The sequence below is a fragment of the Numenius arquata genome, chromosome 15 (assembly GCF_964106895.1).
Source record: "Numenius arquata chromosome 15, bNumArq3.hap1.1, whole genome shotgun sequence".
Lineage (NCBI taxonomy): Eukaryota > Metazoa > Chordata > Aves > Charadriiformes > Scolopacidae > Numenius > Numenius arquata.
This window is the reverse complement of record NC_133590.1, coordinates 9795639-9939817: the sequence shown is the minus strand read 5'-3', so window position 1 is coordinate 9939817 and position 144179 is coordinate 9795639. Positions and strand designations below refer to the sequence as shown.

At 40.2% G+C, this 144179-nt stretch overlaps 4 protein-coding genes across 4 annotated transcripts in view; 1 reads left to right on the top strand and 3 right to left on the bottom strand.

Moving 5' to 3' along the window:
- HSPA12A (heat shock protein family A (Hsp70) member 12A) overlaps positions 1-69143 on the top strand; it is an 81071-nt gene extending 11928 nt beyond the window's left edge. The window contains exons 2-12 of the mRNA XM_074158899.1: positions 27530-27615; positions 30148-30275; positions 35758-35944; positions 36833-36937; positions 39486-39602; positions 57745-57916; positions 60633-60719; positions 61292-61396; positions 62491-62749; positions 64421-64524; positions 65982-69143. Of these exons, the coding sequence (XP_074015000.1) occupies positions 27530-27615; positions 30148-30275; positions 35758-35944; positions 36833-36937; positions 39486-39602; positions 57745-57916; positions 60633-60719; positions 61292-61396; positions 62491-62749; positions 64421-64524; positions 65982-66616 (1985 nt within the window). The 3' untranslated portion in view covers positions 66617-69143. The remainder of the gene's footprint in view (positions 1-27529; positions 27616-30147; positions 30276-35757; positions 35945-36832; positions 36938-39485; positions 39603-57744; positions 57917-60632; positions 60720-61291; positions 61397-62490; positions 62750-64420; positions 64525-65981) is intronic.
- A 15280-nt stretch (positions 69144-84423) lies between these two features.
- On the bottom strand, positions 84424-97756 carry LOC141472170 (pancreatic triacylglycerol lipase-like). The gene is made up of 12 exons (XM_074159019.1): positions 97708-97756; positions 96824-96978; positions 96202-96327; positions 94197-94331; positions 93565-93673; positions 91766-91885; positions 91415-91534; positions 89861-89979; positions 88585-88714; positions 87377-87488; positions 85702-85869; positions 84424-84487 (listed from the first exon to the last, which is right to left on the bottom strand). The coding sequence occupies exons 1-12, from the start codon at positions 97754-97756 to the stop codon at positions 84424-84426; spliced, it is 1407 nt and encodes a 468-aa protein (XP_074015120.1).
- Positions 97757-101074: 3318 nt separating this feature from the next.
- Positions 101075-123671, bottom strand: LOC141472292 (pancreatic lipase-related protein 2-like). The gene is made up of 13 exons (XM_074159207.1): positions 123642-123671; positions 112988-113036; positions 112066-112220; positions 110387-110512; positions 108819-108953; positions 106907-107015; positions 106154-106270; positions 105953-106075; positions 104952-105070; positions 104111-104240; positions 103721-103832; positions 102644-102811; positions 101075-101138 (listed from the first exon to the last, which is right to left on the bottom strand). The coding sequence occupies exons 1-13, from the start codon at positions 123669-123671 to the stop codon at positions 101075-101077; spliced, it is 1437 nt and encodes a 478-aa protein (XP_074015308.1).
- Positions 123672-128461: 4790 nt separating this feature from the next.
- On the bottom strand, positions 128462-143480 carry LOC141472291 (pancreatic lipase-related protein 2-like). The gene is made up of 13 exons (XM_074159206.1): positions 143421-143480; positions 143190-143238; positions 141793-141947; positions 139600-139725; positions 138506-138640; positions 137450-137558; positions 136261-136380; positions 136060-136182; positions 133591-133706; positions 132081-132210; positions 130542-130653; positions 130251-130410; positions 128462-128641 (listed from the first exon to the last, which is right to left on the bottom strand). The coding sequence occupies exons 1-13, from the start codon at positions 143478-143480 to the stop codon at positions 128462-128464; spliced, it is 1575 nt and encodes a 524-aa protein (XP_074015307.1).
- Between the last annotated feature and the right edge of the window lie 699 nt (positions 143481-144179).

Sequence of the window (144179 nt, the reverse complement as noted above, 5' to 3'; positions counted from 1 at the left end):
CTAAAATTCAGGCCTTGGGACAAACAGTTTGTCTGAGCAGTGCGACATCTTTTGTTACTTTTGTGAAATGTAGGGGCAGGATCACAGACTTATATTCTCTCTGGTTGGTTTAGCTTTTATTTTACATTTTTGTTGATCTTGCATTTGGGTTTCTGTTCTTAAGATGTGTCCAGTTCATCACCAACATGTTGGCAATTGTGATTTTGGTTCCTAATTGGATTTGTGGTGTCTGGTTGGGCCTGAAGGGGCAAATCAAAGTGATATTTATCCCAAAATGTTACTGGGTTCAGGTTTGTCTGTCAACTCAAAGCCTGTGTACAGTTGCTTTGTAAGGAGTTGATTTTCATTTTGTTCTTGCCTGAGTGTGTTTAGCTTCCATTGGCTTTAAAGAGGGTCATGCAAGGCTGCTGAGGGACAAAACAAGCACCGCACAAACAAAATAGATAATGAGAGTGGAGTTTCTGAAGATGATATTATGCCAGTCTGAAGATGTCCTTGGCTGTTTCAGAATGCTTAGATAGTGACGAAGGCCAGGAATGCTTTTATCATCTCTGTTTGCCCAAGAGTCTGCAACCTTTCCTTTCAGATGCTGGCCTTACACAGTTTTCTGTGCCACCGTCACCTCTGGAGTAGATTAGTGTAGCACATGGTATCTTGAGTAACGCACTGCAATCATTGGAAACTTTGGCTGCTGTGGGAAGTCGTTGCTGCCTTATTTAAAGAGAATGTTTCAAGTGTTCGATGTCCTGAGCAGTTTGAATCCAGCATGATTTTGAGGTCATCTGTCTGGATGACTTCTAACTGCAGAAGTTGATGTAATAGCAAGAGTACAGGCTTAGAGCCTCACCCTTCCTCTCCTCCCTACTTTAAACCTTGAGGGAGTTGGATACAATGAGTTAGGGAACCTTGATCCGGTGGGCATGTGTTTAACTTGCCTCTTTTGCAGCTTTTGAGGTTTTGAATTAGAGCGTAGTATTTTTCTGTCCTCATAGATTTTCCTGCAGAAATGATTGAGTGAGGAACCTCTACTGAGGAAATTTTGCAAAGAATTTGATTTTGGCCTTTTTAGCAGGGTTTTGTAGGCTTGTGGGACTGGCATGCCTGCTGGTTTGTGGGGATGGCTGTCAGGCAAGCGAGTATGAAGTTGTGGTCAACCTTTTTGTCTTGTACTGCAGAAGTACATGCCTTAAGTCCCCCTTGGTTACTTTTAAGCATAAATCCACATTTGGCTTCAGCTTTGCATCATAGGTCTATTTAATTAATAAATTAAATCTGGCATTTGTGCAGTAGTGTCCCATGTATTTCAGATTATGTTACACTGCAGAACCGAGCAGTGGAGACAGCGTGGCAAGCAGTTTACCTGAAAACAAAGACATTAGACAGATATGCATGCCTTAATGGATTCATACTATTGTATCCCTCTCTCTCCAGATGCAAGGATGGTGTCTCACATGGCCACTAACAAACTTTTCTGGATTCTCAGTGCATTTTGTATTTTAGAGAGAATTAAGGAGATCTTTCCCTTAAAGAATTAAAATTTTAAATGCTTTCCAGGCTTATTGTTTTGCTCTTTTGTGACAAATGATATTGCTCACATGAAGGCATTTATAAGACCTCTTGCTGTGATAAAAGAGAAATCCAGCTGGCTCAGGCCTAGACCTTTAAAGGTATTTGAACACTTCAGTGCCTGGCACTGCCTGTCTCCAATGAGCCTTGCAGCTAAATCGAGTCCTCAGCTCTGGGATTCCCTCAAGCAATTTACAAGGAAGTGCTGAGTAACCCAGAGTGGCCGTGCAGATGTTAGCTGTGTGGAGAGAAAATCTCACTAACCAAGACAGAACCATCAAGAACTGTGATGGGACTAAGATGGTCTTTAAGCAAGCAGGCACTTCCTTTGGGATTCCTAAACATGAAATTTCTTCTGGAGTCAGAGGCACGTCTAAATCATCCCCATGAACGTGTGAACAAGAGGCATGAAAAAGGTGGTACGTATGTCTGCAGAATGCTGGTATCTCCTGACTATGATTGGCTGGTATCTCCTGACTGTGATTGGGAAAGATCCTGAACCTCCCCATCTTGAGTGCAAGTTCAAGTCTCCTTGACCACCACACCACCTGTTTGAAAGCACTAGCAGTGAAAACACAGAAAGTCATAATAAAAATCCTGCTTCAGATCCTGAGGCATCAGCTGGAGCTGATACTACAGTCAGTTTACTAGCTGTGAAAGATTATCAGCATCTGCCGGTTGGCAGTAACTCAGATACCTACAGGCTTAGAAATATGCTACAGCAGGACTTTGAGAAAGCAGTGGTCTCTAGCTGGTCAACTGAATTTCACTGAATTTCACTGAATTTTTAGAGTTGGAAGGGACCATAAAGATCATCTAGTCCAACTCCCCTGCTGAAGCAGGATTGCCCAGAGCATGTTAGAGCATGTTACTCAGGATTGCATCCAGGTGGGTCTTGAAAATCTCCAGAGAAGGGGACTCCACAACCTCCCTGGAAGGGCCTAGAAAGATACCAGTCCATACCTCAACTGTGCCAGTTGAGAAGGGCCAACCAAATACAGCAGCATTACAAATAGAAGAGTCTACAACAAGATTCAGAAGTGAATTGAAAGGAGTTATTGTAATTACTTATCTAAAATTTTATTTTTGTCTAAAACTGTACTGCATCGAGAGGAAATTATGGTATGTATCCAAGGAAAACTCATTCATACATAACATACAAGAAGATTTCACATATAAGTACAATTTTCTTCCCTTCTTTGTGATAACCATATGCATCCAGTCATTCCAAGTCTTTGAAATTTCAAATACTTGTAGGAAGGCACAGTTTTAAGAGAACCTCCTCAAGGCAAACTTAATTTTCTTTCCAGCAAAAATTCTCACAGTTGCAAACAGAATATAATGTCTTAGAAACACATGGATACACAGAAACTTCTATTACAGGGGGAAATACTTGTGCCAGTAAGGTTGTCGAAGGATCTAGAAATGGAGAGCGCTTTCCAGCTGGCTTTGCAAAGCAATTTTACAATTATCTCCTGTGATTTTCACTGAGGATTAGGCACCTCTCTGAATTTGAAAATCAAGATAGGCACCTAGATATCTCTGAGTGCTCTAACTGCTGGACATTTGCCCTTTCTGATGCTGAGCAGCTGCATCTCAGAGACAGCAGCATGAAGTTAGACTCTTTGAAAATCTAAAATTAATCATTCAAAATTAGTGAGCACTTCTGAACTATTGTTTTTCCCACCTGAAGTATTGAGAGATACGGAGCCCTCACAATACCCATGCAGTGCTACAGAAAATGAGTTATGTGCCTGTGAAAAACTGACTTTAAAAGCTTGTTTGAGTTACCTCAAGTGCAAAATGGCGATGATGAGAGTTAAGTTGCTGCCTTTGTATTGATTAAATGTCCAGCATCAAAGAGTTTGAAGAAGGGTGACTATAAATAGTTACTCATGGTAACGTTTGGATTGCTTACATGTCCATTGTCTGTGTGGTCCATTTATGACTGGGAATACAGTTTTAAATTAATGTCATTCCAAACCCATTTATCTGTAGAATGTGCCCCCTCAGATCTTGCATCAGTGAACAGGGAGATGTATTTGATACAAGCACCCTATTTTCCCTGAAGCTATATACTGTATTTCATGTCTTATTAACATAATCTATCTACAGTGAGGTTTATAGGCCTTGACAGATAGCACCTCGGGTGAGAAAAAGGATGACAGAGAAAATTTACTTTTACAAAGTCAATCTTTCTGGATCTGTTCTTGGACAGCTTGACACCAAAGGCTATAAACATAGACTGGAATCTGAAACCTTTTCTGCAATGACCTTGTTTTAGAAAATACTATTCTTATCTCCCTGTGCTTATTCTTCTCTTGGCAGTCACTCCTCGCTGTAAATTCCTCACCTCGTGCTCCTTCTCTTTCTTGAGCAGTACCTTCATATTTTTTTTTTGTTTACTACACGTTTTTATTTAAGTCATGCAATCTGAAGACCTACTTTATGCTAGTACCAGAATTATGTTAGTGAACCATTTGATTTGATATAGGCTTGTCATCTCTGACTGTTTCTTTTCCATGTTTTTGGAAGAAGGCTTTTCCAGGAGGAGGACTGCTCCTGCATTGAGCATGGCATTAAATTATACTTTAATGGCAGTAGTTTTGTACATTCACATTTAAAATTGCCTGTTCTTTATATTAGTAAAAAAGGTCACCACTTTCTAAATAACAGAAATAAATAACAGAACAGTCATGTGCAAGCTTAAGGAAAAGAATTGAAAATACGCACTCAGCCAAAAATACAGTCCTTTGGAAGAGAGATGTCAAATGGATTTGAAAAGTACTTTTACACCTATATCACTGTTTATAAACAGTGTCAAGCACTTCTTTTTGTATGAGACGTTATGCTGCCATTCTAAACAAACCAAATGCAGTTTCCTGTGGTGATGGCTTTTTTTTTATTGCGCTTGCACCCTGCCCATATGACACACATTTTCTGCTGAACTGATTTTAAAGAAGCACCTACATTTACTCTCAGAGCCAAGAGACCTTGGAGGAACAAAGATCATCTGAGGTGTGGACGCATTAATCTCAGTGCAGTTGCTCTATTTGGGTTTCCAAATGTCCTTGCTGAGATCTGCTGGTGTCGTAAGATCCTGAAAGCAATCTGGTCTCCTTTTCAGCATGTTCAGTCCTCCTTTTTGAAACAAACAAACAAAAAAAAAAAACCCCAAAAAACCCCCAAAACCAAATCACAAATCCCCAAACTCCTATTGTGTGGCAGACATCTTAAAACATCTGAATCCAAAATCTGTGATAGTCATCCTGGTGATGGAGACAATCACAGTTTCTGTGTAACAGCACAGATTAATGAAGTTTAAGAATATCTGTATTAGAAACACATTACATGTTACATCCCCCGTCATACAGTTCCCGGACACAAGGCAGCTCTCCCTGAACCTCAGCCTTTCAGGGCCTGATTTAAAATTATTGAAAATAATTGGAGATTTTCCATTGATTTGAATAGATTTTGAATCCAGCTGAAAGAAGCTGCACCCAGGGTTGGCATCATGTCTTAAATATAAAAAGGCATGGAATATTTTTGTGGTCAGCGAAAAGCCTGGTTTTATAAGATACATGTGCATACACATTATACTAAAACAACCAGCTGTGGCTTTTTCTAAATGGTAATCTTCACCAAGAAATAACACCCAGATCTTCTATTACAACTAATGGGATCAATGTTATGTGATTCTTCTTTTTTCAATGAAAAAGCAAATTAATATGATTTCATTATGTTTCTTCAAAGGATCAGAGCATAATCTTTATGGCAGCGAAGTTTAATAAAGTGGTAACATGTAAAAGAGTATTAGTTTTTCTATTGAACAAATTCTTTGTTTTTTGAATTACCAGACTTGAGCAGTTTAATAATAATTTAGGCTAAACACTTAAAGGAATGTCAACAACATTCTTTTCTGCTGGCAAAGATGACTAAAATAATAAATCATTATTGAAAATACCACAGGCAAATCCAACAGATTTAATAAGAGGAAGGATGTTTCTTGCATTGTATGTGCCACTTTAAAGATTCTTGCGCAGTTTGTTGTATCTAAATGAGAATGGACAAATAGTGGACTTCTCCAACTCACAGCTTTATGCTTCATCAAAGCAAGATTTGAATCATAGTTTCTGATTTCAAATACACTTAGAGTCAGTGGAGCTCTGCCACCATCTTTTCATTTTTTGCTTGCTTTATTATTGAATTCTGATGTCAGGGACAAACTGTATTCTCAATTACATTTGTGTAAATACAGGAAATAGCTTTTTTTGGCTTCTATTCTTTATGTAGCTATTGTAATTAATTCAGTATTCATTTGTAGATGCTAAATATGTTACATATTTCAGTGATGCTAATCTTGTATAAGATGAATTACTTTTCTTTAAAAGAGTCATGTCTTTGTGAGATGATTGTTGGACTGTTACTTATTATGCAATTTGACTTTTCAATTACTTGCTACCAGTCATGATAATTCCTAGCCTTTGCAGGAATAATATGATTTACTGATTCATCATCTTTATTTTAGCATACTAGACTCCATGTTTTGAAATCTACAAAAACTGGTATCAATGTCTGTCTTCAGGTAGATTTTGCAGCAAGTGATAGAGTGGTATAATCGTATGGAATTGGCATCCCTTTAGTGATTAGGGAGAAAAAAACAATCAGAGGTCTCAGGTAACCTGTGGTGAGATAAATTAGATATTGAGCGGAAAACCTCACTCTGTTCATTTGGGATATTATGTACTTTAATTTAAATGTGTGCCCTCATTAAAGATTCCAAAAATAGAAGTATGTGGTAGTTAACAAAGGACGTACAGGCAGGAGTGGCACGTCAAGATTTTGAGAAAATGGTGGTGATAACTCAAGACACAGTTCAGTTCACACATTTTAACCAAAAGTAAATAAATGACTCTTAGTGATTGACTGATTATTTAGCCTTTTAATTTTTAACAAATGTGTTAGTTATTGGAATGTTCTTAAATGTTTTCTTAAGAACATATTTCAACCAGTGGATTCATGCTGAAATACCCGCTTCCACTATGCCTAGAAGTATTTATATTTTTGCTTCATCTGTGTGATTTACTATGCTTTATCTACCCATGATTGAATAAATGGTACCATTTTATGTTCTAAATATAATTTTCTATATCAAATATTCTTTTTTTAAAAAAGTAATACTCTGAAAAAAAAATCCAGTATCACTTATATTTGCAGATTATGTTTCAAGAGCATTTCCAAGGCGTATCTTTGTAAAACATCTTTTTCAACAGTTTAACCTTTTCTTTTTGGATATTCTTAGAAGTAAAAATCAAATCATATAATGTTCGTATATATGAAATATTAAAGGTTGTAAAACCTATCAAAATACGTTTATAATGTTAAAAACATTTTCCTGTATTTACCAGACAATTCTTAAGAGTGTCAGAGGGCTTTTGGTTATTTTTCATTTCTCTTCAAAATCTAAAATATCCCAGTCCTCCTGCATCACTTAATGTTGGATGGAAGCTGGAGGTCACTGGAATTTATTAAGATTTACTCCAGTAAGTAATCAGTTTGTTCAGCCTTAGGTGGAGCTGTAGATTCCTCTGTATACTGCAAGTAGTTTCTTGTAAAACTGATGATGTTTTTTCTCTTGTTTACTTTATGACTTTGCTGCTTGCGTTTCTTCAGTTGGCCTTTAGGCTTCTTTTATCCCTCTGTACGTGTGTGTGTCTCAGTGAGCCCCCTTCTACCTCCTAGATACGGGGTGAGGTGGATGAAATCTAATGTGCATTAGAGTGCCTGCTCTTCCAATTTATTCCATACTAACGTGGAGGATCTGGGTTGACATTTTTACTATATTTGTGTATTCTCCACACAGTTTTTGAAAAGTCTTAGTTTAAAAAAACCACCCTTAAGCTGATATGTACCCACATAAAACATAAATCTCTGTTTCCTATGAGTAATCAGTCTGTGGAAACTGCATATAATTCTAGTTTCAGATTTTCCCCTTGGATGCAATTTAAGTATCATGTCAATCATGTGTTGCTTATCTTTCAACATGCTGCCTTTTCTTTCTAGTATTTAGTTGGACTACAGGAAGCTTCAGAAAGCAGTTAGATAGGAGCCTGGTAATGGTCATATGTTCTATGTATTTCTGTGATGACATTTTTATGTATCACAGCTGCACAGTGACAGCATGTACTCCTAGGTCACTTGTTGAGTCTGATAATTTTCTGAGTCCTTTCCCCATTACATTGTCAAATTCAGTATATTTAGGCTGTTACAGGATATTTTGAAGGGACAAAATTATTACTTGCACTGCAAATAACATTGCAATTTTGGTAATGCTGTTTAATTCAGTGAAGCAGTCTGCAAAACAATGGGGATGAGTGGTAATACTTAAACATGCCACCTGGAGGGTACAATGTGTTCTCTGGAACAGAGGCCGTAAGAAGTAAGGTAGGCAGAATTTTGTCCTGCCCAACCGTAGCTCCTCAGTTTTAGAGGTGGCCGAACCATTTGCCACTTCTATTGACTTCAGTAGGAGCTGACATGCTTATCACTTACTTAAGGCAGTGTATATGTTCACAGGAACCACGTAACAAAACTAAGTTTATTGTTTGATGCATGTGCAGCTTCGTTTCTTTTGAAGTGATAAGAAACTTGTGGTAAGTCAAGTCTTGTGGATGCACAATCTGGTTGATATTGTAAAAATGCCTTGACAGAATAGCATTTTTTAGTCTATATAGATGAGAGTAATACTGAGATGATGGTATGATCACATTAAGCTACATAATAAATCTGTTTCTTCTGTGGGTTTTGTTTATTTTAGGTTTGGGGTTTTTTTTGTTTGGTTTTGAATACATCCAGGGTAGAGGAAGGGCAGTGAATTTAAGGAAAAAAAGGCATTCAGGCTGTACAGTATGAGTAGAAACTTTTTGGGACTGAAACCATCTTTTGGTTTTGTGCACACAGCATCTGGCACAGTCCATTGGGATCCACGAGAATCTTGAACATTACTATGATGGGACCATTGGACGCACTGTTCAGTGTTCAACATATCCGCATAGAACAGTTTGTAAAAGAAGTGAAAAAATCCGAAGGATGTAAGCAGAGGTGAGCACTGGGCTGCCGTTTCTGCATTTGAAAGTACTCTCCATATGGGTAAGTGTGTTGCCAGAGATTGGTGAGCACCAGAACCACACTTCCAGTACCCACAGCCAAGCAGATGTGCTGACAAAGCATCCTGCTGGAGAATTCTGTGGAGGCTCTGTTCCCAGAGTGATACACTTCCAACAGAGACTGGGATACTGGGAACGAAAAATGTATAAAAGACAGGTGAAAACTATAATCTGTTCCTTTTGAAGAAACCCTTTATATTCTTATGTGCTCAATAAGCTGCTTTATTGAAAGGCTGTGACAGCTTTGAATAGTTCTTCTTGTCTTTGCAGAGATTTCTTGAGTATTAATATAAAAGGCTGTTTTTAGGAAAGGGGAAGATAGCAACTGCATCTAGGGAAACAGATTGCCAGTTGACTCTGCAATAAAAATAATACTAAGTTTTCAGTACGTAAACCAATAAGCAGAACTGGAAAGTTTCAGGTGCTGTAAGCCGGAAAACTATACAGCTGGAATGAAGGAGGAGACTGCAATAACAATTATGCAGGTTACAAACAAAAATCAGGTACTATATGTTTAGTGATGGTTCAGAAAGTACATAAAAGGAAACTTTGAAGGCTCTTTTCCCAAGTAACAGGCGATAGGACAAGAGGAAATGGCCTCAAGTTGCACCAGGGGAGGTTTAGATTGGATAGTAGGAAAAATTTCTTCACTGAAAGGGTTATCAAACACTGGAACAGGCTGCCCAGGGAAGTGGTTGAGTCACCATCCCTGGAGGTATTTATGACATGTAGATGCGGAGCTCAGGGACATGGTTTAGTGGTGGTTTTTGTCAGTGTTAGGTCGATGATTGGACTCGATGATCTGAAGTGGTCCTTTCCAACCCAGACAATTCTATGATTCTAAGTATGAAACCTTTACCCTAGGAATTTTAATTGAGCAGGTGGACGTGGTGCTTGATGAGGGATTCCTGAGAGCTGCTAAGATGCAAGACATGCTTACCTGCTTTCTCTGCTTTTGTTTTAAATATGGTGTGGTTTTAAAGATACAACTCTCCCGGTATTGGGCTGGGTGTTGGGCTTCAGTGGTGCACCGATCTCTGTGCCTGTACTAATGTCTGTGCATCTTGCTGTCGGGTGCATTGACAGCAATATTCAGATGCCCATATTCCTTCCAGATCTCTGTGCCTGGTGGTTACAGCTCACTGGTTCTCGGTGCTACCCCATCAGCGCCTCACCTGGACCCTCGTAATCATGTGTGAGAAGCACATAGCCCTTCTCTCTAAGCCACAGCTTTGTGTAGCTCTCACAACATGTGAATATGGCCCTGGAAGGGCGCTGTGGTGATCTTCAATTTTCTTATGAAATTTTGATTGATGCTAACGGATAACATGTATGTGGTAGCTCTGCTAAAACCAGAGCTAGGTTAGACAGCTATTATTCTTGTACTGTCAGTTTATGCCAGTGTGTCTGAACCTTTTGTATGATGAACGGAATGGTTTGAGGCTGCAGCTTTCCAGGGATCACCTGGGATAAGAAGTACTCTGTGGATGCAAAATACAGTGTATTAAATCACTGTTCTCTATTGTGCTCGAGAGGTGTTCACTCCCAAGTAGATGCTTGAGAGGGAACTTAAGGCAGACACCTGCCCCAAGCTACCGCAGAAATCGTGCTTCTCCCCAGAGTCAGAGTAATACTGTAACAACTCCGGGGTTTGGTGCTTGAATTTAACACTGATGGGTGCCTTGGTTGTCTGACAGAATGACACTTTGATGTTTCAGACTCAAAAAAAGGTTCTTCCTCTCTGCTGCTACTCCCCTGTAAGGTACTAACCAGCTGATGTTAGTTCAGTGAGAAGGAAAAAAATTTTTTCCAGACCCACACTAAAATTGGATCTTGTGTAAGGGACAAGCTAATTAGCTCACCTAGGTGTTTGTAGGAACAGGTGTTCAGAGAATGTAGGTGACTTCACTTTTGCCATCCTTTTCCAAATGGATGTATTTGCAGTATTTTTACATTTTAATCATTGCGTTTAGACTCATTTCCTCTTATGCTTATAAAATCTCAACCATTAAAACCACAGATTCCAAACAACCTATCAAAATGACCATAAAAATGACAAACTTCCTATGGAATAAATAACAAAAATAAAGTCTCTTCAGCCCCAGAGCAGGCTCATTCGATACAGTGACCTTTTCAAAAATTTTCTTTTCTTTCATATGAAATGTAGTTTTTTATTTGTTTCCAAGGGAGAGCAATGACAAGGGGAAAATAATGCATTGTTTTATTTTTCTGTAATTTATTTTTATCTATATGATTTATTTTGTTCTATATAAAACAAAACAAAATTTAAGGTGCTTTAGTCCTTCGTTTCATTAGTCCTTCATTTCATATTTCAGATAGAGAATCTAACTTTACTTCAGATGCTTTTTTTTTTTTTTTAACTTGGTTCCTTTAGATTTTAAAGAGAGATACTAAACGCTCTGGGAAAGGGGCTTATTTCTGAAACTAGCAGTCACATGCCTTCAAATATTCTCCTTGTGCATTATTCACAACACCTACAGCTGAGTGTGTAACTTAGGCAACCTGCCTTGATATTGAATAATGTAGTCACTGCCTTGACATTCGGAAAGATGTCTGTACCCAGCAAATGCTATTTTTATGGGTGTTGTCTTGTTGCTTGAGGGATTGTGGAAAACTAGCCTGCATACAGTATTTTTTTTCCTGAAAGTATACAATTTGGATATGTGTTTATGTGTTCCTTGGTTGGTTCTTTTCTTGTCCCTCTGCCTTTGTTAATTATCTCAATACAATTTTAAAGCCTACGATTAATTGCTATTGAAGTGCATTTAATTCGAAGAAAAAGTTTTGGCTATTTAAGTCTCTTGTCAGGAAACCAAGTCTTAGAGTTGTTTGGGTTCTTATTTCCGAGGCTGTTTAATGACAGCATAAATATTCAGCCTGACTCTAAATAGCTAATTAAAGCCGACTATTGGCCAGATGTTCCCCTTTGTTGCCTGGCGTGGAGCAGAGGGAAGAGCAGGAAGCGGTAATCCCAGCGTCGGCTGTCCCAACGCACCCTGCCCTCGGCTTTTGGGAGATTGGGTGAGTGATCCCTGTGTCACGGAGTCTCCATGAGCTTACAGCCAATGACAACGGTGGAGTAAGCTGCTGTTCCTCCGTCTCTGCGTGCTCCTTCCCTCTCTTCTCCTCAATAGTTTAGAAAATCTCTTTGTGCCACTGATGTGGGGAGGTGGAGAACCAAGTTCAGCTTTTCCCCTGGACAAGACAGTGGATTTCAGGAAAAAGTCTTTTTAGTGTGTACAGGATTGGTGAAGGCCTTTGAGACGAGTCAGGCGTGTAGATGTGAAGCAGTTTACTGCTTTCATTTTAACTTTGGTGGCATACCTTCTGTCCTCAGAGGCATTAAAACTTACAGGGAGCAGAGCTAATGCCATGAGAGGAGAAAATCAGGGAAGAAATCGAGGGAGGTGCTGAGTAAGCACCTACAGCGTCTAGGGTTTTGCTTCAAAATTCCCTAGTCCTTGGGAGTTTCCCAGGGATCCTGCCTTGTGTGAGAGACAGCTTTGGTCAGAGGACTCAGGAGATACTTTGGGTGGATTTTACATTGTGATGAACGTCAGTGACCTCCTGAGCCTAGGAGTTAGCAAGGAGCTGAGGCTGGGTTTGGAGTGAATGCCCTTATTTATTCCACGTGAACTGCTGGCAGTGCTTTCAAAATGTGAATGGCCGCTGAGGCTGGAAAGTAAAGGAGAACTAGACCATAACGCATGGGAGGAAAACAGCAAAACATTTTCTCTGGCTCCAGGATTGTTCGTGGGAGGATACCAGTGTTATTTTTATTCTCGAATTTGTAATGGCTTCTTACTGAGTTTGGAAAACTCTTAAAACTTAATCGTGGATCGAGTGACAATAGGGGTGTCTCTCTCCCAGGTCCTGGAGACAAGTTAATTAGCTAAAAATCACTGGAAAAAAGAGATTCTGGCCCTGGTGGCGGGAGAGTTCACTCCAAAGGCAAATAAAAAGAATTCCATGCTGTAAAAGTTACCCCATAATTCCTGATATTGGGGGACCTGTTAATGATTTCTGACTGTTCAGGTTAGCTGTACCTACACACCCCTTGAGAACCTGAAGACAAACAACCAACGTAACCTGTGCAAACAACCTCATTGCTGTCTCCAGCAGGACTCCAGAACGCTTTCCCTGGCACACACGGATAAGGCAGGGTGTCACTTTCGGCCGGGGAGGGCTTGCTCTTTTTATAGCCATCACCGCGAGGGGTTTTCTGCTTCGGCAGCCGTGAAATCCGCATCTGGGGCTGGGCTGGGCTGGGCTGCCCCTCGGAGCTCCCCCCTCCCCCGAGCCCCACCGCCTCCGAGCCGCCGCAGCCCCGGGTCCCTTGTGCGGCTGCGGGGAGCGGGCGGGGAGGGGCGGCGCAGCCCCGCAGCCTGCGCGGGGAGGTTGTCAGCGCCGGGGCGAGCGCGGAGCCTTCGCCTTGGCTCTCCGCACCCTCCGCAGGAAGGGCGCAGCGGGGAGGGGAGGAGAGGAAGGAGCGGAGCCTCCCCCGGGGTGGGCAGCGCAGCTCCGCCGCCGGCCCATGCCTCGGCGAGCGCGGTGAGCAGAGAAGCCGCGGAGCGGCGGCGGGCGGCCGGGCCATGTCGGAGACGGAGAGCGGTGCTGCAGGTAAGGGGGGAGCGGCGGAGCTCCGCCGCCGAGCGCTGCCCCGCTCCCGCCGGGCCCCCGCCGCAATGCGCTGCCGGCGGTGGGGCGCGGCCCGGCGGAGCGGCCCCTGCTTATCGGGGGAAATGATCTGGAGCCGGAGCCCCGTCCGGAGGAGGGGAAGGCGGGGAGGCGGCAGACAATGTCCCGGCGGCTCTGCCGGCCCCGCCGCCCCGGCTGTGTCCGCGCAGGCAGGGCGGCCATCCCCCTCGCTTGCCCGGCGGGGTGGGGGGGTGTCCCCGCAGACAGGCTGCGGCAGCGGCGGGGGGGCGCTCGCTGCGGAGCTCGGCCCCACGGAACCCCCTCCCGCCCGCTGCGGAGCGGCCGCGGCTCATCCCGTTCCGTCCCCGGGGGGAGCCGATGCAGCAGGGCGGGAGGGGATCCAGGTGACAAAACAATGCGGCGGCGGGGCCGGGCCGGGGCGGGCGGCCTGCCCGGGCGCCGGTGCGCTGCGGCGGGCGCCGCATCCCTCCCGGCTGGGGCGGGGGGCTCTGTGGCTCCGTCCTCCCCGAGAGTCGGGATCTCCCCAGCAACGGCCCAGGAAAGAAGGGGGGAAGGCTTAGGCTGGAAATCAGGGGTTGATGGTGGAATAAAGGAAGGCACCCTTTTTATCGAGTAGCCTGATGAGCTGAAAAAGAAAGACCTGGCAGCTGGGTGGGAGAGACAGCGCTGTCTGGGGTGAGAGGCTAGCCTCAGCATCCTGGCACAGCCTCGGGCACCAGAGAGCTCCCAGCGAGGTGCAGGGATGGGTTAAAACCCGGTTTACCACGTTAACGGGTCCGCGGGTCTCTGACTTTGCAAACTTGAAGTAGGAGCTGAGGTGATCTGAAATTTGTTTTGCTTGAGACAAGGATTCTGTGGTTTTGGTCCATTTGCAATTACACTGCGCCTGATAAAAATAACACAGCCTTTGCAGGACAGGGGTGGTCTCTCCTTGTGTGGGAACTGGGGGAGGGAAGAGGGTTCCTAGGATACAAATGATATGGGTGAATAACCCTAAGGGAAATGCAGACTCAGCCTGATTTCATTTGATATCTCCATCCCTTCTTCCTCACTGTATGCTGCCAAGATTTGAGGAAATTGTAATGTTGAGCCTAAGGTGCTGGTAGTAATGTATGGAGAAACTTAAAAAGTTGAGTTTGAACAGATAGTAATGGGATTTGGGGAATGTTTTGAATAAAATAGCTTAATTGCAGTGCAAGTGGAATAAAAGAATCATAAAGCATCCATTAAAAATAAAAATAACAACAACAAAAAACCAAACCCCCCACAAAACCCCACAAAACAATACTTAGAAACTAGTTGAATCTTCAAGATCACCTGCTCTACTGGATTCCCTCCCTGCCCCCCCCCCCCCCCATCTACATGTTCTCTCAGTGCTTCCTAAATAAAGTCTCTTATGTCTGTTTGCTTTGAAGTAACCTGTAACAATTTTCTAGCATGCAGCTGACAAAGGGAAGAAGACTGGTAGGTTTGTTTGTCTTTTACATGACAGGGTATCATGTGTTTTGTTTTCTGCAAAGTTGCAAGGTTAGTGCGATGTAACACCAAAATTAAGTATCTTGTGACATAGGGAGAATCTGTGCAGGAGGGATTTTGTTAGAAGACATAAGACCACGTAGTAAAGCAATGATTTGTTATGCCAGAAATCTTTATATTCTTTCCTTGCACTGGAATGCTGAAGCTGTCAGAGGGAAAAAGGCTTTGGGGATAAAATGTGATTTAGTGAGTGTTGTATTGACAGAATTGAAGCTGCAGTCACTTATTGCAGCATAGTACAATGCGTAAAAGAAATGTCTATATGTAAAATAGCCAAGTGTTGTATGCAGTACCTGCCAATCATTTTTATAGCTTCGGTTAGCACAGCATTGCGGTATCTGCAGCTTGGTTAGTATGAGCCTGGATGAAATTGTTCATACCCAGGAGCTGTTGCATGTAAAGCTTCCAATTATACTGACTTTTGGCATTTTTAAAGGCATTGGCTCATAATTGACTGACTCTGATTCAGCTGACAAGTTTTCCCTTATGGTACTGTCACCCTATGAGCTTTCAGTCTGAATATTTAGTTCATTCCCACTGGGACAGCAGTTGGTGTTCGACAGGGCTGCCCTGCTCTGTACCTGCAGAGTTTCCCTAAAGGTGCAGCCAGCTGTAGAGAGGCCCCGGGAGGTCTGTTTTCTCCAGAAGTTGCTGTAGCTGATGCAGATACGGTGTAAGGGGATTTTATCCTGGTCTGGAGGGTGTAACCGGGATGTCCCTCAAACACAACTGTCACCAGGAGCCGGGACAGGCTGCTGCAGCCTCGGATGTCGGCTCAAGTTAAGAGCATCCTTTGGGAGCCAGTTCTGTGCAGGAAGACCAGAATGCTGCCTCAGCTGCAAAAGACCTGATCCCTGCATGTAAATGTCAAGATTTAGGATCTGTTTCGCTTTCTGACCATGTCTCTGGTGGTTGGGGTTATATGCGAGTTGACTGGTGTCTCATCTTGTGCTCTTTTCTGCCAAATGGTTTTTCTTTTTTTTTTGTTGAGGTGATGTGACCTGCCATGGCCAACTTCTCCCACTTCCATGGGAATGCTGTTGAAATTCTGGAGTCCCCTTCTGGACAAAATTTCTGCTGTTACAATTAAGTCTGGATTTTTTATTTATTTATTTTCTTTTAAAGCTGCGGTTTTGGTCAAATACTTTAAATTTTCTAGCCCCTTATTCTTTTAAGCTGTTCTGGGTGACTAGTTCCCTTTTTGCTGTCCTCTACTGTTTTCACTTATTCTATCTGGAATTGCACCTACCATCTCTTGCTTAAAAAAAAAAAAAAACCACTTAAAAATATACTTTTTATTTTAAAACAATAACATCCAAAGAATCCCATCACCTCCATTTTCTATACCTGAATTGGTTCTGCCTTTTGATGATGTGTCAGATGGGATTTCACAAGTGTTTGGCTCCAAAGAGTGCACCATTTATGGTTTTAGAAAATTCTCTCTGTGGCTGTTTTAGTCTGTAGGTATCGTTAAGGAGCAGCTTGGCTTTTTTGGGTGTTTAAAAAAGCTCTGCTGGCTCTCAGTAAACAATAAGGGAAAATGTGAAACGAATAAAAAACAATGCACTCGAATGATGCTACTTCCAAGAAGAAGAAGAAGAACAGTCATGACCTTAATTAGGTATGAGACAACATGTCCTTTTTGGGTAGTTTGTATATATTCCTTTTATTAATTTTTTTAAGTAAAGTAAATCTTGACATTTTCCATATGCAGCTTTAGAAATCTTTAGTGTGTTTTGTCTATCCATAAATGACTTCAGTTGCTTACTTATTCAGCTTCTGTTCGGCACTTGCCAGTTTTCTATTAAATGGCCTCTCTAGTTAAAAACAGAAAGGGGTGAAACTCCAGGTTGCATCACTATCGCACAGGCCTCTTTGGCTCTATTTCCCCAATGGTAAAAGAGAGAGAGAGAGAGAGACCAGGACGACTTGGAATCTGTTTCGGGAATGAGCTCTGAAGTCCATCGGTCGTGACTGTAAATGGTGCGTTCGTTTCACAGATGTTTTACTAAAGAGTGTGCAGCTGTTTGGTGATGTAAGGTCACAGATGTTGGTGTTGCGCTGAGGGAAATGCCACTGCCAAGAGTGAACTTCAGTGATCTGAAATCCCTGTGATACACCTGCAGACCTCATCTTCCTCACTGTGACAAATGTTCTGGCTTCTGGGTCGTTAAATTGAAACTGCCTCCTCTCAGTGGCCAGGCAGATCTTTGGTCTTAAAAAGAACATTCCACAAGTCTCATTACTCAAAATATGTCAGCTCTGGCCCATGTGCTGTACTGTTAAGAAGGACGGTGATATGCATTTAAAATAAACAAATGCGAGTTTTAAATTTTGCCATAACTACTGCTAAAGCAGGGACTTTACAGTGTTTTAAAATCAAGATAGCAGTAGTCAACTGTATAAGTAATGGGTATTAAAACAGGAAATTCCTTCAAAGTCTGTCTCAGAGGGATTTGGGAAAGGTTTTCATGTAAATGAAAAGGAAAATGCAGTCAGTTCTAATAAAGTAAACAAATAAATAAACTAAAATACTCAGAATTCACGCTAGAAAGCCTTTGTTCTTTACTCAGGACTTGACTGAATGTCCTTACTCAGGACTGCATCAGGGTGTGTCAAGGACATCAGAGAGCGGCTTTATGAGCTGCATTGATGTGCCCCGCCGTCGGCACGCTGCTCTCCTCTGCTCCTGTGCCAGAGTCGTTTGGTGCTCGCTGGCCCAAATCGGTAGCTCTGCTGTGATTGATTTGCGGGGCTCTGGGCACACGGATCAGCTCTAAAGGCATCTTAATTTACAAATTAAACAGGAGACCTGGAGAGGGTTTTTCTTACATCTGTAGTTTCTTCTGTCAGTAATTCCTCAGAGCCTGAGTCCACACTCTCAGACTGTTCTCTGCAGATGCAATTTCCGAGGAATAATGAGAGATATTTCCAGTAATTTGTATCAGTTGAAGTCCAGAAAGAAGTGTGCATGTGAATGGGGTTTTATAGTAGTAATTTTATGTCATTTAAGGGAGTTTATTCATTTATGCTCTCTGAAGAAAAACTCTATTGCAGGAGCCTATCCAACCTGCATTGGTTTCCTTGAAGAAGGATGCAGAGGAAAATTACTCTCTTTATGTTACTTCCTTCTCCCATAGGAGATAATCTGGGACCACTGCTTCGATTTGTCCGTTTCTGGATACATCTTATGTTCTTAGGGCTTTTCAGGACCACTGTCTGGGATTGAAGCAGTATCTCTCGAAGGCCTTTACAGTCCTGAGCGCTCCATGCCCACCTGTCCCACACAGCTTTTCCTCACGAGGCTCAATGTGTTTGTATTCTTACTTTTTTTTTCCCTGTTCCTTGTGAGGTCTGAAGAGGGCTATTTGAGTGTGTGTCTCCTCATTACAGTGATTAGGCAATTTTTCTGTATTAAGGATAATAACATTAAAATCACAGTTTCTTTAGTACGTCCTTGCCACTGCCTAGTCATCGCTTGGGAAATGGATTCCTGTGACAATTTGGTCTTGTGGATTTTATCATCATTTGAGGACTCTTGATGCTGTCTCCATGCTTAAAGATCAAAATACCTGTGGTTATACTAGGCTGACTGGAAACTAGCCCCATTCCCTGGTGCCAAAAAGATCCAGCAAATTTAACATCTCTTTCTCAAGTTTCCATGGATACCTTAGTAGAGCACATGCTGTAATCAGAACGGCAGGGCATGCCATTTACAAAAGCTTTCAGTATTGTCATTATGGAACTGCTGCATTCAAAAATCAACCTTTTGTAGTAGCTCTCTTGCTTACTCAGCCCTGCTCCTGTTATGATTTTAGCCATAGGAACTCCTTTGCAGGCCATACTATCTACTAGTGTAGATACTACACTACACTACACTGTGACCGTGTAACTTCCCAGCTGGTTCTCTCGCTGGCCAGTGTTGGTCTCCATGTGATGTGCATGCACAGTCACAGCATCTGAACATAAGCCTAAGGGGTGCTAGTATAAAATCCTCTGGAAATGGATTTTGGTTGATGACTGCATGATTTTGTGATCTGCTTTACAAGTACTAAACATCTACTTTGTTCTGTCCACAGCTTTTCTCCTCATAAGGTATTCTCCTTTAAGCCTGATGGCTGATCTGTTTTCAAAACCATGAAATAAAAAGAATAAAGAAATAAAAGACTTACTATCAAGTGTCACTCGGAAGCTAAATCAATAGCCATAGACTATGGATTCACAAATGACTTTGCTACTAAATTGTCAAATGTGATGCCAATTTTTGCAGCTTTGCAACAACTAATGTTCTCTTATTTTCCCATCTTTGAACAAAATTGGGTTTAATAGCCTTGAAGGATATAAAGGGATTTATATATAGCATCACTCATGCTGTCCACTATGAAAAGTAATAGTTATTCTAGTTTGGCTAGTGTTTTTACCCTGTCTCCCTCTTTCTTTGGGTTTTTTGGGGGCGGGGAGGAGAGAGGTTTGTTTTCGCTTGTCAAGACTCTACAGATGTGTGTCCTGTTTGGCATTCCTGAAGATTGTCAAAACAAAGAAGAAAAACATTTTCAAGTATCTTTCCCAATTTATGTCTTAAGAAAAAGGAGTCACTGCATTCATCCAGCTTGATGCATTGCAAGATACTTCATGAGTGTAGGGATGCTTGATAACTAAATAACCTTTTTGCCTTTTAAGTAAACGAGTATCTCCAAAAGTTTTCTTGTTCCTGTGTGCTGGATGCATGGTCCAGAAAAGCTGAACAGTAATTCTTGTTCAGTCTTTGAAGAATATTCCTTTGAATGTCTTCATCTGAAAAGGTAAATCTAGGATTGCCATGTTTTCAGGATGCAGTTGTGTCCTGAGACGGTACTTAAATAGGAACCTGCAGTAAAACAGGGATTTTTATAACTCTGTAATATTTTGATCTTGCTTTTTAAAACAAAAAATCCCAACCAACCAGCCCACCCTCATCTGATAAATGGTGTTTTTCCCAAAGAAAGTGATTAGCATCGCAAATGTTATGTTTTATGAGTGTGGTCCTGGGAATTAGAGCATAATCTTATTAGTGCCATTCCTGAGAACCTTGCAGTGAACCAAGTAGATGAGGTAGATGATGACAGACATGATGTTGAAGGAGAAGCAGCAGGAAACCTTTTCTAGGAAGGTATCTTTGCACAGAACCTAGATTCTGTACATCTCTGTTTCGTTGTCCGTTCCTTTCTGTTTGGAGGCGAGGAGGGAAGAGATGAGAGATACAGGAAAACAGTGCTTCCACAGAGGCAAATAGTGCGGCGAATCCTGAAGGAAGCAAGTTCACAGACGACCTTTTTGAAGGAAGAGAACTCTGCTTGTTCAAGGACCTGGCTGGGGCTTTGCAAACCCAGTTGTGAAGTGTGGATGGGAGTGTGACAGTTCTGTTTTAGTCCCGCATACCAAACATTACCGAGGTCAGATCAAATCTAGGTAAAATAGTTTAGCCTACATCCTGTCAAAAAGAGGAGATGTGAACGTAACCTATGTGGCATTTTCAGAAGGTTATTGCGAGTTCTTGTGTGTTTCTTTCGTCTTAAAGTAAGTTCACAGAAAATAAGTGGTGTCTTTTGGTTTCCCGTTGCTGGTGAGATGCAGGAAAATTAATATTATCCACAAAGTGAGTGATGGGAAGAACCTGGAGTTGTTTTTTGATACTCTTAACAATAGAATTAAAAACTTAACTTAGAAAGCTTGGTAGCATAGTGGAAAAGTAATTCCTCCAGTCAAACTGTAATCATGATGGGAGGCAATGCAAAAGCATAAATGAAAAAGGTTGAAGTTGTAATAAGGAACATGTCTTCTTTTTAGATTTTTATCCAAAGAGTTAGGAGTTTTTTTACTCAGGAAATCACTGTGCTCTAATTGGTATCAATGAGATGAATACCAGCTCTTTGGGTGACCAATTATTATGAAAGGGTATAAGGAAACTTGGATTTGTATCAGAGATTAGCTATGGCTGTATTCATAGAAAGGAAGTGTATTGCAGTCTTCAGCAAACCAGCTGGATGCCTACTGGCATTTTAAAACAAAGAACTCTGATTCCGCTGATGGTAATAGCAGTGGTGTCATTGGTTTCAGTGGAAACAGAAGGTTCTTACTTCTGATATGAAATGCGAGATCTTTTTATTAAGCATAAGAATATTTTAAGTGGTTTTTTGTATTTGCTTCTGTCTCTTTTTTTTTTTTCTTGTTGTTCTATAATTATTTTCAAAGACCATCTTTGTATTTGCAATAAAATGCTCTTGGTTGTCACGTTACATTTGGAAGCCGTGACATTTTGTTCTTAATGCAAAGCAAAATCTCAGCAGTAGGAAAAGCTGAATAAGGTTTTCTTCATCAATACAGTAGTTGTCAGCTAACAGCAATATGGTAAACCCTTCCTTTCCTGTTGTACAAACATCATTAGGAAGCTTTGCTTGCAGCAAAATTATTATTGATGCTCAAAATACAGTGTTTTGAATGAAAAACGATGTTTTTAATTTCATTCTTGTATTGCCTGATGGCTACCCTATACCCATATTTCACTCTCAGTATATAATTTTATTTATTTATTTTAAATCCAGAGATACTGCCTGAATGGAAAATGGAGAATTTGGGCAAGATTTTGGTATGGCCAGCAACCTGACTGAGATCATTGCTACATAGAGCAATCACTCTCACCAGCTGCTAGACGGCTGGGAATTCCAGAAAAAAATGACCGTCAGATATGTGCAAGTGTTTAATCTGTGAAAATGATTAGTATGTGCACAGTAAATTCAGTTAGCTTGGATTTATTGGACCCATAAAAACTGGCTGCAGCGGTGACATTTTTAGTAGGTCTAATGCATCCTGACTTACGCTGTGCATCTGGTTCATCGGCCTACAAATAACTGAGAGGCTGAACGGATTTGGCATGTGGGACAGTGGATATGCATAATACACATGAAAAAGAGTTATTGCAGCTCTCCTTTTGAGGTGGGGGGTTGTACTGCAGGAATACTCCCTTGGGAGTTCAGGGGAGCCTGGAAAAGGGTGCGGTATCCAGGTCTTTCCAGTGGATCCTTAAGCTCAGCCTGAGGCTCAGATCTGCCTGGAATTCATTGCATTGTATATTACGGATTGAAAAAAAATATGACTAATTATTGTGAAAGCACTTTTTAAAATGCTAGAGATATGAGCTGAAATAGGGAATAGTGTTGATCCTGTTGTCGATTCATAAAATTATGAGAAGAGTTTAGTTAGCAAGTGTTGGGTTTGTGGCCACTCTGGCAGGATAGTAATAGAAATGAACTTAGCATACGTTGGTTGGGATGTAACATACACACTAGTGTTCAGGGCTGTTCCTGCAGAGAGATGGTTTGATAGTGATGCTGCCCATTTTCTGGTTCACGAAACAGCTGTAGGAGATCCAGACCGTGGTGAGACCCTTTCACCATCACTTGGAAGCGAGGTCTGTGAAGGTTTGGAAAGTGCCCTTCACTTGTGGCCAAGCCTTCTCTTTTGTAGGCATGAACTCTACAGTACTGCAGAATGTGCCCAAAAAGGTCCACACTGGAGTTTCTGATGGCAGACTTGGGGCTTGATACCTTATTTCTTCTTCTTCTTTCCTTCTTGTTTCTTTTCCATATGCTAAACTGGTGACAGGAGACATACTCAGAAATCCCCCCCCTTCCCTGATCTGTCTGCATTTCTGTGCTTTATGCTGTTGAGCAGCATATCCTGCTTCCTCAGTTCCTGCTTTTAATTTGTCTTGTTAAATTCTTACCTAGAGACAATGCGCTCCTGCAAAAACTTGAACTTACCTGTTGTCTATGTTACGTGCGTCGCAGGGAACCTTCTGTTAGCAGAGAATCTACTGCTGTGGCTGCTTCCCTGTTGGAATGAACAATTTCCCTAGTATGTGAAGCAGAAAGTTTTACTAATGCCTGGTGTAGCTGACTTATATGAAGTTAAGTGTTTAATAAAAGCTGAATTTAATAGAAAAGAGGAGATTCTGTGTAGCTGCTGAACAGTTTTTTTCTTTTAGTACCACCTTAGTGACTTGTGACTGTGAGGTTTAGTAGTTATCTTTCCGAAAGCACCTTTAAACCTGTATTCTTAAAAGTGATTATCTGGGACTGTATTGGCCCGTGTCTGATAATTTCAGTGGTTCACTAAAACTTATTTATCCAGACCTGAATAAGAATGCGTGGCAGGGGCTCCCAAATATTCAGAACCGGCTCACAGTCTTCCAGAGGAGATCAGCTTCCATTAACTGATTTTTCTAATTAAATAATGAGCTTGGTCATGCTCTCTATATCTATTAGAAAATCAGATTCAGCTGAACATGAGATCAGTGTTCAGTTCACACTGTATCGGCTAAGTGTTTGTAAATGCTGTGGACATTGCTTTTACTCTGTATTCTGTGACACTTAGAGGTTAATCCTTCCTTGCATTTTGTCAGCTAAGTTACAAATCTAGAATCTGGCTGATCATTTACTGAAAAACAGGAAAAGCTAAACTGATTAACTATTGCAGGAAACCACAGAAAATAAACCCTTGCATGTGTTTAGATGACAAGAAGAAATAATTAAAATTAAATCTGCTAAACCAGCAATTGCAGCTAATATGATAATGAACATGACTCATTATTAATACAGTATTTGCTGATCTCATAATTTCACCAGTTCTGTAATTGTTTGGGGATTTGCAAATCAGATAGGTTAAAAAAATGCTGAAAAAGAGAGTCTTCTCTATTTTCTCTTTCTCTTCTGGTCACCTTGAAAGTGCACAAGGTGTTCTTTGGCAATTGCTTAGGTCAGGACTAAAGACGCAAATTATAATGATGTAATCAAATTAATTCTACACAAATTTAGTGAAATTATTTAAACCCCTGATATAGACAGTCATATCAGATTAATGTTCATATTAAGGAATTTCCATTCAAGAAGCTTGCATCATAATTAGAAAAAAGATTGTTTTAAATATCGGTTGAAGTATGTGAAGACTTAGTTTAACTTGGATTCTGAATCAGCTTTCTTTCTTTATTTTGGTGTGCAAATTGTCAAAAATTAAGTGTTTATTTAACACATGCTGCTTAGCTGTATGTTTTTTTCATAGTGTGCAGTTTGACACAGCTAGAGATCCTTGGTAAACATGGGAGATAAAGCTGAAACTTGAGCTATGTGGGGCACTACTTTATTGTGGTTTTTTCTTAAAGAAGCCTTCATTTTTAAGAACTGTTCCAAATAATGTGATACTCTCCAGGACATCTTTTTAATTTGTTAAGAAAAGGAATTTACTCACAAAGGTTAGGCCAAAAAAAGGCTAGGTGTTTTTTGATCCATGATTGCAAGTTGGGTTCCTTGCAACCCTTCAGCCATTCTCTGGCTTGGAACAGATGCTTTTTTTTCTTTCAGATCAACCAATCACAGTCCTTTAGAAATAAGAGATTTTTTAAAATATCCTGGAATATCCATGCATTTACCACTCTTCAAAACAGAGTTGTGAAAACTGGGATACATGAACATTTTTTCCCCGAGCAGACACTAACTCAACAAAATACTAAAGCTCCCACATGGACAAGTATATTTTACCACCTTTCACTTTAGATAGGGTAGGCAGTATAATGTTACAAATTTCCTATTTCGTTTGGTTTTAACAACTATTCACTACGTGTTAGAAGAACTCTTGGCATTAAATGCAGGGTGACTGGCTTGCAAACGGTTTTCTGTAAATGCCAACTGCTCTGATAAACGACTTCTTAACTTTGCAGAATTCTGAACTACAGTCATTCATTTATTAGCTCTGCAAGCTCTTTGGTAATGTCAGGGCCTCTTTTAACAGCTGACTTACATTATAACAATTATAGCTGCCCCAATTATTGCACCTGATTAGTTGTTAGTCTCACAAAATGAGTTGCAATGTAATGCAACTGCTGCTTGTGCCAACACGATAGCAACTCTGCAGAATCACTGCAACAGAAGGGTTTGGTTCAAATTTTACTTTGCTACTTTATAGGCATTGCCTTCTATGATTTTCCTCTCCTATTTGAACAGAACTCTAGGCTGGTGGCATGTAGGACTCATTGTAGGATTATTTTGTTTAACTGGGTATTTTCAGGAGCAGCAGTGAATGCAGTGCAGAGTGGCTGTGGGTTTGGAAGGACTTTTTTATCTTCTGGTCAAAAAATACTGATAAATCACCAAGAGCTTAACCTTCCAGCAGAGCTGAGCAGTTGATGAGAATGAGAAAAAGTTAACAACGCTTCCACAAATCCAACCTTTATGCCTAAGGCTTCAAGAGCATTCTGAAACTGAAATGGAAAATTTATTTTAAAGATTTTCACTGAAAATATGTAAGACCATTTTCTGTTTTAAGCGGTATTTCCTATGGGTACCCAAGACAGACCTCTGATCTCTGCTTAACATTTTTTGTTAGCAAATATTTTCATACTTTATATATACACCAAGTGTGTTTATATACATTTTACACCACTAGATTAACACAAGTTAACAGGGTTGAATAAATTCTTGATAGAACACCACCCAAGTTAGCACAGTATCACTGGACGAATATGAATATTGCACTCCTTATTTAATCACTGCTCTCTGAGAGACAAAAAAAATATGTATACTGTCACACAGGATTTTCTGAGTTGCATATAGAGCTATAAATAACTTCTAAAGGTACACCCAAGCTGATAACTGAAGACAGGGTGGAAAACAGATCGCTGAAACAGGTAACAAAAAGAATTAGTAACAAAGATGAACACTTTCACATAGATAGTGATTTGATGTCTACATTTTTATCCTCCAAAGCCAGCATCCTGAGCGGAGGAGACACACCAGTTTCCAAAGATGTTGAGTCAGTATTGTGATATCCTGGTCTGCTCAGGAAGTACTGGTTCTGGTCCAGTCAGGAATGACAGCAGGATGCAAGGAGCCTGTTTTGTTACTATTTTTTTTTTTTCTTGTGCTGAAATGTTGTTCTTCAGTTCTATGAAAAATGCCATGCTGATGGTACGAAAATTGATCTGTTTTGAAAAGAGGAAGAAATTGCACAAAGGAGGCTGATAACAGCATCTGAGGCTGATAACAACATCTGATCCAAATATATCTTAATGAACCGAGCAGATTCAGTGCTTGTTGCGTTTGCCCTCTGGCTTTTTGTACTTTACCACAAGAGGAGTAACATAATATATTCTTGAAAAACTTGTATAGGAAATGTGAATATTTTGCTTCTGCAAATGCTTTTGAAGATCAGGCTCAACAGGCACATTGTAGCTTGAACTGAAATAAACGTTGTTACAAGAGCAATATTAAGATTTGGAGTAAAATTTTTTTTCCTGTGGGCAGATTATCCCCTAGTTGCCTACTGCAGAGTTTGTGCCTCTTTCCTGGGAAACAACACATATTTGATTACCAGGAATAACAGGATTCTTCATTAGGTAGTTCTAAGGTTTTTTCTTGGAGAGCAGCTCCTGTGTCATCTTAGAATTATGCTCTGACTTGTCCCTCATGTCTAGGAAATACAAGCTATGCTGAAGTATGCACTTTATTGTGTGATACATCCAAATAGGTGATAAAGATATGTTGAAATGCATTATTTAGTATTTATTATGGTTATTAATCTTTAGAGGCTTATTAAATAATTCTGCTTTACATATAATTAGCTTGTATTCTACAGAAAATAATTCAGTAAACAAGGCTTAAATTTGAGGGCAGAGGGGTGTGAGCATGGACAGGGTGTGTGGTACCTTTTCTACATTCCATTTTGATAAACTATTGTAGTCTTCATAAGAGAATATACTTTATATGAATCCATCTGAGTCATCAGTGCTTAATTATTTTAATGAGCCATTTCCTTTTCTGTCATCAATAGGGTAAATACAAGAAGGAAAAATACAAATAGCGCATTACATTATTTGTCATTCATTTGGTATGTTCCTTTAAATGAAATTACAGTATTGTATGCAGGGTAGAAATATTTCTTTGATGATTTGTTAATAATACTTTCCTTTTTCCCAGCTGGATTCTGTCCTGCAGTAATATTAACAGCTGCAAGATGTTTCAGTGCAGAGTGTATTGAAGAATAAAAACAGAGACAGTATTGGGAAAGTTTCAGAATAAAGGTTCACGATGGAATAGTTGCAACTTATTCTTACTGCGTTGTCCAATTGATATCAACTCTTCTTTTTCTCTTAAAATGAGTCTGTCTTTTTTGATCTCACAACTTTTGTTTAGTTTCCGCATTCACACATTTAAATGTTAGGCCATTAATGTGAGTGTATAGTGTTCAAGCTGCTTGTATTAACTATGGCTTCTGAATATACTTAGGAAGACTTTTAAAATTATACATGGTGATGTAGGAGACAAAATACTGAAAGTTAGTCATGATGGTCAGACAAACATTTTAAAACCAAAACTGCATTGTTGTGTCTTAGCATGTTGTAAGTGCAAAAAATATATTTTATGTGGCAGCTGTGGAATTTGCTTTCTTTTTTAGTGGATTTGTTACAACAGGAAAATAGTGTAGCAGTTTGCAAAGCAACTGTCCTGTCTGCTCATTCTGTTTACTGACACTGAAAAATTGTTTCCTTTCAGATGCAGTTTCCACATCTGCTTACTCATCACCAGCCAAAAGTTTGGGAGACCCTGGAATAACTCCACTGTCTCCATCACATATTGTGGTAAGAAAAGTACTCTTAACATACTGTATGTTGACATTACTTTCTCCTGCCTGTTCGGTGGGACGTAATTTCTTTAGAAAATTGTCATTTCCTTGAATAGTGATTCCTTTTCTGCTATCCATAGTCTTAAGTGAAATTTGGATACACTGGAGTTTGTGACGTTCATTTTATTGGGGTCCTGGTTTAGCTTCTTTTTGTGTCTACTTGCCGAGCTAATAGATTTACTCCTGCATATTTTTATATCAAATGCAGGGGCTTCTTGATCCTCAAGGTTCCCAAGTTCTGTCCCGGTCTTTATCACTGATTTGTTTAGGCAGCCCCTGAAAAGTCTCATTCTGTTCAGAAAAAAGGGAAGGATATATATGATATCCAACAGTAAAATCCGCATTCCCAGAGAAAAGCATCTCCTCCAACTTAGAGAGAAGCTCAAAATAGAACTGTTTTAGTTTCTTTAGTTTGATAAGAAATAGCCACCTCTGTAAGGTTTTAGAAGCAATACATTCATAAAGGTAGTGTGTTTTAACCTCTTACACAGTCACATTCATTTTGTTGACAAACTCCCATTACAACTGAGTCACATCTGCTTTTAAGATCACCTGTAACACAGTATATGCCCAGCGTATTTCTTGATATTGGAAGGGGTCATGTTCGGAACATATTGTTACCCTTGTCAGGTTTCTTCCTTAGCTTTCTGAATCAAGTTCAGAGTTGTATAACATCCCTCTTCAGGATTTCCAGAGTTCTCTCTCATAAATTTTAGCTTTTATTCCCTTTTTTCTCCATATAGTCTAGAACTTCTCCCTTTTATTTCTATGGTACTGATGAATTTATGTCCTCTTTCAGTTTGATTTTCTCCTTAAACTCTTTGAGGAAGGCATATAAATAACATATTGCTCTAGTTGAAAAGATTTATTAGGAAAATCCAAACAAGTCTTTCTTTATTCGAGATCAAACCTTATTACTCTTGTTTCTCCATTTTAAATAGCAGGCCTACAGGATGATCTTGAAAAATGTAGGGATACAATAGAAAGGTACTGGGAGTAGCAGGCATGGAGTAATGGAGATCCGTGAGGAGGATGATGATGGAACACTGCTCATAGAGTGAGGGCATTTGGCAGTTCCTCTGTAAAAGATAATAAGAATTGCTTCAAAACATTACTGAGGGTACATGCTGAGCAGCAGTGGTGGATGATTCAGACCTGAGCTGTGTAGTAATACGTCAACAGGTCTGTTCCATGGTGATTTTGCAAGAGATGTGTGCAGATGGATGTATTGCCCCCCTTCACTATCTGCCTGCCTGTAGCACATAGCCCTGTCACCAGTCTTTCCAGCTTCTCCTCCTCCTCACCTGCTGAGCTGCCAGAGCTTTAACCACCATCAGCATGTGAGCAGTAGTTCCTTACTGTTCATTACTTATTGCTCCTTTATATAGGATTTCTGATAGGCAACCCCATACTGGGGAGTGGTACAATTCCTTGCTTATTCACATTGTGCTTTATATCACGTCATTTTGATTTGGGCCATAACCCTTCCAGCTCTTCTAGTTAACGTTCACATGTTGCCCTTGACTGTGCTTTTCAGGGACTGCAGTGTTACAGGTAAAAGAAGGATTCAGATTCAGTATAAGCAGCTGAACAGCTTTCCACATTCTAGCACAGGCAGGAGGAAGAATGCATATAGTGCTTTCAAAATAAGTGTTACATAAATTCTTCATAAATAAATAATTATCGTGGGATATGCAGCTTATTGCTGTATTTTGGGTTGTTCTGTCTCCACTAGTTTTGAAAGTTAGTAATACCTCATGCTCAAGGTTATGATATAGGTAACTCCTAAGACCACCAAATAAATCCCAAATATACCATATTGATGGATGTAAACATAGAATCATAGAATCATAGAATGGCTAGAGTTGGAAAGGACCTTAAAGATCATCTAGTTCCAACCCCCCTGCCATGGGCAGGGACACCTCTCACTAGAGCAGGTTGCTCAAAGCCCCATCCAGCCTGGCCTTGAACACTTCCAGGGATGGGGCATCCACAACTTCCCTGGGCAACCTGTTCCAGTGCCTCACCACCCTCACTGTAAAGAATTTCTTCCTTATATCTAATCTAAATCTCTTCTCTTCCAATTTAAAACCATTGCCCCTTGTCATATTCTTCAGTTGATCAATTTAAGGAACAAAAACCCAAAAAAACAAACCAGCCCCCAAACTAATAACCTAGTGTTTAGCCATAAGTTTTAATGATACAGGATAATAGCTGTTTCAAGAAATGTATATGAAGGCAACTCTTGATTCAGCAGGTTAGTTATAAAAGGCTCCAGCAAATATTGGTTTGTATATTGAATTTACACTTCCATTTGAATGTGAAGTTTTCTGGTATCAATTTTGGTCAGAAACACAGCTTTAGGGAAGTCCTTATTTCCACTGAAGAGATATGTATGTCTCAGGGAGCAGAAATACGGAAGGGTAAGACAGGTTACACTTATTCTAAGCAGTGACTCAGTGTCTGTTTTGCTTCTGCTATTTAACAGAAGGACTCTGATGCAGATGATGCTGTAGAACAGTTATTTCTTGTTGTTGTGGCTATTGATTTTGGCACAACATCCAGTGGCTACGCCTACAGCTTCACCAAGGAACCAGAATGTATTCATGTAATGAGGTAAGGGCTGCAATGCAGCATTTAGTTTTCGATCGTGATGCCATGGATTGTCTGCAGTAGCTATAGATATTTTCTACAGGAGCCTCGAGTGTCTACACCGGTCTAGTGTTGCCACAGTGTATGCCTTTCTCGGGTTTATATTTTTTTGTTGGTCTTTTTGTATTCTAATTTGCTTTAATAATCAATGTAAACACGTCCCCTGTCTGTTATTCTGCTGAGTTTACAAGATGACATGAGTAAAAGGAGGGATCAGTGAGTATTTAGAATTGTTCAGGGAGCAGTGATAATTATTAAGTCAATTATTAAAGCCTTATCTCAGAGATTGAGAGGAACTACACATTTATTAAGGGTCATGGCATTTCCCTGGAGCTGCCCATCTCCTGGAATCATGCTTGTATACAGTTGTGTGTTTAGCGCTTAGTTACTTGCACCCGGAAGCTGAGAGTTCATTTGGCTGATTTAAGCTTTTTTGCATTAAAATTGAATCAAATCCCTTGTAATGAACCAGTGATACTGGGAAAAAAATCAATCAAAAGGCAGGAATGTGAAAATTAAGGTTTGATGTGAACTCTGTTCTGTATTATGTGTATGTAAAGGAACAGATTTTAGATGCTGTTATGTAGGGCTTTTTTTTTAATTTGAAATCCTTGATAAATTCAACACAGTATAACTTTATGCATATAAATCTAACGTAATCACAAATGCAAAAACTATTATGGCAGGTACAGAATCCATGTATGTCAATTCCTGTTCTCTGTTGACAGCAAATAATTAATCACATTTCTTGAAGAAGTTGGCTGAAGTGAGGGAAAGCATCTCTGAAGCTGTACCTGAGCGAGCCAAAATCCTATATACTGCGTTGTTCCTATAACCTCTGTGGAGACTTTACTGTGTGAATTCCCTGCTGTTTCTAGGGATGTCCTTTAAGCCCTTTGGACTCAAAATTTTACCTTAGGACCTGATTTTTGCCATTGGGTTCACACTATACTGCAGTAAATTACAGACTAGAGTCTCCTTCCAGGGTACCAGGCTTCCTGCTGTGGATCACTGGGACATTGAAATCTGGGTGCTGTGTGGCCAGCTGATAGTATATTCCAAATCTTAACGGACGTTTTACTACTTATGGTTCAAAGCACCATATTTTGTTCCTTATGCAATAATGGTAGCATGATTGTGATTTCAGACCTGTGTAGTAATTATATGAGATACTGATGTAAAAATATATGAAATAATTTATATATTCCCAGCCAGAAAAGAGGAACATATTGGGAGGTGGGGACGACATGGGGGGACAGGGATGTATTCAGATTTCCAACAGGTGTTTCAAACAGTGGAAAATATTTTAATACCCAGAATGATTTTTTTTTTTTTTTAATTTTTTTTTTTTATAATTTTTTCTTTTTTAAATAGTATTGCTGATAGGGAAAGATTTTGGGGAAGATATAGCTGAAACTGATTTATGAAATAATATAAATAATATTTATAAATATATATAAATTAACATGAAATAAAGAAATGCAACAAAAAGAATAGTATATGTATCAAAATAAGGCTTCAGTAGTTCAGAAGGTATTAAGAGGTTCAAACTCTGTATATAATGAGGCTTACATGTAGCATAACTTACAAATATTTCAGCAGAGTAAATGTAACTTCCTGCCCACACTCGAGAATGTTTACATTAAAATAAAATATACCAATGATGCATGGTCCTCTTTGCTTCCTAACATTTTTCCACCTTCCCTCCTTAGTGTTGATCCTTTCCAGACATTTAGATTTCTGACTGGCTTTTAACAAAGCTGCTTTTCTGTAAATGTCTCAATGAAGGGTAAGATGGGTTTAACTATAAAGTCCTACTTTGGAAAAGAGTGAACACACAAGGCTTTACTGCCAAGTTTGGCTGTAAATGTCAGCAAAGTCGTGTAATTAGTAGAAAAAGTCATGTTTTTGACTGTGTGTGTTTATTTGCTGCGATGCTCAGTATTAAAAAAACAGAATTTATAAGCATTGACCTAAGAAAGTTCTTGAAGCATATGCTTAGCTTTAAATGTATGAGTACCCTCACTCACTTCAGTAGACTAAAGCATGCGTTCAGAGTTGGGTGTGTGTTTCTGGATGATGGATGAATGACTTTACCTTGATTGCATAACCTTAGTTACTGTTTTATTAATTTTAGGTAATACTTCACACCTTTCAACTCTTACCAGTTCCTCATGGCTTCTGCAAAGATAGTTGTGGTCACCTTCGGGCTCTTGTTGCAGAGTAGAAGTGTGTGTTATGATGAGTACTATTTTCTGCGTCCCTTGAGGCTGAGTGAATGCTTGTGAACAGCCTGGCCATGAGTTCAGCGAGCACTTCAGGGTGCCGGGCGGTGCCAGAGCCATAATGTTCATACAGTTCGGTGCTGTAGAGTGAGTTAATAATGTCTCCTTTGAAGGCAATACGCGAGGTCTTACATAATTTTGAAAAACTCCTTTTTGATTTATGTGCACTTTCTTGAAGTTATAAATGTTTCAGCTGCTGGTTAAATAGCAACAAACTGACAAATGGAGAAAAAGAAATGGATAAACGCATGTGTTTATGAAACAAATTGCAGCCTGTCTTTGGAAGGAGGGAGAAGGTGGTCTTTTTTCAGTGTAACTTCAACCTTCAGATTTTCCCTCTTCCTTCTCTTCCTTGTTTGACTGTAGTTCTTGGCAGACGCTTGCTTGCCTTTCTTCTGCGAGAACACTCCCAGTGGCGTTCGGCTACATTTTGATGACCCTGCTGCTTTGTTTCCTTGACTGTTACACTGCAGCTCTGGATCAAATTCTCATCACTCTGCAGATCACTCTCTTTGCCCTGTCTGTTGCCCAGGTCCATGTATAAGGAAGGGCATTTCTCTAACCTTAGTATAACCTTGTGATCCTTTCCCCACTAACTTTCCTCTTGTCTCTGTTGTCACTTCTAATATACAGTCAGCTCCTCTGCGGCTATAAATGGGTCTATGCTGCTCTGTTGAGCTACTCCACTTTATATCAGCCTAGGAACTGGTCTCATGTCTGAATTTAGGCAGAAAGCTACCGTGGGTTCTGCTTGAATAGAGTTTTTAGCTCTGAGCCTGCTTTGAGAAAATATCTCCCAAGTGCACTTAGAGTACTGCTGGCTTGTTGGCCATGCTCTTAATAGGCACTTTTTTTTTTTTTAACTTCCTAAGAGCATTATTAACATCATTTGCAGTATTGGAACCGTGGAATAAAACTGCAAATGAAAGTCTTGAAGTCCTGGCCCTACTGGCTGGAAGCCTTCACTAACTGGAGTGAGGCTGGGGCTCCACCTGAGAGGAGTGGCAGGAGTTACCATCCATGTGCCTTTCGCTGCAGCTGCTTCTCTCTAGAAAAGATGTCACATATTTTCAAAGCTCTGATTGCAAATGGTAAAGTCAAACTTCCCCTTCTGTATTGTTCTTTCTGTGACTGAACAGTAATAAGGCTGAGAACTTTTGAACTTGCTGAGCAGTTAACTGCATCTAGTTTCCATCAGAAACTCATCAGGAAGTGAATATCCAATTCTCTAGGTGGCTTTGAAAATTTCAGCCCATAACACTGAGCATCAATTTGTCTTCATTTACGCTGCACCTCAAGTGTACTTATTCTGGAAAGAGAAAATGTGGCTTGCTGTAATGAAAAATAAAGTAGTATTGTTATTAGCCACATCCTATTTATGGAATTTCCCACCAATGACTCAGAGTGAATCATTAATGATTCCAAGCAAGACCGATACCAGTCTGTCTCCTCTCTACTTGCAGCGGGTGTGTGGGATTTAACAATCTGGTGAAATAGGCAGTGTTTTCTGCTCATGGGCTCAGCTTCTTCTCATTGGAACCATATGTTTGCTGTAACACCTACTCAAAGCTTTTGGAGTTGACCAAGTACGTTTCTAGCAGCAGGTTAGAAGAAATGACCTGGAGCAGAGCCCTTGCCGGCAGATAATAGCTCAGGGGCTGAGCAGCCGGACTACAGAGGTTTAGGAAAGTTTTCCGAGTGGATGAAGGTGGAAAACATTCCACTTCGCATTCTGCTGTTTCTGCTTTCAGAGCAGTGGAATTGCTGTCTACACTGAAGTAAATTCAGAGACATGGTTCCCTGCCATCGCTGCTGCTGGTGCAAAAAAGGGCAGATTTTGTTCTGTTTTGCCTAGTTGAAGGGTCTGAAAGATTCCCAGCACTTTAGAAGATCCTGTTCCTTGATACTTTGCCAAGTATTAACCCCTTAGATTGCAGTTTTCCATGTCAATTGTCTGCCTTGGTCTGGAGGCCAATTAATTTTCAATTGGTTCAACTGTCTCTCAGAGTGAAATGGAAAAGAAGATACTTTTTTTTCTACATAATTTTCCTGTGTCGCATATGTCTCACAGAACAAAGCAGTCTTTTTTGTGCTTCAGAAGAAGGCCTTTGGCAGTAGTATACTATGAAAGTGTGTTTTGCTATCTTTAGAAAAATGCAATCAACGTGTGGTTTAATAGTGAATGCAGTTGCCCATGTGACCTTCGCTTGGCTCCTCTTTGAGCCGCATTATGGCTGAGAGCATAAAGCAGATTTTCCACTGATGCCTTTTTAAGAAAATGTTTTCTGGTAAGTGTTTGTTTCCCATGCTGAAAGTACTTGTATATGGAGCGAAGAAGAACCGTAACGTTTTATTCACCGTTTTCATGGACAGTAGTCAAAGAAGTGTTTTGGTGCCTGTAAGATACTGCGGGCTGGGGTTATTTCTGACAGACTAAAAATTTTACAATGTTTTTGGGCGTTTAAAACACAAAATCCATCAACTTCAGGTGAGTTGAGAGTGCAACGTGGAGAGCTCAACATCTGCAGACGTCTTCAGAGTTTCAAGTGTCCAGGAAATTAGGCACATGTTCACGTGTTGGTTGAACTGGCTCATCGTGCTTCAGACAGCATTCTCGGGCAGGAGCAGGGATTTAACCGACTTTTCAGTGGTGTTCAGCTGATTTAAACAGGTCCCTGTTTCAAAATGGGGAAAAGTAGCCCATACAAGTGAACATGCATGAAGTCTGCTTGGCCATTTTGAGGATTCAGGTTTTCATTTATAGTGTTCTTGTATAATTACTTGATTTTTTTTTCCTTACAATATTTATTACATATGTATGTTTAGTTCGAAAACGCAGGATTAATTCTGTTTCGATTGTGTGTGACTTACTTTAGGGAACCTGTACTCTTATCAAAGACAGAGTATGATTATGTCCTTAAAAATTATACAACTAACTGCAAAATGTATTGAATTGCCTGAAATTAAAATTACACCCCTCTTTTCTTGGGCGTGAGTAAAACCACTTGGTTTTGGTATTGTAAGGATTGAAATTAATATCTTTGGAGGGGAAAGCAGTGTGTGCAATCTGTTCCCAGATAGTTTTTTCTCAAGATATACTGTTTTTTCTGCTGCTCTAAACATTAGTATCATTTACTGAATCTGTTTCACTTGTTGGATAGACGATGGGAAGGTGGAGATCCGGGCGTATCCAATCAGAAGACACCAACTACTATCCTCCTAACACCAGAGAGAAAGTTCCATAGCTTTGGGTACGCAGCAAGAGATTTCTACCATGACTTGGATCCCACGGAATCAAAGCACTGGTTGTATTTTGAAAAGTTTAAGATGAAGTTACATACCACTGGTGTAAGTAATAACCAGCTCTCTTGGATAATTGTTCATTTGCTACTCAAATCATCTTTTAGATTTTGCCCAAAGATTGTGACCTTGACGTGAAGCAGCTCTATTTTTAAGTTTAGAGAGTAAATAAAGTAAATTAAACTTTTCGGTTAACATTATGGTTCATTTTGCTTCTCACTGTATTTGGCAAGTGTATTTTGCCAGCCTTCTTTCTAGATCTTAAAAGTTCAGTATCTGCTTTGCTTAGATCTTCATGTCCTAATTTTCCTGGGTGAAATTCCTAGCTGTCTAGGGACTCTGCATGAGGTCAGTTTGTTCTATAAATTTACTCAGAAAGCAGAAGTAGAATAGAAGAGCCATACTGAGCTCTAGCGCGGAGGAGCAAATTTAGCCAGGATTCATTATCAAAACTGTAAGTGCAAATCATATTGTTAATTTGACATTATTCCTACTGATTATATTTGTTTCTTAAACTAAGTCATTGTAGAGTTTTGGGACTTGGCCAGTACTTTCTGTATTGAGGTGTTTTCTGGTTTCATGTGTTGGTGGGAAGCCAAAAATCTATGCTTTTAACTTGGATTAAAGATTTTGCATATGCCGCTTTGTTGTAATTGCATACAAATACATTTAATGTAATTATTTAATATTTAGTCCATATTTCTCTCTCTGCCTGTAGTATTTGTAGACATGGTAGGTGTTTAAAAACAAAGTCTAAAATAAGCAGCAAATGTCATGCTTCAGGAAATTCAAATGATGCGTTAGATCCTCTTCAGAACAATTTTGTCACTTTTTCCTGGCCAGGTGGATAAAGAATTCCCTCCTCTCAAGCAGTGGGAATTAATTTTGTGTTTACCTTTTCCTTTTAATAACTTCCAGTTATTTTCTTTCATGTAGAATCTTACCATGGAGACAGAACTGACAGCTGCAAATGGCAAAAAAGTCAAAGCACTTGAGATATTTGCTTATGCTCTGCAATTCTTTAAGGAACAGGCATTAAAGGTAGGATAATGCTTCCTTTTCTAGATTTGTCTGTATTTATAACTGGTATAAATGTGACATTAACACTTCTAACCTTGCCAAGCTTTGACCTCAGTAGTATTTGATGTAAACAAAGCAAGGCAGCTGTAGAAACTCTAGGCAGGCTGTGGACTCTGGAGGGCTCACAATAGCCTCAAGTGATTTCCCCTTGCACAGGGGAAGCTTGATTCAATAATAGTGAGCGTATCACCGTGATGCAGAGTTCTGAATATCTTCTTACTGGCTTAAATATTTTCTACTGCTTTTTTTTTTTTTCACCAAAAAAACATTTATTTGAAAAGAAAATTTAAAAGTGCAGGAGCTGAAGCTGAGGAATTAAATTTGAGACTGGCTTCTGTCCTTGTCCCTTACACTTCTCCTGCTGGGACGGTGGATCTTTCTGTGTCCATGCAAGGTTCTGTCTCATGTTAAAGAGTTGGCACTGTGAAACGCAATAGGATGGGTACCTGTTGATGTCTCCTCCCTCAACCTGACTTTGTCTTCACTGATTAATCAGAGGGAAGTCAGATGAGCTGGATTTATTTGTAATAGAAAGACTATTAAAAGCTCCTTTAAAATTTGGTGTCTTGACTTACAGTGAAAGTCTGTACAAAGATGACCTGCTGAGGTATAGAAGCCAGCTAACCATTATCCAAACCAACTTAACTACCTGTGCACAACACTTCTTTATTCTGTTATACACAGTTAAGCTGTAGTGCGTGTGCCAAAGAGCCGCAATCAGGCTATGGTATTTTGGCCTTGTGCTGACCCTTTGCAGGGGTGAATTTCATGTTGTTGTGCTGTGAGATGTTAATTGGTTGCTCTAATCCTGAATGCACATTTATGCAGAAAATCTAACAAGCATTAGGGGGAACCAAAAAGTAAGAAAGATATCTGCTGGGGTTTAATTTGTAAAAATCATACAGTGTTCTGATGTACTGCCTCCATTTATGTTGCTTTTTTTGTTTTTTTTTTCCTTTTTTTTCTTTTGTTCTCTACTGTGGTTCATGTTGTTAGGGAAAATGCATTTTGTTTTCCATTTCCCATTTGAAATGTTACAATACTCATTTCTTGTAATACTTTTCTTGGGTCACAAGTTTGTTTTTTGTGTTCTCTTGTGAAATACATGTCCCCAGTAAACAGTTTTTGAGATTTAAAATCTCATGTAAACAGTCAAATGTGACTTAAGTACACATTGGCTTCAAACACACCACTGTAACGTCAACGTAAGCATGGTAGTGCTGGGTCGGATCTGAATCTTCATTCAAGCACGCATTGTTTAAAATAACCTTGTTGTTAAAAAACTAACCTACTTTTTTGAATGGGTTTAATTTATTCTCTGTGACACCTCAGTCTATTCTTTATGGCTACAGGCAAATAATCCTATCGTTACAACTCAAAATCCTCATCTCGTCAAAGACTATATTTAACTGGATTTTGGGGTTGATTCTGGAGTCACAGGCTTGAACCTGTGCATAGCCTGGGTAAATTCTTAGCAAATATGAGTGCTGTTGGGTACAATCCAATGTATTTGCTCTGCTGCCTGTTCAGGGCTACATCCTTTCTAGATGTTAATAAATAAATTCCTGTGATTTGTGAGTGCATGCTGAAACTAATTAGACAAGCGATGTAAATGAACTGTTACTTTGAACTATAATCTGTCCGTTTCTAGTGCCCTGTGCAGCATAAAGGTACTACTTTTCCAGCATGGATTTTTGAACTGCAGCATAACTAAACAAATACAACACCTTGGCACAGCACATGCAGAAACATTTTTTTACATTCTAAAGGCCCGTTGTTCACCTTTCTGAACCTTTCCCTGTTTGGATGGAAATTTAGATAGGACATATGGTAGTGACATTTTACTTGGAACCTTTCCCAAAACATGTCAGTATATCACCTAATTTGCAAATGCAATACAGACTTTCCTCTTTTTAAGGGAAAAAAAAAAGGACAATAAAAGAACTAAACTAGTCTTGAATGTTTGCTTGAAGCAAAATTTTCAAGGAGCAATCAGTCATTTTTTAAAGGGTTTAACTTTAACTTCCCCTTGTTAACTGAGTTGTAAAAATTTGATTTAAGGGTAAGTGAGGTATAAAGAAGTCATTGAAAAATCCAGATTGTAAAACATAATATTCATCAGTGATACTGTAAATATTTTTCTGCATCTTAATCAAGATGCAAGTGTGAATTCTTCAAGCTAGCAGCAAATCCCACACTGTGACTAATAATGTACATAAACGTTCTGTAATATTCAGCAGTACATCAGCTGCTTTTGGAAAAACTTTTTCTACTTCACATTAAGCAGTAAACTTTTCTATAGAGCTCCTTGAGAAGGCATCAACCTGAATCCCAGCTTTTAGCACAATAAAGCATTTTTGACAGGTTGGCAATAATTCTGATTTGTAGCATAGATATAACAGTGAAAAAATTGAAAAAAGAAAGTTACTGTTACTGGCGCCAGCAGAAATTAATGTTTTCTTATAAAGCTAACACCCGTCATTTTGCATTCACCTCTATTTTCATTTAGGAGCTCAGTGACCAAGGAGGCTCGGATTTTGAAAACACTGAAGTCAGATGGGTGATTACAGTGCCTGCTATTTGGAAGCAGCCTGCAAAGCAGTTCATGAGACAAGCTGCCTACAAGGTAAGATTACAGGCTGGACATAGAAATGCCCGTTTAAACCCCTAGTTGATAGGCTAAATGGTAAACTATATTTGAGACAATTAGCTCCGGTATAATCTGTTTTAAAATGGTGTAGAAAAGAGACTAGAAACACTGAAAGAGAAGTTAACTCTACCAGGCAGTAGCTTTAAGTCATATATATTCACCTCTTAAATGCCTTTTTCTTGCTGTCCCTCACTGCAGACTCCGATGTTTTAGTCATCTCGTACACTGTATTCCTGCTGAATTCAGTGCACGTGGAACAGATGCAGTTTTGAGGCTCAAGGGAAAGCTGATTTTAAAATACTGGATACAGTTTTGTTTTGTTATTTTCTTTAGGTCATCACAGACATTTTAAGTTAAAAAAAAAAAAAAAAGGAAGAGGAGTGAAAGCAAAGAGTCTCCTCAGTGGGACTTTTTTTCCAGTTCCCATTTTCCCACAGTAGGAATGAAAGGACTGTGAACCGGATAGCCTGGATATAAAATTAAATTCAAATGTTATTTTCATCAGTTAGAGGTTTATCTGCATTTAACCCTTGCACCCAGCCCCCCCAAATATGTGCGCTTTCCATATGCATGTCCTTTATTTCAAATTCAGTTTGCGTCTTTGATACATGAGATGTACACCTTCTTTTCATCAGGATATTAATTTTCCATTTTGTTTTATTTATTTTTGGTCAGAGACTTGCGTAACCCATTGGCAGCAGCTTTGCGATACAGAGTTTGTAAAATATCTAGTAGTCATGAGTAATTTGCAGAGTACTCCTGGGAAGCACCCAGCTTTTTCTCTGTTTCTAACTATCTCTAATGTTGAGCAACATTTTTCTTAACAGTCTTTATTGTGGGATTGCTAATGCTAGTGCCAGAAGCAAAACACTCTTAAAGTTCTGATGGAAGGACACGGTTTTAGGTAAATCTGAAACACTAGAGACCCATTCATTCTCTCTGTATATTGTTGTCTGCCTGCTGTCCGTGTGTGTGCATGTGTGCTCGTGAACTGGGAGCTGGGTAAGGAGCAGGGCAGGGTAAGGTAGATCTCTTGGCATTTCTCATTTGTGGCACAATGGAATGTTGTTAATTAGTGTCTGTGTCTGTGGTTGTGTCTGTGATTGTGTACTTTTATCGGCAAGCTTGATAAATAGCAAGGACTGACAAGGCTTTTAACTTGGTGTGTGTGATCAATTGCAGGAAAACCGAAGTTTAGGGAAATAATTGATGTTTACTTGACACACAGTGGATTTTTTTTTTCAAGTAGTGGGGATGAAGAAAAAAGTGCAGAAAACAGAGTTCTGCATTGCCCTTCAGTCTTTCAGATTCCTGTTGCTGGATCCAACATGTCCCTCACACCAGTATGAACAGAGGGACCAGAAGTTGCAGCCCTTGTTGCTGGCTACTGAAACATGAAAGCATCATGAAAAGGAGAGCGTGTTGTCTTAGGAGTAATTGGGGCACAGAGTAGAGAAAACTGTGAAAAGGCAGTGGTAGAAACTTCATTACTGGAGACACACTGAGATACAACCGCTAGTGTAAGCTGAGAGTTAACTAGTGGGAAATGTTAATGAGCTGTGGAAATTTGCTTGAGTAATCTGTTGCAAATGACGTAGCCCTAAGAGAACAAAAATATTAACAGCTTCAGTCATTGGGTCACAACATAAAGCCCAGCCTTTCTGGAATGGTTAAGTAGTTGTCTAAGCAAAGCTTAATATTGCATGGAATTAATAAAGTCAAGTAAGAAGTGTTGTGGATCTGCTTCTGCACTCAACATCCATCAGCTTTTGCGGAGCCTAGAATCTCGGCGCGACTCTGACATCCCCTCATCTCTGTCTTGCCTTAAACAAGCCATTGCTAACCTGGAACTCGTCATCTGCCCAAGGGCTCTCGCCGCGCTCCCTTCCACTTGCTGTGCTGCTCTCTGATTTGAATGAGTAATCTGGGTGTTCCCTTTGGCTCACGGTTCTCCCTCTCGCTTTCCATCCAGCCTATCAAAATCCTGCGCGTTCTGTCTGCATGACAGCTTTTCCTGTCTGTACGTACTGTGGAGCGTTCATCAAAGCTGTCACAGACTTTTGCATCTTGGTTATTGCAACATCATTTCCTTGGCTTTGGCAACTGTAATCTGGCCTGGTTTGTATCTCTTCAGAATATTGCCACGAAAGGGTTTTGTAGCTTCGCATTTGACAGGGGATCAACCAACATTTGACTCCTTCATCTGTGTCATCTCAGACATAAGCTGCATGTCCCAGACATGAGCATTTGTAGTGTTAACTCATTTTCCTTCTCTGAAATCTGCTCTAAAATGCCGGTTTTTTTCACACCTACAAAAACTTGACTGTGATTAATTTACTGATATGTGAAGCTGCTCCTCATTGCTTCTTGCTGTTACCCTACCTGCCTCATATTTACTAATTTGTTGTGCTTTTTGTATCCTTAACTCTTTTTATACTTGAATTGTTACCTCTCTGAAGCGGGTATTTGTTTATTCTCATTTGTCTTGCTCTCCGGGGCCTCCTGAGAGACTAAGTCTGGCTGTAGAGAGCTGCATGTCTTTACAGCTTCGCTTTGCTGGATCAAAATTGCTTTCTTCCTGAATAACAGTTCACAGATGCTTCTTCCTGTCCCTCATGCTTAATTCCTGTGTGTCCAGAGACAGTTTTAAAGCTGCGTGACACTTGTTGAGGTCTGGGTCACACTTGGAGAGAGCTCTGTGGCAAGAGCAGGGTGTCATCTCGGAACGATCCACTTTGGTTTAAGTTTCCTTTCCCAAAGCATGTCTGCTGGGATTAGTGTGCATTGCATGTGTGTTTGTTACATCCCGAATAATGACTCTGAGGATGCATCAATCAGGTTCCTCATTGTCCCCCCCAGTGAAATATAAGGCATCTTAAATAGTGTTAACTTTTCTTGTTTCTGTGTCCTAGTTGTTCTGTTTCAAATTCTTTGCTTTGGTGTAGTTCTGTCAGAAGTGCTGTATTTGCCAGTCTTAGAAGGAATCCCTTTCTCGTGAAGAACTCTCATCGTGAGTAATAAATTCAAATTGCTGATACGTTTTCTTCTTTTGGAGACCTTGACTGAGCGGTCTGGTTGGACAGTGTGTGGGAGGACTCCATCCTGCTCACGTGGGTGGGACCTGCCCTAATTCTTGTCCTTGCAAAAGCAGCCAAATGCAACATGCACTGGGCCTGAGGCTTAGACCCCACCATGAAAAAATAGCTTAGGTGTGGAGACAAGCAACTTCTGCTCCTGAACATGGCCTGGCACCTACAGCCTCGTCAGAATGGCATGTGAACACAGACACAAAACCAGGATCCCACCTCTGTGTCATCTGAGTTTGTGCTGACACAAGAAAATTCAGTGTTTTGTTAGTCTTGTATTACTGATGACAAAAAAAAAAGAAGCAGCATATGTCCAGTAATGGAAAGGTGAAACTCTAAAGGTATTGAAGACCGTTTTTGTAGAAATCCATTGAGTCTGTGTAGGTGTAAATAGTTGACTCTGTCTTAACAGCACTTTGCTGTCTTAATATATTACTATGAGCAGCACTTTTAATCCCTTATCCAAATGAAATTCAGGCACTGTAGATTGTTTGTTAGAGGAACACAGGATCCAATATTCTTGGCAGAGTGTTTCTTTTTAGTAAAGGCATTCTTCCAGCTGGTCTTTCAGTACACGTTCTCTGGGCACAGTAAGTGCAGAGCAGAATCTGCAGGCTGGAATACCTTGAACATGCCAGTAGGGATAAGGTTTTAAGGAAGAGTTTGGAGTGCGACAGGAGTATGTGAATGCATAAACTATAAAATAAGACAGTAAAACGTGGCATACCAAATGTGCTCAGAGCAGAGCAAAGGAAAGGGAAGGACATTGCATTTTCATAAGGTTGCCTGAAATATTCTGTAATTGCAAACGTCAGTGAACTGGTCTACTTAGAGATATTGAGGGTTCTTCTCTTTCCATATAAACTGTTGATTTAGAAATGGAGTTCTAGAGCTCTGAAGTACTTTTATCCTTCAGTTACAAATAGCAAATAAAGTCATTTGCATGGTAAGCTCATATAAATAAACAGAGGGAGTCTACATTATAGGATTAAGGATGTGAGCCTGGAATTCCAGATGCTTTCTTTAACCAGCTGTTGTGCTGAATATTTATTAATGTTTTCACATTAGTTTTGTCATGGATTGCACATGATGAGAATTATTTAACAAATTGTGTTCCAGAGTTACATCACATTACATTGATCAGTACTAGCCTGCTCTGTAGAAAACTTCAGAGAAAAGTAACCGAATTTGGTGAAGGAGTAATGTGATGGCACATAAATTTCATTGCTAATAAAAACTTGATGTGATGGATGTTTGATTTTTAAAAAGATTAACTAGAGATACTTAAACAGATCGATACCTGTGAAGCTGAACTACACTCAGTCCTTTGTAAGTATTTTCTTTGGTACATAAAACACACGTAACTGAAATTTATTTGTCTAGGCACAGTGTAACAGACTTCTGCTATAAACTAAATAAAAAGGCCATGATGTTCAGGCATAAGCAGCACTGGGAAGCTGGTGATTTCTCTGAAACAGTACTTGTTAGTGGCGGCAGATGAGGCAGAAGTGTGTTTATGCATCAACCACCCTGATTATTTGTAGCTTCTGGGATTCTCTTGAGCCCATGCTTTCACTTTTGTGATATTAAGATCTTTTTAATCATAAGGATTAAAATGTTTATTAAGTGATATGTTAGGGAGGATTCTGCATCTTGTTAGCTATGTTTAATTAGGAAAGGATAACTAATTGAGGAGTGAAGATTACAGAGTAGGAACTCAGCACAGTGGGAAATGTGTAGTAATTGATCTCGGTTTGCACACTTTAATTACCCAGCCAGGTTCACATGAAAGCAGAGGCAGTTGACGGAGCCACCTGCTAATCCAGTTCTGTACATTTCTGTTTGTACACTTCTGTGGCGCAAGTTGGAATATTTGGAGCTTTTCTTTTTGTTTTGCTAAGCAAGTAAAATAGGAAGTTTTCATAGCATTCCACGTAAGACTAGGTAGATGGACTGGTGCCTGTCTTAAAAGCCATGGAACACGTTTCTCAGGATCTTAGAAACTGCCTGAAAGGGCACTGGAACCAACAGAAATAGCCAAAAATAAGAATCGTCCCTCTGCCTGGTGGAAAGACTGTGCTAGATGGGATTTTTCAGCCAAAAGGCGAAAATGAGTCTGAAAGTCTTTAAAAGTACAATCAGGAGGAGATGGAGGAGTGATAGAAGCCCACAAACAAATATAAATCAGTGTGGGCAAGGTCTAAAACTAGTAGGTAGGATTGTTTGTAGTAAGTTCATAGAAAGGACAATGAAGGAGGGTAACAGATTGGTGCCAGTATTTAATTGCAAAGACAGATAAAAGAAATACAAGCTGAAAGTGGAACTATAGGGAAAAATATTAAGGCAAATCAGAAAGTCCAGGGTACAAAATAAGATACAGCTAACAGAAAAGAGCAAGCATGTAGTTTTCTCCGTGAAACTGCTCTCAGTCAGGGCTACTTGGGTCTCTTTAATAAAATCAACCCAAGCCATAAGGACTTACAACGAGGATATTTTGAAACAAAGGGAAGGGGAGAGCCTGGGACGCTGGGGGGGTACTTAAAGAGAGTCAGGCATTGCTGTTGTGGTAACTGGTGCATGCCCATGCTACAAAATGCATTTCTAGAATAATATAACATGAAAAATTTAAAAGGTTATGAGAATTTAATGGCTTCATTTTTCTAATGCACGCTAGTCATAAAGCTTGCAACTAATGTCCTCCTGCACCTTGGGGGATATAATGTAATGCAGCAAAAAATTCTTGGTAATGCCACTTGGAGCTAAGCTTTCATTTACTGCACAAATGTGATCTGTGGCAACAGTCGCTTGGGAGTGAGCAGCAGCAGCATCACCCCAGTGGAAATACGGACTCAAGGCCGCTGCGGTCCCATTTACCATCAACCTGTCAACAAAGATGGGCTCTCCCTTAGCACGTTATAATTCAGTAATATGTGAATCAGCTTAAAAAATGCTAATTTTATGGGTTTATTTGTGGTCCCAATACCTGTGAAAATTTTGGAGGGATGAAGGGGCAGGGGCACAAGAAAACAAGCAATTTGGAGAATTTGTGTAGCCTGTTGTGCAAAGAATTAAGTTGGTGATTTCAGAGTCTTGTTCCTTACCTTGTAAGGGATCCAAGATTCTTCCCCTTAGAAAATTCTTCTTTGAGTTGTAGAACAGGTCTGCTAGTTTTGGGGTGGGATGACGTTCCCCTGTCAGAGCTATCACAGTACAGTTTATAAATTTCCTCAGGTTTTTGAACTAAGACCAGTTAAAGGAATTCCTCTAACTGGGAGAGGAGGGTGACATTTTGGAGGCTTGACAGAGAGGAGCCCGTTTTGTCACTGCTATTGTTTTCTGCAAGAAGCTGCGTTTACCTTAGCATTTGGACTAGAAGCATAATCTTAATCCTTGTAACATTTATATAGGGGATACTGTATTCTTTCACTATTCTGCAAGTGTCACATATAGGGATTTGACACTATTTCCTGTTCTCTGTCCTCTCATTGCTCCTACTGCCCAGGAGAACAATGTTTCCCCAATTAATACTTCATATTGCTCAGGAGCCCTTGAGGTTATCTGCTTCTCTTCCTTCTCTGGATTCCATTATGCATTTTTGGAGTTTCAAAGGTTTGTATTATATCCTATGTAAATCTTAGTGGTTTTTAAATTAAAAAGGGGAATTTATAATACAAAATCCAGAGGACCTGATGAGTATGGATTTCAATAATAGAATCAAACAGTGCTTACAGTCCCAAAGAATTCCAAGTATGTATGAAATATAAAGTATAGAAATGCACAGGTAAAGCAATCCATACTCTTAGCTGGGTAACAGCAACCCCAGGAAAAATAAATTGAAGCAGTTGACTGTGCTTAGCAAAGGCATTTATCTCAATCAGACAGCCTAGCCATCTATAAAAAATTGGTTCATCTAATCAGTGACCACACAAATGCAGTGGTTCTGACTGTAGCCAATGCAGCTCTACAAAATTCATTATTCAGAGTGTGCTGAAAGTAAAAGTCACGCTTCCCTACAGTTCCAGGTGCTACATTTATCTTCCTGCTTTTCAGAATGGGATAATGCCATAGTTTCTAAACAGCTTTTAGGAGGGAGAAATGTTACAGGCTGTACTTTTATTTCTTATCATGGGAGTAGCTTTATTGATAGGTTTGTAAACAGAAATGAAATATCGAATGGATGCTGCTTTGGTCCAAACCAGGTTGGGAAGTAGCATGACCAGGTGTGTGTATGAGAGACAGCCAGCTTGATTGTTCAGAGTCCAGGCAACCCCCATTCCAGCAAACTTCAGCAGTAGCTCCACTGGAAGCCTTGGTATTGAGTTGGCTACTCAGAAATGGATCCATTTGCTTTAGTGGATCCTTTCACAAAGTTTGGTCTAAGTGACTTGCAAAATGTTACATGGGAAGCTTGTAACAGAGCTGAATGTGAAAGAATTGAGCTTCAAGTCCAGGTCTGCTATTTGTATTCTCATGCTTTTAAGCACAAGACCATTTTTTCTGTACAACCAAATATAGGAAAATGAATGAATTAGGAATTGAATTTCCCTCTCTGACAAGACACTGGACTGAGGCAGATTTTTTTTTTTTTAATGCGGATTGTATTAATGTTGTAACCTCAACTTGTGCATCCTTGATGCATTGAACTAACTGCTTTCCCTATATTGAATCACTTTTTACAGTGATTGATGGCTGGTGTTTAAGGCTACAGGACAACGTAGAACTATTGTATTCTTTATTTTTTCAGAGTTTAAAACTGTAGCTTTCAGATTAAAAGTGTACTGTGACAAATGTTTCCTGTTGATCTCAAGACAATTAAATAAAAGTTCTAATTACAAAGGTGACTGCACTCCACATAGAAACTTGTAAGGCCCTGGCTTGTTACGGTGAGTCTGGTATTGCTGTTGTACTGTCAGACATGATGGGTTCCCTCTCGCTGAGACAGACAAGGATTTGACACGGCTTTCAGAAAGACAAAGAATAAGAAAGTGTGTGGGGCTTTGGCATTTGGGAAAGATTCCTACCAGCAGTATTGGTCTTTTCTAGAGTTGTGGAAGCTTGCCTTGGAGGCGTTCGTTGGAGATCATCTAGTCTGACCTTCCATTTGAAGCAGGGTCATTGCCAACACCAGCTCAGCAGTGGCTTTGTTTAGCCAAGTTTTAAAAGCCTCCAAGGGCAGAGATGCCTCTCCGGGCAGCTGTTCCAGGGCTGCATCACCTTCCTAGTAAAAAGGCGGGTTTGTAATATCCAATTTGAACTCTACATGCTGCAATATGTGGCTGTTGCTCCTTGTTATATCTGCCGGGGAGACAGAGAAGTTGTGTTCTGCTATCTTTGTAAAGGCCCTTCACATAGCTGCAGGCAGCTATTAGATTGCTCCTTGGCTGCCTCCTTACCAGACTAAACAAATCCAGCTCCCTCAGTCTCTTCTTGCAGAACATCTTCCCTTTAGCAGCCCTCCTTGAACCCTTTCCACTTTCTCCATGTCTCTCTTGAATTGAGGGGTGCAAAAGTGTTCGGTTTATAACCTTTGTAGAGTTCATTCTGTAGCCATTACTCACGGAAATTAGCAGCCCTGAATACTTACACTGCGAAATAACAAGGAAGTAAGTGCTGTAGAAGAGGGCTGCAAGTGATTCTAGTGGTTTCTCTGGAATTAACAACAACAACAATAATAGTGTATACAATGATTACATATTTTCATTCCATCTGTTTGAAGTTGGTATCCAAGAGTTTCTTCCGTCACAAAGCTAAGTCTAACTGTGAAATGCTGATTGAAACCTCTTTCACCTTCAACATAAATGTTTATGCACAAACTCTTAAATGGGGAATAGTGTTATCATCTGTCCTGATTACCAGCAGATTAGAGGATTTCACCTAAAAATTCCCTTCACAGGAGTTCATAGCTTGTGAGTTCTACCTTGGAAGTGTGAGCAGCAGAAAATTCAGCCTATGTGGAGGCTGTAGGAAGGCTGTGAATTTTCTGTGGGTTAGTTACTTTGTATAAGCCTTCTGGTATGGGCAAGCCCTGGAAATTCAAAAGGCACTGCGAAGCCTACGCTCTGGTATTTTAAAAGCAAGAAAATTGTATAAATATATAGTAACAGTGTCTACTTCATCATGGCAGAAGAGAAGATAACTGAGCTCTCGGATGTCTCAGGATAATCCCAAAATCCGAAGGACAATTTAAAGGCCAATCTTTACATTGTGGTTCATCCTTCTGTGTCTTTCATGTTACTTAATCACATATGCTAGTGCAAAGCGAATAAATGAAAACTGTTACAGGGCTCTCTTAACTTCCAGTTTTCTTCTACTGTTTTACCATAGCCTGACACTTCACTTATGCTCTCTCAAGCAGTTTTCTCACAGAGAGATGAGTGTCTTTATCCTCTCTGTAACAGTACAGATGGGGAATCTGACGCTGAAGGAATTCTGCGGCTGTGATAATTATCCACTATGTTCTCACTTGTGAAATGCAAAATATTATCCATGGCACCTGATCAGAATAGGGCGGAGGAGAAGCTCTGCCACAAACCTAATTTTAGCTCAACAGGCAACAATAGTGTGAAAATATAGGCATTTATGTGTATGTATTATGTATATGTATGTATTATGTATATGTATATACGTATAGCAAATGTTATTTAAGAGAAAGCAAAAAGTCTCTTGCTTCTGTAAAGCATAAAGTGTTTCTGTGATATTGTAGATGTCAGATCTTTGCAGGATCAACCACCACCCAAACACTGTGTTGACTGGATTTTGAAAAAACAACAGATGTTAATTCTCAATTTTGATCTAGGCTTTTAAATCTTGAGGATGAATTTTTGAAAGGAGGGGAGCACCCAGCAGCTCTTCCTCCTGCCGTTGGCAAACCCAGCCTCTTTGCTGTGGTCACTAAGAGGAATCTGGGTGCCTTTGAAGATCCTGTTTGTTTTGTGGCTGTTGAGCAATTTTAAGAATCTGTCTTTGAACAGATAAGTGGACTGAGCTAAATGGGCTGTCTGACCTCACCCTGTTCTATTTATCCATGATACTTATTGTACTGCGGTACCCTTCATCACTCTGAAGACTGACAGCAAAGCGTCAGTGTATGTGATGGCGTAATGATTTCTTCAAGCATTTTTTGTGAAGGCTTCTTGAAGTCTCAAGGCTGAAGGTTTAGCAAAGCCGTATGCGCTGTGCTTTTCTGCAGCTTTGTGATAGCCACTAGCCCCACTCCCTGCCAACCCAGCTCCCCCTTACGCGCCTCTCTATGATAATGCTGAGAGTCTTTTCCCATGTTGCTCATCTTCTTTCCTGGCATGCTCTGCCTCTGTAATTAGATCTCAGTTGTTTATTTGTGACATCCCAGTTTGATGCCATAGAACTGGAGAAAGTGCTAGCTAGTGAAAAAGGAGGAGGATTAGTGAAGAGCTCACTTACCAAGGCACTAAGTGGATGGTGTTATCATGAATCCGTTAACACAATGAACTGATTAGTTTAAACAGTGTAAATTTCACAAGGCACTTAATTTCCAGCTGCTGTTTTGTGTTGCCTTGATTCAGTCACACAATACTTTCTTCGCGTGGGCGGTGCAGTGCTTAACTTGCAATCATGGCTTTCCTATTGTTACTAATTATAATAAATATATTGGAAAATAGAAAAATATTGATGTTAATTCACAGCTTCTTTTTTTTTGGCTGAATGATGTTGCCTGGAGAGCTTCATTTCCTAATGAACCGCATTGTCTTTACGGAGCTATTTCATGTAATCCAACTTTTATGTCTGGTGCCTACAAATGTGGCATTAATGGTAAAACAGGTTTAAAAGGTTCTTCCTACCACGCAGAAGAATGGACCGTTACACTCGTCTGGTCTGGAGCTTCAGAAGTGGAGGTGGCAGACTGTGAAAGCAGAACAGGAACCCAAGGCTGTGATGGGTGCTACATGTCACATGCAGAAATTGAAGCGTGCTGTTTGGTGAAGAGTAGCATTTGGCTGGGACAGTGAACTGGAGTTCTGGGGTTGTGGAGTGAATTCCCACCTTATCGTGGGTTCCTGTGCAACATTAGCCAAGGCTTTTAGTCTCTGTGCCTTGTTTTTCCAACTGTCTAATGAAGGTAGTTCTTCTTTTGCACATGTTTATCTCTTTAGTCTATTTATGCTACATTTTTGTATCTGGAAATGTCTTATTAATTGTGAATGCAGTGCCTATGGCACTAACACAGCACTCAATCAGGTCTTAGATGACTACAAAATTTATCAAAGCAGTAAATTAGAATCCATCCAATCAGACCTCATTCTTAGTTTGTTTCTCTTTCTGAAAGATCTAATTTAACTGCCATGAAAGTTACATAGTATATTACTCTATACTTAGTTTACAGAATGTTTTTCTTTAGTGGCTTTCAGTGCATAAAGGACAAAGGCACTAGTATACGTGTTTTACGAATAGGTAATCTGAGCTAGTAAGGAGTACAGAGTCTGCCAGGATCATCTCACTGGTTAGTAGTGCAACAAAAAGTAAAATTCACTTCTCCTGAGTTACAAGCACAGTTCTTATCCAGAGAAAATGCACTCTTTAAAAATTGTGAATATAAGTTGGAATAATTTACTTATTTCATTTGATCCTGAAGTGATACGGCAAATGTTACTAAATGGGGATTATTTTTTCTAGTTCAGAGAGCTGACCTGAACTACTTCTTGGACGAAAGGGGTCAGAGTGGCCTCTGTGCTCCTCTTGCAGCACTGAAGACCATTCTGCAAGTTAGTGTGAGCACTAGCACTGAAGCAGACCTAGCTGCAGTTTGCTGTGGCCCTGACTCTAGATTCTAGTGAAACAGGGTCAAGACCAGGCTGCCTGCACAGGTCTGATTAATCCTAAATCTGTGTAGTGCTCCTTTGTACCTCCATTATTTCCAATAGGTGCTGACTCTTAACCATTTCTCTTTTACTTTTTCAGAGGCTGCATTAAGATTAATATGTATTTTCACCATATTTTTGCCATAAGGAAGATTTATAATATTAAGTACAGTTGCATCTTAACAGGTTGAGGCTTTTCTGCCCTTGTTAAAACACTGAGGTGCAAGAAAAATCTGAGTCTAATCCTATAGAAGTGTGGCATAAAATGCACCTTGTTCTTTATTTTATTTATATAATGTTTTCATCTCACCAACCCCCATGCTGCAGAACTTCATCAAGGCAGATCACTCTGCTATTGGTCTTCTCAGAGTCTGCCTGCGTGGGGCCAGTTTGGTCCTGTGTTTTGGCTGTTTTACCTCCCAGCTTGGCAGGGCAGCACCAGTAGCCTGGGAAGCAGCCTAGGGGCTGGCCCACAGCTTCAGTTGGGTTTGACAGCCGTGCTATAGATTATTCTTCCTCCCCGTGACCTCAGGGACATAAAAGTCTAATTTTTGTACATACAGACTTAACAAAAATACTTTCCAAGTTCCTGGAAAGTCTGTGCAAGACAGGGCTGTGTTTTGATCATTGCTGTGTTGCCCCGGTGTAATGTGTTTCTGCAGGTTTGGCCCTTTTTAATGATCTGGCTCCAAAAGTAAGCGAGACCTATGCAATGATGTCATGAAAGTGTGTGTGCCTGTCTGTGTTATCACCCAGCGTGGATGGAAGGGCAGAAGCTTCTGAAATGATTGGAAATAGGCTGCTGTGTGCAGGAAAGCATGGTTATGTGTTCCCTGACAATGGGAAAAGCCACAGTGTGAGCTGAGCACCTCCCAGCCCTCCTGGCAGTCAGACCTGAGATTTCAGAAGCTCTACTATTCAGACAACAAGTTTGACTTTAAAGTTCTTTGAGTGAAGAGGAAATGTGTGTACATGAAAGACAGAAAGAAAGAGAGAGAGAGAGGATTTCAAGGCAGGTGAAGTTCAAGGAAATATAGATGAATACAAAATGCATGGAGTTGACTCCAGTTAATATACAATTCTAATAATAAATCAGCATCTTAAATTCAACAGATGGAGTACTATTTTCTGTACATGGGGTTTTTTTGCACTATTTAAGATCTTAATGTCAGTCCTTCTAATATGTTTTAGAACTCAAAGAAATGGGTGCACTCCACGTAAGGCACGTTCCTTGTGTTACAAGTCAGTCGTTGGGCTTTTTTTTTTTTTTTTTTCCTTTAAGAAGACATCTGATGTGTATCTCTGAAAAAGCAAAAAAAAAAAAGGAGTTCTAACTGGTGCTTTCAATAGCTTGAAAGGATAGTAGTAGGAAACACGTACCTTGATGTACCATTAATGGCATATTTCCTAATTTGCTGTTCCTTTTGAGGTCACTGTGGTGTAATGAATAAAGGTTGCTCGAGTGACAACGTTCTGCCTGGCAGTGGTACCAAATACAGGAGGGCTCCAGCTAAATGCTGATGTTCCTAATTATAGTGGCTTTCAGAGATTGGAGCTTTTCATCTAGGCCTACCTTGTGGCTTTCATTGCCTTTTAAAAAGGGTCAAACTACATGGAATGTTCTACTATAGTACTGTCTTTAAGCTAATATAAATTACAATTATTTTAAAAAAAACTAAATATGCATTGCTTTTTTCATTGTGCGTTGTGGCATGTGAGACTGGGTTCTAAAAGCAGCATCTTTTAATCTGTAGTAATGAGGATTCTGTGCATGGAATGAGTGTGTATCATTTAGTTCTCTGGAAGTGCTCAGACTGTTACACTGAGCTACAGTCCAGACCTCGATATTTGCTAATGTTGAATTAGTCTAACACTTGGCAGCTGACACTGTTCAGAGAATCAAGAATGTATTTGTGGTCAGCTGTGGCTCTCGTCTGGTGACACATCTCTGGCTATAAAAGCAGAGCTTGTGTGCTAGGTTGGGAATTCACCTGCCTCTGGATGGTAAAGTTATTTGTGCTGTAGTACGTGAGGCTTTGAAGCACTTTGAGGTTTGCTGTCGATGATGCATCTTGGCGAATGAACAGCAGTGCCCTGGCACCGCCTCACAGACTTGTTTCACTGGAGTGAGTGAAAATCTGGGAGTTCTCTTCTCAAAGCATGAAACCCTAGTCCTCAGGCATATGAGCAAAGGGAGTTTGGGGCAATCGTTTAGAGTAGTTCTTTTCGTAGTGTTCTTTGCTTCTTCCACGTGTATAAATGCAGCAATATCCTGCAAATAAATTAATTTTTAAGAACTTTCTGGTGCTCAAAGGATTTTTGTAATTCTGTGATGGGTTTTCCACATTTGCATTTTTGGGAGCACCGCTGTCTGCTTCCTTTACGTTTCATAAGCGATGACTGGGTTTATACTGCTAGTGCGTATAATGGGAGAAAGAAAATCTCCTTACCAGACTCGAGTCAAGACATGGCTCTGCTATAAAGTCTGCTATAAGCTGCCCCAGGCAAAAGCAATGAGATGCATCTGTCCCACTGCCAGAATGATCTATATAATGGGTGAATACCGAGACATTGTTTAGATCTGTCCCGTTCAAGCCTGTTAACTTGTGAATCTCTGTTCTTAGTTACAGTAGTCCTTGGGCAGCAATGGGCAAGGGCATGGAGTGAGGCAGACAGAAAGGAACAAATGTAAAATGTAGCAAATTCCCAAACTTCTACAGTTAATATTTTTAGCAAATGCATCACCTTTTCTTTGTGTTGACTGCCTGCTGTTTGCACTCCTCTTTCTCTGCACATTTGATACTTTTCTCCCATCTGTCCTTTTCTCCTCGGCTATAGTGATGGGACAGAGGTACTGCCTCCTAAGTCTTCATCTTCTCAGAGCTTGTATTACAGCAACCTCATTGCTCCATTCCTCCCCAGAAGTTTGTGTGTGTTTATGTTTCTTTCTCATCTCCTCTTCCCCCATTCTGTCTGTGCTGTGTATCGATCTCTATAGAGTAATGTGCTATCTCTGATGATCTGAACAGAAACACTACATACACAAGGTATGAAATAGTCAATATTGATCAATACATATATATGTACCTATATATGTATATCTACCTATAAAAATATATACGTATGTTGGATGCCTAGTACCTTTTGACTGTACAAGATTCTTTGGTCTTTTTATAATGTGAAATAACACATTCTTCGTTGTAAGTGGCCCTTCAAACTCTGTAAGGAAAGCTTTTTAACAAAAAAACTCAAACATTTTCTTCATGAAATTCTGTTAGGATCAGCTGTGCTTTGAACTGTTAAAAACTGTCATTTCTGTTGAATGTTTTCCTCAGGAGATATTTTGAGTATGTTAAAATAATATCTAGAGAGAAAAAGTGGCGAGAATAGCATCTGCTATACTTGGAGGGTCTGAGAACATGGATCTGAGTCCATCCGCTGCAGGTCACTGCCTTCTGTCCTGACGGGCAGGCTGCAATGGGAAAAGTTCATGGTACAGCCTACTTCTGGCGGAGGGGAGGAAGCAAGTGTTATTTTTAGGGGTTTGTTGGTTTCTTTTAGCAGAACCAGCCTTGGAAATTTTTACCAACCCCCCCCCCCCGAACAGATAGATGACTTTGCAATTAATACAATCTTTTTTTTTTCCTCCCCCTCCTTAGGAAATAGCAGTGCATTCCCTGTGTGTGCAACTCGCTTCTTGTCACCTCTGCAAGTACTTTATGATGTAGCCTTTAGCTTTAATATCCTTAAGAACAAACTATTTTTTCTCTAAAATATAATTTTCTCTTTGAGTTTCTTGTTAGGTTAGACATGAGACTAAGCATTGCTTTGTCTGTGCTACTAACATATGCCCAGTATATGAAGCAGACTGAGCACGCTAAATTCATCCACATTGCTGGGTATTAAAAAAACCCACTTGCTGCTCAGATTCAGAGCTCTCACAAGACATGATAATGGATTTAATAGATGTAAAGACTGCAGCAGGGTAGTAGGGGGCTGTTTGTTCTTCATGCCCTTTTTGGATAGGGCAAGAAGTGCTGGCCTTAATTGCAGCAAGAAAGATTCAGATTACACTTTTAGCAAAGGCAGTGAAGGGCTAAGATAGTTTGTGTGCAGAGGCCATACATTTTTGGAATTCTTTAACAGATGAGATAAATATCTGTCAGGGACCAAGTATTGATTCATATCTTGAATGTTGCCTTTTCCTATGCAACAAATTAAAGCTTTGTATGTAGAAGAGCTCGACTGGAGAGAAGTGATGTTGAAGTGAGCTGGCATGGAACCAGCTATGCTTGTGCTTCTTACATCCAGAATGGTTGGATGAAAAATTTGGTTTATACTAAGGCACGATGCAAGAACTTCATCCCCAGTACCGCTCCAGAGCTTTATCTAAGCCTGCACTTGCCGTCATACTTGAGTGCAAGTGCTATGATGGCAGGAAAGTCTGGCTTGGACCTGTGCTTGATTGATAATCTTCTTATATCTTTTAGGCTCTGGCTGCTGTAAATATGTGTTTTCCAAATCTTGAAAGTTTGGTTGCAAAAATTCTCTTCAGTATAATATTTTTTCAATATGTCTTGCCACATACCTGGCAAGGCTTGATATTCTTTAGTATTTGCAGAATATTCTCTTTCCCAGACAGTCCCACTAGTTTCAGATCATGCTGTTGAGTCCAGTGGATGTAATCAAAGCAGAAGGTTTTCCCCAAAAGGCTGTAAAGTCACCATAATCCCAATCATGAGGTGTGCCTTTAAAATAATGACCAACCATGATTACTTTAACCCTTATTTAATTGTTATTATTTTTCCTTTTTTGTTATTAACAATGAGGAAGATGCTTTCCATAAAAATCTGTTTAATCTGTTTATCTTATTAAGATGGAGAGGGTAAAATGAGTCAGTAAATGTGAAGGACAGTTTTATGTCTCCAAGTCTTACCCCAGGATTGCTTTTTGAACAAGCTTTACTTGGAGTTTCTAGCTGCAAGTCTAAACTAGCCAGTAATTCCCACAGCCCATGGTGTAGCTGTATAAAGGAAGCCAAATTCTGGTCCAGGTCTGCAGTCTTTCCATGTGAGCTTGCCTTCTTTTGGGGATGCTCTGGAGCCACCACAGCCTGTGTGTGAGTTAATGTGAAGGTTTGCTGGAAGACTGACTGTGGAAGCAAAAAAATGTTCATACGTTGATTTGTTTGCTAGCATGGTTTAGTAATCAGGCACTTAACTGAGAAACAACAGCACATAAACCAAAAGTTGAGCAGAAAGAGTTGAAAGTTCCATATATTTTCATGGAAAATCATACAGTATGGAGAAGTACAGGAGAAAAGAAATGAGAACACAGTTCTGTCTGCTGGTCTCTGATATTTTTCTCGAAGCCCAGCTTTGAGAGTGATGTGGTTACATGAGAACTTGTGGCTTCTTGAAAATCTGTGTATCTGGAGGCTGAAAATCCAGAAAGCAAATAGAAAGAATGGCAAGTGTTGGTTTTGCCATTTGGTTATTTTTAGGCTTGTTCTTACTACATTTTAGGGAACCTGCCCAATTGTAGTTTGAGTTCTTAAATATACTGAGCATTTTGATGATGTTACAAAAGTGAATATACTTAAAAGCAATGGATTTTGAAATGGAAAACGTTGGTTTTAAGTCAAAAGATGCACTATTGGCAAAGTGTATCATATATTCCTTGTAAGCTACACAGTGTGGGGAGGGTCCATTTCGGCAAGGACTGTATGTATCTGGGATATAGAGGAAGGCATATTTAAAATATTGTTGTGTGGAGGAGAGGCCAGAGGTATTCCTTCACTTCTTAAAGGAGGCTGGGGCCCCTCTTAGCGTGCAGATTCACAGGTTAATTAGGAGTTCAGGTTTTAGACCATTTATCACAGGTTTCAAAATTACTTTCTTCCTTTCCCCACCCGTCATGCACTAACAGCTGCTCAGTCAGACACGTAGCATGGTAAGTGCATGCGTGTTTCCCTGTCCCAGCCTGTGAAGTTGTGCTGTACATTGTGGGCAGGAGGATTCCCAGATCAAGACTGTTAGCAAACGGCAGCAGCTTCTTTGTGGGTTGAACCCAGAGGGCTGAGGAGGGCAGACCCAACCGGAACCGCGAGCTGGGGACAGGCTTGGTCACTTTGCTGAACACGGTCTGCTAGGTCGCGGTGTTTCCCACCCCATTTCTCTGATCCGTTCTCTCTCGCAGGCAGGAATGGCATCTCCTGAAAATCCCGAGCAGTTGATCATTGCCCTGGAACCTGAGGCTGCGTCTATCTACTGCCGAAAGCTCCGCTTGCACCAGATGATAGACCTGAGTAGCAGGGCACCCGTCAACGGTTACAGCCCAAGTGACACTATTGGAACCGGATTTACACAGGGTACTACTTTCATTCACTCACCTCTTTAGATTCTTATGCCTAAGTTTGCTTTGCCCATGAGGGCTGTTTTGTTAACATTTCTTGTTGTCTTTGCTCTCTTGAAATGTTCCAGGCTATCATCAGTTTGCTTTGATAAACTATTTCACTGTTTACTGTAATTAAACTAGTTTAGGCATTGATCCAGCAGATGTGTTTGCACGCACTTGAATTTTAGCACGCAGGTAGCTTCATTGCCTTGCCTTTACTAGAGTGTTGTGGGAGCCTCATAGGAGAGGCACAGTATTTTCATGACAGTATTTTTCTGCCTTGATTGAAATCAATACTTCATGTTGGATCATTTTTTAAATTTAATTTGTTGGAAACAATTATGTGTTCCATTAGCTGCGTTACTGAAGGAATGTTAAATAACTGGATCTGCAATGAAACTTTCAGTCTGAAGTGTTCCAGAGTTTTGGCAAATGCTTTTTGATGTCATCTTTATGAAATATCATTAATTATTTTCAACACTTGAAGGAATACAAAGTACTGGAATACGGCCATGAATTTACTTATAGAAGAGCAACTGGATATGGCACTTAGGATTTTTTGACCTGGAATCTCTTGCTAATGTCAGTGTTTGAAGACTGACTCACAATGAGGGAAAGAGATTGGACCACAGTGTAAGTCACTTGCCAGAAGGTCCTTCATCACAAAAGATTTTTAAGCTTGATATCCTGGCCAAGATTGGAGGAAAATAGAAAAAAGAAATAAATAGGAAACCGAAGAAGCAGTAAGGTGTTTGCTGCATACCAGCTCAGATTTCCCATCTGTGTGAATTGTAAGTTGCAGTGATATCGGTGCTACTGTGTCAATCTATCCCAGAAGGAATTTTTCAGAAGAATTTGTATTTTATCACGTTTACTAGGTCAAAACAGTACAGGCAAATGGAAGATTAAGATAGTAAAGCTATTCCTGTAGTTACCGGAGGGTATTTTTTTTTTAGTTAGACAGAATCACTATATCATTTTCTCATATCCATGCCTCTCCGAGCCAGCACTTGTCAGTTGTGTTCAGTGTTAAGGCCCACAGAGAGCACAGGACAGTCCCTTTACAGGACACAGTCCCTTCAGGGGCCCCTTGCCTTCTGTTCCCCTCCTTCATGTCCTGAACCGTTCCAGTTCCATGTGATTTTACATGAACTCACTTTCAGGCTACACAAGGATTTGCCTGTGGGAAAATAGTAAAAGAGAAGAGTTTCTCTGGTTAAGGTTTTGAAGCTGGGCAGAATCTGGCAGATCATGGATTTCTGCTAACGGGCTTATCCTTGGACTAGGGGGAACCATTCTTCTTCTTGACTTTGTATGGTAAAAGCTACTGGGGATGGGAAAGGTTTCATGTCAAAATTAATGAAAACAAAGTTTGGAGTGAATTAATTCGGGGTTAGAATTAAAATTTCATAAAGGCATGGCAGGTACCCAAGACAAGTTGAGAACAGATTAAGGAGGAAAACCCTTTATATCTAAACAGAGAGAAGCACTCCAAGGACCATATTATTGCAGTGAAGTCAAAACATATTTTACTGTCCATAGTAGCCAGGATAACCTTACTTCAGTCGTAGTTAAAGACTGGCTCTTGTGTTCACTTTTAGCCCGCAGAAGTGAATGAAAGGACTTCCATTGACTTCTGTGGGCTCCGTGTCAGGCCCTCGTTTGGACCTGGTGCTTGTTCTGTCATCGAATGCTTCGTCGTTGAAGCTCTCGCTGTGTGCTGTCTTCATGGGAAGGGTGGGGGTGCGAGTGGAGCTGCTGGTCTTTTTCTGATGATAGGCACTGTAGAACCAAGGAGCAAAAAGGTGATTTGCATGCTGATTTTTGTCATAAAGAATGATATTTCCATGCATGATGGGATGCCTCTCTTCTTCTGTGGTGTTTTATAGAAGTGCCTTTGAAGGTGAATGAAGGTTACACAGGGAATGACTTTTTTTGATCATTCCGTTGTAGAGGTTGATTTAAAGCATAACAGCAAAGGCTCTCACTGCTCTGCTTTCTCTTCACAGACTGTTCTGCATCTTTTAAATGTCTAAGTAGCAATTAAGTCTTGTAAATTAACTGATTGTTATAATAGTATTTCTAGATTATGCTTAATTTTTAATTGGTGGATATTTAAAATATTATGAGGGTCAGACTTGGTGATCACTGTGGCCTTAAGAAGTTATAAATCTGAGAAGCAGCGCTTTTGGCTGCTTCTTTTGAGACAGACCAACATCCTGAAAGGCTGGGGAGGCATCTTTGCCCTGAGGACCCGCAATCAGCAGTGGCTTTTGGAAATGTGGGGAGCCTCTCCCCGGTCCCGGGGGCGCAGTGGGTCTGGCAGCATGCCGGGGCTGCCGCCTGGCGGCACAGGCTGTGCGGAGCAGAGCTGGCTGCCAGCCCACCCCATTCCAGGCTGCGCTTTAAAAAACAATATAAAAAAAATAAAAATCACACTATTTATAGCTTTCATGTTAGGTTATTGGTTTTAATCCAGTTAGTATTAAAGAAGATCAGTGTGGCTGAAAAACGTTTTTCCTTCTTTCTAGGAACAACATTATAATGTGATAATTTTTGTTCATTTGTTTTGTTAAGAAGTGATACGTACAGATCTGTCAGCCTGCTTGCACTTGCTTCCTGCAGCTTATGATATCAACTTCTTCATGCTTTCTAATACTCAGTGTTTTTTTTTCTCTGTCAATGACTAGCTAAGGAACACGTCCGTCGTAATCGACAGAGTCGAACCTTTATGGTGGAAAATGTCATAGGAGAGATCTGGTCTGAACTGGAGGAAGGTAGTGTCCTTTCTTGAATAAACTTTGCTCTCACTGGTTTTATAATGTGGGCAACCATTGTGTTTCCCACAAATGTGCTGTGCGCTGCATTGTTCTCACAGTGGTTATAAATAGGAAAAGAAAAAAAATACAAGTTGATGTGCTGCTCTTAATGGCTAAGGCTGATCTGCAATTCTGTGTGCTCTAGTAAAATATGGTTTATTAAGGAGAAGGTGGAAAGGAATCCAGCTTTTAAAATGCAACCAGAATATTTTCCTCAGAATAGGCATTGTAAATATGCCATAGTATTAATTTGGTAGCCCGGTAGAGTGTACACCAGCAGCATGAGCAAGTCCACTAATCAACTTCTCTTTTTTGCTACATCAGTCACCTTTGACATCTGAATTTCATATCTGTTATCAGTCACTGTGTTATAGTTACTAATAAAGATCAAGTCTTCAGTGTAGACATTCATGACTTTCTGTAAGTCATTATCTCTCATGGTGATAATGCCTGTGAGAAGCTTTCATTGCAATGTGCCATTGTGATAACACTAATGTAAATACCATTTTCCTGTTCCTTTGGCAAATTAGGTGACCGTTACATCGTTGTTGACAGTGGAGGAGGCACAGTGGATATGACTGTCCATCAGATCAGGCTGCCTGAAGGACATCTTAAGGAGCTATACAAGGCGACAGGTAATGTCACTTCCACTGCTTTCTTTATTTATGTAATATTTTGACTTGTCAGTGAAGGAAATGTATGCCTTTATTATTCACTACATTTCACTAACAATTCTTCCTGAAGACCAACATGCAAAATTAGTATAAGCTTGGTGCTCATCAGCAGACGTGGGTAAATCACTTAACACTTCTGATGCTTTTGGATGGTAAACCTCACATTGGGAGAGCAAGGAACTGTCATGTCCTGTGTTATTCACTCCCATTCAGACCATGACCTCCTGATATGGTCCTGGTCTGACTTCTGCTACTGGAGTCATTGTCTTCCTGTCCTTTGAGAGGTCACCTGTGTATTGCTGTTCTGTCAGGTATTCATCGATGTAACTGTGGAGATACGAGTAACTGAGTGTCACAACAAGATCCTTGTAAAGTGACTGTGGGTAGAACAGAAGTTTTGCTAGATTTAAGGGGGATCATGTATTCCAGTAATTTCACTGGCAGTCTAACAAGGAGGGTCTACCATCCCCTGGCAAAGATGCACAATGGTTGGTCCTGAACAAAGATATAAAGTACAATTCCTTCAGTGGGATTCCCTTCCTGAACTCCAGATCCCCTTTGACTTTGTCCTGTGGCTAAGCTGTTAAGCACATGAGTCAGCTGATTATTTGTTGCTGTGTCTCTATACCAAGTTAATCTTTATCTGTAAGGTTCATCACTGAGCCTTCTCCATCTTGGTGGCTGTAAGACTACCTTAGGAAACAACCTAGTAAGAGCAAATGGGACAGTGTACGTCAACTCTGTCTTCTCCTAAATATGAGTCCAACCCACACCTTCTCGTGTGTGGATAAGGGGTCAGTTCCCTCTGCTTCTAATAAAAATGTTTCTGTTTTATAGTGGTAGTGTTACAGTAGCTGTGATGGTATAGGGGTAAAAATGAGGTGAAGGTAAGATTATGTTCTGTGTTAGACCAGCTGTTACATTTAGGAAAGATACCTCTTCCTATAGACCTTCTCCCATGACGGTCCCACTAGCGTCTATCTGATGTGTATTTCTTAACTTGAAATCTAATAAGCAGTTCAGAATATTAAAGCTGTGTTTTGTTTGTAATGCAGGTGGGCCATATGGTTCTCTAGGTGTGGACTATGAATTTGAAAAGCTCCTGTGTAAAATATTTGGAGAAGATTTTATTGAGCAATTTAAAATCAAGCGTCCTGCTGCCTGGGTAGATCTGATGATAGCGTTTGAGTCCCGGAAACGGGCAGCAGCTCCAGACAGGACCAATCCACTAAACATCACCCTGCCTTTCTCCTTCATTGATTATTACAAGAAGTTTCGAGGTCACAGTGTAGAACATGCCTTGAGGAAAAGCAAGTGAGTAGACAATTGAATGCAAATGGATGCAGAATTAACTACTGGTAGCAAAGTCAAATAATTAAAATATCCTAATTACATGTAGACTGAAAAATAATAATGTAAAAATGAAATATAAGGATGAGAAAATGGGATTGCCTGAGGTGCAGTTTCCACAATGAAAAGTTCTGATCAATCTCTTGCAAAAGCTTTTTTTCTACAAGACTTGCACTCGTCTGGTATTGCTTTCTATGACCTTCATTAGGCCACCACTGCATCACTTTCCTGAATTTGGCCATATATTTTGAATTCCTTATGTGTTAATTAGGAATGTCAGATCAAATACAGAATTTGATGCTAATTACCTGGAATCTTAAATTTTAGAGGCTTGGGCCCTGGAACAAATCCAGGATCTTGAGTGAGATGTGTAAATATATTCATGGGTTGAGGAAAGTTATTAACAATACCAGATCACTGGTGAAAACATACACTGCTGCACAGAGCTCTGCAAGGGAAAGCATTCTTTTGAAGTGATGGCAGGCTTTCTTTTCTTCTAGTATTTTACCAGTTATATTAATTGCTCAGTAAGTGGGGAGATTCCCACTGAATCCCCTGCAGAGATTTTAATTCGTGATTTTCAGTATCAAGAAGGCACCCTAAACGATAAGATCATGGGCTGCTGTGGAAAAGGAAGTGAAGAGAAAGTAGAAGTGGGCATTTTGCATCTTTTGAAATTATATACTTCAGGAGACCTGGAGATTAATGGCATAAAGAGAATGAACCAGAGAGCCTGGGAATCTGGGACAGAGTGCTTGGGACCTGAGAGCAGGAGAAGTGATATTTAGTACCTGTACCTTGGCTTCTTTCTGCATTTTTTAATCCTGTGAATGCTGAATGTAGCATGCAGGCTGAAACTCCTGCATCTCTTCCTAAAGTTAATGGTAAATGTACTTTAAGCCTAAATAACTTGGAGTCCAGCTCAGAGTCACTTCCTAAATGAGACTGAGGTTCTGAAATTATTAAAAATTTCTGGAAATATTCCCTATCACAAGACCATCTCTTCTTATTAATAGTCGTAATGGTGAATCTTAGAGAGAATGCTAAATGGTCCCTTCAAATAAAATGAAATTAATTGGATAATGGGATAGAAAGGGTATAAATGTGACATATAATGTGCAAGAATGAAAAAGAGATTACTGAGCTGTATGGATGTGTAGCAGTGATGGAATAACATAATGCCTGTATTCGCTTAACAAATGTTATGCCTCATTAAAAATGCTGTGCTCCCTTCTGCCTCCCGAGGCTTCCCATACTCGTTGTTTTTCTTGTGTTTCCAGTGGCTTTGGCCTGCTACTGCTGTAATCTAAATGTTGCCCTTCTGGGGATGAATCAGTGCTGTTTCAGATGAGCGAGCACTGGATTGACTGCCAGCTGTTTCAGGAAGCAGCTGAGCATTGGTAACGCTACAGAAGGCAATCATGCAAAGAAAACAACAATTAGGCAAGCAAAAATAACAATTCTCCCTTGAAATTTTACATCGCTGCAGTTGGTATGAGGCTGGGCTGAGGCGAGGCACTTTCTTCCAACCAAAATGCATGCAGATTCTGTAAAATCATTCATTTATTTATTTAGTGTGTCTTGTGAGTGCTTGGCTGTAATGTTTTAATGTCCTTTCTAACTGATTTTTTTCAGTGTGGACTTTGTGAAGTGGTCCTCCCAGGGAATGCTGAGGATGAGCCCGGATGCAATGAATGCTCTTTTCAAACCTACAATTGACCAGATTGTTCAGCACCTGAGTATGTATCTGTGTGTAATTTCACTTCCCAGCTAGGCTGAAACTGAAGCTTTGCTTACCTGTTTCAAACCAGTAACTAGAATTAAAGTCTAACAACCCCCTAGTATGCACCAAATGTGGGCAAGGAATTCAGTTCTGAAGCTTGTAGTTCTCTACAAAGTAGTTAGGAAAATAATAAAAGTAAGGGACATCACCTTAACATGTATTCCTACCTAGTTCTAGTACTAGTTATTGAGTGTCATTCAGTCCTGTTACTGCTTAAGCTTCAACTACTCTGTATTTCTGGGGCTGCAGGCATTCAGAAGGCTGAAATGCACTGACTAACCCGGATTAGTCCTGCTTTTCTTCTTCCTGTTTCAGGCAACAACTAAATAATGCCAGAGATGTAACTAGTTTCTGATTATTCCTGCTATTAAGACCTCTAGTTCATTTCTCCTCAGTGGAAGGTCACATTTGCTCATGACTGTCCAAATCACTGACATCTCTAAAACACAAATAATAAATGATGCATCATGGTAAAAGGACTTCCAGGCATGGCTTAAGCAGCACTGAATGTATTTATGCAGTAATAGAAAGTGACATAGGCTTATTGGGAAATTTATTGTTTAAAGTCTTCCTGGTGGAAGAATGGTTTTGTGTTAACTAGAGTATAATATAGGTACGGAGCAAAGTATTGCTGTTCTACACATTACAAAGCACTAATTGATCGTATTTGGAATGGAATATACAACTTTGCTCACTGTGTGTGAGGAATTATTAGGTAAATTTCAGAGGTCACAACTTAGACAATTAGTACTGAACAGTTGATATGTGAGCAGGGAGGGAGAGACCTAGAATTACTGTAGTTGTGACAGATAACTCAGTCCTGCTGCCTCAGTTATTTGAACTAAGGGTGAGCCTACAACTGAACTGCATGATTTTCTTGAAAGTAGGAGATTCAAGCTTAAGCTAAGAAGGAACATCTGTAAAAACCTAAGGAGGTATTATTTTGCAGATGGTATTTATTGTGGTTAAGATGACTTCTTAACTTAAGGTGACTTCTCTGGAATGCAATAAAGGGTACGTGAATTAGTTAGGTTTGGGAATATCCAACTGATACGTGAAGTGGCAAGATGATGTCTGTTTCCTTACTACCCATAATATGCCTGGCAGGATTTCTTTGCAAGAGATTCGCATCTCCCTTTACTGGTAGAAGCTAAATAAAAAATCTGTTTTAAATGCCACTTCAGAAATATTGTATGCTTTGAGGTAAGTTTACATTTACAGTGAAATAGAGTATAGAAGAGACTACAGAAGTGGAACTAGTGCATGCTGAGAGTGGCAGCGTGAGCCTAGATGTGGTAGTTCCAGATCTTGTGGATGTGCATGGGCCATTCAGTGCACTCAGACAGGAATTTCACCTGCATTTCCTTGTCACAGTGGATTTTTCGTTATTGAATGGGTTCTGTTTCTGTTCAGGTGATGTGTTTGATAAGCCAGAAGTGACCAATGTCAAGTTTCTGTTCCTGGTGGGTGGCTTCGCTGAATCCCCCTTACTCCAGCAAGCTGTGCAGAGTGCTTTTGGTTCAAGATGTCGAGTCATCATTCCTCAGGATGTGGGGCTCACTATCCTCAAAGGAGCTGTTCTCTTTGGCCTAGACCCTGCTGTCATCAAGGTGCGGCGTTCGCCTCTCACCTACGGTGTGGGTGTGCTCAATCGGTTTGTGGAAGGGAAGCATCCACCAGAGAAGCTGCTAATCAAAGATGGCACACGCTGGTGCACTGATGTCTTTGACAAATTTATCTCAGCTGACCAATCTGTAGCCCTTGGAGAAACTGTGACACGCAGTTACACACCTGCCAAGCCTTCTCAGTTAGTAATAGTGATCAATATCTATAGCTCAGAACAAGATAATGTCAGCTTCATCACCGAAGCTGGAGTGAAAAAGTGTGGCACCCTTCGCTTGGATCTCACGGGAACTGATGCTTCGGTGCCAAACCGGCGGGAAATCAAAACACTTATGCAGTTTGGGGACACTGAAATCAAAGCCATGGCCATTGATGTTGCCACATCTAAAAGTGTCAAAGTTGGTATTGATTTCTTAAACTACTAGCAGCCCATTTTCCCCACCACAACCTGTTTGTGAGACTGATCTGTCACTGTTCCATTTTTTGACTTTCGTATATCACGTAATCAACTTGAATTTCAGCAGGCTATATGAGAACAGCTTGTAAGGTGGGGTATGTCATGTTTGTGCCCTTTGATGACCAAAGACTGAATTTTGAAAGACCCTTAAAAAGTTTTGGGAGCAAAAGTTCCAGAGGTAGTAAAAGTTCCCAAGTTACTCAAGCATGCTTAAAGATCTACCTTTATTAAGTAAATACTGATTATTGTTGGGTCTTGAAGATTAGTTAAAAAGATATAAAATCATAATCTCTTTGCCTTGTTCTTCTTCTTCCTCTTTCTCTCAAGAAAAACTCACTAACTCAACGTGGCTGTTGTAGGGGGGAGTATCTGTGTGGAATATCTGTTTAAACAGCACCATCCTCTGGCGATAGGAACAAATTAGTAGTCTACGGTGCTCTCTTGTTCTTTTGATTTTGCCCTGTGCTTTCAAAATTTTAAGTGCTGAAAATCAATGACTTAAAGAAAAGTTTCTTAAATTCTGAGACCCCACTGAAAAGAAGGTCCTCAGAAATCCTTAAAATTAAGGATTTTTAGGAAATATGTATATTTTAGGAGCCTAATATTGATTGCTCCAATTTGAAAGCAAGGCCTTGATTGTCAAAGCTCTCAGAACTAGCTGTTGGATTAAATAGCTAACATTACCCTCATTATACTTTGGAAAAAATATTAAGAAGAAAGCTATTTCCCTTTTGTGTCTTCTAAACTTATTTTTATTAGTCTCTGTCTGAAATCATAGAATCACAGAATCGTTGAGGTTGGAGGGGACATCCATTGACTGTCTGGTCCAACTTCTTAGCTCTAAGCAGTGTCAGTAGAGCAGGATACTCTGTCCACCTTCTAGTATCTCCAAAGATGGAGATCCTAAGCTTCTCTGGGCAACCTGTTCCAGTATTTGACCCTCACTGCAAAAAGTTTTTTCTTATGTTTAAAACGAATTTCTAGATTTCAGTTTGTGCCCATTGCCTCTTGTTCCTTCACTGGATACCTCTGAGAAGTCTAGCTCAGTCTTCTTTACTGTCTTCTGTTGGGCATTTATACACGTTGCTACTATCACCTGAGCCTTCTCAAGCCTAAACACTCTCAGCTCTCTCAGCCTCTCCTCACATGACAGATACTCCCATCCCTTAACCATCTTCATGATCCTTTGCTAGGCTCAGTCCAGTATGTCCATGTCTCTCTCGTACTGAGAAGCACAGAACTGGACCTGGCACCATGTGTGATCTCACCAGACTGAATAAAGGGAAATAATCACTTTCCTTGACCTGCTGGCAGCGGTCTTCCTAATGTACCCCAGGAAGCTGTTGGTATTCTTTGTTGCAAGGGCACGTTGCTGGGTCATGCTCAACTTTGCGTCTACCACGATCCCAAGGTCTTTTCCTGCCAAGCTGCTTCCCAGCCAGTTGGCCCACGGCATATACTGGTGCATGGGGTTCCCAGGTTCAGGAATTCGCACTTCCCTTCATTTGAACATTATGAGGTTCCTGTCTACACATCTCTCCAGTCTGTCAAGGTCCTCTGACCCATCTGGTTCATTAAGCACTTCTCAAAATGATTGTATTTCTTTTCTTGTTAATTCTTGTGTTAAGATTTGGAAGTACGGTTAGATGATGGCTGTTCAGGAAGATTTAAACAACTTAAAAGAGAAGAAATGTCCAGATCAAAAGTACTGCAATATATTTTGAGTAGCAGACATTTTAATGGAGGAAAATATATTTCTGGGTTGAGTTGAATGGCCAGGAAGGTGGAAGGCAGAAGCCAAGAGAATGAAACTACAAAAAGCATTAAATAAAGCATTCCTAGCATTAAATAAAGCATTCCTTACACGGCTATGACCCACAGCCCTAACACAGGTGAAACACAATGCTGAGCATGGTAGCATCTTGTTTTCTAAATACTGACCTTCTGGAAATGTTTTCTTAAGCATGTTCACCTTGAAAATTTCTTCTGCAACTGGAACAGTTTTTATTTTGCAAAATGCTACAGGTGGGTAACTTCTGAAGCCTACAATCTATATCTGCCACGACTTAACAACTTCCGATTCAAATCCAAATCCTGCTTCATGTTGGCAGACTGGTAGTAGTTGGTAGACTGCTAACCCGTAGAATCACCCTAAATGCTGACACTTCCTGAGCATTTATACAGAGCTGCCTGATTACCTGCTGGAATTCATTACGTTTGTGAAGCTTCGCAACATTAATTGTTACACTAAACCTACCTTTCTAATAAGTTGAGCATGAGTTAAATCCATTACTGACACTTTTCAGAAATAAAAGCTTTATCAATTATTTCACTAATTTTTGTTCCAGTCCTGCACTTAAGCTTTCTGTGTTTAGCCTGGAGATTTGCCATAGTGGAGAGCTGCAGAACTGGCCTACTGCGTTCTGCTGTTGAATTTTCTGTGTCTTCTGCAGAATTCCCTAGTTGAATGTGAAATCTGTTCTGCATTCAGCTTTAAAAAAAAAAAAAAAAAAAAAAAAAGAAAAGAAAAAAAAGGACTATGGAGAATGCTAGTCACAGTATCCGGCTGGATACTTTCTATAATTACAAAGTGTGCTTGCTAGCATTCAGTTTCCTGCTGCCTGCTAAATGCTTTAAAAGCTAAATACTGGGATTTTTTGTGTGTTGCTTTCCATGGTTTACAAACAAGAGAAACTTTACGATGAGTTATGAACAATATAATTTTATGTATATACAATATTTAAATATTGTACAGACTCTTTCTTTCTACAGTGCTATTTTCTTGTATAAAAAATGCTCTTTGCCTCTGTTGATTTCATTCAGCTGTTAATTTTAAATAACATAGTTTCTCAATCAGCTTCTGTAATTATAGGCTTTTAAAGATGGTAAGATATGAAATGTAAAAGGCTGATCTTATAATAATAGGAAAGAAATGTTGGCGTGTCAGAGAATACAACATTCTTCCTGCGGTGCAAGTCATACCAGTTAAGCGTATCACACAGATGCAGTAGTCTGTTGCTGGGATTTTCATTTCTTTGTTTCAGATGGTGACCATTCCATCTCCAGCAGTTCATCATAATAATGGATGAATCCTCCTGTAAAACCAAGTTAAAATTTTGACTGTATGATCTGGATATACAGCTTCTTCACTAGGTTTTGGAGTTTTGTTAAGGATCTTCCCTAGTTTAAAATAAACACAAAACTACTTTCTAAAGCCAGACGACACTGATTTATAGTAGCTGCAGGTAAGACCCAATCTCTGCCTACCACTACCACCTACTAAAACACAAAATTCATAAAGAAAAGTAGGCTTCAGTGTCCTTGCATCCTGTGTTAAACTGAATGGGTCCAATTCTGCACAGATTTGTTTTGATTGGCCTCAGGTTAACACAGAATTTGGTCTAATAAATGGTTGCAACCTCTCCCTTTCCCATCTGAAGAGGAGGTGAACTGGAATATCAGGTGGACCATGATTTTTGTGCTGGTTTCAGCCTGGCTGCAGGAAATGCTAAGGGTAGTTTCTGCAGCTCTTCTGAAGCATAATTCCCTGCATAGTAGTGATTCTCTGCCCTTTCTTATTTACCTTTTGCAAGATTCCATCTGGATCAAGCAGGGATTTGTTGCTGAAATGACTCTACTGTACCTGTAAACTGAAGTTTGCATATTTTTGCACTTCCTCGTTCAGTCTGATGAGAGCACTATCAAGCTTATCTTTGCAGAGCACTGAACTACTGAACAAACTCCCACCTGTCCTTGTTGCCCCTTTTAAATCTAAGAATGGAAAATTAGCTTGTCTCTCTAAGGAATTAGAATCGTAAGTAGAATATTATGCTGTGGTCTGTAGTCTATAACCCAGTTAAACAACTTTACCTTCTAAGTGGCATGCGGATGCCCGTTTTGATAAAGGATGTTAGGCTGTAAAACTAATATGAAATTTATTAGGAAATGAGTCATATTTAGAATAGTAGCTCTGATACTTTTGCAGGAGATTCCCTGCAGAGTGGGGTTTTTTTTGGTAGGGGTTTCAGATGACATTGTGCAACTTAATGTTGGAAAGACGAGGCCTGCTCTCCTTTGGGAAAGCAGAAAGCCTTGGCGGAACTTTTGCTTTAAGCAGCAACTTGCAAGTTTGGGTCCAAGTTACTTAATGCTAGGCTGAAAGTTAGCAGCTAATTGTGATAGAATGATGAATTGTGCTATAATATGATAAATGTGCAGTGGTGGTTAGGACAGTTTACATTGGTATGGATATACCAATATATATATACAGGAGTTTTAATGCATTATTATGAGAAGGCTAATTATATATTGCAGAGATTTAATCGCCAAGACAAGCTGCATATTTATGATATGAAGTGGCTTAAGCGGATGAATAGTATAAAAGTTGTTGGGCATAACGTCACAGTACTCACCTGCTTGAAATAGTCCTAAACTATATTATAAAACCAACCATTGTGGTCTTGTTCACCTCTGTGCAAGATAAATTCAGATTTCACTGATGTTTGGAGCTGTTCACAACTTGTCTGGATTGTATCTTGAGTGTTCTTGTGTCTTCAACCATGTCAAATAAAATACAGTAAAACCAATTTTTCTTTTTGGGTGTTATTATTTTTATAAAAGTGACTGTAAAAAGAAACCTAATTTATTTTGAAAGTGAGAAGGGTCAAGTGGTTATACTTGTGTTGGGATACCCCTTCATGTGTGTAACTGAGCAAAACTGACATCAGCTCTATGTGCTGCTTATCAGATTTCCTCAACTTTTAGACATGTGGACACCTAGAGTCTTGGCCAGGGGCTTGCAGGCCCCTGTGCAGCACACACAGCTCTTTGGCAAGAGGCTGCTGCATTTTTAGTTCACTTGTGTCCTTTCTAGGGGGACTCCATATGTGCCTGATGTAGAAGTCCACTGCTGGGGATTACTCAATTTCCGTCAAAGTTGGTGTAGCTCTAAGTAGGGCGTCTGTTGGAGTTACGACAGAAAGACTTTGGCAATACCAAAAGCAGATTAGGTATTTTCTGTAATGATTCTCTGAGAGTGCCAGGAAATCAAATCTAAAAAATGGATATCAGGGAGGGCCGTAGTCTTTTAGGCCTTGTCAAAGGCTGGTTTATTGCTAAAACTGTATTATCAAGCCAATAATAAGCTGGCCAATAACCGGGTGTATTTGCATGAGGGGATACATCTTTACTGGATGTTCTAGGAATGTTTAGAAAGGTCCAGCTGCACCAGACCAGTTTTTATCAAAAACCCTTGTATAACAGTTTATGCAATATTATATTTTTCTGCTAACCGTTGCAGGCCATGTCTCTCTCAGATTCGGCGGTGTTGGCAGTAGCTGTGGAGGTGATTCAGTGGTGTGTGACCTTATTCTGCAGAGCTGCTCAGAGACAAAGATGCAGAGAAGGAGCTGAGATACAGTAGCAGCCACTACATCCAACTTCCACCTATTTGCTGCAATGAAGATGTTTTACAAGTGCTTTATGACTATAATTATAAACACCATCCTAATAGGCTAGGTACTGTATTTAACTTGTAATGAACTTGATTTCAGCTAAACATTCAATTAATGTTACTAGTACAATGGGAAATATAATTACAGTCTTCAGGGACACATTAAGAACCAAATTTTGCTTTCAGTGTTCTAGCGCATTGCTCTGGTTTCCAGGGGAATTTCATGTATGTGCATTCACTGGCAGAATTTGGCCCTTTTTCTGGACTTTTCTAAATCTTTTTCATACGAGTGTGTTTATATTTGAAGTTACAGACCCATCTTGATAGGAAGGAGTATGTATAAATTGTTAGTTCTACCAAGATCACGTAAATCCTTACTGAAATTTGCAGATGGCCTTTTCATGTTAATAGCCATGGAATAAAACAACTTATAAAACAACCTCCATAATATCAGTGTCCAGCATCCCCAAAGAGATTCTCTTCTCTCAGTTTTCTAAACAGCGACATTAAACGCAATCCAGACATCTGTCTTAATGACAATGGATTCAGAGTCCCCTTAGTTGGTGCAAGAGCTGCCTGATTTTCAAGAGATGCAACTTGGATAAATCAGTGAGAAGTGGAATTCAGGCCTGTTATTTGCCGATCTCATTTGGTACTGATGTTCAAAAATATGTATTTACTTTTTCAGGAATAAATTCTGCTTTATTAGTTCTCATTCATCTATTCCTCTGACACACAGAGACGTTTTTGTGGTGGGACTGCTGCAGAGTGACAACAGGTATTGGCGGGGCAGAATGTTGTGCTTTTGTTCCTTCAAATTAACAGATCTGAAGGTGGGTATTCAAACAAAGGGAGAAGTTGGCACTGCAGCCTCTGCGGTTCCACAGATACGAGGAGCAATTTCTTGCAGCAAAAACTGTCTTGAAAATGCATCGCAGCAAACGTCAGGAGTGCTGAGTAGCCTCTGGGGAGGTGATGTGGTTGTGATTGATTTTGAGTTCATGACAGTTTTGTTTTCATACCTGTGACTTAATAGGTGGATGTGCTCAGGGATGTGCTTGTTAAAACTCACCAATAGCTGCGTTGTCTTCATTAGCTGCATCCTCGGAAATCTGGCACAAATTTTGCCACACTGCTGGATTGAGATACTGCAGGCAATGCAGGAAGCATATTCCTCAGATCTCGGAAAAACTAAATACAGAAGCTCTAAAACAGCTATGACAGCACCAGTATTTGTCTAATGTATAAGATAGTTTTGAAAAGTGAGTCAATATTTGAGATTTTTCTTGTAGAGTTTCATGGATCTAAATTTTGAGTTCTTAGGAAACAAATCATTCAAAGGAAACCTTAAAGTCTGAATTCCCAGAGAATATGCTTTTCATCTCTTCTGAACTTTACTGCACTCTAAACATTCACATCTAACTGTCTGGAATGTGAAATCGCTGTTCTAATAGTAAAGACAGTATTAGTAATTTGTAATAGTAAATTGTGCCATTTCTATTACATGGAAATGTAATTCCAATTTAACTCCTATCTTTACAACAAATTTCACTGCAACCTTAATTACTTGCTACAGGTGAAGAGATTACGTCCCTCATGTTTTTATTTATATTACATTGTAATTCTTCTATAGCTTTCTTCCCAGTTCTTTGAACTCTTACAGAAGTTCAGACCCCTGTTCCCTTATTTCCCCCCTGCAGAAGGAGCCTGCAAGAAAGCTGAGAAGGGACTATTTGCAAGAGCATGCAGCAACAGGACAAGGGGCAATGGTTTTAAACTAGAGCAGGGTAGGTGTAGATTAGGCATTAGGAAGAAGTTCTTTACAATGAGGGTGGTGAGACACTGGAACAGGTTGCCCAGAAAGGTGGTGGAGTCCCATCCCTGGAGACAGTCAAGGTCAGGCTTGATGAGGCTCTAAGCAATCTGATCTAGTTAAAGATGTCCCTGCTTACTGCAGGGGGGTTGGACTAGAAGACCTTTAAAGGTTCCTTCCAACCCAACACATTCCATGATTCTATTTGAAGTTCATTCTTTCCAAACATTTTCTTAGACTTCTCTACTGAAGTAAGCTCAAACCGTTGAATAACTTCTCTTGTGAACATCATGTCCGAATTCAAACATGCCTTTGACTCTTAAATGCATCAACTCAAGCTGAACTGCAGTCCAGGCTTTTTTTCCACCCTCTGTCTTAACCAGAGGTTGTCTTGTATCGGCATTTTTCATTGTATTTCAGTCTCACAAAGGATGGCCCAGAAACCCATTTTGCCCTGATAACCTCTCACTGCTGTAACAGATACCTCAGTTCTGACTCTTAATTTTGTCGCTATTCCTTTTCTTTCCTGAATTGCTTCACGCACCCCTCCCCAGTGGCCAGCACCGGTGTCGGGACACAGCAGCTATTTCAGCAGCACAGAGCTCCCAGGCTGGCAGTCTGAAACCAGCCGTCACCTGTGTCCTCTTGAAGCTGTCGTTTGGCAGCCAGGAGGCAATTTCCTATGCGCGGATTTTGACAGCGCAGTTGAAACGACGCGAACACTTGCATGAGGGAGCCTTTCCAGGGTTTAGGGACTGCTTCAGATCTCATTAATTTCAACGGAAAGGTTCATGCTGACTTCAGGGAGGCTTTGAGCCTGGCTGTGAGCCAAGCCCTCAAATCCTTTGTAGCCAGAGAAATACACATGCAAAAATAAATAGACTTTGAGGAACTAGCTGAATAAAAAAATAAGGTAAGAGAATCTCAGCATCACTAAGGGGTATGTCAAGAGCAGCTGAGCACATACCTCACTGATATAAAGGGACCAAGTGCAGTATATTAAGTTAGTTAACTGTAAACATTTTTCTTCAAACCAAGAAATTATGTATCTTCTGTGTTTAACATACAGTTGTGTAGGTGATGGCTGTAATTTTGAAGTAGTATCTATTTTGTCATTTTTCAGGAACTGTAATAATAGGGAAAAGTTTACTAGATGCTACTATCCCAGCAGCAGTGGCTTTGTGTCCAGACCAGAAGTCACCGAACTAGGACACAGTATTCGCTACCATGTGACGGTAAAAAGTTGTTTTAAGAACTTGGTAGATTGCAACCGCTGTGATCCCTCTGTCAGTGTCTGCAGGGGAGCTTACATAAACATGGAGGAATGAACAATTCAGTGTGAGCCTACTCTGGGATTCTTGTGTGCTGCAGCAGAGCCAACAGGTAAAAGGGGGATGATACTGGATTGAGTGTAAGGAAACAGAAGGAATCATCTGAAGAGGTGCGTAACAAGGGTTTGGACGTAGGAGGATGGAGGCTTTGGTGTGCACCAGCAGTAACTGAAGATCAGGGAAGGTTTCAAAGTAGAAAGGAGCTGTGAATGCCAAAGTTTGCTAAACCACAGTAATCGAAGGAGTTAGAAAGGTGACTCTCCCTTTCCTAAGGACAACAGGGAGCATTTCCTTTCCTCTGAGGAATATGCTTTGCACCTCCAGTAGGAACTTCCGTCTGCCACCAGCTGATAAGAGCAGACACCAGACTGAACATATCCTCTTCCTTTGTAGTACAAAGAGCAGCCTCGCTGCTGACCTGGTGCTTCCCCCACACAAGCACACTGCACTGCAGACCCTGCGTGCGCCATCACCGCGCATCTGCTCACACGTACCGAGGCTGCAGTTAAAGCATTGCGGTATAAGGTATTCCTCACAGAGCTTTTACTTTTCACCTAGTGACAATCATAATTTTCTCAGTCCATTCCCACCCCCCAACCTCCCCAAAATACACACACTTTATCTAGGTGACTGACGACTTCTCAAAATGAGTAGAGTTGAACGAAGTTAACTGTGAGAAGAACTAAGGCCAGCAGAAAAGATGCTGGCCCTTCATGACATCTGCAAGGGTTCCTGTAATTAACTGTGTTTTTCCACAAACAGCATTACAGCATGCCCTTCAGATAATTTTCTCCCTGTGTTCCTGTATAAGCAGAGGTCCCAGATGGCAGTAGGATCTGCAGGGTGTTGGGAACGCACGGCTTTGTCCATGAAAAGGTCCTTAGCAAGTAGTACCTAGATGGACAGGAGGGTAGATATTTTGTCAGCTCAGGGCAACGAGGTCAGCATTTAAGTCTGATAGTTGTGAAAGGCATTTGAAGAATCAGGTAACATGACCGAGGGTGTTCAAAATTACATTTAAATTAATTTTGTAGTTTTGTTTTGTCGTAGGGGTGAGACATAACGAGTTTGAGTTGAAAATATGCTACACACTTACTAGACATGCTACAGGACTGAGGGGATGTTGCCAGAATACACTGATCGCATCCCACAGAGCGTTTGTAATTTGTTTCCTTCAGAGCCAGGTAGTATATAATATTAGTTGTGGCTTTAGGTTTTTTCCCTCTTTTCTTCTCTATCTCTGTCCAGACCCATCCAATATTTTGCTGACTACAATTGCAGCTCTGTCAGAGCACCACAGGAGATGCAGGTACACGGAAAGGACCTCAGACATCAACTATCTCATCTTCCTGCAGCACAACACTATTAGTTCTGCCAAAGATATTAATGATTTCTGTTTAATCTGGTTTTAAACCAGATTCTTATGCTACAATGGTGCTACCTACCCAGACAGTTTATTTGTGGGTTTTTGCTGTCCTGACATTTCTAAAGTTTTATGTAATGTCAGCTCTGACTCTGTGGCTGTCCTACCCCTGGAGAACACGGGAACATTCCATCCCGTTCCTGCTTCTGATGGCGTTTGACATACCTGAAGACTAGTCTCATACTTGCCCTGAGTCGAATTCTCTAATTAAACCCCACATCTCTCAATCACATTTTATAGACCTATGATCTTTTTTATGGCTCTGTTGGCAGCTTTGGGGATTAGGCAGTGGATGCTGGTTTCTTGCAGATTAACATCTCATTGCTGGAAGGACATTTGGAAACTGATGCCGAAGTCGTTCTGTGTGCACACACATGGAGGATTCAGGCCATGCACATCTCACTAAGAAAAAGAGAAAGCCCTGGCGAAGCATCAGCAAACAGTGAAATGTGACGTGAGTAGTTGAGGCACGTTGTGTTTTTGACTTTTGCAAACATTGATTAAAGCCCTTCTTGCATGCAATTCAAGGGGTGCGTGTTTAAAACTTAGGAGCTTGTTACAGTAGTTAATATTATATTAGCTGGGTGTGTTTTTGATAAATTGCTCTTATGAGGTAACCACAAATCACGGTTATGAAACATAATGTGAGTTTTGCACTCATTTTACTTTTATAATTTGTATTGTTAAAGCATTTTTCATGAACTCCTATACTGTGGCAGTTCTGATAAACTACTTATGCTTTACTGGCCAGAAGTGTATTGAGCTTTTCAGCTACACGAAAAATGCTGCAATGAAAAACTTCAAGGAGAATGAGAAATCTCTAACTTCCTCAACCGCTTGCTGGGGAAGTTTAGGCAGGATAAACTGAACTTTTAACTGTGAATTGAAAATGCAATGAACTACTCCTACTGCAGAAAACCAGGCTCCACTCTGAGGTCAAAAACTAATTTCTTTCGGTAATCACCCTGACTTTTGACTAGGTGGCAGCACCCCTGGTCTTTAGGTCTCCCTTACACCCCCCTTGTTATTAAAATCCCCGGCTCTTCTTATGTGGCTGTTACGGGACATACTGTGCTTTGGAAAATGAGGATCTAAGTGAAGAGTGTTGGAAGACAGTGCTTTAAAGTCAGTCACTTAGTTGCTGTTTTACTCAGAATTGATGGGTGTGGAAGAATCACATTATCTCTTGGTAGATTCCCAATGCTCCATCACCTAAATCTATATGACGGTTGTGGTGCCAACAACGGATGGTAAACCCTGTGTGGCATCGCTTCCTGCTCTGCATAACCGATGGAGAAAGCAGAACTGCTGTAAACAATACAGCAGCTCACTGTAGTGCAGACTCTGCCGTACGAGATTTGTTTCATCTTCCCTATTCTACTCCTCCACAAAGGTGAAATGAAGCATTTTTTCACATTGTCTCCAATACCCAGAAGCCCTCACATGAACAAAGAAGATGATGGGATTGGTATGACAGTCTCGGTCTGCCCAGACAACCCCCAGAAGATCTGCCCTAGAGACACACATGGTCTGCAGATGGCCTGTGACAGAACAGCTGGACCTGTTTGGGATACCAAAGCAGAGCAAAAACAACTGGTGAAACCCCCCAAATTATTGAACCTTTCTGGGGGCTTTTTGTGTTTTAAGTTATATTCATCTTCCCAGAGTACTATTAGCATATTCACCTACATTTAAATAATTAATTTTCTTGTTATACGCCAACTCTTAATTTTTTGTTCTTTCAAAATTATTGAAATCTGTGACAAGAGGTAGCGATACGAGGAAACGTTTGGTTTCTGGTTTGTTAATCAATTCCATAATATCTCATTCTTCACAATTGCTTTATTTAATAGCACCAATTTCTGCTTTCAGGTCTTGACTTCCCTGTTAAGCATTTAAGTTTCAGATTTTTTTTTAATCTTTTAACCTTTATCCCTTTGAAATTTTTTTTTCTCAGCCTATAATTTATTATACAGTCTCCTGTCAGAGGAGGAGGTAGACTAGGTGATTTTTACTGTATTGCAAATTATAATTATTATCGTTATTTGCATTAGTAATGGATTCATTCTTATCACTGAAAACAATTCCATTATCTGATCAGACAGTTATCTTCACACTGTCCGTGATCATATATTTTCATTAGGCACCTCTTTCTCTGTGGGTCAAAAGGAGAATTACTCTTTAGTGCAGTCACTTTTCACTTTTAACATTTTCCTCGGTTAAAAAGCAATTGTTAATCCCCTACAATTGTCCTTTGCAACAAAAATATGCCCTTTGCTGCTGCCATGTCACTGTCCCTTCAGATGGAGCAAGGAATGGCACATCGTTGCTGTGAACTGCCTTTCAATGTCCTTTCTGTCACAGCCACGAGGAGAGGGTTTGTCATTGAGGTTCAGTGGGAGAAACCAAGAGGCCGATTTTCATGACCCAACAAAGACATTTTGGTTCCTTTTTGAATTAAGGCAAAGGCTTAAGGATCTGTGATCTCTCTTTAATGAGGTGGAGAAACCTCCTTTCCCAAACTCTCCCTCCCCGTGTTCTGTGGGGATGCAGGTTTGGAGATGGATGATTGTGGACTGAAGGTGCAGCAGGATCAAAGGTATCCTCCTCTCTGACTCCTCGCTCAATTCACTGTGTCTCTGCAGGGATATGAAATGGCCAGATGGCACTGGTTTCTGAACTGCAAGCACAGGGGAGATGAGAAATGTTGGAGAGAGACGTGAGTTCAAGCCACAGGAGCCTTGGTGAGAGCTGAAGGTGGTGGAGAACCTCTTTCTTGCTTCCCTCCTGTTGACTTTTATTCCCTTGTCAAATGAGAGAAGGTTGGTGTTTAACTAAGGAATTAAGGACTGTAAGGAAAAGGTTGGCAGTCTAAAACAAGAATTTGGGTTTATTTTTAAGCAGCTCCTTTGGAAGTTTCTGTAGCCCGACTCAGGCTGTGGTCAGCACATACAGTGCTTGGTGTTCAGAGAAAGAGGGGATGGCTTCTGCTCTTCCATCATCTCAGGCAAAACATACACATGCTCGTTGTGTGTTTTGCATCCCATGTAATTAAGGTGATGACTATATTCCTTCTCCATGAAGAACGTCTTCTGAACGAGAAATAGTAAGGCTGTCATGGGAGACCTCACTTTCCAAAGAGGATAATCTGCACTCCCAGGGGAATCCAGACTCTGAAACTGCACACCCCAAACTGAGGCACCCAAGCCACCAGTATTGTTCATTGCTCATTTAATGAGATCAAGTGAGACATATGTCTATCTAAAATGATATGCAAAATTATAATAATGCAAATTATTATGCAAAAAAGTGCATTGCTTTGGAGTTTTAGATCCCCCTTTTTTCTCCCTTCACCTCCCTAATTGGTTTGATGTGAAGTAATTATCCACTTAATGCAATTAAAGGTAAGATTTTTCATAGGATATGTACCGCAACAATAATTACATGGGCCATAGCACAAAGAGGGACTTGAATGCAACTTTTGTCTTTGGGTCTCACATAATATATGGCTCCAATATGCCAGCAAGCGTAGTAGCCACTCCGTTGTTATTTTGTAATTGAATACAACATTTAGACTAATTTAAAGAATACTTTGCTTCTGGTTTCTGTTTTTATACAGGCACAATTTAGAAATGAGTGGCCACTATTAATATTTTTTCATTTAGGGCTGTGAGAGCATCACATCAACCTTCTCCTTTCTTCCTCTGCCCTCTACTGAAGCCTTCTGTTTTTACAGATTAAAAATGCTGCTACATTTTACCGTTCATTGTCTTCAAATTTGACAGGGATTGCAGAGGAAAAAATGGGTATATGAACTTATTTATTTTTTTTTTGCAAAGACAGTATTTTCTTCAAGTAAATATCTCTTTTCAAATAAACTCTCTTCAATTTTTAAAAGTAAAAAGATATTAACAAGTTTAGCCTTGTTTTTTTCACAATTAAATACAATCATAGAGACTATGCATTTCTGAAGTATGAGGGTGTGGCAAATTACCTTGTGCTTTACACTGAAATTGAGAACAAAATAGCCTTCAGGCATAACATCATAAAATTCCTATTTGCAACCTCTGAGGACACATCCCAGAAAGGTATGGAAATAAATATGCGTACATAAACACTGTCAGCTGTGGCTAGGTGATGAAAGCTTTAATATGACAAACTAGATTAAAAAAAAACCTCAAGAGGCTGGGGAAGGAGAATTCATCAATGCCAAATTAAGATACGCTCAGATATTTCTTGAAAGATAGAACCTCATTATCCCACTGATTTATGGAGCAAAGTAATGACTATAGACAGCACTGTCTAAAGACAACAATGAGCACTGCTATATCTCAGTAATAATTAGTCACATGAAATCTTCATTTTTTTTCTGATTGTTTGTGGATGATTCATAATATAGGAGAGAAATACATTGCACTTGGCAATCTAAAATGTAATGAAAATACGTGGCGCAAGTTGCCCCCATATTTAAAATTCTGATTGCAATGCTGCCCTCCAACAAAATAATAGTAATTTCTGGCAGGAATTATAAAACCTAAACTACAGCACAAAGCGTTGTTCGCCAAATTACTCATTCCATATCCACAATTATAGCCCATTTGTTTTCTTATGCTGATAACAAAAGATACATTTTAAGATCTGCGCTGTGCTACTCTTCCTATAATAAATAAAGTGAGCTTTTCAAAGGCTACAAAATGATACAGATAAAAATCAAAACATTTCTACATTTAAAGATTCAATCAAAGACTTGCCATGAATGGTGTGATATTAAAGTTTAAAAAAATAATCAATTTAGCATGTATTTTTGAACATGATTTGTCACAAATAGCATTCCCAATAGATAAGAATGATTATATGGTAAAGAGCGTAATTTATATATCTCAAGCACTATGCTTTTGTCACCGACATCGTTAAGGAATTTGACACGTTTGCAGGAGAACAATATATGTCAACTGAAATATATACCAATTAGCCATAAATGGGACACTGAAATGAATGATGCATGTGCATGCTATACTTACAAGTAATAACATGTGGTTTAAAGTCGCTTGCGTTTCCAAACAAGAATTCTTTTTATGTTGTCATTTAAAAAATCTAATATTTCAAAAGGTCAGGAACAAATAGCACCATTAGCATTAAAAGCTAGCTAAAGGGAAAGTAATTTGTTGTTCATTTAACATTGCATTTTATGTAATAGCTTTGTAAAGTGTTCGGGAGGGGGGGAGAGATTTTACTCTGCTAAAACAAGATGACGGCAGCTCCAGTTCATTATTAAAAGGAGATTTTTTTATTATGCTATTGTCAACTTTAACGTCTTGATTCTGTTAGGTGTTTGTTAAAATTACATGGGCTGCTGAAGTGGCTACGGCAAGGGATAATGCAGAGAATATCAAGACTGTCAAAACAATTGCGTAGGCAAGAATCTGCTTATACTAAGGTAAAGGAACAAAAGACAAAGGAGAAACTCTTCTGCAGTGTTAGTAAGTTAATAGCCCTGTTGAGGTTTCCTCAGCAGGAGGTGCCGAGATCAGGAAGCCAAATTCTGGGAGAGACAAACAGTCAAGGCAGGAGGGAGCAGGCAATGTCCAAGGGAACGTGGGATACATGGAAATCTGGCATAGATGGCTGCTCCCACGTCTATGGCTACGTGTGCTCTGGGTAAATGATTTGTCTCCCTGGAGAGGGGATGTGTGTTCCCCTTGGACAGGGTGACATGAGTGAAGTGTGAAAGCGTGTAGGGTCCTGCGGCTGGATCCTCTGCCTCCTGCACAGCCACAGTGAGCCCAGAGAGCCTTTGCAGGAGCAACCCCAAACTGGACTTACCACAGCCTGATGCAGGACAAACAAGGTCTTACCCTCTTATTCTACCATTATAAGGCTGACCATGGATGGGGAAAACTGGAGCCAAAATAAGTGTTATCCTACACCCCTCATGGACAGCATGGGCTGGGAAGAAAAGACACAAAGCAAACTTGTCCACTGCCACGAGGAGCTGCACAGGCAGGGAAGCAATTTACCAAGAGAAAGACACGAGTATTATCATCACGGTGAAAAACATTTGGTTTTTCCTTCTTGAGAGAATCTGGACAAGACATTGGCTTAGCATTTCAATACCCCACACGTCTGTGACAGCATAGCAAGGCGTGTCCCCTTTGCTAATTCAAATATTTATTCCCTATTATCCTCTGTAGGATAAGGTTTCAGGGACTCAGGAAACAGTGATTAATCCAGGTGAAAATTTGGTTCCTACTGTGCTCCTGGGGCAGCACAATTGGGTAGTGCCTTTTAATCTGGGCAAGGAGCACAAGTGTCATTTAAAAGGTTTTTGAATGTAAAAGCAAGTCTGCACATCTCTGACTAAAACTGAACTTGCTGGGGGATACTCTCTTCAGTTGGGTTAAATCAAGGAACAGTTTGCTTTTCACCAAAGGAACTGATTCCAGCTGCGAGCATGCCCATAGTTTGCCAATCTTCAGTGCTGGTGGTTCTTTTGCTACTCTTTACAGCTACCTCTCCCTCCCGTCACCCTGCGAGAGCTGGCAGAATGCACTGAATTAATTAAACTGCTTTTTCTTCTGTATCAAAAGAGCAGTGCTCTAACACCAAATAAATTGGTTTCAACCTCCACCACCACAAGGGGAACCTGAAGCCTTGCTAGGGGGTTGGTGTCCTTCAGGACAAGACATTCCGGGGGAGGAACGGTCACGCAGAGTGGCAGAAAGAGCAGAGTGTCCCAGTCTGGGGAAACTCAAGAGAAACTGCTGAAGAGAAAAGGTCCCAAGGAGTGGTAGATCTCCAGGCCCCAGCAGTTCTGTGGATTTCTCAGGGTTGCTCTGGGAGCAGAGAAGCAGCAGCTCTCTTCTCCAGCAGCAGGCTGAGGGAGCCGAGATGTGACTGCACAGGGACAGAAATGAATTTGTGAATTATCCACACTTCAGCTGAATGTGTTTATCAAAAATCAGTGAAAGAAGCGACTCCCTCATTGCCTGTTTTGACCACATTGCCTGGCAGTTTTGTTCAAGGCTGAGGGCCAGCATAGGGGATTTCAGGACACTTTGGTGATTTTTCTGATTATAAGCATTTTAGTGAAACTTCACTAACATTTGAAATTTGCCATGCAGTTTTCTCAAATTAATTCTGTCTGGATCATAAGGCACAAGCTTAGTTCAGTGTTAACACATCAAAACACATTACCAGTTCTCCCTCATGTTCACTGTTCCATCTCTCACAAGTAATTAAAATTAAACTTCTGTCCTCATTTTGTAATCATGTGCCCTCCTATCATGGAATAGTTTGGGTTGGAAGGGACCTTTAAAGGTCATTTAGTCCAACCCCCATCTCTATTTCATCTTTATCTCACGCTAAATCTGGGTTTAGCCTTCAGTTGATTAGGAACATCAGCTTCCTTAATCATCTCCTCTGCTTCCACTCACAAGCAGGTCTGGTTTCTCCTGGTACTGCCCAGCAACCACCATCCAGATGCTGTCACCTGTCCCCTTTCCTCATCTTGTGTGAAATTATTTTGAAACAGGCTGAAATCAGGGGAATTTTTCAACAGGGTTTGGCTCATTCACTCAAGCTACTCTAAAAATTCCCTCTATAGAGAGGTGTCCACAGACTTAACACCCCCCACCCCCAAACCCACAAAACCTCCCAACACACATCACCAGTGTTATAACTGCAGGGAGCACAGACTGGTGTTTTATGCGTGACTAGCTTTTATTGGTAGCAGGGTTTTGAGCAGCCATGTGTGTCATTAGCAAGCAGTAAGAGTTTGCAGAACATCCTCCCTCACCTTCTCGGAACCACAGAAACGGTATCTAAAGAAAAAAACCAAACAAGCACCTTGAGTTGACGACATATGTTCATATTCCACAAGTGAATTTTGTTTAATATAAGTCAATCTGATTTGTCACTTGACACAACTGATCACAACATACTTTGAGCTCCTGAGTTTCCAATATTACTGCTGGGGAAAGCATTGATGGACTGTCTTCATTCTGGCTCGCTGCCTGCCTTCCTTTCATTTTACAGTTTCTTTTTTTTTCCAGATTTTTTGCTACCATCACTATGTAGATGGTTACATCTACTTGTGCAAAGGCCACGAGTCAATTGAAGAGTGAGCATAGATCTACAGGCATTTGTTTTGTCACCAATGTGCTTTGATGAAGAGGAACTACAACAGGACTAAGGACCTGTGCTTAAAGGTAATGCTGCTGGGCTGTAATCATTTTGCTTTGCTTGAAACTGTTTCCATCTTTCATGTTGCCTTTTAAGTGATGTCATTTTAACTATGAATTTCTGTATGGGTCTAAAACATATACTGTACCTCCTCTTCTAGATACCCAATAATTGGGTGGATAAAATAAAATAACTAGTCAAGCAAATGAGGGAGTTTGTCTTAAAAATTCCAGGAAAATGAGTAAAACTGGATCAGTAAATCATACTTCTATAATCTGAGCATTCAATCCATATTCCACAAAGTCTAGAGAAATAAGTTTAGCTTCTTTCCCTCAACTTTATAAGCCTTTTAAGCGCAGCTTCTAAGTATTAGTCTTGCTCATTGGAAGGGTAGACTTAATATCACTGTCCCCTTTTGTCAATCATGAACTCAGGGTCCATCAGTATCAATGGAAAACTTCCACTGGTTCCAGCTGAGAGTGAATCAGACATCCTGATGCAAGCTCAGACACAGATAACCACTTCTTGTGGACAGTAGGAGCTTGGCAAGAATGATGTTGATAATCTCAGCCAGCACTAATTTTTGTCACCCAAAGGGTTATACAGGAAGTTTGCTCTTCTGAAGCCTGGAAATATTTGTTTTTCTTTGAAGTTATTTAAGGCAAAGGGTTGAATTAGTAGTGAATTGAACTATGGATGAACAGTGTCTTGAAAGGAAGGAAATCAAAGGTTTTCTTGAGAGTCTTTGAATGCTTTAAATAGCTTTGCTTGCGAAAATGCTTTCACCTCACATATGATTTTGTCACCTATCTTCCCAAGTAACTTTCAAGATTTTCACAACGGATGTACTTACTCTGTTCCATTTTCTCCAGATTGTACTGTGATAGTCGCAGCTCCTAGTTTAGGAAGAGTTGGATTTATCCAGTTGTTGTTCCAAAGAAATTTAACCTTTGTAACTGTTCCAACATTAATTTCTGCATCAATGAAGCTTGTGTAAGTGTTGTCAGGTTGGAGGGTTCCCCTGTGAAAAATAACATTTTATGGATGTGAGGCATTTAGTATTAATTACCAGTCCTGTTAGCTGGTTGGCTGTGGCAGCAAGTGAGTAGAAATTTAGCAGAGAGACAATAATCGGCTTATAGAATGGTAACAACATTATTGCCAGTTTTCCAACCTAATACATCCCAAATCAGTGTTTGTCAGAAGAAGCAAAGGCAGGTAGGCCTGATGTGCTGCAGTCACATCTTACAATGGAGACCCAGTTACAGGGCAATCCCTGTGGAGAAGGTGGAGCTTGCTCCCTGTTACTTATGAAGGCAGGGGTTTTGGCTTATAAATAAAATTTTCATTTAATGGTAATTACTTCGTATGATACAGATGTTGGATTTGTTTGGGATGGCCAAAAAGATTATGCATCAGCTGCTCAGCTGGGCTCTGTAGCAGAGATTCCCACACTTGAGGCACCGTGGCCGAGTCAAATGTGCATCTGCTCTTGGAAACTGTAGTTTATAATCTGGCTACTTATTTCATGTCGCATCAATACAGCAAGGTCTAAATGGCAGCAGTTTGAGACTCGTAATGGCTTCAGCTGCTACATCACACTGAATATGAGCCAATGCTTCTCTGATCCTCTTCTTTGACCACTACCACCCCCATGCTCTGATGCACTTTCTCATTCACCTGCCTTCGGAGGAACATGTTTACTCTCCTCTATATTATAAGGCTTGTGGTAGTGGAAGTAATGAGAGACAGGAAAAAATCCCTTTGCCTTTTTGTTTCTTTGCCAGATCTGCAGTGGTGCCTGGTAGGTTAGAGCAAGATTTGCTGGGGAAAAAAATAGTTCACTTCCAGCAATTGAAATGACACAGTCCCTGCAAGTATCAGCTGGAGTGCATTCAGTGCTGGCAGACTGAACTCAGGTGAATGCATGGATGCCTGCAAATGGAAATCAACTCATGGCAAACACCTGCTGCCAAGTATGAAGATGCGAAGTCCTTCTTGGAAAAACTGAAGTGACATAGCTGTCAATAAACAAAAAACAAACCCAAAAAATAAACCCCAAAACTCACATCAAAACACCTTCTCCCTATTTTTGATCATTTCAGATTTAGTTGAAACAAACGAGAAAACTGCAAATAAACAAAACCACAGTGTAAACAGGCGAAGTTATGAGCCACAAAAAGTAGTGGTAAATCACGAGGTAGCTTTAGCAGCAACATTTTGCAAGCCTGTGAAAGACAAAAAAATCAGAACTTTGCTAGCGTAGAACTTCGCTCTTGTATCCAGCAAGACCTTGGTGGTTCAGCAAACAAGTAACACCGAATTCTAACATTTTAAAATCCTGCATTCTAAACTTCTGCCTTCAAATCCAGAGTGAGTGAATTGTCACTGCATTTACTTCAGGGAGCTGTATCTGGGGGTAGAATGTGATCTGTAAAATAGGACCAATTTAAACAGAAACATTAACTGAAAATATTAAGTAAACATTCTAGAATTGAAGTTTCTTTTCTACTGGATTTTGAACTTACTGGATGACCTGATGCTGCCTTGTGTTCCCACCACTTCCGTACAGGGCAACATTTACATATCCTTTAACTTTACTCTTTCCAGAGAGGGTCACAGTTACTTTGTACCTCCAAACTACACAGAAGAAATACAGTAAGTTAGATTGTACCCAGGAAGAAATAGTCACCAAAATATGGTTGTGTTTTTATCTTTACAGTGTATTTGAAAGCAAAAGAAAATTATCACTGCCTTTCACTTTCAGCTACGTCACAGACTGTCTGGACTGAAAGGGCTTAACACAATGCACTCTCTCACACCTGAATCTTGGTGCTCCCTGCTTATGCTTGGGTTATAACCTCAAAAAACAAATACAAAGCATCAGTGAATCAGATCTGTCATTATGTCATAATGAGATCAACCTGAGACATTTGTGTTACTTTCTGGGAGAAAAAGAAGCTAGTCCATGACATGGAAAACGCAATATAGACCTCAGTATTTTAACCACAAAGCTATTCATGTACAGGGAAGTTGGAAAGAAGAAGGTTTTAGGAATAAATACTGATACATACCAGAATATCAGCAGTGTAAAAGGAGTATAAAAAAATACTGAAGCTCAAGGAAAACAATTTTTGTGGGTGGGAACTTTCTTTTAGCACACAATTTGCAAAAGCAGCTCTTCTCCCTCTGATTCTTGTTTACAAATGCAAATGAAGAACCATCTTGTGAGAGCTGACATTTAGGATAGGCTAGGTTGTAAAGAGGTCCTCTGGTCCATCCACTTCTCGCTGCAGGGCCGGCTGTGATCGGCTTGCTCCTGGGCTTTGTCAAATGGGGGTTTGAACGTCTCCAAAGATGGAGATTTCCCAGCTCCCCTGGCCCCCTCTTCCTGCATTTAACCACTGTCGTCGTGACAGTAATTTTCATACCATTTAATAAGAAATTCCCTTGCTCCAACTTCTGTGCATTACTTATCCTCCTCTCTCCTTGCACCTTGTAGTGCAACCCATTAAACATCTCAGTGACCTCCACTGGACTCTATAGTTTGTCAACATCTTTCTTGTAACGGAGGCCCAAAACGGGCACTAGTATTGGAACAAAAGAGGAAAAGGCATGAAGGGCTGAAGAGCCTGCACCATGAGATCTGCTCATCTGGTAAAAGGAATTGTAAAACAGGAAAATGAAAAGGTTTGTTTCCAAGGAGTAGGTAGCAATGGAAGCAATTGAAACTCACGAGCAAAATCCTTGGCCTCTGCAGTGTTCAGGTAAAGTTTCGTGAAATCATTTTTTATTTTCCCTTTGAACTTATCTGCAAAGTGACCCATATTCGGGCATCCCTCTTTTGGGCATGGGAAACAGCTTCCCTAGTGAAAACAAATATATCTATTAATAAAATTATCCAGTCAGCCAAGGGAAAAAAAAAAAAAAAGAAAAAAAGAGTCATAGAACTTATTTTTAACATACCCACCCAACTGGCCTGTATCACAGGAACAACAAATTTCAAGTAACACTTTCTGCGACTTGGGAAAGATCATATAAGCTAGCCAGCTTCCTCAAAGGATCTAATTTTTCAGGGCTCTATGTTTTCTCTCAAGTTATTTAGCTCAATCCAGCCACATGAGTGACATCCTTGAGTAGTCTTGAAGTGGAGCAGGGAGGAAGAGGTGTCCTTCACAGCAACTGATGAGAAAGAATTATGTCACCTTATGCCTTCAGGTTGGGTCAAGAAAGGCTTTATCTTGAAAACAAAGCTCATTTTTGTCGTGAAAACAACTTTCTGCTGCAATGACAGAAGCATGTAGTCACCTTCTCCCAAAGTCATCTGGGAAGTGTGGTCTCTATCACCTGCCCGCAGCATATAAAGGTCAATCTAAGCAGTACATAAGTTAATACCTCTGTCTATGCTCCCAGTGAGATATGACAAGCCTGTTACCTCCCTGCTACTCTTAGGCTGTAGTTCCCTATCTCCCAGTCTGGAATAGGGAAGGGCTTCCTGACCTAGTCCTAAGCCATTGTGCTTTGTCCCTGGGGCCATCTTAAGTCACCAAAATACTGTGACCACGGACTCACCCCATCAGGCTATTACATATTATTTCACTTCTTGTTGTTTTGAAAAGAAGCTGTTTAAGCTATGTGTGAAAGTTCACCTGCTACAGTCTGGGATTCCACTCATTGCTGTGTGATAAATACATTTGGGGATTACGGGGGCAGGCTCTCCTCCTCACCCCTTCCCTGGTGTAATGCAGCAGAGCAGCCCTGGGGAAGCCACACCAGCTCCAGTAGTACCTCAAGGCCGTCACAGCAGCACAGGACCAGGGATGTCCCTGTTTTGTTGTTGCCTTTTCCTACGTTGACCCATGTCAGCTGCACGAGCTGTGATACTTTAGGATGCCTGACTCTTCTCTTACTCGTGCACTTGTTGGGTGCAAGGTAGCATAAACAATTTGAATTTCAGATGTATAGATAAGAGCCATGACTTAGTCCATCCTGAGGCTCTGAGAAATACTTACTGTTTCAAAAACGTCATATGAAGCACAAGAATAGCCTAGAAATCCATCAGGGTAGATAATACTGTCAGAGTAATACTTGTAACTCCGCAAATGATTGCAAGCCACGAAGTCACGAGTTCCTGTGGAAAGATGCTCCCAGGTTAGTTCTTCCTTTCTGTCACCATTTGAGGAAAGATACTGGCCCAGCCCTTGCCGTGTCACGGGGATGCATCATTCCTCCTCAAAAGCCACATCACAACTCTTGGCGTATCAAATGTGAGACTTGCGGCTGGCTTTTGTGATGAATTGATGCTCTAAGAAGTGTCACTGACTCAACAGGTATAAAATGCAAACTTGAAATGCTTTGTGGAGGCCGACTGTGCAGCTCAGCTCAGCCCAGCCCCTGCCCTGCCCTCCCCTCACAAACACTTATTCAACTAATCTGACCGAGTTTCACAATAGAAACGAGAACTGCTTGAAGCAGGGCTTTTGTAGGCAACAGTTGCATTACCATAACAAAAGAAAACCGAATGAAAAGTATCTAACAGTGAACTTCCTAGGGCAATGGTGATTTGCTCCAGCTGAGGGCTTCAAAACAAAATTATTATTATTTGGGGGGTGCTTAAGGAAGGAAGACTCTTAAAATTAAAATAATGAATATATTATTTTCCTTTGTGTTGCCTTTATTTTCTTGACTTTAAGTTAAAAAGAAGATCATATACATCACAGTTGTTTCTTTGAGCTTTAATTCCCCATTATTGATAACAAGTTTATGGGAAAAAAAAAAAAAAAGAAAAAAAAATAAGGCCTCCAGCTGCATTGAATAAAACTGAATAGCTGGTTATCACAAATAAGTTCATGAATTCCCAGAGCTTAAGGTGTTTACAGTAGTGTAAGAAAGAACTTAGATCCTATACTGAAAAATCTCTACAGCAGAAATCTTCATTTTTTTTTAATGTTATATGCAACTTAACTTTAGAAAGACACAGAATCTTTCTAATAATTAGAGCTTTTATTAGAACCATGCAAAACAGCAAAGAAAAGTGTATTTGAGCAGCTACATGCCAATCTTTTTTTAGCTAACTAAAAATAGACACAGTAATATTGCTTTAATGCAAACCAGATTTGTAAGAGGTAATTTTAACAAAAAAAAAATAATATTAATTGCTCTATCTCAGAAGAATTGCAGCTGAAGATCCCTTAACAGAAGTAGCTGTGAGCATCATTGCCCTACACCCACTGCTGCTGCTGGGCAACACAATAGAAACAAAGTGAAATGCCTTGTTACAGACCCTTTGGCATTTTTGCCACGGTTTAAGCAACTTTTGTTTCTGCTATTAGATGCTTTAGAGGAGGTATATTTTCCAGAGGCAAACCCTTTGTCTTGTTTATTTTTTGAATAAGCTCTGGAAAATGGTGTGTTCGAGCTTATTAGCAGTTTCACTCCGCTCTGCAGCTGCCATTGCTGGTGGACGCACCAAAAGCTAACACACAACACCTGAATCCAGAGAAGTTAAGTGGTTACACCCTGAGGGTGACCTTCCCCTGAATTTGTAATGTAATCAACACACCTACCTTCCCAGATGCCATCGAGATCCACGATCTGTGAAACAGGGTTCTTCCCACACCCTGGCATTTGCTTTCCTCCGTTGGGGTAAAAGTCAAGATGTCCTATAGCTGGGCCCATGCCAAAACCTGAAGCATTTAAAGCAGAGGTAAGCGTGCTTTAAATTAAAATTTTTTCTCATACCTATAGCTTTCAGCTTGAAGTCTGTCTGAGCTTGGTATTTTAGGACATGAGTGATCAGCACGGTGTATTTGTTCTGTGTCTGTGCACCAAAAATGGGTGTTGATGAACAATTAGGATGCTCAAGTGCCACGGGGCGTAAATATTTTGGTATTAAGACAGTAGAGCTGAATACTCACCTAAATAGGGGATGGTAGGAGCTGAATCTGTGTGGATAACATCGACAAACTCTGCGTCAGATTTATCCAGTCTGACTTCAATGGGAGTGCCTTGAAAATAAGGTTGAGCAGGGTCCAGTCCTGAAAGAAAAAGTCTGGTGTTACATATAGAAAAAGAGATATAGATGTATCATTTTACATAACACTATGATGGTATAAAATGAACATCACGTATACAGTTGCCTATGGTTCCTTATACCTAAGTAGACTAGTCATTAATAAAATTATGATATCTGCTCTCACTTACAAGTGGCTTGTCTGCCAGGCAGGAGAAAAGGTTACCTGTGTGAAGCTTATTGAATTTTACTGATTCACATCAATATTGAATCCTAAAGCTTTGATATACCTGTTTTGTTTTTTTTTTTTTTTTAAATTGAACTTCTCTTTAATAATGCTGCTCAAATTGAGGTTGCTTTGTCTGTGTCCCCTATAACTCATCTGCATGGTTTGGGTGTACTCAAACAGAAATTAATGCTGATAACACCCCTTGTGCCTGGAAGTGTTGAAACCAACCTGGCTACTTCTGGTTCTAGACAGCTTTTGGAAAGGCATCTAGTTTCGCAGTGAAGATCTTTGCTTTTTACTATCCCAGCAGAAAACAGAAATCAGTTGTTTCCCAAATTGTTGCAGCAATTTTGGGAGCTTGTTGAAGTCTTGCAAATTGCACAATTATTGCTATCTTGCATCTCGTGTTGTCCCTGGGGAGCAGGTTTGGTTTTGCTTTTAGACTGAATTTTGTAGGCTATTAGTCCAAGGTTCACTAAGCCTGAAATCCCTGAGGAAAACTAGCAATTGAAAAGGGCTGTGTTAATAATATCCAGAATTGTCTTTTGTGTATGAAAGGTCACTCTGCTTAATGCACACTGCCCTTGGCGCTGCCTGTGTGATGAATAAGGAGAACAAGCCCATAACTTTAAACTCTGGAAGTGCTGAGCACGTAAAAAAATTGCTAAAGACGCAGACTGCAGGGTGAGTTACCTGTGTTTTGAAAAAGGAGTGGCTTGACCACAAGTCTAGCTGATCATACCTCTTTTCAGTTTTGTTTTCTGGGATAGTACTGGATGTTTTAAATTACTCGAAATGGCATCTGCAGTGGTCATTAAGCATTGGAGCAGGCTGCCCAGGGAAGTGGTTGAGTCACCATCCCTCGAGGCATTTAAAAGAGGAGTAGACATAGTGCTTAGAGATATGGTTTAGTGGTGGTTTTTGTCAGCGTTATGTTGATGGTTGGACTAGATGATCTGAAAAGTCCCTTCCAACCCAGGCAATTCTATGGTTATGAAAAACAATCACAGCAGCTGAAGCTGGGTTCTGGTTGTATGTTAGTTTTTAGCAGCAGCAATGGAATATCGTTATGTTACAGTATCACTCCCATCCTGCTCCGGACTAGCACCGGTCTGGGCAGTGACGCTGCTCCGTTGAAGCAGCAGAAAGCAAACTCTGTAGAGATTGCCACAACAATTAATGCGTCAAGTCAGCGGCTGTATTGCAGGGGACCTTCTGTCTCTGTTAGCTGTGTGGAGCCTTTTCTTTGCTGTCTAAACATATGCAAGCAAAATAACCATCACACTGGCTGCTTTCCCATACTTACCTGGGCACCTCGGTGTACTGTGAGAGGAGGCTGAGTTCTATCATGTCCAAATTACCCTTGACTAAATTAGGGCCCACAGTCAGATAGAATGATAAGAGAAAATGAACAGCATAACTTCGTTAAGCAGTGGTGTCTCTAGCATGAGCTGTGACTGAAGTCACTGACTTACCAGTTATTCTCCCAATCCCTGGCCGCCTCTTGCCAGCCTCACCGGCTGCGTGCGCTCCGAGGCTGTGGCCAATTATGTGGACATCAGCTGGAGAGTAGCTGTATTCTTCCTGAGAAAATAGCGATATAAAAAATTGCTACGTCTGTTTTCATCAGCAACAGGAAAGAGTAAAAAGGGGATGAAAAACTATTTTTAGTTTGACTACTGATGCAGGAACTCCGATAAGATTTCAGTATCTGTTTGCAAGTTTAGGTACATATGTCTAGTACATAGATTATTTTTTTTTTTCCTTCCAAAACAGTTTACTGTGTCCGTTAGCTCTGCATATTTAAAACTTAAAACTACACAACACTATACGTCTGTTAATATCTCTGGAATGACTGGCTGTACTATGGGGATGTCTTGTAGAACTTCCTATCCCTAAATTGGCTAATCCTGTTGTTAGGACATAGTTCTCAAACTTTAAAAAAAAAAAAAAAAAAAAAAGTCTGTTTTCAGCACAGCTTCTAAAATGATCACTGAGTAGAAGAAAATGTTTTCTGCCAGTTACATTCACATTCATGAAAGTTCCTGAATCATATTTCTTTCAAATCAGCGTTATGACTACAGCTTTATAACCAGACGATTCTTACCATAAGAACGTTTACAAAATAAGCTATTTCAGCGCCTACAACGCGGACGTTGTTTGATGCCTGGGTGTACTGACATCTTGCGCCTCTCTTCCAGTTTACGCAGATGCAGTTCACGTCTTCCACAGTGAGCATCCTCTGTTTGGTAGAACAAAAGTAAAACCAGTGAATACATTCTGGAATTGATTCATGTTGCTTATCACAGCTCGACTCACAAAAATGTTCCATCAATTTGCATGGGAACATTTTAAGAACCAAAACCTTAGCATGTTTTTGTGGTCGTGCCTGCACACAGGCCTAGGTGTGCTCACGCAATACTGAAATAGGGCGATGTGCTGTCGTAATGGCCACACCATCGTTTCAAACACCCATAGCAGTATTTTTTTGCAGAAAGGAAAGCAAAATAAATACTGATACTTTTATTTTTGGATTTGATTCAAACTTTGTATGCAACACTAAATAAGAGCGCTACTCGTGTCCTGATTCACTTTGATTTAAAAGTACTTCTGTAATAGAAAGCAAGTTACAACTGGCAAAGGACAGAAAAGGCAATAGAAGTGGCTGTGACTGTTAGAAGCGGTAAAAAGAAGTGTGCGGATAGGATTATTACTTAATGAGAGGGAGAGTAAATAAGAGATCCACATAGGAGAGCTGATGTATTTGCAGTCTTGCTTGCTCCACTCTTTACTGAAAAGATTCACCGAGAACTTTTTTTTTTTTTTAATAAATTGGTGTACTGTGATAAAACATAATAGAGAAAGAATTTCAAGATTTATCTTGTGTCTCTACATCCTAATGAAAATTAATCAAAAGGATTTAAGGTACTAGCTGAAGTAAAATGTGAGCTATCTTGTTGATTGTGAGGTTCTAGAAAAAAATATATCTCTATTTTAAGAGAGTGGAAGATAGGAGACCAACAATTATAAAAACATCATTCTGCTTCTGATACTTAGAACAAATTAACTAACAAATCCAATATAATTTCTCAATGTTCATAAAGTGATAATCAACATAGATTATTTTTTTCCAATGAGAAACTGTCAAAAAATTTTAATTTATTTTCTTTTGACCCAGTATCAAAGAGAAACAGGTAATGGGGATGCAATAGATGTAAAATACCCTGATTTTAGTGGTTTTTCATGTTGTTTCTCATAATGTTCTCGAAAGTAAAATAGGATTATAAACTCATACAAAAATGTAGTTGTGTGTGTTTAGTTTGTTGAAAAACCTTATCCTAGAACTGTCCTGTGCCATCCGCTGTTTTTTTGCTCTGTGCTGTATGACTAGTAGCTTTCATTAGCTGCAGCTGCAACAAAAAGTGTGTTTATATAAATTGAGAAGGTAGAATTGCAACTGTGTATGGGGATAGGATTAAGAAATAACTTGAAAAATTGGAGAATTAGCACAAAAATCAATAAAGCAGAGTGCTTTACTTCATTCGCTGTTCATAGCTAGTCCTAGATTGAGAGCGTTGTTCAAAATGATCCCCTTGAGGTCCCTTCTGGCTGTACGTCTCTACAGGTTTATTGCTTCTGTTAATGGTCAGCCCAAGTCCTTAGCCTCCTACACCCATATGGCAACCCATACCTCTGTGGTGGACTTCCCACATCTAGAAACCTATCTCTTGTCTTGAGAAATATGATGCAACAGTTAAAAGTCTACAGTTTTTTTCTGGAATCACCCTTGTTCCTAAGCAGTGTCTTGCTTCAGGGTTTCTGTTGTCTTTATCAGGAAAAAGGACACTTATTGAAACAAATCCTGTTGTTGCTCACCTGACTAAAGAGAAGAATTGGATGCATTTTACCTCATGCGTTTCATCAAGGTGCAGAGCTACATATTGATGTTGCTAACAATTTGAAAATGAGTGGCCTTTTTTCCCCCTTCTTATTACTACAAGTACCATGAGAGAAATTGGTTAGAAATAGAGAAAACGGACAGTTTATAGGAATGTGTTTATAAATGCAAACTAAGGAATTCACAGGGACAGGAATTTCCCTGTGGTCCATACCTTGCACATGTCTGACAGCCAGTTTTCTTCTCCATTATCTACGAATCCGTGTACGATAAATCTGGTTAGCCGACTTGTGTTAAAATTTGAGTAATCAATTGCTGAGGTATCAACTGCAGAGATCTCCTGTTGCAGATATAAATTAACATTTAAATCTGCTATCTGTAAAAAGTTTATCAAAATTACAAAGACCTGAACTATGCTTATCTCTACAGGCATTTAAAAGTTATGCAACGTAAGCTCATCTGCAAGTGTTTACGTGACTATGGCTTAAGGTCTGTATCTCCATTCAAAACAAGCTTTGACACATATCTTAGAGCAGCCAAGGCTACTTTTAATGTTTTTTCATCTTATCTGTGGAAAAAAAAATTACCCAATAACTTTAAAAATGGATGGTTTTCCAGTACATTTCAGTGACCATGCAGAAAACACGGGGGAGTGCTGCTTTGTGAGGATGAAGATTCTGCCCCAGAGACCCTGCCAAGGACCTGGAAGAGGTTGTCTTTTGAAGAACATGGAGATCTGGCCATTTCTAACACTTTCCAGGAACACAGCTGAAGTCTGCATTTATTTACTCTTTTTGCATGTGATTTAATTATGTTTAAATGGCAGTAGTTCTCACTTGAAAGTCATCAGGATTTTCTCTTGTGTACAGGAGGAAGTGAACATCTATCTTCTTTGGATCCCAGGGTAACTTATGGATTGGTCTTTCTGTAGTCCCAGACCATGGTATATCATCTGAGAAACATCCGAGCCTATCATAGCAAACTTCTTCACCTGTAGCAAATGGAATCAACAGTATGTGAATGAGCAAAGAAGTCGACCAGGCTAGTCATAACTCAAAGCATCTCTTCTCTGGAGGTCTCTTGAAAAATCCTATGGTTTACAGAGAGCAAAGATCAGCAGTTTCCCCCTCTCAGATCTTCAAAGGCTATGGTTTGCTCCAAGGAAAGAAGCTCCTGTATTGCTCATCAACAAAGAATTCAGTGGAGTTGCTCCATGGGTGTCCTGTACCATACCTTGGGTATCTTTTCCCTGCTGTGTTTTGCCTTAAGCAAAGACAGCTGATGAGTTTCTCCTAATACCAGGCCAAGATATTGCAATAATAACTGTGCTGAACAGCTGACTACAGTGTACATGAGAAGCCTTATAATATAGAAGCCAGTTGCTTCTGCTAAATATAAAGCTGTACTCTCATTAGACTGCCTCTCCCCCCATACCCAGCTTTTTTCCCATTTCCATCTCTAAAGAAAAGTACAACAAATAATCTCTTAGGTTTGGTAGAGCAACAGCTTTGGTCTGAGAGAGAAAACACCAGCGCTTCTTGCATGCTGGGATTTCCAGAGTGGAAAAGAGGAAAGACAACATGCATACGTACACTCATCTCACCATTCTTGCATAGAGAAAGTGAACCACGTAACCTCAATCAGTAAGTTTTAAGGCACCATAGTGTAGAATAATATCTCGCAAAATATAGCAGCATAAATATTGACCCCATGTGCTTACCTTCTGCTGCACTGAGCAGAAATAGTGCAAGTATCCAAATTCCAAGCATCTAGAACAGCAGAAAAAGAAGCAGCTAGGATTTGCTTACCCATTTCATTAGCAAGTGTGCTTAGCTTTCTGGTGCTGAATTTTCTCAGGGGTGCTGTGTCTGTCTTCTCTGTAACATGTATCTATGACCGCCGCATACGTGAGACACGCATGAGTCAACTTTATGTTTTCTTGCTCCACTAGAGATTGTGGGGCTCCTAAATCTATATATCCTATAAATCCTATAATCCAGAGTGATTTTTGTCCTGTTGAGGCTATGCTTCTAATTGGATGTATAGTAGCTACTTTAGAACTAGCATAAGGATGCCTATGAGAGCTGCTGTTCCCCTTTATACTGCTGTGTCTTGGGAAGCCACATACCTGATGAAGTAAAAGAAAAACCCCAAAGTCTGAACTACTTACAATGCAGCCTTGAAGCTCCATGCACTAATGTGCAAACTTTGCATGTGCTTTTATAGTTTGCTTTATCCTTGGAAATGTTTCCAGAAAGATAGGAACACTTATTTCAGATTATAGTTTGTAGCTAAGCTGGAAAAAGAACTTTAGTGGTTGGTTTCTCTGAAAGCTCCAAAATCTATGGACATAGATTTCTTGAATTGGTGTGCTGGAGCCCAAAATAGGATTGGAGCTCCAGAGGCAGGGTAATTCCCAGGCAGCAACACATCAGGAGTGTGACATGAAAGAGAATTATGTGCATCTGTGTGGCAGTGCACTTAGGGACTTGTCTTGGCTGGGAAAGATTTTACTTTGTCTTCCTTAGCTGGGATGTAGGGGGTCTGCTGGAGGAGTTAGCAGAGAATGACATCGTCTTTAAGTTCCCTCCCTTGCCCTGCGTCAAGTGACTTTGGATGTGGAAGGTTCCTGTGCTTTTGGGTCTTTTGTGCCCGTTTCCTGACATCAGCTCAATTTGGTGAAACCTTATCCCTTCAGGAGAACTTCTTAGTGGACCTGGTAGGTCTTTTCATAGTGAAAGACTCTGACCCTCTCCTGGTGTCCCTTTCATTTCCTTGTTGAAATAGTAGATGTAGAAGGACAGTTGTCTACCCCTTTGGGTCCTTTCTATACTACCCATGTAACCCAAGTTTTGAGAAAGCCCTTCTCTGAGTGATGAACTGAGAGCAAACATGTTGGAAACATATCAAAACCATACAAAATCCCCCAGAAACAGTAACATGACTGCTTTGTGTAGCAATGTTACAGAGCTCAGTAGGTCGCTCTAGTAAAGACATCAACTAAAAGGTGGAAAAACAGCCTGTGCAAATGAACAGGACTAGGTCTGGGAACCCCTTGGTCCTATTCATCTCTAGGAGAAGGCTGTAAGCAGACTTGAGAAGAAATGAGATCTCAGCGAACTCTTCACCGAGAAAGCTCTGTCAGCTTGGCTGTGCTTTTTGGCTGTGGCCACATACCTTTGTAGATCTGACCTTCCCTAATCTCTGCCTCTGGGAATGACCAAATGGATACCAGCTGTGTGTATAGGTATTACACTGCTACCATCCATGTGGTTTATTTCTTTCAATAGTAGTGAAGTTTTTAATTTTTCTAGAATATCACCTTTGATACCAATTTAGAGTTCAGTGCTCCTGTCCCTAACTGAAGTAGCATTTTAGTTTGTAAATATGTTCGTATCAGTGATACAGGAGAATCAGTACATGCCCTAATACCCCAATAAGTTTTAACACTTGCTCAAAATGAGGGGGGAACAGTCTTTCTCATTTAATTTAAGAGCTGGTGGAAAAGATTTGAGTTGGGATTTTATCATAGTTAGTCTGCTGCTCTTATTCAACACTAATAACATAGGGCAAACTGGATAACTAGACAGTTCCTTAGGCTGTGGTCAGATGGGTTTCAGCTGCTCGCTCCTCCTTTGGGAAGAAGGAGTAGGGCTGGGGTGTGTGTCCGTCAGTATGATGCAGGATGCTCGCTGTTCCTGAAGGAGCTGTTCTGGTCCTTGTCACATGACAGTCAGGGGTTGTAGGAAGAAAGGTGGCTTTTAGGAAAGAAAGCAACAAATAAAGGCCTCGCTGTGTTTCTGCAGTCCTGAATAAGCTGAAGTCTGGAATAGGAAGCAGGCAGAGGAGAGGACCGTGTTTCCCATGCCGCAGGATGCTGTGGCTCTCTCCTGGGATGCAGCGTGGTGCTTCCCAGCATTGTTCACGCTTCCCTTGCTACCTGTCAAGTCCCTGGTGGACTTGCAGTACTTGCAACTGCAGATCTCTCTTGGCTGAACTTCAGACTTGTGTTTAATTATGCTTCTAATTTCATACAGGCTTGGTTAGTGTTTAGTCAAGGACGCAACACTGACTGTTGTTCTTTCTTTAAAAAAATATTTTATTCAGATATTTATTATTATTGTATGTTCTTAGTATTGTATTTCCACTCCTATTTCTTAGAAGTTTATCTGCAGAAGTGCTTGTACATCATTTATCAAACGTGGAGAAATGGGAGTGAATAAATTATTAACTCTTTCTTCCTATTCATTAACTTAGAGTTTGGTTTTTATGCTTAGGAAAGTATCCACTACCTTGGTCTCTTGAAGCTCCGGGTGGCTCACTCATGCCATGTTTTGCAGAGCAATTATGTTTATTTTAATGTGAAATAGTCAATTCCAGGTTTTGCAAAGCCTGGAGTTTTCAAAGGCAGTTTCTCTCCAGGATTGTCAGTGGCCACAGCAAAGGTATGTGTTTGAAATTAAACAGCAGCCAGTTGCTGTGACTTAGCTGTTTTGTTTCTTCCAAAGTGGAGAAGACTTGAGGTTTGGCTTTGCCTGTTTCTTCCCTGAGGGCGCAGTGTACAAAGGGCTGTGCTGACCTGCTGAAGAAATACCTTGGTCTTGTTGTGTTCCTGCCTCATCCCTCGGCATCTTCTGAGGGTGGTGCTCTTGTGTGGGGTTAGAAAGTTTTGAGAAATAGTGTAGGCTGTGGAAAGGAGATGTTTGGGACTATTGCCAGCCCCAGGCGTGTGCTGAGGTAACCTGCTGCCTTGAGAGTGTTTGATAGACAGAAAATCTGGCAAATTATCAATGTGGTGGGAAACAGTTCTTACCTGCTTTCCTTGAGACACTAGTAAAGTAAGACTGTGCAGTGTTATAAATGGATTTTAACATATATGATTTCTGGCGGCTTCTATAGTTATGAGTACAACAAACTGGTTCAAGCATGGAAAACATTGACAAGTGTGTTTGCAGAGAACGGAAAAAATAAAGGAAGCAACAGGCAATTTGAGTTTTGCTTTAATAGCCTTGTGTACCAATATTCCCGTGGACAGGACTGATGGTTTGCTCAGCTGCTGTATATGGAACAGTGGCACTCGGTGACCTCTAGCAAGGTGTAAGTAACTGAGGAACTCCATATGTCACAGTTCCATGACCACAAAAAGTTGAGCTGGCAGGGGGAAACAAATTTGAATCAAGATTTATTCCCCTCCACCCCAAAGGAAAATAAAAGGTTGTCAGCTGTCACCTTGAGGGTTGCAAATTTGATCCATAATCCCATTTAAGACTTCCTAAAAGCCTGTGGTACAGAATATTAGGGTCTGCATGTTAACAGTAACAAGGGTCTGCATGTTAACAGTAACAAGGTGAATTTCCTTCTTTTGGGGACCAGTTGTAAAACTAGAGTTTTAATACATGAATAAAATTAATCTCTAGATTCACAAATATAGAGCTCTAGATAAAAAGTCAGAAGGGCTTGTTAAGCTCCTTTTATTTAGGCTAGGTACTTAACTAGATTGTCCCAATCAAAGCTTTGCAGCTTTTTTTTTTTTTTTAGGAGCTCACATTGAAAGGGATTTCATCAGCGTCTCTAAATGATCCATGCCAATGCCAAACTATAAGGAAGTGTTTTTGTTTGTTTTTTTACTAATATCTAACCCAATAGAATCATAGAATTGTTTAGGTTGAAAGGGACCCTTAAGATCATCTAGTCCAACCATCAACCTAACCCTGATAAAAAAACATCACTTAAACCATGCTACTAAGCACCACGTCAACCCGTCTTTTAAATACCTCCAGGGACGGTGCCTCAACCACTTCCCTGGGCAGCCCGTTCCAATGCTTAATAACCCTTTCAGTGTAAAAATTTGTCCTAATATCCAATCTGAACCTCTCCTGGAGCAACTTAAGGCCATTTCCTCTTGTCCTACTGCCTGTGACTTGGGAGAAGAGACCGACCCCCACCTCTCTACAACCTCCTTTCAGATAGTTGTAGAGAGCAATAAGGTCTCCCCTTGGAGATCTTGTATTTCCTCTGCTGCAAAACACATCAATTAAACCTTGACCTAAACCCAGTAGGTACGTGGAATAGTTGACTGTGATCCTTCACAGCCAGCTTACACACATGTTTTTATGCTTATCTCCAGGCTCTTCTTTATTGAGAAACACATTTTCTTCAGCTGCTCTACACAGATCCTGTTTTCTAAACCACTTTTGTTATTTTGTTATTTCTCTGAACTTCAGGCTGTGTGCATCGTTCCTGAAGAATACTCTCCAAAATTGAAAATGACCCTGCTTCTGGTTACAGTCTCACCCCAGTTATTCCAATTAGCATAATTACTCCCTGGATCTTCTATACAATACAATACTCTTGGTAATGCACCTGGGAACGAGACTTGCTTTATTTTGGTTTGTAATTGTTTTGCTGTGGCAAAACAGTTTGCATTCCAAATTATTTACCGCTGTATTCCTTTCCAGGCAGTTATTCCCTGGTTTGTACTCAAACATTTGATTTTTCTGTCCAATGTGTAATATCTTGTCCTTGTCATTGCTGAAATTCACATTGTTGATTGCAAGCCACGTGTCCAATTGCTTGAGACCATTTTTCAATTCTGTCTCCCAGAGCTTTTGCACCCCTTTCCCATTCCTTCTGACCTGTAAAGGGGACATACGTACCTACGTCCATCTTCTCCGTGAGTTATATTGACTGTTTCTGCTCCCAGTCTTGCCCAGAGCAGAGTGAAAATGGCTTTATTCCAGAGAAATTCAATTGTTTTGGTATTTCTTGGATTAATTTCAACGTCAAGGTATTTTGTATAAACTTCATCTTGAGAGAGGACTCCACTGCAAATAGAATGAAGACAGCAATGCAGTTCAGAGGTTATTCAACTAAATCACATTCTCCACAAGATTTGGGTTTTCACCTTTCTTATAACAGAAATTTGCACTTTTGCTGTTTTTTTGCAACAGCGCAGGTTGTTGTTGCTGGACGAGCACTCTGGGGTGTTATGCTCTGAACAGGGAGAGGATGCAAAACAACACTGAGAACTTTAAATGCTCATGTGGTGGGAGACCACTGGAAGATCAGGGTGAGGTTGGGACTGCCTCCAGCGCCCGCGTGTGCTGGGTTTTGCAGGTGTCGCTGCATGGAGAGCTCCAAATGAGGTTATCGGGGAGGATTTTATAGATGAGCTGGGAACTTCTCTGGGCCTTTGGTCTACGGAGAAAGACCAAAGCCCCACTTTGCAAATTTGATGAGTTCAGGCATAGGATGACCTTGCATGAGAACATACAGCAAGTCACGGGCAGAGCAGAGAGTCTTGTCAGCACGTGGGGTGACTATGTTTTGCCACGTGTGACGCCACACTAGTTACTGTGGGAGCCGTAGTGCTAATGCCTGCAGGTAATGGGTGAGCACTCTGAATTATGTGCATTCCAGATGTGTATTTTCTTTTTTAAGAGCAGAGAAAGACAGCACTTCTCCTGTCAAACTGCGTTCCTAATTTATCGTAAAGTCACGTAATTCATGGAATTGGCTGTCCACAGACACATAGAAGTCACTTCCATGTCCTTTTTGCAACCATTCATCTGCCCTCATAGGCCTTATCAATGGGATGACTTTTTCTTCATATCTGATGTTAAGCAGAACATCTGCAACACAGAATAGGTGTTTGCACTGCTTAAATATGTGGAAAACGTGTAGATTAAGGTTAGCAGCATTAAATGTTATAAGGAAATATTAATTTATCTCACCTGGCAATTTCATATTCTTTTCTGTTCCCCTCTGTGTCATGGAAAACCAGGTTTATGTCCCCCCTCATTTTCTTTACACCAGACAGTTTGATAAATACTTTTTGCCTCCAAGCTGCATAAAGAGAAGCAAAATAAAAATAGATTGTCATTGATGTGAGAGATCTAAAAATGCTAATATACTGGAAAATTCTTTTGTGTTTTTTTTTTATCCTAACTGGAATTCATTAATGCTAGCATAGTGAGCTTGAATTTTGATAATTGCAGTAACAATTTTTTTTGTCAGAGATGTTAGCAGTTGTTTATAGAAGCAACAGAAGTGCGTGGCTGTAAATCATGTCAAGGCAATCACTTTCCAAACATGAACAACTGTAACAAACCTCCTCCACTTACTAGCAAAAGGTAGGTCTGCTGCTGTATTTAAAAAATACTTTTGGTTTACCCTCTTCAATTTGGCTGGGAATCTGTCAGCGTAGTGCCCCATCATTGGGCATCCCTCCTTGGGGCATGGGAAACAGTTTCCCTAGGGAAAATAAGAGCACCAGTTAATTTAAAAGGAGTATTTTCTTTTTGTCATATCTCTGATGAAATTAAGGCTCAAGATGCTGTTATGATCTTGCAAATCTGTGGCAACGCTCAATGTTGTCATACTTTACCACCAAAACCTGACAGGTAACAGTTCCTGCACCCATGCATACTGAGCCCGCGTGGAATGAGCAGGTTTAATACCTGTGTGCATGATGGTCTGAAACTTCCTAGTCCAAATATTTTTTTCAGCTACGGTCTAGGATGAAATATAAGTCAATTTTGCCCTTCCACTGGGAGGGTAATTTCCCTGAATCCACTTTGCAATATAATGTGGATGGTGGGGGGGACCATTGTTCATAAGTGTGTTTATTTAGGCGCTCTAATCAGTGCCCAGTGTAAATTAGAGAAGAGTCAATGATTTTGGAGGCTCCAAATATCTCTTCTTCCAGCCAGGAACTAGTAGGGTAGATACATCTAACTTATGAGCTCTTTGCTTAAAGGCTTAGGGTGAGAATTGCACAGGCTTTAATTTTTTTTTTTCCTATTTGGTGATATAATTTGTGCTTCAGGCTTCATTTTCTACATTTCCTCCTACCAAATGACACTGTGAGAGCACAGCCACCATCATCCAAGTGCTCTGTGCGTATCATGGGACCTATCATGAGTGCAGAGACCTGCTCGCTCACTCCTGGGCTGATATACTTACTGACTTGAAGGATTCGTACGTTTCACAGGGGTATCCGAGGTATCCAGAGGGATAGAGGATACTTTCGAAATAAAACTCATGGCTGCGTGAGTGGTGGCACCCCCCAATGACTGTAGTGTCTGTTGGAACAAAGTTTATGAGCATCCATGAAATAACCTCTTGTACAAGTGTTGCATTTGCCTCACCATGGAAACAGCTGAGGCACAGAACAGCAGCGTTGTCTTGTAATAAATTTTCATCTGAATTTACACATTTCTAGTTGCAATAGAAGTTACGGTTTTGTCTGTTTTATCCAGAGGACTGCGTGCCAGTTACCCCAAGATTACAAGTGAGATGCATTGGTCTGCTATGGTGTAATAGTCCCTTTTATGAAGACAGCCATATATATATATATATGTATGTGTATGTATATATGAGATGTCACAGCGAGATGACCTTAATTACAGTTTTAAAAGTCTTAATAGAGAAAAGAGAATCCACCAGCCTTCTACCAACCTCTCCAAAGCCTGTGAAGAGAGAGAAGCCTCAGGTGGAGAGGTGAGGCACGTGAAATCACTGAGTGCTTTTGCCTGATTCATGCCTTGTAAGTGCTGGATGCTCTTTGCAGCATCTGCAAGAAACTGAAGGTGGTGGTGTCATGCCACAGGCTTGATCGTGACACTGGCCTGTCTCAGCCTAGAAAACCCCCTGCTGATGTTGTCGGGGTGTTAGACTTGCAGACTCCCTGTTCCCTGTCTTTTTGTGTCCTGCAGGTCCAATTTCAAATTACAGAAGCAAAGCTTAGGCCTGTGTTATACCTCCTGTCCCTACAGTGTTCTGATCCAGCCTTTATTGTTTCTTATTTTCTCTCCTTGCTTATGAGTAAATAGGCAAAAAACAATTTCGTTTTGTTGTTTTCTCCCAAACAAACAGTTACATTTGGGAGAAAAAAAAAAATCACAGTTCACATTTCAGGATTGAACAAAAATAGAGTACTATGCATGTTGGGAATGTATGTTTACCTGCAATGATAGCTTCAAAATCACTTTGTTTCATCTCTGGAATTAAATCGGTGCATCCAGGCATCACAGTTCCTCCATTTGGGTAAAAGTCAAGGTGACCGCTGGTGTTATATATTCCAAGCCCTGAGATACAGGTGATGATGTCAGTGTCTTGGTGACGTGCCCATCTCTGCAGATGTTTATTTGCACGTGAACACTTACCTATAGCAGGAAAGTGAGCGGCGTTACTGTGAATAACATCAACAAAGTTCGCATCTGAAGGATCCAGTCTCACCTCAGGAGGAGTACCTTCAAAATAGGGCCCAGCAGGGTCTAAGCCTGAAAACCCCCACATTTATTGGTTGAGGGAGGAAGAGAGAGGTGTTGCACGTGTTAATATCTCTTTTGCCAACTTACAACATCACATGTTCAATAGTACACAAGCATGTTGAATAATAATGATGTGAATTCTGAGCTAAACTGAAAAAAACGTGCAATAATATGGTTTTGTGAACCTTTCTGCAAAGTTATTACAAAAGAAGTAAAATATATTCTAATAAACTATATAATGGCATCGTATTACTATGAGGGAGGCACTTCATTACCTGTGAGCTTATTACCGGCCTGTAAAGCTTTAGGAATAGAAAAAACTGAGGACTCTTGATATGTTGCTTTGTCTTTGTATAGGGCTTGATCTAACCCAATGAACGACAGTGATGTTACAAACATTTAACTATGTCCTTCCACTAAAGTTTTCCACTAAAGAGTTTTTAACCTAATCAGAGAAAGAAGATGTAATAATTACCCTTGTTTCAGAGAAGCATAAAGTTTGCCTGCTCTCATACAAGGTGACTCCAGCACTAACAATAACTTAATTCCAGTCTACAGACTGGAATTACAGTGTGTTACAATTTCTTTCCTTTAGGAAAATACTATTTTAGCTTTTAGTGCTATGCACCTTGGTGAACAGCCTACCTGTTATCCGCCCGATGCCTTGCATCCTTCTTCCCGTCTCTCCTGCAGTATGTGCTCCCAGACTGTGGCCAATTAAATGAATTTTGCGAAGGAGATATCTGAAGTTGTTCTTATTATTAAGGTGATGGTGGTGGGAGACAAGAACGCAAGCTTTAAATAGCAGTCAAAGAGGATGTCTTACATTATGGGCCTTTGGGAACATCTAGACTGACTTCCTGCATAGCAAGCAGGGTGTGAGTTCCTTGAGTTAATTATTGTTTAAATTACACTAAGAGTTAACAGAAAATGATCTAATCTAGAATTTTAAATGCCTAGTGATGGTGGATGCCCTGTTGTAGTGTTGGCATATGGTTATCATAGTCAGTTACCATTGGTGACAAAATGCAAACCTTCTTTCTCATTTGGATCAGCCCCTAATTTCATCTTCCATCAAAATGATCTTACTTTTTATTTGTTTACTCAATTATGGAGCCCTATTATCATATGCCTATTCTCCATATGTTGTCTTAAAATATGTGATGCTGTCACTCAATAATATTTTCACTGACAAGCTTAGGTGGGGTGACACTCATTCTCCTCTTTGCCAAGTGTCACCTGTACAAGACCTGCACTGCTGAGATATTACACGTGCTTTGGAGGTGGAAATGGAGATTAACCAGTGTGTAGGTTGTATGCAGGTGTCACCTTTCTTTCAGGGATTTGCTGGGCTTTTCAATGACCAAAGACAACAAGGATTGGTTGCTAATTGTGTGAGGTTTTTATACTAGGGTGTGTTTTGTCATGCGTGTACCGAAAGAGAAAAAAAGATCTGTAGTATTGGCCTGTCTGCCTTTATTGTTAGACAGCAGATTCCTCTGAATACATTTTACAGCAGTACTTCCATTTACAATGCGACTTAACTTTTCCTAAAGTCAGACTCTAGAAGTTTGTAAATTTGGGAAAAGAAAAGAAAGCCTAAGGATCATTTCTGCATTATTTTTTTTTTTTTTTTTGGTAATGGAAGAAAGAGAGGCCTAGACTGCAAATGGTGCAGTAACAGAGATATTAAATGAAAAACTGAACCCATATTCAAATGACCTGGGATTTGTACACAAAAAAGAAAGATCTGGAGGCAAACATGTGAGGCTAGAGATCAGTTTTGTAGGTAGAAGCTGTAGATTGTACCCCAGGAGATTCTGGGGAAGTGTTTGATACTCAGGTGCTTGCAAAGTTGACACTTTGCTTTGTGGTCTCTGAGCTACCTCTTGCAGCCCTGTAAGATGAACACCTCCTGATCAGGATTAAGTCGATAGCCAGGCAGGATTCTGATTTTCAGCAGTTTCAAGTACTCATGAGTCTTTCTGAAGTCAGTGGGAAAAATTCTGATTCTCTTAAACTTTGCAACCGAGCAGTTCCGTGCTATATGTTTAAATGTGAACGCTTGCCTTCAGGAACATGAAGTTCACAACCAGAAGGCAACTGGACAGTTTATCTTGCCTGTAGACAGCAAATATGACATTGTCAAGTGAGCCAGCTCCTGCTTGTTTCAATGATGCTGAGCTGAGATACTAATTACTTACAGCACACATATAAACAAAAGCTGGCAAAACTTGCCATCACTGAACTCTTAGGCCTTGCCTCATTTCCATTGAATGCCTTCTTGCCTGTATCATCATATGGAAATGTTGCCACCTACTGGTCTTTAATTAATTGGCACCCCTTTTCTACCACATTAGCTTAATTTGTGTCTTTTGTGGCTGTCAGAAGTCCTTACAGAGTTGATAATTAGTGTAATTAGCTCTTTCTCAACATTGTTCAGCTCTTCCTGAAGCATTGGCTGACCATACTGGACAAGGTTCAAAATCAAAGCAGCAGCATCATAACCCCACTACATCCACTTAAGAATTGTAGGTGGTAAAGCTGTGGCTTTTACCTGTAAGATTTTTAGGAAATAAGCAATCTCAGCCCCAAGCACACGGATGTTGTTCACTGCACTGATGTAGGTGCCTTTTGCACCATCTTTCCAATCGACAGCAATGCAGTTGATGTTTTCTACTTCCAGTAACAGCTGATGTGGGAACACATAAAGCAAAGTATTTAAGGAAATAAAGTAACAAGCAGAGATTCAACTTAAATCAGAATAAACATTTTCATGGTAATATAATAATGGAATTTCTCATTCTTTACTAAATGGGACTCTTCACTGTAGCCTGTGCCACATTGAAACAAACATCTTACAAAACAGAATATAACAAGCCATTAATCCCAAAAGTATAAACTCTGAAAGACTGTAATAAAAATATTTAACTTTATAAGCCATTTTTATACCTATTTGAAATAATTTGGAAAAGCTCACAACTGCACAGTAGCTGCTATGCGCAGTATGTGTCTTTCTTTGAGGGATGTTGGTAGTTTAACTGAATAGTATAGGAATTAAACTTATTTACCAAGTGTCATTAAAAGTGAAAAAGGCCTGGCAGACTGGAAAGGATTGGAGCAGAGTGGAAAGTTTCTATTTTCAGTAAAGAAAGATAATGCATTGGTCACTTTGGTACTGGTCACTGTCTTGGAGAGATCAGTGATTCTTCCACTGGAAGAGTTATATTCAAAGTCTGCAGCTATAGCTGTCTGTGACTAAGGCTTAGTTAAGTTTTGAGAAAGAACAAGGAATAGAAACAAAAATTAATCTGTGGTAAATGGCTGAAAGTGAATGACAAGGAAAACAGAAGCTTGAAGTGACAGTGCCTTGAATCCTGGATTCCGTCCTCTCCTGTAGGCACCATAAACAAAGTTTGTAGTGTGGAGAGGCAGAATTGCCATTTCCTTTCAACTAAAAAAATGGGAAATTTAATAATCTAGATCAAAAGTTTTCACAGATTTATGAACAAAAATAATTCTGCAGATCTGCTACTTAGTATTCAGAGGTAGTCTTTTTCTAGTTTGTCCTTTTCCCTGCAAGTGTGGAAGAAGCAGAAACAAGAGTAGATTTTGCTTATCTATCAGAGCCACAGCTGTCGTCAACACAGTATGCTCTGCTGGTTCTGTGGTAGCTTCCACATTTCTGTGGTAGCTATTCCATGTGAACAGCGGTGACTTGGAGTAGTATTTGTAGACTGAAATGATCTTTCCAACTCAGGAAGGGTTTTTGACTGAAGGATGGTTCAATTGCTCCTAATGGGAGAAGGGGTGAATTGGTGTGTCTAATCTCATATTCTGACACTGCTGTTGAGGCTGGGGACATCTGTGTTCAGTTTATTGCTTTGATTTGATCTGTAGGGTTTGGGGATGGAAACTCCCTAGAGAAGCATAATGTCAGATATGACCAAGAAACTTTGACTATTCCAGAGTGGGAACGTTTTGCCTTTTGTGAAATTTACTTCTTGGTGGGTATCTGCTGTTGCCTAATGGACTGAAAGATGGAAGGTGAACATTAGCACCTAAAGGATACTGACAGATTGTAATTACAACTGCTGATGGAAATCAGAGGATACTTGCTCATACCAAGCACATTTCTACCACCCAGCCTGTTTTTCCAGTGCTGGCAAATCCATGAATGATGAAGGAAGTATTTCTACGTGATGAAAAATGTGACTTTTGGATGGTTGATGAGTTTATCGCTGAGATCACCTGTGTGGGGAGGGGAAAAAAAAAGTTTTATCTATTCATACTTTCAAACATTAAAAAAAAGTCATCTAGGTCATCCCCTCTGTAGGACTCAAGTGACTACTTTGAATGGACAGTCAGTGATTTTTGGAATGCAGGGACTTTCTCAGTTCCACTATGGTTTCCAAAGAAGTTGTGCCCATGTGGTTTCTGTTGCTCCTATCTATTTTGATTAATGGAGGAAGAATATCCTTATGTGGAATATGAAGCAACCTGAAAGGGCCACTGTGTCGCACAATGCCTGTTGGCCTGAGCTGGATGAGTTTCTCCAGGGAGCAGCCCACCAGCTCCACATCTCCTGGTTCAACTTGCCCTTTTACTGACCTGACCTTTGGCTTTGGTGTGCTGCTCTGCATTGAGCAACAGCTTTTTTTTTTTTTTTTTTTTTTTTTTCCTGGTTAGGTGATGTTTCTGTGCCTGTTTTTGTGATTAGCTGCTCCAGAAAGGCTGAAAGAATTTCATACAAGAACGGTGTGCAATAGGGGTGAAGGTGATCTTCACACATTGCTGCAAGCTGGTTAGTTGTATTTTTCCTTTTCCTCTGAGAATGATATCTGACTGTCTATGGTTTTCAGACAAATACAGGGTCTGTGATGTGAGCTCGGGGAGTTTGGGCTGTGTCCTAGAACATAGAAACATTTAAGCTTAGTGGCTGGGAAGTGGTGCGAGGCGTATTTTGACTTATTTTGTCAACAACAAGTGCCGAGTAACCTGCTGCTGAATTTATCTTGGGTGCTCCCATGTCCCTGCTCTGCAGATTGTAAAAGTTTATTACAGGTATAACCTCTCATCCTTAGAGAGCCTGAGTTGGACTCTCAGCGTGGCAACCAGGATTTCTGTATGCAATGATGTCTGCAAGGGCAGTGATGGTAACGTAGTTCATGCCAGAGGAGTCCTAATCATGGGGACACCTGGTTTGGGAGCCTGAGAGGAATTTAGCAATTTCATAAGCATTTGCTGAAATGACATTGTCCCAGCTCCCAATTTACAGGTTCCTCCACACTGCTCTCAGTATTTCAGGGCAAAAGCACCTTGGGTAGTTCTGTTTTTTTTTTTTTCAGGGTGCAGAGGCACAAGTGGGAGTGTAAAATTCCTCAGATTTCAAGGTGAGATGTGGGTTTAGAAGTTGCATAAAATCTGTCTTTTCGTTTTAAAAGCTACAATATATTCCTAGCTAGCTTCCTTGTAAAACAGCAGCATTTGCTCTCCTATCTGAATATGCAGAAGGCTCTTTATTTGAACGAGTCTTGAATTTTCCTCAGAGACCTAAATGCATGCGAAAGGTCTGCCATAATCTGTATCCTTGTGCTGGAAAATGCCGGGAAAGCTGTTATGTCCTACAGTTCATGCATAACATGGGTTTTTTTGTGCTTTACCAGAAAGTACATTCATTACTGTACCTTCAAACTGTCTGCTTATTCTGACTTGTTAAAATGTCTACATCAGTCATCACAGGCAAACAAGTTAACAAACATTTGTAGGTTTAGTCAGTTCTTGATGTTAAAAATAAATGTCACCTGTGAGGTATTTCCTGTTTCTCTGGTGTAGAGGGAGAAGCTGATGTTCATATGTTCAGGAGAGTCAGGCAAACCTGTCAGCAGTCTCCCCGGTACCCCAGACCAGGGTGGGTCATCTGTAAAACAGCCAATCCTGGGGTAGCAAACCTCTTTACCTAGAGTAGAAGAAGCAATTAGTTTGTAAGTCAGACTCTCTTATGCTTGGTGATGTATTTGAGACTACAACAGTCTGAAGAGCAGAAAACTCAGTGTTTCGTTTTATGATTTATTTTGAAACTGAGATTCATTCCTGTTTCCATAGTGGATAATGCCTGAGGCAGGTAACGCAAGGAGAGCTAAGAAATTTGAGGATAAACCAAGCAAAGACCCAGACACCATTTTCTAGTCTTGTAAAGGATTAATTCCACTTGTTTTAAAAAAAAGTCTTGTAAGAAGTGCTTGTTAGGACAGGTCCTGCATGCTTCCCTCTCCAAAACATCATGTATCTACTCATAGGAATGAAGGATATCTATGCAGTAACCTTGCACGGTGAATGAAATGATTGTTTCTTTCAATATAGTAGCTTTTTCTAGATCAAATGGGTGTCTTGCTCACATGCTCAACTTTTATGTTTTAGCACTGTCTGTTGTGCTTAGCACCCTGTTGCTGAGCTGTTCTTTGTACACAGCAGTCATATAAAGACAGCTCGTGTAGGTAGGACACCTGACCCTGAATTTCTCTGTGAATTTTCAGCACAGTTATGTCTCTTGTTTAGAGACATGTCTCTTGCTTTAGTTCTATACACACTAATTGACATTGTCATACAATGACACACAAATCATACTACCACTTCAGTGTAAAGGAAAATACCAGTCATGATCTCTGAAATATTATTTCGTTTCAGTTCACCGTCTAGTGGTAGTTTTCATAGAAATTGTCTCACCTGCTACTGTGCCAAGGAGATAAAGCGCAATAATCCACATTCCAACCACCTAAAGCAAATTGAATATACAGGTTAAGCATTTTATTTAGAGTGATTTGTCCTTTTTAAAAGAGTTTAATATAAAAGAGAAATGCTAGGACCTGCACCGGAAGAGGAATAACCTCATACGCTGATCAGTACACACTGGGGACCCATCAGCTGGAAAGAAGCTTTGCGGAAAGAGACCCGAGGGTCCTGGTGGACACCAATTGACCATAAGCCGGCAAAATGCCCTTGCAGCAAAGGCAGCCAGTAGCATCCTATGCTGCATTAGGAAGAGTGTTGCCAGCAGGAGGAGGGAGGTGATCCTTCGCCTCCACTCAGTTTTGCTGTTCATTGCATTTCTCGCACAGCCAACACTGCATGCAGGTTGCTGAGGGAGTGAATCAGATCATGAGGTCCTGGTTTTTGCCATCTGTGAGGATATAGGTGGGAGGTGTGGTAGAAGAAAGGCAGTGATACTTCTAAGTTGATAAAGTCTACGTGTTCAACAGCTTGGGCCCCTCACTACAAGGAAGACATTGAGGTGTTGGAGCGTGTCCAGAGAAGGGCAATAAAGCTGGTGAAGGGTCTAGAGCACAAGTCTTATGAGGAGCAGCTGAGTGAGCTGGGATTGTTTGGCCGGGAGAAAAGGACCTGAGAGGAGACCTTATCACTCTCTACAACTACCTGAAAGGAGGTTGGAACGAGGTAGGGATTGGTCTCTTTTCCCAAGTAATAGGTGATAGGACAAGAGCAAATGCCCTCAAATTACACCAGGTGAGGTTTAGATTGGGTATTAGGAAAAATTTCTTCACTGAAAGGGTTATCAAATACTGGAACAGGCTGCTCAGGGAAGTGCTTGAGTCACCATCCCTGGGGGTATTTAAAATACGGGTAGACGTGGTGCTTAGGGACATGGTTTACTGGCGGACTTGGCAGTGTTAGGTTTACAGTTGGACCTGATGATCTTAAAGGTCCTGTTACTTGGCTGTAATGACATGGTTTCTTAAACAAGCCAAATGGGATAGGTCAGAGTGCAGAGAGTGTATATCTAAGCACTCTCTATTCAACTCTGAAGTACCCTTGTGGTAATAGCTCGTCGTTCATATGGTAGGGCAGAGGAGCAAGGCTGAGTATCTAAGCAGTGAGCCAGAGCTGCAAAGTGTAGAGCTGAAGAGGAATCATGACATTTCCTTGGAAATACAATTCTGTTAGCAAGTTTAATATATCCATTGGTGTAGTTAACAGAGAAGAAAACTAGCTGCTTGAGGAGAGTGGAAAGTGGAGAGGAAGTCTACCAGTGAGTAACAGTTAGGAGGGAATAGGATTGAGAGTTATTCTAAGCAGCTGGTGACAGACAAGAACAGAGAGATCCTAACTGTTATCCAAAAGGAGCACCTCTGTTCAGCTGCAATATCTGTCAAGAAGTACCCATCATCATGATGAGAACCTGATGACAGTGCAGGAAAATCGCAGATGATGTGACTCATCAAATGAATTGGCGAGCTCAGAAGGATTTGTTTATGTTTAACGGAGAGCTTTCATACTCAGGAGATGTATAGTCAGTGTTAGGAACGCTACAGCAGGAAGGATAGTGTAATTTCTTTTCAGACCCAAAATCTGAAAGGCAGCTAATGAGTAACCATTTTAGAAAATGTGGGAGGTTGTTGCCAAATAAAAGTGATCAGTAGTTTCCTATCAGAGGTTCTTCCTTTGAAGGCAGAAAATAGAAATTAACATGTAGCTAGGTAAGTAATAGAAGATGAAAAAAAATTATTATTTTTTTTTTTTTAATGGAATGCTGATTCATTTGGTAATTGAGAGGCATAATTTGGTTAGGAGACAATTTTTTAGTGGGTGGGTTTCCTATATTGGTCTATATTAACTTAATGACAAAAATATTGCAAAGAGGTTAAGAAATTATGCCTTTCTAAAAGATTTGAGGCAGCATACAATTTGATGGGGGAAAATTCTTTCACTGGGCATTTAAGAAGCTTAGTGCTGAACAAGAGGAACTGGAATGACTTGTTTGTGAATGTCACCTCAGCCCAGCCAGTATTGCTGGTAGGATGGCTGCTGAGTGCTGAGCTCAATTGTTATACTCAATGGACAGAGGACGCATGCTTCTGAGGCAAACACAGTGTTAAATATTTCCAAATTCCGGTTCAGCTCAGGGAAAAAAAATAATAAATAATTGCAAATATTCATAGACCGACAGCCTAATGTATAAAAACTACACCGGAGCAGTAGTTATCCTTCGCAATAGGCCACCAAGTCATCTTGGACACTGTTGCTCAACCTGTGATCCATGGGCCACTAGTGGATGGTTTGTGAGATATGAGAAAGTCTGTGTAATGACTGTCAACAGTGTATTTTTAAGTCCCACACATGTACCTGCACATCTTCCTCAGGCCATGTGCACAGACACACACAGAGTCTGTTCAAGAGAAGCAAGCCCAAATTTCAGAGTTTTTCATTATCAGCACTTTTAACCTAAAAAACTCATTGCATTTTTTTTTTTAATTTAAAACAAGATACGTTATTTATCTGCTAAGAGTTCTACTCACCATTCTCTTATCACTCTTTTTATCTCTTTCCCTGGTGAGTAGTAACCGCATACAAAATGGCCGCAGTTTTCCTTAGTAAAGATTGGGCAGCTTTATGCTGGAAAAAAAGTAATAAAAAAGAGATTAAAAACCTTCAGGCAACTTGGTAAAGTGAAAGAAACTGGAAGAATACAAGAGAATGAAAAAGGTGAATATTAGTAGCTGGAAATTAATAGCTAAAAGTCACACAGATTTCATGAGGGAACGCCAATAGCAACATGTACGTTTATGGCCAATAGAATTAAGTTGTGAATTAAGAAGGAATGTTTCATGCATGGAAGAATTAAAAGGCTGCAATGTTTTTGGTCCATTACTAGATAAAATGGAGCAAAAAGCTATGATGGTGATGAAGTGAAATGTTCACACTTTTCTTTTTCTCCCTTTACCAAAACCAACTGATGTTCACACCAGAAAAGAAAAAGTATTCATGGTGATAATCTTTTCAGACAATAATTCTAGATTCGCTGTAGAACAGCTGCTGGAATGACATAATTTAAAATCATTGGACTTCGGTAACTCATAGCTGAGATCCTTAAAAAAATCAAAAGCTATCAAAAAAACGTATTGATAATTCTTTTTTAAGCTATCGATTAGTAAGAAAATTCCAGAGACATGATTTGAAGAAAACTGGGGTGCTAACAGGGAAAAAAAATAGGATGAATGACCTGAGGAATTTCAGACCTCTGGAGTTTCAGTACAATATCAGCCTGAGAAGGAATAATGAAACACTCCTCAGAATATTCAGTCATAAAAGAAAAATTGTGAACAAACGTTAAAAGATTAAGTTGTGTAATTGAATTCAGTTACTTGACACAACAAACTAACATGACACCCTTGTAAGATCAACATTATACGTCTCATGATATTCAGATTTTAATAAGATCTGCTCTGCTACTTGATATTTTTGTTAAGAAATTAAAATGATACACATGCACTATTACAACAGTTAAGTAGATTAAAAATTAAATGCATGGATTAAGTAGATTAAAAATTGAGTAATTATTGCATCTCGGGCTATAACGGCAAAGAACGAGAAGGTAACTCCTGGATTTACTAATACATTTCCTGCTACTGTGCGCCATCGCATCAGATCATGATCAAGCTGTGCTCATGTTCTTAAGCTGTGTTTTTTGACCCTGTGGTTACTCACGGCTCATGATGGATCATTGCTGATAAGGGTTTCGGTTCCTGGCATTGCACTGCATGCCAGCTTCCAACACGGGTATTGCTGTGCATGAGCTCATACTGAAAAAATACTGACATCTAGACTAATGGATTAGTAAATAAAAATTACAGGTCACGAATGTTTTTATTGTTCGGGAAAGTAAATGCTCTCGCACTGCATGTCATACACAACGGAGATAAACATCTGAAGAAGCAGTGACTCAAAAGGCCTTTGAAGTCTTGTTAGTGTATTACTAGTGACTTTTGAAGTGCCACGAAACTTATTAGTGTTTGTTTCCGCGTAGGCAGCTGGGAGAATAGTATTTTCAAGTTTATGTATTGTATTCAATAGATAGATGGGGTTATTCTTTAAAGAATACAGAGGTTTCGCTGGTGCTGCATGCACAGTTCAAGAGGGTTATTGATAAAATGGAGAAAGCTCAGAGAAAGTCTTCTTGGATAATCATGAGAATGGAAAAGAGGGAGTGCAGAGCACAGAAGTGAAGAGAGGACTCTTCTTTTAGACTAGCAGTACGAAGGCTCAGAGTGTAAATGGTTGTTCCCCAAAGATATAATCTGAGACCAGCAGAGGAGCAGTGATACTTAAACAAAGCAGTAGTGGTGGAACAAGAACTAGCCATGAAAATATGAAGTCCAGTATGTTGTCCTGACATAGCCATCCAGCTGGAGTCACAGGCCAAAATGCAGCTAGTTTTAAGATGGAGTTTTATCACATTTTAACGTGACCGTGAGAAGTGGAATGGATGAGGGTGGAAGACTTGGGCCTTGTCTTCCACTTCTTCATCCTGTGTTTCAAAGAGGCCAAATGGGAAGTTAAAGGCTCACCTCGGCAGCCTTTCTTAATATCATTATGTTCAAAGCAAGCGGTAGCAGAGCAGGAAGAGCTCCTTCTGCAGTAACAATCTGCAGTGCTGACTCTTTTTGTCTGTCAACAGAGTGAACCATGGCATCTTCTGTACCTGCAGTCTTACTCCGTCTTTCCGATTTTTCAAGTCTGCTTTTTGCCTTTCAGTACTGAAGTTTAAGTTCTTTACCTTCTTTCAAAGTCTTTTTAATTTTCACCGTTTATGGGGGGTTTTCCCATCTTTTCCTTCCAACCATACTACCTACATTTCCTGCACTGACACTGTCCTTAAACAGAGAATATTTATGTCAGTTCTGTCGTTCCAGAGTTTTATGTTAGCCTTTCATATTTTTCAGTAGTTTGGCACAGCGCTCAGTTAACAGGGTATAAAGGCAACACAAAGGAGAAGAATCCATCCAGAGTTTAGCGTATAAACCTTGTGTATAGAAGTCAGGTTAAATTTTGTGTTCTCTCAGCAGAATCTTGCATGGCTTTGAGCCTGAGGCATTTAGAGAACACTTGCTAATTGCACACCCAAGCACTGTAATGTTACCCAAAATGGTAAAAGAAACTAAGGAAAAAAAATATTACAATAGTATCTTTAGGCCTCACAAAGGGGATCATGTACATATGTACCGATATGCAAATACCTGAAAGTACATTATAAATTCTTTTGGTTTGTTTCATAGAGGTTGTCCATCCTATTCTACATGCATATACAAAGAATACCATCTTTTCCAGGCCCAGTCCCCATTCAGTAGCTCAGGCACAGTTATTTGTCCAAGCTATCAAATACTGAAAACTGGTGTGCACAGTACTGGACAAAGCGCTGGTGACATGGTGTACCAATTCAGGTACAAGAATCATTGGCATAATCGATAAGCCTTAATTTCATCTCCAGCTCCTCCCCATAAACAGCCCAGAGTAAGGTCCTGTTTCTGGATGAAGGCTCTTTGGCTCTGCTTCAATACAAATGAGTGATTATTTGTGAAAGAGCATCTTGGCATTACCCAGTCTACTTTCCTGCTGGCTCATCAGCTTTTAGGGACAGTGAAGTTCTTGGGAGGAAACTGGTCTTAATTGTATAACTCTGAAACCCACAAATTTAACATTAGATAAATCAGTTTCATAATGGAGCAAAGATGTCCAGGACCTTTTGTAGACTTCCTTCTCCAAACCACCCAATATGAAGTAGTAACCAAGGCAAGGCAGGGCTCACATATGTTGTCTGGTCTGGGTAACAGAGTTTTCTGAGTATCTACTGACCTCTTAAACTGAATCTGAGACAGTGAACTAGGTCATTAACCTGAAATAATGGCTCAGAAGAGTGATGCAAATTTTTTTTCTTGAGGCGTTTAATGTGGGAAGTGTTCCAATAAAAGGTTAGTAAGTATGCAAAGTTGTGTATATATATATATATTTGTTCATCGTCGGAGGATGCGGTAAGATTTGGGCTTTTAAGGTGTTTAGGTCAATTGCTTAGAAATGGTGAACAATTTAAAGAAATTGTGAGATTATAGTAAAGAAAACCTATTAAATATCAAGTCTTTGGCTTCCCACTTCAGAACCTTTGCAGTATCTGCTCTGATTTTCTAAACAATAGGGTTCTCACCCTGACCCTACACTTGTATTCATATGTTTAAATTTACAGTGACAATTATGATCATTTAGTCTGGGTAAAAGCATCATAAAAAAGAAAACAACAAACGTGATTCACTTTTGGACAGTGGCTGTGCCAATTTTCTGCCAACTAGGGAGCCTTCATCTGACTTGCAGCCACCATCTGGACACTTGTCTGTCTTTCCAGCAGGATCTTCACTGTTTCTCTTCACAATTAGGCTACTGTTAAATTTAGTCAGCTCTAAGACCAACACTATTTTCCTTTTGCCGTTTCTAAAGTGCAGAATAACCCTTGCTGCTGACTTTTTCAAGTTTCTCTGCATATGGTAGTCTACCAAAATACATCTCGTTTGCCACAGCCTTTTGTATAACAGCTCCGCAATTCTTCCCCATTTCCATCCTCCCTTTAAACTTGCAGTGTCCTGATAATGCTTGATTTTCTAGCCTAATTTATCCTCATTTTTCATTTCAGCTATTTGTGTTATCATGCATTTTCCCTTTTAAAAAAAAAAGAAAAAAAATAGTCCAAATTCCATGTGCAAATACTGTCATTTTGTTTTTCCTTGAAAAACACAGGGATGTATTCAGTCTTAAATTACCTTAGCCCCACTGAATCCACTCTGTTTTTGTAGCTGCATTGCGTTATCGCAGCCCAGAAATTCTCATCGCCTGTTGGGATTTCCTGGAATTGAAAAGTTTAAAGCCTTGTAGCTGCTGCCAGGGTCTCCTCAGGATCCCTCTGAGTGCTGCTGTTTGTTTTTTGCCTGTTGACTCAGGCCACACCGTTCAGCCTGTGTCTGCTTTTAAGCAGGAGTCCTTACAGCCCTCCAGTCCCAACCAGCGGTTGGTAAGGACACTTGACCAAAAGCCCGACCAAGTTTTCAGCCACTTACCACTCTGAAGGCAGGAAGGGTTGCTGCTTTGCAAGCTCTGTTCAGCCAGCTCCCTGTCAAATCCTGGTTGCTACCGGCTCTTTTCACTTGGAATCAGTCCCACGATGGTGGGTGCGGACCTGCCCACACCGTGTCTAATTATAGGCTTTGTGTGGGTGGGTGAGAACCTTTGTAAGAATGATACCCTTATTGCTGGATATAGCAGATGTTGCCTTTTCTTGTCTCCCGTCATATCTAAGTCATCAAAATTTTCACCTCTAAAAGTTTGAAGAAAAGCAAGATGAGGCCATTTTAGCCCTCAGAGGGGTTATTGTGTGTACCATTCATAACAGTCAACGTGAAATGCTTCCCTGAGTTAGCTGGTTATTGTAAGCTCCTGTTACAGGCAATGGGCTGAGCCTCCTCTGAGGGGAAGTTCAGAACAGCAGCTCCATTTCGCTGCTCTGTGTCACCTGCTGGAAGTCCCCATCTACCTGTTACCAGACGTACGTGCCCTGTCAAGCAAATCCTTGTACATTTTCATATAATCAAGCCTGTTTATATTTCTTATATAGAGTGGGATAGTTTCTTTTAAAAAGTGGGGAGTAAGAAAAATTGTGTTAAAACTTTGGGACAATATAGGTGCCTGAGCATTTATTAGTTTTTTCTACTGAAGTTACTCAACCTCTGTCTGCCCAATACCGTTTTGACTAATCTATGTCCTCTTGGGCCATGTGGGATTCACATTTGAGGTGTCTCTGTACCAAGCTCTTTCATTGGTTGGCTTGCTCTCAATATAACTGGCATCTGCTGACAATATTGTGATCAGCTTAGAGCAGAGAAACCACAGCCCCTTCAAATTGTGTCAGGAGGAGAAGGATAGGATGGTGATAATCATGTCATTAATCTTCTTCTCTGTAATGGCTTTGTGACTTGTCGATCATGCAAGTCACAGGTTCCCTCTGTGCTCTGGAGGTTGGGTGGGTCACAATCACACAACCCACATCTTTGGGTCACAACAATGTCTCAACCCAGGTCTTTCAGTTCCTGAGCAAGACCTCAAGTCCCTCCACTGCTGTCTGCAGGATGGGTGCTGCCATAATCGCCTGTTCAGGCAACTGTATGAGACCAACTGTCATCCTTATACCAGGAGTCACTCAAGGGCCTAAGGGCAGGAAGTAGCTTGGGTTGAATCTACAGTTCATATAAGAAGCCAATTTGTGGTCTTGAGATACGTCCATTGCTTCAGAGAAGATATAATATCAGAAATAACACTAAAAATATGTTCCATATGCTGAGCTATACATAATGCACTCAGCCTGCTAGGCATTTTAAAAATCAAGTCAAGAGTGTCTGTCATTCCTTGTAGCACATGGCACCTACATGGATGTTTGGGTCTGGGTCTGGTTCTTGTTGGTAAAATGGTGCAAGCCACGGCCATATATGATGATAATCATTAGAAAGAAGTCTCAGAGGAATCTGGAGGAAGCAGTGGCTAGTCAGTGACTGGGTCTCGTACTTAATTACTGCTTACGCTGAATACACATATGTAGTTTCAGATAAGACAGAACAGATCAAGCTCATAAGAAGTTGTCTACAGTCCAGTCTATGTTCATTGACTGGAAGATGGAAATTTGGCAGCAGTTATGGGCACCTGTATCTCCTCAGATGATGTAGCCACAGAAAAGAGATAAGGAACGTCATGTGCCCCATTTGTCAAAGTATTGGCATGTAAGTTAAATGGAAGGCTGCCAGTGAAACTGGTGCCTCTATTAATGATGAAACATCTTCAGAAATTGCTGAACATCTTTGTGTGAAAATCAGACCCCTTTGAAATTATTTTTTTTTTTTTTTTAGAAGACTGGGATTGCTGGATGTGCTCAAATATCTTGCTGTGCTTCCCATAGCATTAGTTCTTTGTGTGAGAGAGTTGAAACAGAGCCACCGAGCTCCCCCAGCAGTACAGGTATAAATTGAAACAGAAGTGCATGCCTGCAAGAGTACCTCTGGGGACAAATAGACACAAATAGCTGAAAACTGCATTCGGCAAGAAGTTTACTATCTTCTTTAGTTTGCTTTTTGGTCTGCTCTGTATGTTGATAAGTGGCAACTTGGTCGGAATAGGGGGACCATATACATTTTCAACACAGAGTTTCACTGTCTGTGTATTTCAGAGGGAATACCCTGTGGTGCAGATTAAATTAACGTAAACCAGTACAAGTCAGAACTAATAGTAAAGAGAATTTCTAGCCCATGTTGTAGGGTTTTGAGGTCTAGCTCCTTTTAAGAATGGTCAATTTATCTGGGGCTGGTTTTATGTCTTAAGAAGAACAGTAGGTTTTTATGGGCAGTAAGAAAAGACTGGCTTTTGCAGTTGCCTCTGACAATATGCAAGTGAACACACCCAGGTGGTTTTATAAGTGTCAGCTTAAGAATTATCAAGGACAAATATGCATTCTGATAGTAGTGGCCTTCACATAGGTAGGAAAAAGAAGATCAAAACACTCACTGAGAATCATGTTCTCCAAAGGAATCTCAGCAACCGTGTTTCAAGTGCAGCGATATATAAATTACCAAGGCTTTCAAAGAAAGATAATTGAATAAAATTGTAAAAGCAACATTTTTCTCTCTCATTTCAATTTTAGATTGAAGGTGGTTAATGAATTTCTTAGCTTGGATGGAGGTCATCTGAAAGTAGCTTTGTGTATTCTATTCCCCAGAGAAATGCTAATACGTACAGACAAAGACCACTCACCTTCTTGGAGAATCTTACCTTTTAGTCTCTGAGTGGCAGAGCCATGAATAAAAGACTTTCTTGATATTTCTGTTGTCTAACTCCAATGTGTTCATTCTGGTCAAGTGAACAAATATTATATTGAATAGAGACAAAACCAACTTGCCTTAGTGTATCCTTCCTAGTATTGCACAACAACAATAAAGGGAATATTTTCAAAATGATAAATATTTATGACCTTCCATAATACATGCTGTCTACTCATTAAATCAGTTAAAGCAAGCAAAGTTAATGTTAACTTCTGGGTTTGTGAGCTGGAGACTTACGGAGCATAGTATCATTTAAAGGTAGTAACACTAGGGGAGAATTTTAGAGCCGACGATGACAGGAACTGAAGACAGAGAGGAATTGGTAGGGACAGACGGACTTTCTTTACAAGTAACAGGCAGAATTAAAGGGAAGAGGGTGAAGTCTGTTATTCCGAATGCTCGATCTCCTGTTAATGCTAGAATATTACACTTATTTGAAAGAAGCAGATGAAACAAAAGGGAATAACTGTAGATTTGAGAGGCAAACGCAAATCTTCTTGAATGTTTAGATCAATAAAAAAATGGCTGTGACCATCCTGGGTACAGACCAGTGTCTCAGAATGAAACTAGCCATCTAGGGCTCTGGACATTTCCTGTGTTTGGTCCCAAGCTTTCCCAGTGTCAAAAAAGGGTGAAAAGGGGACGGACACCATTGCCAGCCTGTATTTTCACATATTGCTTACGCTTCCGGTGTTGCAAGACACTTGCCCCATCCGACCTTGCGGTAGCTGGGAGGAGAGCTGTGTTTTTCTGCAGCACAGCAGTGTAGGCGTGCTCTGTTTGTGCGAGGGTTGGTGATGATGCATGTTCTTTCCGGAAGTTTTCAGATCTTTGATAGTGAAAGATAAAGAACAGATTCTTGGCTCTGTTTTATCTTGGAAATGTGCCATAAAAATAGATTTGGGCATGCTATCAACTTCTGCTTCCTAATTATTGGAAACTGAATAGCTTAAAGCAGTTTGGAGACTATTTGAAAGTACAAAGTTAGTAGAAAAGCAGAAAAGAGCCACAAGTTTTGTAGGGAGTCTGTGTAGATATATTTGCTGATAGGTCAGCGAGCAATTGTGTACCCTCCCAGAGGCAATTCCAACCTCAGTCAGCTTTGGCTTTGGAAGAATAACTCAAACAAGTGTTGGGAATGCACAAAGATTTTCATTTTTGCTTTTGACCCAGGAGCCTTCCAAATGTGACTGTTAGAGCCAGGGGTTACACAGAATACCCTGACTGCATTAAAGCCTCAGCAAAGTCACTTTTAAAAGGTTTTATTTTACCTTCTATATAACAGACATGCATTTGGGGACTGGAGCTTGCTGCAGGAAAAATCACTAATTTGCACTAAAGGAAGAAAGTGTGGGAACTGTAGGTAAATAATTTTGCTATCAAAATATCTAGGAGGGAAATGCAAGAGAAGGGAGTGAGATGATGGCCCTGCAAGAATGCTAACTGGGAAGACAGACTTGCTCCCAAGTGATGTGATCTTACAGGAGGGTTGGTAACTGGTATGACACAACTATGGGCTGAAAAAAATTAAAACCAGATCTCAGATCTACCATAAGTACCTTCAGGATGTGTGTTCTCAGGCATTGAGCCACTGTAATCATTCACTCACTTCTGGTATGCCAAAGATAAAGACTCTAACTTAAAGTAAAGGGAGAAGTCAGAAAAACTTACTAAAATGCAGACAAAGAATTAGCTTTTCTTGGGGAGATGGAAGCCTGAAGAGAAAAACAGAAACTGATAAGAAATCATGTGGGAACCTGTGAAATACAGATTGTCTAGAGAAGAAAAAAGGCCTGACATATTTTTACCTGGACAAAATTATGGAGTTTCCCATGGCATTTCTGTAAGGAAAGATGCTGGCGAGTGATGGGGCTATAAAATGATATAATCATAAAAGAGAGAGTCTTAAAGGCAGAACGAAGGCACTGGGGAGGCTTTCTGTACAAAAGTCTGCTCGAGCCTCATCTCTAACAAAGATGAAAGACCAAAAGGACTTGGTAGGCTTATTCCTGAAAATTTGTGGTTCATTTACAAGGATTTTATCAATATGTTTTAGGACATTAGAGTAGCATGAAAAAATCTGAAAAGTCACAGAAATAAAATAGGTACGATCAAAAGTGGGAAAAGAGATGACTACATAAACTGAACGTTGTGGTCTCCACCTATAAGTTTTGTTTAATTAATTTTAATTATTCTTATGCTTTTCATTCTGGGCTCACAAATATTTATGAGCGACATTTAGATAGGCTGTGCTTTTTGGAAAGAAGAGTCTGCTGTGCTATGCCATAGAGTGCTTTATTGCTGTTAATGGAGAACTGACAAAAATGGTCCTTGTTTTCTCATTAGCATACCTGCATATATCACTTTATGACAAGTATATGTTTTCTTCTAAAATTATTTTTCTGACGTTACATAAAAGTAAATACAGATGATGTAAGTGGAGCAAAAAGTTATTACTTTGGATTACTTATTGCTGTTCCCTTCTTCTATAAAAGATTTAAGAGGTTTGTTTGTACGTGTGTTTGTTTTGCCTTACCCCATTGACAAAAGAGTGTCAAGAGAGAGCAAAGGGACTGAGGCTGAATGTTTTATAATGGCTTTGTTAGTAATGTACTTTGGCATAATTTTTGTAGTGAACAAATGCTTAAGGAGTATTAAATGAAATTTGTATTGTAATTCTGAAGCACTCATAGTGTTGCAGAATATTTAAATAACATAAAAGACTGAATGCAAATCATAATATGTCCTTAAAAACTCTAGACAAATGAAGCACACTCAATTAAAAAAAAGCTACCTTTCAACATGACAGCCGAATATATCAAATGGTGCATCTCACTTGACATTTTAAAGATGCAATTTAAATTGTTTTAAGAAGTTGGCTTACCTTGTTGTGAATATATGAAAGAATTACCTGTTCCAGTCTTTATCAAAGCCAGATTGTCTTGTGAAATATCAAACCCTTGCACTTTTTGGACTGGCTCCATTAATATGAAGCGATAGTATCCAAAGGTTTCATACAAGCAACAATTTTAATTTTTAAACACAGAAAGAAACAGAAAGAAGCCTATTTGTTACCAGCAACACACAGATGCTGTCAGTGGTGGGGTTTTTTTTCACTTTTAGCTTTAAATCTCTTGCTCTATCGATAGATGTACTAGCAAAGAAGTGTAGTGTTGATGTTTATGATACCAAAGAATGAAAATTAACTCAAGAAACAATATATAACAAAAATGCAAAACAGGACAACACAAGGGGAAGAAATCAATGCACTATTTTATTTTTAGCTGAACTGATTGGGTGAGAAAATGTATATTTTTAAGTAGTCTAATCAGCTGGACGACATTTATAGCAGAAGTCATCAGCCCATATGAGCTGTCATGTTTTGTCAGAATGCTGTTGAAATCAATAGCTTAAACAAAATGAAAGCTTGTATTTTTGAAAGTAAGACTATGATTTATTTTTCATAAAAAATTCAAATCAATTTCTAGAATTTCAGAAGTGGCACAGCCAAGTTTGGAGGTAGGAGAGGACGGTCTTTGCAGATGTCTTGAGTTCAAGAGGACGTTGCTTCCTTCCTGTGAGAAGCGATGGCCTGCATTGCACTGCGCACACTGCGGTCTCATGTCGTTACATCCAATGACCCAATCCAGCCCCTGGCCCTGCTGCACACTTTTTTGTGACCCCAAGGGTCACAAAAGGGTCACCCTCTTTTGCTTCAGTTCCTGACTTTTAGAAAGGGAAAATAAGTATTCCTTTTCCTCTCCTTGAGTCTCCTTTATTTGTGCAACTCTGGGGCAGGGAGCCATGCCTGATTTATGAAGGATATTAGATGGTGTAATTACTAGCTGCAGATATTTCCCAACTGCGTAGAAGTACCTGGGGGGGGGGGTTGTTTGGTTCTTCTCCAGGGGAGCACAGAGAGGAGAGTCCCTACTTGCACAAGAAGGGGGTCTTGCCTAAGGAGTTTCCCTAAGGGGCAGAGGAGGATGGGATGATTTCTGGATCCTACTCTGTGTGGGTGGTGATGGCAAGGGTACCAGACCAGCGAGTCTGAGAAGGTAGACATCTGATTCGTCAACTTGGCTGCAAACCTTCTAAGTGAGCTCCTCTGGCAAACTTCACAGGAGGTGACTGGACTCTGACATCTCAAAATTATTGCTGCATAATTTGAAACACACCTGTTCATCACTCATGTTCAGCCTTGTGTAACCCATCTCATTGACACCTTCTGGTAAACCTCACTGGAAGTATTCTGGAATAGTCAGTTGTTAGGAGGGACAGATCAGCATTGCCCAATGTGATTCACACACAGGATTTCTGTACCCAAATGATAAACCTCACATTAGATTTAAAAATTAGCTGTGTATCTTAGACCACAGTGGGCAATTAAAAACCAAGAGGATTGTTAGCTTGTATTGAAACAGAAACAGTCTTAGCTTATTTTGCCTGATGCCGATAACTCTTAGTAGCCTGGTTTTATTAACCAGTATATCCAAAATGCTGCCAAATATTGGGGCGGCAGTGCTGTATAGTAGTGCAAATAATGCAACTCAAGCCCAACTTCAGCGGCTTCAGAAAGGCAAGTTAGAGGTGGAAAATTCAGCTTCAATGATAAAGAGAAAATAGTTACTTTGAAAGCTGCCAGAAAATTGAAGATCCTCAATAGCACAGCATAGTTTTGATGAAGAAGATGCCTGGTTCAGGCATAAAGAAAGAGTCCCAGCTCACCCAGTGTTCAGCAGAGCACATCAATGAGCGTCTTGAATAGAACAAATCAATGAGTTCTTCCCCAGGAAAAAGGCAGCAATCAAATATTTTGCTGTACGTTAAGCTCTTCTACTTGACTCATGGTGAACTTTTGATGGTAGAGTTTGTCAAGGTCCACTGTATGTCTCGGTGTGCAATCCCAGTTCCTAAGCTTTCTTTTGGATGTGCTGCTAAAATGTTGTTTAAATGTGTTCTTCAGGAAGCAAGGACACGTCAGGAAACACCATTTAAACTCTGATTGTTTTTATATTTAAAATTATTCCTCAGACTCCTGACACATAAACAATCAGATGCTTCTGAAAGCATGGAAGCGTCTTTTTGCTGAACAAGGAAGAAGGTGCTACTAAAGAATTTGCTTGTCTATGCTCCTTTTTTGTTTTCTTCCCTCCCCATACCTTTTTTTTTCGTTTCTCTTTTTCTTTTTTTCTCCTCTCTTCTTTCTTTTTTCTTTTTTTTCATCTTTCTTCCTTCTTTTTCATTTTTTTTTTCTTTTTGTATGCTCCTTCTAAGATAACTAAGTGCATTTTGAAGGTGAATTGACTAAGGCTTCTTTTTCCTATTTTATTATTTTCCCCCTTGACTTTGAAATATAATCACACTGCAGGTGTGTGTTACTAGTGAAATACACGTTAGCGGTCATCGTAACTGAAACTCAGAAATGTAACTCCCCTCTACGGATAAAAGCTGACAACATTAATTTGGAAATAGAGCTTTCGTAGTGGACTGGGCAAGTTTTTCATAATCTGTTGAAGGAGCCTTGTGAATATTTTTTCTGCTGACTTGAGGAAGCATGTGCTCTTCCACATGGTGAGGGTTGCCACAGTGGACAACCACGGCATTCCTTGCCGAGCCTCAGCAAAGCGTCAGGGCTTGCCATGTGCTTGGTCGCACGGTTCCACAGCCACAGAACACAGACCTGAGGAGGGAGGGAGAGTTTAAGGAAATATATTTCAGCACAACGGGACATTCTTTTAGCAGCAGATCAAGATTAGAAATATAAATCCTATTTTTATGTCATGTTAGGCCAAAGCATGAGTTCCTGTAGACTTAGAAAATAAAGTGTGTGTTATCAAATGATTTTTTAAAGAATTACTAGTTAGTGACTAATTGTTAAATTTTAAGACGTATTTGCCTTTGTGCTCAGACTTCGTTAGTGTCTTAATTTGGACCAGGACTGCGCTTTTGAAGGGAATCTTGAATCTCTCACTCCATTTTCCCCACTTACTGCACTTTGGTTTACATGACAGAGTGGTGTCGGGACACATCAGCTGGGTTCATTTTGATTAAAACTACGAGGAGAGGTGTGTTCCAGAAGTGTACGTAGTGTACTGCAGATGCTTGTGGGCACCCGGCCCATAGGATCAGGTTGGGATCAGCCTAAAGTACCCTGTTGAGGGAACTGTACTGCTGCACCGTGCAGAGCTGTTTCTGATGTGCTCCAATTTAGGAGAAAAACTTGTACCTTTCTCACAAGTGCAGGGCTACACCGCCCCAGAATTTCAGATCGCATATCGCTCTTCTTTGGGGAAGTCTGGCCACAGTGCTGAGCTGGTGGCAGTAACTGTAGTCAGCCAAACACCCAGGTACTGCCATGTCTCTTGTTTTGGGTACTTAAACCCACTTGCTTTAAGGGGCATAGAATCATCTAGGTTGGAAGGGACCTTTAAGGTCATTGAGTCCAACCATTAACCTAACACTGCCAAGTCCACCACTAAACCATGTCTCTGAGCTCTACACCTACATGTCTTTTAAATACCTCCAGGGATGGTGATTCAACCACTTCCCTGGGCAGCCCGTTCCAATGCTTGACAACCCTTTGGGTGAAGGAATTTTTCTTAATATCCAATCTAAACCTCCCTTAGTGCAACTTGAGGACTTTTCCTCTTGTCCTTATTGCTTTTGAAGAGACCAACACCCACCTCGCTACAACCCCCTTTCAGGGAGTTGTAGAGAACGATAAGGAGTCCCCTCGGCCTCCTTTTCTCCAGACAAGACATCCACAGCTCCCTCAGCTGCTCCTCATGAGACTTGTGCTCCAGACCCCTCACCAGCTTCATTGCCCTTCTCTGGACACACTCCAGCACCTCAATGTCTTTTTTGTAGTGAGAGGTCCAAAACTGGACACAGCACTCGAGGTGGGGTCTCACCAGTGCCCAGTACACTGCTGGCCACACTACTGTTAATACAGATAAGGATGCTGTTGGCCACCTTGGCCACCTGGGCACACTGCTGGCTCATATTCAGCTTGCAGTTGACCAACAGCCCCAGGTCCTTTCCTGCCAGGCAGCTCCAGCCACTCTTCCCCAAGCCTGTAGTGCTGCATGGGGTGATTGTGACCCAAGTGCAGGAACCAGCACTTGGCATTGTTGAACCTCATTCCATTGAACTATCAATACCATGCAAAGGTGTTTTGGGTATCTTTTTCCCTTTTGCTGTTTTTTTGTTTGGTTGGTTTGTTTGTTGTTCCTCCCTTCCCCCCACCCCGGCCCCATGGAATGAAACACCATTCAATTATGTACTCACACATTTCCATTTTCACCAGATATTATTCTGACTTCTTCAGCTCCCATGCAACCATCTACATGACCTAGATGTTTTTTCCAGAGAAACTCAACTTTTGAAATGTTCCCAGAAATTTCTGTATCAATATAGTTCAAGTATGTGTTGCCTGGTTTGAAAGTGCCCCTGTCAAAAGAAAAGCACAGAAGTGATGCTCTGTCTTCTTTACAAATGAGAGGGGGAAAGGGGAAAGCTAAAGTTTAGGCACAAAGGGTATTACCATTTTTCCATTTTTTCAGCAGTCATGTTAAACTTACTTGTCAACTGTATATTTTTTGCTGATCCCGTTAGTTCCAGTCAAGGCTATATCTATATTTCCCTTCATGGTTTCTGTGGCAGATACTCTGACGCGTATCTCTTTTCGCCAGCCTTTGAAAGCAAAATGAAATAGATTATGGTTGTGAGGAGATTTCTTTCCTAATGGTAAAACTTCTCATGTGTTTCAGTGTCTTTCAGGGAGAGGAAAGGATTGCACAAATGTGCTTGGAAGCAAATAAAATGTCACTATTTATTAAGGCAAATGTTAGTTCTGTGTGATTGTGGTAGTGCTAATTTCCTTGACAGTGTCTAAATTGCAAATCTGATCTTTCCTGACCTACTGACTATGCTGAGTATTTAATCTGCCATGGCCAATATTGCACCCTGCTCTTCCATTTGGCCTTGCTTTTAATTTTGTAATTTCTTACAATTTGAGATTTTCTTACAAATCTCAAAGTAAGCAATTTGTGGGGTCTCATGGGTAGGATGTCAGCTCTCAACTATGAAGTGAGTTCCGCTGAACTGCTGTGGTGTTAAAGTTAGTAAACAAAACCAACAGATTTCCCAGGATAATCCTGATGTACAGAGTGTTCAGGGTTTTTCTTATACCTGTGCAGAGCCCAACAGCGGTCAGGAGCTCCTCTCAGCCCACATGTATTTCTAAGGCAGAAGGAGGGCCTCGGATGCAATAGCACACACTGATTTCAAGAAACCAGGTTTGGGAAGTTATTGTACTGGGTTTAATTCCAGCTATTTAAAGGAGAATCTCTTCACCTACTTCATATCAGGCTATAGTTTTTATAAACTCCACAGTTTGTAAATGTTGAAATTAATGTATTCATTCAGATTTGAGAAATGGCTAGTTTCTCTATACCCAAATACTCTATATTCATTTTTTTACCTTTTGCTTTTATGGAGATGTGACATAAGATTATTATTTTTTTTGCTCTTAATATTGCTTTCATATTTTATTGCCTAGTGAATAAGGACCTCAAAGACCCTCTCTCAGTTACTGCCTTTGAAATTCACCACCTGTGATGGATTACAATTTATTTATGAGTTTTCTTATTTCCCAGTTCTGTGGCTGCTTCTACATTAATCACAATTAAAACTATAATTCGTATTACTCCCTGCCATTTTGGCTTGATGAGTTTTGCAAAAATACCCCAAAATGATCTAGTTTCATAAATTTTTGTCAATAAAAACAATGCAACGTTGATTAGAAATTTCACACTTTAAGCATAATGTTCCTCCCACCTTCAGCTTTATAGAATTTTTTGAAGCCATCATCTAATTAACAAAATTATAATAGGGTTTCTAGCTCAGATGTGAGCATCAGTTGATCTGATCTGTTTCTATAGTTATCTCAGCCTTTCCCAGACACTGCTGGTACTGCATGTTCCCAACACACCTGAAACTCTAGATTTTGTACTGAGTGATGCTCATTAATTCCAGCAGCTCTCTGTAGAAGTCTAAGATATTTGTTGACAAATAATTCACTGCCATTTTAGAATTCACCACCCAAAATGAGCACTTACGAGCATATGGGGTGGAGGGTCCTGTGTTTAAATAAACCCTTTGCTGTTCTTTTTCAGTTTTATGTAAAAACTTATCAGCATAGTGACCCATCAGTGGACATCCTTCCTTCGGGCATGGGAAGCAGTTTCCCTGGAGGAAAATTACAATGTGTGTTACAAGATGTTTTCTGTTTTAATCCCACTTCTTAAACCTTAAGAAATTAAGGTATTTCAGCTTTTTCCCAGCATTTTTGAAAGGTATTTGCTTCAGATCATATTTTCAGTATTTATCAGTGTGGTGAAAAAAGGAGTTGGCATTGTCAGTCAGCTTATTTCATCTGGCTGAAAATCACAGACAAACAGGTTGAAAATATGGCCTAATTCCTTATGATTTTGCAGAGACTGTAAGTAAATACCTTAATGCATGTTGCGCCTTACTACCTGATCTGTAAAATACAGGTAATATATTTGTCTTTCATAGGGTCCATTGAAAGGTTGCCTGCATAGATCACACATTCAGATCAAGACCTTGATGTCCATTAAAAAAAAAGAAAACGATAAACCTGTATATATTTTAGGTGAAAGTGATTTAATTGCAATTGGAAAAAATAGCATTATATTTCAGTAGTTCAGTTTTGATATTTGGGAGGTTCTGTGGGAGCTGGTATTTTTGGATAATTGGCTATTTGGGCATTAGATGAATAAAAGGCTAAATGATCATTATCAATTTATTATGAAACTGAAAAAAAAAAAAAAAGCATTTCCCTCACATCCCTAAATTGCACATGGTTGAGGTTTTCAAGTCCTGAATTACATCAAGCTTTCAAGATCTGTGGCAACGTTACTACAAACATTAACAACTTTTCGACAGCATTGTAATCTTTCCTTCTGGGACTAGATGGAAACAAATTCAGATTTGTCTTCCTCCTTCACCAATCCTCAGTAGCACTGCCGGAATTGGTCCACTAAAAGCCTAGTTATATTGGGCACGAAACACCAGGACGTTATGCTTCCTTCTCTCTTGTGCCACCTAAGGGTTGTGTGAATAATGCTGTGCTGTATAAATATCTCCCCTGCCCTGCATACTATGGATGTTTATTGATAATACATATGTTTAAACATCTCTGATATCCAGAGGCTGTCCTCTTGATGATGGGTTCCACCAGGTTTAGATGGACTTCCTTCAACCAGTGTCCCTTACTGTTGACCTATGCAAAAGGTGAACCTTGCCCCTGCTTCTCATTGCCTTCTTACACAGCTCTTCGTCTCTCTCTTTGCAACCGTTTTTGGTGGTTTTGGTGTTTGTATTTTTGTATTTACTGCCCTATTTTCATCTGGATCTTTTTTTTTGAGTTTGCTGCTTTTATATTTTGCCTGGTTTTTGGGTATTGTCTGGGTAAGGGTAGTCAGTGGGTCTGCATAGCCGCCCCCCTGTATCTCATGATCCAGGACGTAGAAGTTTTCCCAGAAATTATTAAGAGAAGAAGGGCAGGGCTATAACCCCTCAGATAAATATGTAGCTGGTACTTACCAATACAAAATCTTGGTATGTTTCACACTGATACCCAACAAATCCATCGGGAGTGATAATACTCTCAGCATAATACCGGAGACTTCTTTTATGTCCACATCCAAAAGCTCTGTATCCTGAGGAAAAGCCCAGGTAAAAAAAGATTAAAGCTATACGTTAACAGAAAGCCCATGCCAAAACAACACTTGCAGGTCTTTTTTTCTTGAAAGCATTTGCACATACAAATTTAATTTAATCTGAAGTCACGTTTAATCTGAAGTCTCAGATTAAAAAGAAGTAAAAATTAGATGATGTTTAAAGTGTGATTTACTTGGTTTTATAGTAAAATGTGTACCTATGGCTACATATATTTTTTTGATGGGGGAGAGCTAGGTTCTAATCTGTGTGTTGCTGTGCTCATGCCAAAATTCACAGAGGTGGAGATACACCAAGGTGGAGGTCATGCAGCTCCCTGTCCAACCATGGGTATTTAACTGCTTTTACTTCAGCATGAGAATAAAGGAGGATTTAGAAGAATTTCCCTTTGATATTTCAAAGACTGGAATAATTCATAGCTACAGTTTGTAAAGCGTATAGAAGTTACTATGAAGTAATTTCCATTTGCTTACTGTTATCACAACGTGACATTTTGTAAAACCACAGTTTCCACTCATTTCTAGAATTAAAGGTAATTGTAGTAATTATTTTAACTTCAGTGGCTTTCAGTGTTTTTAAGCTCTAGGAAATCTGTGGTCATTTGACAGTGGTGATTCTGTGAAATGCTCTGAAAAGCAAGATGTTTGGCAGTGTGTCCTTGATTTTGTCAGAATTATTTGAAACAAGTACATTTTCCCATCAGAATGAAATTTATAAGCAAAGAAGAAAGTGCAATTTGGGTTATATTTACAGGTCCCTTGTAACGAGTATTGTCTTCATTGGCTCTAAAGTCTCTCCTTTATCAAAGCACAATATACCAAAGTAGGTTGTATAAAAATAGGCTCTACTCTGCTTCAGCATGTGTGGAGGCCCACCTAATCACAGGGTGAAGTCGTGGAGGCACTAAGTAATTACAAATTGGTACAGTTTATAGTGAAACCCGAATTTCACCTACTGTCAATGTCTGTGCATCTTAAAGACAGGCCAGTTGGTATTGACCAGTTGACACACATTGTTCTTTACATGTGAAAAGAAAAATCACACCAAAACCCCTCTGAAAATTGTTTTTGTCTGTTTTTCTGAAAATAATCTGCATCATCAAGGCTTTGTCATTATCTTTTCTTTATCATTTCTTCTTTAAAACTAATTCAGGAGGGTCTGTGCTTTAAACTATAAAAACTTCAGCTCTTACTGTTGGATTATTTTCTGCTAGTGCGGAATTCACTTAACATCTATACAATGGGAACAGAATACTCCTACTGCATCAAAAGCCATAGAAAGAAGTTACTAAATAGCATTTCTAAAGCCTGTAATACATAAAAGCACTATATAAATGTAAATGTTATCAAACAGAAGACATATGCACAAAGTAAGGTTTAACCAAGAGGCAGGAGCTAAGGCTGTCTCTAATTTTAGGAGCTGCAGGAACAACCAACTCCATCCACTCGTGTTCAGTTGAGCTGGGCTTCTCTCTCACCACACAACATTGCAAACAGCCTTGTGAAATATCTGTGGAGAATATTTAAATGTTTTTCTTTTTTTCTGAAAAGGCAGACATTCTTATGCAGTCCAGTTGGAAACTGTTTTGGCTCCCAGTGACTTTGTGCACAGCCAGCTTTCAGTCCTCTGTTACAAAGTTTTCCAACCAGTTCTAAGACTGAGCATTTTTGAAAGCCAATTACTTAACTAGCAGTAGGGATTTCAAAACATTTAGCTGTGAATAACAGATATTCTTATTTTTGTAGGTTAGGACCAGAAGGCAGGATTTTGGGGATCTATTGTGCTGGATCCCAGGGTAATTCTGATTAACTGCCCAGCTTTCTTTGAAGAACATGAACCATCAATGCAGCAGTCATTTTATCATCTTCTGTATTTTTAACCTTGTGCTGTTCCCTTTGAAGACACTAAAACTGTTAATGGTGTGGATGAGTATGTCTAGGCCCAGTAACATTGGCACTAATGTCTTCCTAGGGAGAAGGGAAGCTCAGATTTTAAAATACTCATTTTTGGATTATCCTTGAATGAAACTTTACTGGTCCTTCATGTGTGGAATTCCCACTGAGGTTAGTCGGTCAGCACAGCGGCAGGCTCTTGTAACAGGTTGTGATGAACAAGTCTGCATGCTTTAACTGAAGTTTCCATCTGGAATTTGCCTTGGTTAATATATAAGAAAATTGAGGAGTATTTCATAGGCAGCTTTAAATCTTCCGTTTTTGAGCATTCTCTCCCTACTCCAAATTCGAGCTATATAAATAATATATAGATTCAAAATGCCTAGCTTTTATTTCTAACTGTAGCTTATAATGAGGTATTACTTCTTAAAAATATATTTACCTCTCATAAGGTCATTGATATTCCGAGTTGCAGGAGGTACCCGAAGTTGCTTGCACCCTGGCATCTTCTTCCCACCATTTGGGTAAAAATCTAGGTGGCCACAAGTTTGAAGAATCCCTGGAGCTGAAATGCAGAATGAATTGAGGCTGATCACTCTCAGATATGCCATGGCCAAAGTCAGCCTTTGGGCAAAAAACTTACCAAAGTCAAAGAACAGATGACCAGCATGAGTATGAATTATATCAACAAATTTTGCATCTGAAGGATCCAGCCTAACCATGGTGGGAGTATACTGAAAAAGGGGCCCAGCTGGATCCAAACCTAAATAAATGGAGATACATCTGATTAAGTAAATAGTACTACATGTATGTCATCACATACAGTCTGTGTGCACCGTATGTCACTACATTTTGACCTTTACTCCACATATGAAAGTCCATTTTGTGGTCCGTGGCAGCCAGCAAAACAAGCAGGGTATTAATAGAACGGTGGCTAGAGGCATTGCAGTGCAGAAAAAGGCTGATGGGTGCTTGGCTTACTTTTGAGGAACAATGTTATAAGAAGAGGTTTGGTTTTTTATTCGTTAGTGAAAGACATGAAATCTTGCTGTGTTATTCCGAGCATGTAGGCTTGTCTGAGAATTTTTATTTGGTCAAAAATCTAATCCCAGTTTCCCTGACTTGCTTACGTGACTGCTCACTGTGTATGTAGCTTAGTCAAAGCAACGCCTATGCATAGAAAAGAACTGACTGGAGGAGAAAGGCAAGCAGAAAACAGCGAGCTCTTAAAAATCGTGATGTGTGAGCGTGTCATGTGCCGCATCTCTCTGTGTAGCTATGAGACTAATAGCTTGCTTCCTTTTCAGGGAATTTTCATGGCTATTTACTGTCTCATCCTGACATATTAGATCTAGGGGTTTTAGTTTTTCGTTTCAGATTTTCAATCTTTTGAACTGCTAAAAAGTCATGTTTAGGGTGGGCTTTTAAAACCAAATATGACAGAATTGCTAATGTTTTACAAGTCTGTTATTCCACATGTAATACAGTTTTTTTTCCTGTTTTTCTATATCATTAAAAATCATAACCGATTGCTCCCTAGGACTTGTTGTGACCTGTGAAAAGTGACCTCTATTTAGCCACAGTCAGGACAGCTAAACCTTTCTGATCTGTTGCAGTTGAGCTCAGGGCTATGAACGTTGACATGTGAAATGCATGGCATGTGATAGGACATGGCTTCGTTTGTGTGCTGTCATGTTTAGCTGTCTGCTGTTAATTATGACAAACCAGCACATTGCGGTCTGTACTGTGTGTTTATAAAGCATAGGTGATTCTTCAGTTCTCTTAAGTGGCATGAAAATATAAAGCGTCATCAGCTGAAATAGCCTCGGTACCTGTTATTCTTCCAATGCCAGGTTTCCTCCTCCCTGCCTCCCCTGCGGCATGTGCTCCAAGGCTGTGGCCGATGAAATGAATGTTGGCAGGAGAGTAGCCATAATCTCTCTGTGAAGATGTATGGAAAGGTGAAAACAAGCGTGTCAAGCGGGGGATACAAGACTGTGGCACTGCACCACGGCCCCGTGCTGTGCCGGGATACGGCCAGACCAGTGGGTGATGGAGGGGAGTGTCTTGGGTGGGAAGTTACTGTTGAGGGTGGTGGGATCTGTACCAAAAGAGAAGCAGTTCCTAACTCACCCCATCCCCTCGTATATCATGCCTCTAAAAGTGAGTAACTCTGTTAGGAATTGGCCCTTATGATAGAAAAGAAGGAAAAGGGAATTTCTGCACACAGCTCCCCTGCATTTGCCCTCATTCCTTATCCAAAAGGAGAATGACCCCGCGCCTCACCCCTGAGCCTGTTTGTCTGGTCAGGATAGTGGTCTGTGGTGGAGGAGTTTTCAGGGCAACATACCCTCTCTGTGAATCCAGTGGCTGTCCTGCTATGGAGATGCTCCATCACCCAGGTCCTGCAGGACAGGGGGGACCATGCCAGGAGTGCTGCTGGTGTGCTAGGCTCACCTGAGCCTCTGCAAGGGAAGCCTGAGAGCGGTGGCTGCAGGAGAGTCGCTTCTCTGTGCTGCCATCCAGTTCTCACAGGAACAGTGTGTGTGACTCACAAAGGGATGTTTTAACCACGTTGGCCCTCTACTACTACTCTTCACCCTTCTGATTTTTCTAGACAGTCTCTAATCTGATGTTTTATCCAGTAAAAAGCCCATCATGAGCAAAACTTTCAGAAACTATGGCCTGTACGGCTTTAGGGACGTGCTTATCTGTGGTCTGACACTAAAGTAAGTATTTCCACTTGTGCAGGATTAGAGACTTTTTATGACATTTTCAGCTGTGTTATTGAGTACGTCTGTACCTCCTGACCCTAAAGGTGCCACCCTGAACACAGCCTTTGCCATACAGGTTATGGGCCGGTGTTCACGTTCCATGGATACTTTTACCTCAAGAAGGTTCACCAGATACACCAGCTCAGCCCCCACAATGCGGACGTTGTTAACGGCGTCGGTGTACAAACCACTAGAGCCACCTCTCCAGTCAGTCAAAATGCAGTTCACATCTTCAATGTGAAACATGAGCTGGTGGAAAACATGACAACAGAAGAACAAAAGGAAATGGGCTTTAATTACAGTACTAGCAGGGAATATACAAACAATCTTTTGTTTTCCTATAGTTGGGAACATATTTTGTCTCTTTATGTGACTGGTAAAGACACATCTTTAGTATATTAATTCCTACTAGTACTGAGGAATCAACACAGGGGAGGCAGAGTGGAGGCAGTGATGTGAACACTGTATAAAGACAACAGAACACTGCTTAGGTTCTGTTTTCTATTCCAGATGCCTTGGTTGGCTTTAGGGTGTCAACTTCTCTTAATGACAGAACCCTACTTAGAAAAAAGAGGATATTATGACCTCTTTTTTTATCTGATCTTAAACTTTATTCTTCCAAATTTATATGCTTGGACCATCTAAAAGGATTCGCAAACTTGTGTGCATGTGCTTGAAGTGTTCAGTTCCAAAGTTCATATATTTTAACAAAAATATCCTATTTATATACTTCTGGCAATGGAACATTCTGATTTTTCATTCTGAAACAATTTCATTTTTGAAATGTGCCTAAATAAAATGAAACCAATCTGAAACCAAACAACATTTTGTTTCTATTAGATCAAACGTCTCACTCAAACTGAAATGTTTTTTTCAACCTTTTGCTGAGGTGAGAAAAGTGACTTTTCCCCCCCTTTATTATTGGCAAGGAATTGAAAAATCAATTAATTATAGCTTTCCCTGTGGAGGTGAATGCAGCAAGAGGGCATTTAGCAGAAGGCTGAAGTGTGCTATACTCATAACTAGGAACAAGAGGGTGGTTGTGTCAAACTGAGCTTCATTCTCAGTTTTTTTTCCCCTCGTTTATTCCCTGAATCAACAAGTGAACAGAGGTGTAAATTTTATGTGGGAATTTAAAATCAGTTAATGGGGGGATATGGATATTTGCGCTTTCAAACACAAGTAAAATGTCAATAGTCGTACTGTACCCTGCATATATTTGTTATCCAGAGGAGGTCCGCTCCAACAAGATGGCCATGTATAAGGAAGCGAGTTTTCCTGTGTGGTCGAAAATTTGAAGCTTTGATAGTCAATGGATTTTTAGCAGAAATTTTCTGTGTAAAAAAACCAGAAAACAACAAGGATGTGATAGTTCCATCTCACTGTACATTTTGATCCAAAGCAGAGCACCAGAATGGTTAAGGAACGGTTCTGGACTCTGAAGAGATGGGTCTTGTTCCTCACTCTTAAACTGCCTTGCTGGGGGATATCAATTAATCAAATGATTCACTTCCTCTAGTTAATTGAACTAATAATATTGGCATCCTTTGCACAATGCTTTGAGATATACTGGTACAACGTGCCATGTAAATACAAGATTTTATCAAACTTGGCCACAGAAATATAAAGTTAGCATCTTCTGCAAGGTATTAAGTGGTTGACTTTGAATCTGTAACTACTTTTCTTGCTTTTTTCTTTGAAGATAAGACCTTCATCTCTAAGCTTATTTATATTTTATCCTAAATATATTCCAGACAGCATAAGAAAGCCCACCAGGCTTAGAACATCAGAGGCTGTGTAGGTATCTTGGGGTTTATTGGGAAGGAAGGTGTTACTTTCTTCAAAAAAAATTCTGAATACTGGGTTGCTTTAAAATTTGGCTCTTACTTATATTTTGTTATGGTTTCATAAGCTTAAAAGGGGATGTCACATACTAATTAGCACACATCTCACCTTCAGTGAAAGATTGATTAAAGTCAAAACGTCATAGGCTTCCTCAGCTAGAGATGTTGGACTTGTTCTGAGGTGATTCAGGAGTAATCGTTAAATGCCTCCAATGTTTGTGACTGCCGTTTATATAAAAAAACAGCTCTGAAGCCTTTTTCATGTAATGCAAGCCAACAACAGCAACAAATTGCACCCGCCCTTGCCCTTTCATATTAATTGCTTCATTTTTCTTGCTCTTTGTCCAAGTAAAATTCACGCTCTTTGATGGTCAGTTCTCTTCTTTCACCAGACTAGTCTGTAGCTCCACAAAACTGCTTCATGCTACAGCCCAGCCCAGACACCTCCAACACCTTGAGCGTCCTGCTGTGTGCTTTTCCTGGTCTTCAGAGGAAAGGCTTGACACGCTTCTGGCATATTTCAGGACATTCCCATTTGATCCATCCCATGCAGTCCTGCAGGCTCCTTTTAGCTACTTCCATTTGTCGGTCTGTCACAGTCTAGAGCTTCCTCTTGCTGCCACTCGTTTGCAGATATGTTTTTTTCTTCCATACAGCTCCAGACTCTGCTGTCTCTGTGCTTCTCTACCTTGATGTTTCTTCATGAGAGATAATCCAGATCAGCTCTCTGTAAGAGGAACCTCCAAGCTCTCTCCATGCTATATCTTACAGTCTTTTTCTTTAGCTTTTTAGTCTCCATGTTCTCTCAGTCCCACTCTTCCAAAAAATGTTTAATATTTGTTTATTTCCTTCTCCATTCACATTTTGTTCTCTTTTCAGTTGTTTCCTTCTTTTTCCACATATGATTTCATTGTCTTCTTCATCTTTTCTTTAGTCTCCCATTTTCCTTTCTAAGCTTTCCTTTAATTTTTCATCTTGTTTTCCTTCCTCTCTGTGTTGAACACAGAAACTTACTCTTCTGATCTTCGCTCTTCGCTGTCTACCTGCGCTTAGGGCTCAGCATTGGCAACCACATAAGCAGAGCCTCTGAGACCAATTGTATATAGTTGAGGACTGAGTAATCGTGTATGAACCACATCCCTGAGTTTTGTGTATGGGCCTGAAACATGTTTTTAATCTGGAGACATACAGGAGCCAAGATTGAACTTTCCTTTTGTACTGTCTTCCCTACCTCTGGCTTTATAATGCTAAATCTGAAAATGAATTTAGCTTACTGTAGAGAAGTATATAAAACATATCCGAAATATCCCAGGTGACTTGTGTTAGAATGCTGTGATTAACATGTTATAAATATACCTGGCTCATCAGAGAGCTGAAATGAGGAAAAAGAAAAAAGATGGAAGAAAATTATGATGGCGTGTCTGTGTGTAATACAGAATTGAGGCTTCTCATGGGGACTCGTGAGCAAAAATACAGGAGAAAAGAATATATTTTTATATGTATAATTTGTTGAATGTGTTATATACTATCAGTGTTTAAAAACAAGCAGTTTCTTACTTGGTATTTTATGATGTTGTCTCTAGTGTAAAGAAGGAATTTGGTGTTCACATCTTCTGGAGAGCTGGGCAAGCCTGCTAGCTCTCTCCCTGGGATCCCAGACCAAGGGGGGCTATCTGTAAAGCATCCAAGCCTTTTGTAGCAAACTTCCCTTCCTGGGGTACGCAAAGAAAAAAGTTAGTGTTCTGGGAAGGTAGCGGGTTAGGCTGCCATCATTTTACAAGGAGCTGGAAGGATAGTGTTTATACCAGGGAAGCGGAAAATGGCTGGTTCAGATTAGGATGGGACCTGTGTTAATTTTTCATTAAGGGGCTCAGTTGTGCTCCTGTGCCTTGTGCGTGTAGCAGGGATTTGAACTTCAAGACCGATTCCTGTTGCAAATATAGTGTAGAGCTCAGTTTGGTGAACCCATGACTTATTTTGTCAAACTCATTAACACAACCATAGGAAAAAGATAATAAAATCTGGATCCTTTGTGGAAGCAGAGAACAAACCAGCTTTTGCTGCCAGTGCAGAACAGTCCTTCAAATTAGTGCTGCTTCTCCAGGGATTATCTAAATTGTTATGTCTTGTGCAACAATTCATGAAGGAGTAAAACAAAACCAAAACATTAAAATAGATACCTCTGGTTGCTCCATAACGTGCATTAAACATCTCCCTTATCTTTTTATCACCGTCAGATTTTAGTAGAAGCAGTAAAGTGGAATTTGAGTGGAAACCTAGAGCAGAGCACAGCCTCAGGAAGCGTGATCTGTGCCTGAAGGACTAAAGTTTCCCAATTTCTATTGTGGCTTTAATACAGTAATGATGCAAATATGACATACAGGCCTTGCCATTAAATGTCATCCTTACCCACTGTTATAGCACCACAGTTGTGAAATCCCAAGTAATTTTTATTGCCATTAAAAAGATACTGAAAACAATGAGAAACTACTTTTACCTAGGACAGGCGACAGATTCATACTACATCACACCATGACTTGACCTGTTTGTTACTCTGTACAAAATGCAGGGGCAGAGTGATATATACTGGAAATAGAATCACAGAATCATATAATCGTTTAGGTTGGAAGGGACCTTTCAGAATATCAAGTCCAACCATCAACCTAACACTGACAAAAAACATCACTAAACCATATCTCTAAGCACTATGTCTACTCGTCTTTTAAGTACCTCCAGGGATGGTGACTCAACCACTACCCTGGGCAGCCTGTTCCAGTGCTTTTTAATAACCCTTTCAGTGTAAAAACTTTTTCCTAATATCAAATGTGCTCCTAATGAAGATGTTTGTTAAATCCATTCCAAAGCACATCCTTTTTCTAAAATATGGTTATTCTGGTGTAAGCTGCACACAACAATTTTTACAGTTTATAGATTTTATCAACTATGGGTCTTACCTCTGGCTGCATGAAGAAGAAAAAGAGTAGTGATCCATACTGCAAACATCTAAAACAAATAAGAACACAGTTCATACCTAATTAAAAATAGAATCTGGAACTCACCTAAGGGTTTCCTTGATCCATTTAAAAAAGAAGTCGTAGTGGCCATGGGAGTACTTCAGGCATTTAATGAGTTTGATCCCAAAGAATCAATGCTTCCTTAAAGATAGCAAGGTTTCCAGAAGATACTTTTGGGATTCTTTCTGTTTGCCATGGAGATTTTGCATATGCAGGATAATCTCTAAGCATCTCTTAAAGATTGTCTTCCTGACCTTGACAAACAGAAGTTTTGTAGGACCTTTTTTTCCTCTAGCACTGCAATTTATGAGCAAGAAAATGAAATTCTTAAAGGAATTACAATATTTTTTTACAGAGTGAAGTTTCTTCAAGCATTTAGTAGGAAAGTTACTCTATTCAGTGATTCAGTAATTGGATTTAAAAGAAACCAGGAACAAACAATCTGTGTTTCTAAATCATATAGTCTTGAAAACTCATTTTGCTCATTGCTCTCAGCCATGTAGGCTTATCAGCCCTGATCTGCTTGATCACTTAATCACCAGCTGATAGGTAAGCATTGGAGTAAATGGAACCATTCATTTACTTTGAGGTGAAGTAGGGAAAGCCTTTTATATGTAGTCTTACTACCACTACCAGTAACTTATCTTCAAAGTATAGAAGATTATTCTTAGAAAACTCTAATATCAGGCCCTGGTTCTCCAATGAGCCCTGCACAGGCAGAGCTCTGCATCCCCTTCCTGCTGTCCCCACCCCAGTCCCCTAAAGTCAGTAATACATTCTTAGGAGTGAAGAGTTCATCCCCGTGAAAACCACTGCAGGTTCAATCATGTCCTGCTTCCATCTCCTCTCCTCCAGCCACTCACCAAATACCCTACTTCTTATCATGATGCACCTTATTTAAGTTCCTTAGATCTTCTTGTCTCCAATGCA

Excerpts from the sequence above, each read along its gene's own strand:
- LOC141472170 (XM_074159019.1), bottom strand. The coding sequence starts at position 97,756 with ATGCTTGGAATTTGGATACTTGCACTATTTCTGCTCAGTGCAGCAGAA. Across the intron at positions 85,870-87,376 it reads AGGCAGCATCAGGTCATCCA|GGGAACCCTCCAACCTGACA; the intron begins GTAAGTTCAAAA and ends TATTTTTCACAG. Across the intron at positions 84,488-85,701 it reads TCTGGAGAAAATGGAACAGA|ATACCGTTTCTGTGGTTCCG; the intron begins GTAAGTACATCC and ends TTTTTTCTTTAG.
- LOC141472292 (XM_074159207.1), bottom strand. The coding sequence starts at position 123,671 with ATGGGGCAAGTGTCTTGCAACACCGGAAGC. Across the intron at positions 113,037-123,641 it reads TGTCTTGCAACACCGGAAGC|GTGGTTGGAATGTGGATTAT; the intron begins GTAAGCAATATG and ends AATTTGCTTTAG. Across the intron at positions 112,221-112,987 it reads TCTCCTTGGCACAGTAGCAG|GTAAAGAGGTTTGCTACCCC; the intron begins GTGAGACAATTT and ends CTTCTACTCTAG.
- LOC141472291 (XM_074159206.1), bottom strand. The coding sequence starts at position 143,480 with ATGCTTAGAGATTATCCTGCATATGCAAAATCTCCATGGCAAACAGAA. Across the intron at positions 138,641-139,599 it reads GGATAACAAATATATGCAGG|CTCATGTTTCACATTGAAGA; the intron begins GTACAGTACGAC and ends GTTTTCCACCAG. Across the intron at positions 130,411-130,541 it reads AAAAAATATACAGTTGACAA|GGGCACTTTCAAACCAGGCA; the intron begins GTAAGTTTAACA and ends TTCTTTTGACAG.